We start from the raw sequence: 126989 nt of genomic DNA on the forward strand, positions 1-126989 counted from the left end.
TGTGGTGTAAGAAACTTTACTCTGTGAGGATCTTGTGGATGTGGGTGTTTAGCACAGACCTGAGATACACGGTGTATTAGAAGAGAAGCCAACCTGCACTCTTTGGCTCATTGTGATCCCCAGGAACTCTGCAGAACTGGCATAAGTGGGAGGACTCAAGTAGGATGTCATTCTGCCCACTGTGCTGTTTTGTCTAGCACCAGTCCTAGGAACTGCACAATTGGAAAACTGCGAATAAATACCATGGAAGTGGCTAAATCCTCCTATGGATACGGAAGTCTCCAGAAATATGCAGGACAACTGGAAAAGACCAGTTAGGAGCTCCTATCATAGCAGTTCTGAGTCCCTTGAGGACTTTAGTAGTTCATGTTGCTCAGGCAGGTGGCTATGACAAGTCCCACCAGACAGGCAGAGACCACAAAGTGTGGGCGAAACTATGGATGACTTCAGGTTTTCGGTCTTAGAGTAGTCATAATCTTGGCAATTTCAGTCATCTGAGACCATGCTGAGAAGGGTCAAGGAGTCTGGATGTAGTCTGAGTTTTGTGAAACCAATAGTATTAGCCCAGAAAAGAATGGCACCAGTCTGTATTGGAGGGCAGATAGCACTCAGGCAATTCAGATGTGGTGGACTCCAGGTTCCATGAAGAGACAGCAGAGGCAAGGAAAGCCTAGTCCAGGGTACGCAGTGCCCACTGAATAGCCTCCTTGCAGTGGAGATTAGCCCATGGGGATGTCTTAGGAGAAGACTGAACAATTTTTTTTGTAACTTGTTTGTTTTCACTGGAACAGGGGGTATTGGGAGGAAAGATTGTGAAATTGCGCTTTTAAGTCACAACATCTTCAGTTCTCTATTTTCCCTGTCCTTTCCCTTTCAGTGCAGGGGAAGGGGAAATGTTTGTATGAGCCAGACCTAGAAATCTGATGTTTCTGGAGCTGTGGGACCAGAGCCCTGCTGGCTAGAGATAGCTGAGGAATAGATGTGAATTTTGAAGTGATTCCCATTACAACTTTCGGGTAGATCTTTCAACATCTGCGAGGTCAGATTCCTGTTGCCTCTTTTTCACAGGAGCCACCAAGAGAGGGGGTGTCTCCTGTCTGCTTCTCATGAAAACCATAAAATATTAATTTTTGAAACCTTTAATTTTCTGTTAAATATGGTTGAAATTAGAAACTGTGCTCTAAAGCATCATTGATATCACTGACATATTAACAATTTTCCTCAGATAATGAAACTAAAGATACTTTCCTTTTATATTGAAAATATTTAATTATTTGACTTTTTCTAGCAAAACGTATGGTGGGAAAAACACCGCAATGCCCCAACAGCCTCCTCGTGAGGCTGTGTCTTCTTCCTTTAAAACATATTCTCATGTCACATAGCCCCCAAGGATGCTCATATACTACATCTCCAGCCTGCTGCCGTGCGGGAGAGGGTGTGCAGGGGGGTAATGGGAGACTGGGTCACAGCTGTTTCTCTTCCTCAGACATAGAAATGATGGTGGTGGAGTGATGCCCTGCATTCCTGCCCACCTACACACATGCTTCCTCCACATATCCCTGGGCCGCCGGCTTAATGCGAATGCTGTAGACTCCAGCTGTAAATAAGCCAGCCAGGCAAATCTTCAGCACGCCAGCTTCCCTTGTGCTTCTGAGAGGCATGTGCTCGCTGCCATCAGATCAGTATGGGTGTGTGTGGAAATGTCCTTGGTGTCCACTGCTGCTGCTGGGGCATCACAGGCTGCTTCTCTCAAGGCTGGTGGCCTTTGAGGTCTGGGACGCTGGGGAAAGGTGTCTCCTGCCCAGCTGTGGCTTGTGTTTCCATGGCAGGCTGTGCTGTGCAAGCAGCACCTTGCACCCGAGAGGAGCTTAATGCAGCCTTGTTGCAGTGCCTGGTAATCTGCCTGCATTTCTGCTGAATCACTCTGAACCAAGGGAATTTGCAGCTAAGTCTTGGCTGGGAGCACAGGGTGAGGAAGGAAGCTGGGTTGGGGGAGAAACAAGAGGGCTTTTTGCCTTTTGCAAGCAGTTTCTATGGACTATCATCAATAAGTTCCTCTAGCTCAGTGGAGAAAGGTGAAAGATGGAGTTTTTGAGCCATTTCAAAATGTGTCTGGATCTCCAGTGCTCTGGGAAAAGCAAGCAGGTGTTGTGTGCACTGTCCAAATGAGCCAAACAACCATTTGCATTTGTCCATCCCTAGGCATGAGGCTTGGTAAGAATCTTGGGTAGTTAGTGGCCCCTTTTGAAGTTTTTATGGAAATGTCCCTGCTAGACACCCCTTCCCATCAATGCCTTTTGGAGTGCAAAGAGAGCCTTGCTCCAAGCGACTACTACTTATTATAATTATGTGGCGCTTTTTTAAATTAATTGTTTTTGTTTTTTGTTATTTTGAGTAGAAGAAATTCTTTCAGTGTGAATTGTGAGCCTGAAACTATCTGCCTCTCCTTGACTGAGGTGCTGATAGATGTGTTCAGCCTTAAAAGCAGGAATCACAGGCTCAGTAGTTAGGGCTTTAACAGACTTGCACTTAATGTGTCTGAGGCACACAGGAGTACATTAAAAGGTACATTAATGTTGGATGCTCCCTGCAAAATTGCTCTGGATCTTGCTGAGTGTGGCTATGCTGTTTTTTTTTTTTATTGCATGTTGGTTGCTGGGCAGAGCTGGTGCAGTGTAAAATTGGAGGGCGCAGACAGCCAGGAGCTGGATGCTGCATCTCATGAAGCCTTTGGGATGTGTGATGTGACCCCATGGTGTTAGCTGGCCACGTGCCAGGTGAACAGACTGGCCAAGACCAGAAAAGCAGGTCTGAGTGTCACAAGACCAGCCATATTCATGGGGTGTATTTTGTGTGAGATTTCTGCCTTCTTAGCTGAAGTCTAGCAGGAAACATGCTCTGCCTTTAACGGAAAGCATGAGATCTCAGCAATATGCCCACGCTGGCTGTAGCAAGGGCTTGAGTCCAGCCTTAAACCCATGTGCACCTCAGCAGCCAGGTGGCTTATCCGTACTTGTGAAATGGGAGCAGAGCAAGTCCTGGGGAGGCAGAGCCTGAGCATGCTCAGCAGCTCTGCACAGCTCCAAGCATTCGCTTTCAGGGCCCAAATGGCTTGTGCAGAGAGAGCTGCCCATCTATATCTGTTCAGGGCAGCTATCCAAAGCCTAGATCAGAGCCAGGCTAGCACTGGGTGCCAAAAGCCCATGCTGGACCATGGTCTTTCCCTAATGATCTCAGCTGACTTTTGCCCCTTGCCTTGGGACACTTTGTGTGTGGGGAGACACAGAGCTCTGGCATGAACAGCAGAAGGGGATACAGCTGCATCCCTTGGCTGCAATGTGTGTGCACAGCCCCTGGAGCAACCCTTTTCTCCCTAGCAGAATCCAGTTTGGACATTCCCATATTTCCTCCCCACTAATCCAGGCTGCAAGGCTTGGCATTGACCCTTGAAGGGAAAGGCATTTGATATTACTGTTTCTTACAGAAACTGGGTAGAGGAAGCTGTGCCTGGTCAGGAGGGAGCCCTTAACTTTGGTTAAGAAATGCAACCCTCATTTCCAATCTCTTTTCCTTGGTGGATATCACTTACCATGTCAAAAGCTGCTTGGACTTGGCTGGAGCTCAGCCCTGCGAGGCTGCAGGATTCACAATTCACAGATGTTAGGAACTATCAGGCTGAGTGTGGGTGGAGAATGTCAAGTCTGAAATAGCTTCCCTGCCACCCTGGCACAGGCAGCAAAGAAAATGTTTCCACATGACATTCTTCAACCCAAAATTTCCTCCAAGGAAAAGGCAAAAGGGAAAGAGGGGGAAGGGGCGGGGGGGGGAAAAAAAAAGGAAGGAGTGGGGAGGAAGGGGAGGTGGGGAAGGACAGTCTGTCCTCTGGGAATACTTCTGGCTTTTGCTCAGAAGGCTGGTGTTTGTGCTGATGCACAGGTGAGGCATACGTCAGCCCCTTCTCCTCTCCCCATATACACAAACACACGCGTCGGCTGGAAGATGCAATCTGGTTGGTGCATAGATACGTGGATGCTATTTTTTCCTACTGGAATCCATTTTAATTTAGCTCCTGATTCATATTTCATTCTTTCTCCAAAACCACAAAATGAGGATAGGTTTACAGCCTGTACTACTCAGATGAGCTATGGAGGAGGGGGAAGCAAGGCAGGAGGAAAAGATTGTTTTTCCCAAGTTATCTTTTTTATTATTATTAATTAAAAAAAAAAAGTTTCTCCCTTTGCCTTGTATTTTCCTTCCTGAAGATAAGTCTGATTTTCATCTTTGCTAGTTTGTTTTGGTGGATTTGATTTGACTCTTGTTTTCAGGCTCATCTTTAGCCTTTAGGGGCCTGAAAAATACATGATTTTTTTCCCCTACTTTTGTTTCTCTAGTGAAAATTTTTAAAAATATTGCAGTTTTCCAGGTCCAAACAATTTGATTGTTTCAATGTCCTGTAAATAAATTTTAAATGTTCATATTCTCTAAATTTTCTTAAGAAAAAAAAAATCTAAAATGTTCAGCAGGAAACATTAACGATTACATCTGATATTTCTGTTCTTGGCAGGGGGTGGAGGGGAGGAAGGGGAGGCAGAGGAGCAAAAGTTCAGAGTTAAATTTAATTGAGGAATTTCCCCATATTCTGTCATTCAGCTTTTGAAACTGTGACCACAACAGTCTGTTTGTGAACTGCGGCAAGAGAGAGAGACTGAAAAACAAAATTTCCCCAGGCAATGTTTTGCAGGTATTAGACACAGAAGTGACCAGGAAAGCTTTTACAGCAAGACGCAATCCAGCACGGGTGCTACACCCAGCAGAGGAAACTCCGGCCATCTGGAGACGGCGATGACCAGCGGCTACAGCAGTTTGCAGAATCGCAAGAGCTGCCAAAATTAAACCGTGAAGTCAGGCAGCAAAGCCACCAATGACCAGCGAGATCAGAAGTTCAGAGATGCCCCAGATGAGCTCCCAACAACAAGTGTGGCTGATGTACACCAAAGTTTATTAAGGATGTTGAGAGGAGGGGAAAATATCTGTGCAGAAGATGCCCAGCTGGCGAGGAGTGACTCGTGGTGATGCTCGGGTCACCCGATGAATCCCATTGGCCAAGTCCCTGGAAGATCCCACCCATTTGCAAGTGTAAAATAAATCTCTAAAGTTGTATCTCGTGTACCACTTGATCTTATTGCTTTTAGCCTGCTGGCTTTATATATATATACACATACACACATTTATTTTGTTTTGTACCCAAAGAGGGGCTTTGTACCCAAAGAGGGGCTCGAAGGAAATGAATTTTGAAGCGGCACCTTTCACCACCTTTCAGTATTACCCTGATCCCTGCATCCAGCGGTGAGTCTGTGAGCGTGACGTAACTCTCTGATTGCAGATTTGATCTGTCTTGTGTAATTGTTAACTTTTCTGCTATCGTCCAGCGGCAGCTGGGCTGCACGCGGAAAAAATATGCCACTCTCTTCATGCTCAGTGGAGCTTATTATTATTTTTGGCTTTCTAACAGGTTACTGTTTAATTATAGGCATCCGCTTAAGATATCACCCTTTTCCTCTTTGGCATTAGAGAAAAATATATGATAAGTAACTTGAAAGTTGATAGTATCTTTCCTCTGTGTTTTGGAGTAGGCTGTTCCTCTGTGCTTTGGGAAGTGTAAGAATGGCTTTAGGTTTATCTAGTGTGCTTATTTGTTCCTTTAAGTGGAAAAAAGCTGCTGGAAAGAAGCTTAATTATAAAGCTTTGAGATTTGGGAACTTAAAGGATAAATAATTTAAAAGATCCAGACAGGCGAAAGTCTTTACCTTCCTTTAAGATAGAGTATGGAGAGTGTGTGGTGTGTGTGTGTGTTTTTTTTTTTTTTTTTTTTTTTTTTTTTTTTTTTTTTTTTATAAATTCTGTTTAACAGTCAACATCAGAGCTTAACAACCACTCTTATTTTAGCTTTGTTGTTAAGCTGAGTTTTAAACTTTCCAACAGATAAAAGATCCCGTCCGTGCGAGGTATCACTGTATCACATTGTCAGTTTGTTTGTTTCTCCCAATAGGAGATACTATATTTAAGCACGTAAATGACACGTAGGTGGTATTTTTCCAGTCGTAAAGTTCGGAGAGGTGAAATCCTTTTGGCGCAGCCACTTGTCGAGCTACTTTGGGGCTAGTTTCTGGGGACATTTTGGAAAAGCCCTGGAGAGTCAAAGCCTCTCCCAGCGAAGGCGGCCGGGCTGCAGAAGGGTTAACACTTAACTCATCTGTGTGCTGGTGCTTGCTGGAGGCAGCTTATGTTGCACAGTGTCTGCTGGAGACAGAGCTCAGTCACCCAGCCTAGAGGATCGCAGGCAGCTTTGTGGTCTCTTTTAATATTAATTTGTCACAATGCTTTAATTTTTTTTCTCCTTCCTTGTTAATCTGCTCCTGCTGCCACGTGCTCAGTGCCACCCCAATGTGGCAGCCCTTGTGAGTAGCCTGGAAAGCTGGCGGCGAGGAAGGGCACAGGGGAAGAGGAGACAGAGAGCTGGGAAACAGCTCGTGTTCCTTGGCTGTGAGCGCTGCCCGGGCTGAGGAATGCTGGCTGGAGTGGCCGGGATTGGTTTTCCCTGCGAGAGTCACTGCCGGGTGATCTGCTTGGCCCTGCTAAATCCCCACGGCTCAGCTAGTGCCCGTGGGGGCTGCGTGTGCCCCGCGAGAGCAGAAATCCAGTAGTGCTGCCCACCTGGGGAGGCAGGTTTGGCCCGGCAGCAGCCAAGCTCTTTTAACAGCCAAAGAAGATCCAGTGGCTGGAAGCCAAAACTAGGCAAATTCCCAGCAGAAAAGAATAAAAGCAAACAGAAAGCCCAAAGATGTGCTGGGAAGGAGAGCACAGCTACCCAGGCCCAGTGAGCTCCTGCAGTTCTATGCTTAGATACAGGATGGGCTGCAAAAAAAAGTGCAGAAAACCTGCCTGATGCAGGAAGCCTAATATGAGATTCCCCTGGCTGTGTTCTGTAGAATTGACTACTGAAATGTCCCTTTCTCACCTTGAAATCTGTGTCCTCCAGCAAGTCATGCCTTCCAACAGATATGCTGGTCCTCCTTTTATGCTGTATGAGCCTGATGATTTTTTTTCTTGTCAGCAACTATTGTAGTGTGGGAAGCTTCAGGATAGCTTGGAACAGATAAACTTTGTGACATCCCTCAGTCATAAAAACTGACTGAGATCTGGCTTAGACTAGTAATGCTGCTCAGCTGTTATGCATGTCTGTTTACATGTACTGAGAGTGGCATTTGTCCAGTTATTAGTGGCTATGCTTTGCATGGTCAAAATTAGTTGAAAATTAGTCCCAGAGATACTTTTCTCTCTTTGAGCACATTGAGATTCTTAAGCTTTAAACTGTATCAGCTGAGTCTATTTCATGTGCTGCGTGATTTTCTGACTGATTTAATAAAACTGAAGTTTCATAATTGCATTTATTTTACACAGATGATTGAAACATTTTGCTTTGATGTAGTCAGAACACTTTATTTAGCTAATAGTAGTGTCTTAGTAATATTATTGTCTGTATTAATTTTATCATCTCTATTTTATAGTAACAATCTAAAGAACAAACTGATATCGCTGAGCATGATGACTATAGTGCCACTGCAATACTCGTATACTTGCTGCCTGTCATCTCACAGTAGAGAAGCTAGTTTTGTATTAGCGTTCTGGTGTGTCCCAATGTGGTAATTCATGGAATCACAGAGCGGTTGAGGTGGGAAAGGAACTCTGGAGATCATCAAGCCCAGCCTCCCTGCTCAAACAGAGTCGCCTATAGCATGGTGCACAGGATCTCATCCAGGTTGCTAAGGATGAGGAAAAGTAGCCAGATCCTGGATTCTCAGTGCTATGCTTTATGGCTTAGGCCACTCCTGCATCTCTCTCAACTTTTGCCCCATCCTCCTCATTTAGACTATTTACACTGTTGTTAGTGTGGCCATCAAAACAGAAGTACTCCTGCACACAGCTCTGCTGGGATACACGGTGGAGATCTCCTTCCTTGTTAGCCCCACGTCTTGCTGTGGGTGCTGATATTCAGCACTCTCGTCTCCAGATGGGAGAAGAGTTACTGGGGCTCTGACATGCATCCCTGAGCAGAAGTGAGGGGCATATAAGTAGCCCAATAATGACTGAAGTGACCTTGGACAGGCATGTTGCCGAGCTGCCTCACTATTTTTTTTTTCTGTCTTTCCAAATAGAAAGACCAAAGAGATGTCATACTTCAACAACAGTGGATTTGAACAAAAGCCTTAGACTTTTTCTACCTCTGCCTCCCTTTTAAAGGGATTCATGTGGAGTCCCCAAAAACAGTGATAAAGCAGGCTCAGCCCTCACCTCCTGGGCCTGGAAAGGGTCAGCTGTAAGAACAGAAGCGCCAATTCACTGACCTCAGGAATTACTTGTTTGGATGATACCGTGTAAGCCGGGGTTCATCCTGCGCTGCAGGAAACCTCAGTGGGCTCTGACTCATAAAACAACCTAGCTATCTGAAACGGGTGGGATTTCCAGCTTCCTAACTGCAGTTGAAAGCCACTAATGTAAAATGAAGAAGGCACTGTAATTATGATCAAAGTCCAACTACTGAGAGCCATGTAATTAGTTTCTCTCTATCTCTCTCTCTCCCAAGTTCCTTTTTTCAGGTAATGTCTGGTTTGGGGAGTGATGTTTACAGATAAGTTACTTGTGCTTTTGGAAATAATGGTCATTAGGCTGTGTTTTACCTAGAAGCTCTGTGCTTTTGAGAGCTATGAAGAAGGCACCTGTTAGTGCAGTGGATTAAGGTCCTGCCTGCCTTGTCTGTTATTCCTATCCCTGCACCCTCCCTAATTGGGACCTCAAAATTCCTGATCCTTGGAGTTTTGAAGATATTCTTTGTGGCCCACTCCTTTTTGAATGAAAGGCCCCTTGCACAGGCTGCTCTCTCTTCCGTTTCTGGCTTTATATTCTCAGCACAATGTGATTTGACCCAGCCTTGCAAATCTCACTAATAATATAGGCTTGAGGAACAACTCTTAAATCCTCTGGTCCCTGTGCTGGAAATCTGCTCCCTCAGATCTGTCTATGGGTTTGGGCAACTCCTCCCACTCCTTCCCAACCTAAAAAACAACCAGTTATGTACAAAATCCACTTATAAAGGGGGATGAAGGAAATTTTCTGTAAGAAATGAGTTGGCAGGAAAGAAGGAAGGGGAGGGAAATAGGGCATAGTAACATGGTCTAGTGGATGATGCATCTGGATTGATTTCAGAGATCAGCGTCTGCTTCAAGCCACCCAGAACTCCTGGGTTCAGAAGGAGGTCTTTCCTCAGAAGTACTGCGTGTCACCTCATCTTTCTTCTTGGGTTTCCACACATATAAAACAGGACTGGCAAACAGATTGCAATTATCAGATAGGAATGTTGCCAAGGTTAACGCTCGCTATGCAATGTGAAGGTGAAAAACTCGCTGTACAAAATGCTCATTATTACTATTAGGCAGTAATAAAAATGCAGGATTTCTCCTCTGTGCTGGAAGGAAACGTGTTCAGGTGAGGCGGGCTGGCTGGACAGTGGCAAGTAGTGCTCTGTGTTCCTTGTGATCAGGGTCAATAGCTGACCAGTAGGAGTTCTGGGGTCAACAGATGTCCTTTCATTCTGATATTAGCTAGGTGGTCTCAGGACAGAGAATTATTTAAGCAGTATAACTGCGTGTAATATCTTGTAGAAAAGCCAGTGTTGCAGAAAAGGCCCTGTGCTAGACTCTGCAGAGTACTTGCTTTCAAGCGACTGCTCTATCTTTCCCTGCATTTCCTGTGCTGAATAATAACCTAACTCCTACCACGACGGTTCACATGTCTAATGTGCCCCTACCTTCATGTTAGCAGAAAGACCAAGAGGATAGCCAGAAGACTTGGTGAGACTAGCTATTTGCTGAAACAGACAGCAATAGAGCAGGTACTTTCCAAAGATTCAGCGAAGGGCCAGAAATTGTTCTGAGCTGTTCATGGTCTGCTCAGAGCAGTGGTGTTGACTTCTGGAGAATCAGAGAGAGAGGGAAAAAAAAAAAAAAAAAAAAAAAAAAAGGAAGGGGGGAGGATGGAGAGCAGCAAAGGGGAGATTTTGTTTTTAGCCTCCATGCGCTTTCCTGTGTCTTAGGAAAAGGTGGTCGCTCTTGTGCTGTCATCACAGCTGGAGTCAGATCTGCATGAGGCTTCAGCATTTGGTGCCCCAAATCCAGTGAAGAGGTGGTGTAGCTCTCAGAGTGAGGCCATGTGGGGGGAAGAGTTTTTCAAAGGAGGTCCTCCTCATCCTCAAAGCCTTGCCATGGATTCCAGTGTTCCACAGTTCTGTGGGCAACTGGTGTGTGGCCAGTGCTGGAGGCTGCCCACACCTTGCTGGGAAATGCGCTGCTTGAGAGGAAGGAAGAGCCCATGGTGGCAGCATTAATAGTGTCTGCTTCTGCCCAACTGTGTGTTTATTTTATTTTTGAGGCCGGTTCTTTGGTCGTTTTCCTCTTCTTGTAACTCGATCTCATGAAGAGATAGGAATAGAAGATAAGATCTTCGCAAAACACTGCTCAGTCACTTCTTAGTAATTCACTAAATCATCTTTAGTTCTTTTAATTTCTCTTTTTTTTTTATGGCAGTTTCCCTGCAACCTGCCTGTCCCCTTACTGCCCTCTTCCGTTTTGCCCCTCCCGGACCTCTTCATTCTGTCAGAAATGTGGTTTGGCCAAGGAGGCTGTTCACCTTTTTCAGTCATTGAAGGTGACCGTGCATTTCTCTTTTCTTCTGCAAGACTGCACAGACTCCTCTGAGTGTCATAATAAGATATTTGTATTCTTGGGGGTCCTTTTAGTGCTGCTTAAAGGATTTAAGTGGAACTGAACCAACAGTTTTCTGTTTTTCACAGCTCTCAAAGGACTGCAAGGTAGATATGTAAAGTCTTTCAGGTGGTCCTTTTTATTTTGAGGAGAGGACACCTAATTCACAGGATCTCTCTCAGCTTCAACTTTAAGAAAAGCCAAAGAGATTAAAGAATCAAGTTCTCAATAGCTCTTCTGTTTAGGTATGTTGAGGGTATTCTTGATACACGCTATAAATATAATCCCTTGCTGATTTGTGTGGTACCTCCCTGCTGCAAGCTAATTTGCTATGGCTTCTCTCAACAGGCACAAGGATTTATGGCCTGATAAAGATCAGAAGGGCTTAGCTTTGATTTAGAGAAAAATAAAATCCTTTTGAGTTCAACAAGTGTCCCACTAGGTGCTGAGTCCTTATAATAAATTGCCCATAGGTATTACAAGGCACAGGAGCTAGGAGAGGATAATGTTTTATGGTTGAGGGAGACATCGAGGAAATTTGAGTCTTAATTCAGCACCCTCACAACAACCTGAGCTCTGTAGGGAAGGTGCTAAATTCTGTAATGAACATCTCTTCCTGCCTGTCCCTTGTTTTCAAAACCTTGGATGATACAAATATGCACACACATAGTACCTCTTCCATTCTACTTTTTACAAATGAAAAAAGAAAACCTGGGCTAGCTTCGCACTTTTATGAAGACCATCCCGGGCACTTTAAAGTCCGAGTGGGAGACGGTGCTTATAGAGCCATTAGAAATTACTGGCCCTATGTCAATATTTTTGGGGTCACTTTTGCCGTTTTAGACAAAAAGGGACAGGAGACAAGACTTGAGGAACACAGCACAACATCCCAAATCCAGGAATTATTCTCAGAGACCTGGAGCATGGTACAGGAAGGAACAAAGTCAAGTGGACTGGCAACTTGGATCCTAATAAAATCAGTGGGATGGGATGAATCTGATTTCCCAGGGAAACTGAATATTAAGGAGGCAAGTGGCTCTGGAGTGGAGCAAAGCTGCCCTCAGTAGCAAATACATTGATGGACTCATGGAGAGGGGTGATCAGTTTAGAGAGGGACACTTTTCCTCTTTGTCTCTGATGCTTTATCAATACTGGTAAGTAATGGTTATGGAAAGATATGCTACTCACTATGTTCAGCAGTTGCAGGAGTCATAAATCCAGAAACCATGTTCACTCCTGGCTTAGTGCTCTGCTGAAAGGAAGTTTAGCAGTTTTGTTATCTTATTGGGACATAGCTTCTCCTTTCATTCTGTGATTCTACCAGATAGCATTTGTGTGAGAACTCTCATGGAAGGAAAAAAAAAAGGGGGGGGGGGTGCTATAATAATTGAAAATGTCTGGGATTATTTTTGAGATGCTGTAGCCCATGATCAAAATTTAAATAATCAGATGGAATATATTCATTATAGTATTTTTCTGAGGGCTGTTTCACCAGATCTGTTGATAATAGCTAATCCTTCCTTCCATCTGTTTGTATAGCTTCATGAAAACATCTATGTCTGTTCCTAGAATTTACTTCTATGCTCTTGGTGCGTATTTGTAATGATTTCTTGTTGTGTAGCACTCTATTTCCCAGTAGGATTTTGCTACTGAATAATCTCCCATCAATGCCACAGGTGGCCTGGTGCATTAAACAGTGACACATGCTAGCAGGGGAATTCGGTTAGTGCATCGAGCTATAAAGAGAACAGCAGCTTCTGTGAGTGGGAAGGGGGAAATCCTGCAGTAAGTGATTGGGATTCAGTAGGGTCTTGCAACATAAGTCAACTTGCAGAACCTTGCTCTGGGAGGAGACTTCAATGCTGCTCGTCTTTAGTAGCTGGCCTGCCGTGTAAGTGCTACTTACTGAAAAATGTACTTATCACCTGTAAAGACTTTATTTTCCCATAGAAGTTGATGACGGATTGAGGATGGAAGTTGGTTTTTGGCCTCCAAAGCATATTGGATATCAGCAGGTTGGATGTGGGGAAGACAATTGGTAACTTCAACCAAATTCACAGATTCAAATCACAGGACTTTACACCTAACATCCGCTTTACACCTAACGTCGTCTTTGCTGGTGTTTCAGTTTTGCATTTTGATAATTATTTACTGACACACAGGATGCTGCTCTTAGTACTTTCCTGCTTCTAATTAGTTTTGGGGAGTTTCTGAATTATTATAATGATTTATTTGATTTTTTTTTTTTTTTTGTACAAGTCAACTGTTCAGAGAAAGTATGACAGAGGGACTTTATTAAAGTATCCTGAATTGTTCGCAGAGAAAGGAATTTGTGTAAGTAAACAATAAAGCTGCTTTTTGAAGAGTAGGAGCCTAGGAGATCCCCAAGAGTCTTACCTGGCTCCACGCAAAATGTCAAGAGGCACTTGGAGAACTTCCTCTCCTTAAAAAAAGACTATGGATTTCATGTTCACTCTCTGGGAAATTTGGTCCTCTCTTTTCTGATTATGTTTACATGACTAAACATTCTGCTAGGTACAATATCCGAGGGCTGCATGGACTTCTCCTTGGCTTCCTCCCTGCTTGGGAAGAGGTGTTGAGACCCATGCAAGATGTTCCCTCATCAGCCTCTCTCCCTGAAGTCTCCTCCTGATGACTGAATTTGGAGGATGTCTCTCCGGCTGATCTGGGACAGCAGCAGCTCAGCACCCAGCGCGTGGCATGCTGTGGGACTCAGTGCCTCTCCAGAGGAATATTTGCAGCACTCGAAGCATTTAGAACAAGTGGATCCTGCATGTTGTTTGGAAGGCATCGGAGGGGTTGAAATCAGATTCCCTCACATGTAACAAGGCTCAAATCGCAGTAGATTTAAAAGAAATTCTGTGCTGGGTGTAATGTGTTAGTGTCCTGGAGAATGTATTCCCTTAACACTGCTCATAGTGACACAGTGCAAGCAGAGAACTTGCAGGAAACATGCCAGACTTTACACAGGGCTTAAAGCCTTCTGCAGAGACCCCAGAATGAACACACAGTGCTGCAAGCAGAGCCAGAAGTGAACGTGCTGTACGGCTTTCTGCCCTGCCTAAGAGCCTGGGTATTCCCATTGATTCAGGTTAACCACTACATTCAGTGGTTTCAATCGGAGCAGAGATAGGAGGGAGCGGAATCCTGTATATCTGACTGTGTTGTCCGATGGAGGGTTTGGTGAAAGGTTTAGAGGAGATTGATACGAGGGCTGAAATTTCCCTACCAAGGAGAACAGAAAGGGAATCCCTTGCTCTTTCCCTTGCTGGCTGACCGCTCCTATGGGAACATTATCAGCAGTGCTGCCCTGTACTGGAGGGCTCAGTTTAGCCTGTTCTGAGAACTGAGTTCTTGCAGCACCTCAATCCTCATGTACAAAGCTACTGGCACCTCAGTCCTCATGTACAAAGCTACTGTCAGCACCCAAATCCCAGAGACACAGAGGGGAGCTGGACATCTGGGGATCTGAAGGGATCTGTGCTGTACTTACCTGGTTTTCAGAGTCCATCCTCACACCCTGGGAATAGTCACCACTTCCTCCAACAAGAATCTGAGGAATATGTAGAATGAAGTATATGTGCACAACTCCGTGTCATCAGGAGCGGGTGGACATTGCACCGAGTCTTCACAGCCTCCAAGGAGCTTTCTTGGAAGGGCTGTATGAAAATGTGCCATATCTAATAGAGTTCTTCAGGCAGTTTCCTTATATCCCATCTCCATCATTGAACAGAGAATGATGCGCTTAAAATGACACCTTATTTATTTAAGTGGACACTATCTGTACACCATAACCTAAAACATGTAAATTGGCAGTGTGAGAGTTCATCAAATGATGCTCCACCTCTGTATTCCCTGAGAACTGCTCAGCTCTGGCTTCACCTCTGCGTGCATGAACATTAACAGGAGACTGCTGTTGGACTCTGCCTGCATCTTTTAAAAGAGGTGCAAATTATGTTTTTCTGTGGTTTAACCCTGTTCCTGCTTGGGGAACATATTGCACAAATTTTACTCCCTAGATTTTAAGAGTTGCTCTTTGAATCCTCATAATCTCATTTTTGATATGTTAACAAACAAACTAGTTGGGGACTTGGAGGGAGCTCTCTGGCAGTTGCCCAGCACAGTGAAGTCCCTCATTTGGAGGCCCAGCCATGCTCACGGAGAACTCACGATGTAGCTGTTTTCTCTCCATTTTGCACTCACTCCCCTGACACATGGTGCTTAGGAAGGAGTGAGCTCGGGGCTTTTAATGCACTACAGGAAGCTCAGCCCAGATGAAACCCAGCTTGTTGAGAAGCTGGACTCAAATGTACTCAGTTATTGCCTCTCCAGACAGCTCCAGAGGTCAGCACTGTGTCCGAAAACATGCTTGCATGCAGATAAGGGATGATGTGTAAACCAGACCTTGAACACAGGCCAGACCAGTGGTGCGGATGTAGCCGGTGTCTTTATTTGCTGCTAGATTCCATCTGCAAGTGGAACTTTTCTGCTATTTTTTTCTAGTTTTTGTCTCTTTCAGAGTCTTGTAGTGTCTAATTAGAGCCTGTTCCAGATACCAGCACTAACTTTCTGAAGCTCTGATGCACTTGGTTGGATTATTTTACCATCTGTAATAAACACAGTAATTTTTCATTCTCTGTTGTGGTCTCTGTATTAGTGTGTTGAAGGTAGACTGGTGAAACTTGAGAGAGGGTGCGTGCACTGAGTACTGACTGCAGAATTTCAGGAGACGATAGCTAAAGAGGGAAATCCCAGTCATCCTCGTTTCCTGTGGGAAATACTGAAAGCAATCTCTTTGTGAAAAATGGTTCTCAGTGAACTGCTGTAGCTGTTGTTGTTGTATTGTTAAATACAGTGCTCGCAGAAAAATTACTGATGAGTAAAACTCAAAAGGGGGAAGGCCTCAGGAAAGCCAGATTTCTGGCCACTGCCTCTTCAGAACTTCACAGATTTGCATGTTAGGTACCTTAATGCACTACAGATCAGTAGCGAAGCCATGGTAAAGGCCTGTAATAGGTGTATTTTCTCATGGCCGTATCCTGAAGATGACCTAGCACAATCTCATTTCTATTTATTTTATTTTTTCTTTTAATATTTCAAGTTGCTGGAAATACCTAAATAACTAGGAAGGAGACATGTTTTAGTCTGCTTTAAGCACTAAACATCTTTTCCTCCTCCTCCTCCAGAAAAGAGATGCCTGACAAAACAACATAGTCTCCTCGTGCAGCACAGAGATCCTCAGTTCTCCTATTTCCTTGGCTGCTTGTACCCACGCTGTTGCAAACCACCATAAAGGTGGATGAGGAATTTGCTGGATGATTTAGACACCCAGTAACTGTCATAGAGAGGGTAAAAGATGGTCCCTGTTGTTTTTAGCTGTAGCTACAAGCCAGCTGATTGTGGTGTAAATGCAGCTGGGAGACAGAGGCTAATGGGTGACTGCACCATTTTAAGCAGAGCCCAGCCAGAAGGACACATCCTCAGCGAAGGTCTGTGATCAGCTAGTTGCTGTGATCAGCTCCTTGTACGCTGAAGGGGTAGGAGGCACTACCGAATTTAGCTGGCTGTAACACTCGGAGCTGGCTGGCTACAAAAAGCAATCAGCAAGCTACAATCAGCAAGGCTAAGCTTCTAAAGGTAGACTGAAATGGAGGTTTTAAGTTGGGTATCTGAAACTGGGCAAACAAGACTCTTCATGTTTAGATCAACAGGTTTTGTTTTCTTTTGGTTTTGTTTCTTTTTTCCTTTTTTTTTTTTTTTCTTATAACGGACCTTAATGTGCTTTGTGGCTTCTGAACCGTTTGCCTGTGAAGTTTATCTTAGAAAAATGATTTTTGAATTTGGCTTAAGAATACCTCGGAATTTTGAAGGCCGGGTCTGGATTTTCCATTCATGTCTCTCTTGCGAAGACTTCCTCACTTACTGTACCAAAAGCTCTCACCTCCGCCCGGCATCTTGGCTGCTCCCTCTCCAGATGGGCACCACTCTCACCCATCTCTGCAAATAGGTGTGGGGAATGGATTGACGGAGAGGTGAGTCACAGAATGATACAATTGAAACTGATAACTTTTTAATTGACTACTTATTTTTAATACTTTTCAAAAGCAGTCTGAGATTTCACTTTTTCTTTTACTATTTACATTTGGAAAGTCTCGGGATAGTGTTTCCTGGCAATGCACTGAGTGGGTCTCTGTGGGCTTCACAAAGGTAGTGGCATTGCTGTCCTCCAAAGGGAAGCACAAAGACGGAAAGGTCACCCAGAGGGGCGGAGGTTGAGCTGAGGATGAGTGGGTGTCATGAGGCCCAGGCTAGTGTTCTGATCCTGCGCCTCCCAAATGGGTTTCTTGGGCTGCCAGATGTATTTTTTTGAGGGGGTTACACAGGAATCTGTCCCCTGGATCTGAAAGCTTCAGTTCCAGAGGAGAGGGGAGCTTCTTGCACAGCAGAAGAAATGCTGCGGCAATGCTTGCACCTTGGCTGGAGCTTGGGCTCCCTGCTGAGAAAGGGAGTGAGTGCCTGGGTGAAGAGAAGGGGCGGGGATGTCCGTGCCCGGGTGAGGAGGTAGTTTCCAAGGATGGGTGAGAAGGGAAGGGTGGAGAAGGGGGTGTCCCAGCTTGAGGGGGAGATAAGACAGGTCTGGGAAAGTTCATGAGATGCTGAAGGAATCATTTAAAGGGGAAAAAAAATAGAGGTCTTTGCTTTAGCAAAGAGAAGATGGTGCCTCTTGCACTATGCAAAGCCCTGCAGATAAAGAAATGCTTCTCCTATTTATTTAGAAGAGGTCGCTGCTGTCAGGTTGATAACGATGCGATGCAATTAGCAGATGCTATGGGTTTCTGGTTTGCTGAAAACTCTCTGAATGTGCTCTGCTCCCAGCAGCAGCTTGGAGAGGCCGGCAGGAAGCAGGCAACGCAATGCCCCAACCACGAAGCCTCCGCACGTCAACGCTCACGGGAGCCCGCGGGAGCTCGGTCTCCCCGGGGAGCTCTGCTGTGACGTAATGCGCTTTAAGGGGACACTGGGAAGCTGAAATCGTTACATCCATTGTGGGCATTGTCACACCCAAGATGACAATAACTGAAAGAAGATAATGAACCGATAAAAAATTCCGCTCTGCACTTTTTGGTATGGTGAATAGGAGTATCGTTCTGTGAAACTGGTTTCACTTTCCCTGGTAGAAGTCAGTTTTGTTCTCGCACTGAAGGCATGAATGAAGAGCAACTGCGGACTGAAACGGTACCTTCCTGCCCCTTTCCATTCTGCTCACATACATACACTTCCAAAAAAAAAGGAGTTTAAGCTACAGGATATACTATTTTAATAGATTCTAGCAGACCTTTGAATTTTTCTAAGCATCATGATCAGCATTCATCTGAGACAGAGTTGCTTTAATTTCTGTGTCACATCTCAGTTCAAAGAGAGCATGCACGATGCAAGTGTCATTTTTCTAGAGAACAGGAAGAAGCCAATAGTCCCTCCTAGACTGGTCTCAAAGGATGCTGAAAAATCCTGGCACTGCAGTAGAGCCCTTCATTGCTGTGATTTACCATTCCTTTCTTCTTTTCCCTTTATTCCCTTGATTGCTTTATCTCTTCAGAAATCTGGACTCACCTCAGAGCAATTACCTTCTTCAGTTTTCTGTTGCATATACAGAAGGCTCACAGTGGTCCGGTGCTCTCACAAGGGAGACCTGTGCTTATCTCTGTCCTGCTGGCCCACATTTCTCCCAGTTGTCCTTTCCACCATCCACGCTGCTGCCCACATCCTTTTCAATGAGATGCAGATTTGACAAATAAGGGATCTGGGTAAAAAAAAGGAGGAAGAATGGCTATTTGAACCATGAGTGAATGTATTTAAAAAGCCATATGCGTTTACGTTTGTTATTCCATAGATTTGCCTTTCCCAACCCATGCAACCACCACTCTTCACCTATTTCACAGGATTAAACCACAGGAGCAGTGTTACTGGAGCTAAATTTGAAGGATTCAGAGAAGTTTCTGAGAATCTACATTTTAGGAATTTGAATCTGAAAGTTTGGCTCCAAACTGAAAGGAAAAGATGTGTGTGATTGCAGCATGGAAATGGGACGATGGATAGTAAAGCACGGTTCATATTTGGATATCTGTTTGTTTATAAGTAGACACAGAAAGAGGCATAGATGGAGATGCAACATAGACCCCCAGAATTCAACAAAATTCAGCCCTTTGAGGAGGCTGAGGGTGTACCTGTCTCTTCATTGGCTTAAATTTCAGTGCCCTGTTTTTGGCTATGACCCCGTTTGATTACAGAAAGTTTTTAACAAGCACTTGCAGGGTGCTTTGCCGGGCACGGGTGGCTGACGGCGCCCGAGGGGGATACGTGTGCTCCACGCTTAGGGGAATTCCAGCTGACACCGCCTGCCAGGCGCATGCTTGTCCCATGCTGCCAAAGCCCGTTTCCTTCTCTTCTTGCACAGCTGTGTGCTTCATTAGGTAGTGATGTCTACAAATCACTGCAGTGTTAAAATGTAGAGCAGGGGGAATTCCAGTGCTGTGAGCGCTGCCAAGTTCCTAGAGTTTTAACAGGGCAGACAGAAAAGGAGCCCCCTCCCCACTAAAGAACTAAAAATACACCTAAGACCAAGATTTGGGCAATTAAGTGTAACACATGTGAACTTCAAATTGTTTGTTTACTGCATCTTGTGATGCTTCTTGATGAATAATGGGAGAAGGCAGGGACCAGCATGTGTATTGGAATTGCTAGGGTCAAAGCGGAGGCTGATGGCTCCTTTGCTCTGAAACCTACTCTATTTGACTCATACCACATGCCAGAATAGGACTAACATGCTCACCTATAAATGGATAAGTGGCTGTTAAGTGGTAGGCAAAGTGTAACTGTTTGCAACCCTTCAGGAATAAATATGAATCAAACCTGGAAATTTAGGTTTGATTTCTACTCCTGAACTTTGAGTGTGACATAAAGCAAGTCACATCATTTCCACAGCCTAGATTTTCAAAGTCGGACATCAGTGTTTCAGTGCCTAAAGATAAAAGAAGTTTTATTTTTGTTCCCCTAGGAAAGGTAGTGCATACCACGCCTGGGGAAATTAGAGCGTTTTTGAATTTATCTGGGTAGACACCCCAAATCACCAGTTACTTTTTGAGAAGCATCAGGAGGGGACTCAAGTCACCAAGGTTGTAATTCTGGCTGCACGACTGGCTTGATGAGTAACTGTGAGTAATGCCATGACCTCCTGGTGCCTTAATTTTCCCACAGTTAAAACGAGAGTAATTACTCTGCCTTCCTTTGTAGAGCACTTTGAGAGCTATGAATAGAACGAGCCATATTAGATATCATTATTTAGACATTATTAATTATTTTTCGGTTCATTTGCAAAATGTGGAAGTGCATGGCTAATGACAGTCAGACACTCTTTGCTTTGCATCAAGGTTTGCCAAGTGCTTTGCTGACAGGAGTCTTCAGAGGAACACATGGTGTAAAAAAAAAAATCCTGAAAGCAAAGGAAACCGAGAGGCAACCGTCCTGGCTGTGATGGTCCCCTTCCTTCTGCGGAGAGGCCACCCCACGCTCAGACGTGTCCTGCCGCGGTGCTGGACTAACCCACCACGGGCCTGGCCCCCACAGCAGAGCAGGCCGCATCTGCCTTCAAGGTGAGGGACAGCCGGAGCGTCCAGACACGCTCGGCTCCGTGCCAGGCGGTGAGAGGGGCCTCCCTATCACACGTGTAGCCCTTTTTCAGGAAGATTGCATGCACTGAGAGGTGGCTTCACCGGTGGGAAGCTCTGCTGTGTCGCAACAGGCAGTTTAGTAGGTTTGTTGTCTTTGTTTTCTGGGGTGGAAAGTGGTTTTATGTTAGTTTTTTAGGTGTTTTTGTTTTGGTTTGGTTTTTTGGCTCCTCAGTCTCTTTGATGAGCAGGGAGGGAGGGGAAAAACATGGTCAGGAGCAGCGAGCACATGGTCAGAGTGAGATTTTGGGAACCAAAGGCCTTGTGTTTGCCTGTGTTCGCAAGGGGTTTGTGTGGCACAGGGCCAAGCACCCGAGCTCAGTTTACCCCATGCTCCAGGGAGAAGCCACAGCCGTGCAGGCGCCAGTGAACGGCAAGTGCCACCTTCACCAGATTTATTTTCTGTATTTTTTGTGAAGTTTAACATTTGTCGGCCTGTGGGAGCCTCTGAAGCTGAGTGCCATGTGGTTCAGCTGACACCAGGATGTTGCTTTTGCTGTCAGGTTTTCCCTGAGATCTTGTTAATCAGTTTAATAGTAACCTGAATCACCTGTGGTGCACTGAGACACTGGTGTGATCAGGAAAAAGCAAAGCAAATGAGCGTGCTGGAGGCTGCATGCTGGATCTGGAAGAAGGTTTTCACCTGCACTTTAGGTGCAGCCCCCCCAGCCTTTACAAAATAAATAGGATTGAGCTGAATGAAGAGCCTGGTGGGAAGTGAAGATTATTGGTGGCTGAGCTCTGTGTTGCAGTGCTGTGTGCTTGGTGAGAAGCTTCTTGTGGGATGTTTAAACCATCATTTCTGATCATTAAAGAGTCCCCTGGTGATTTTTAAAGGAGGGGGGCTCATGGGTGTGATGTCTTATTCAGCTTGCAGTTTGATGGGAGCAGTAATTCCCTCTGCAATAGCAAATAGGTGCAGTTAATCCTCTCCAATTCTGGTGGCAAACTGATAACTATTTCAGCAGATAATTAAGCGTATAGTTTGTCGATTAAGGGCAGGTCAGGGAAGAAAAGACTTACTGCTATGTCCTGTCCTGTCATAGGCAGTGGTTGGGTACAACAAACAAGGGTTTGAAAGTGTTATCCCCTATAGTGTACTTTAGGATGTGTGGCTGCAGGTAAAAGGGGTCTTGCTTAATTGTTTGTTAATTAAAAAAGCTGCCAGGAGGAACAAGCCAAGATCTCAGATTTGCAAGCTCCTGTTATCTTGTAAGTAACTTAAGGGGTGCTTCATTCAAGTTAGAGAGTTTGCTGCTACAGGAAAGAACTGGAGGGTTTGCAGTAGTGGAATTTATGTATAGGTCTCTTCTAGGCTTTCTCTTCTAGTCTCTTAGAGAAGAGTACATATGGATATTTAGGAAACTGCTTAATTGACAGAATCAATTCCAAGTTAAATGGTGTTTTTTAAAGAAAATGATACCAGGTTTATGTTCTAATAAGATCCTAGGGAAGGAGGCAATTTATCATGCATGCAGGTTAATTCTGAATTGAAGTTGGTCTTCTTGTGCTTTTGACAACTTTCTCCTACTGAGTTTAAAAAAAAAAGTGAGGGGGGAGAAAATCTACCTCTGCAATGTTAGTCTTCACAGGTGCCTTGCATAGGTTGGCTAACTAGCTCTGCAGTCTCCTGTGGAAATGGAGCTGGAGAGGCAGGCAAGCTGCTGCAGTGTTGGAAGAGGGTCTCAAAATTTGCCTCTGTGGGAGTATTAACAAGGGACTGCCTTTTGTCTGGCATAAGTAAACATGCCTCCCTTGGAGGGCATCATTTAAATCCAGATGCTTTTCTTAGAAATGTAATGGTTGGGGTAGGGGAGAAAACGTGACAATTGGAAAATGTTTGGCTCTGTAGCCATGGGGTATTTGCAGGAGGAATGAACCCCAAAAATTGGACATGTTGAGACTTTGTAAAGGTTTGGAGTAAGTTAGGACTGGACTGCATTGGTTCTGTCCTCAATTACTGTGAATCTTGGCAACAGCTCCAGAAGCTTTAGAGACCCAGAATAACTAACTTTATAACTCTGACACCCTGTGTAGCTAATACCTCCCTCCTCTCCTGTGCTGCAGGATGTGGGTGCTATGGAGAGTGTTTCGTTGGAGCAACACTGTGAAAAGCAACTTCTGTGTTGCTACTGACTGGGACCGCAGTGGGTCAGAGTGAGCAAGGCTGAATTGGTTGCTTCATCATTTTGTGACCTAGCAGTTCATGCAGCTGTGAACTAAAACAGGTCATGACATGCCAGGACCTTGTTGCACTGAGACTTTCTGATGGAAAGAAGGTTTTTGAAGAAGGCCTTTTTGTATTTTATTTATATATATATATAATATATATATATATATATATATATTTTGGCTGAGTTGGTTCTTCTGTAAGTAGTAATGAGTTGGTGTGGTTGGTTGCTGTTGCTATATCCATATTGAATTCCTAAAAACTGATTTGAATATTTACCAGCCAGGGCCAGTTGTGAGTGGAACTGGTAAGTGGTAAACAATCCTTGAAGTGAGCACTTAGGTGGCCTGGGAGAACATGTTTGATGGTTTCCCTGCTAGGTGCTCCTAGGAGAGGGCCAGGTGTAGAATATTGAGTAACATGTGGGGTTTTTGATTTCAGTGGCAGAGCACATATGGGTCCATTTGTTGCATGCAGCGAGTATAGCACTCCTTCCTGCTCCTCCAGGAAGGCTGAACAAGATATTTGGATCCTTTGCATAAGGATATTGCCTCTTGTGGCTGGGGACAATCTATGGATTGACTTTGCACCACTCTGGATGGATTTGCCTGCTGGGAACACAGGTGCTGAGTGGCAGTAGCAGGAGTTAAGGACAGGCTAGGAAGGTACTGAAGTCAAGTGAGAGATGGAGGCAGGTTTGAGAGCTGGTGTGTGTGTGAAGAGTTTTGTGTCCTCTATGAGCTAGTTGTAACTTGGTCCTATTGGAATCTAAGCGATGTGTTATGTTGTCCATGTGGCTGTCTAGTCAGTGTGGTTTGTACCTCCTCCTCCATGCCTGGCCTGCAGGGTTTTACCTTTGGTGTCTAACACGAGGGTACTCCGGTCTTGTAGGGCTCTGGAAATGCTTCCTGTTTGAGCTTGTCCTCCCTTTCTGCCTATGTTCTCTGCCACTCATAGGTGATGTGACAGTGGTAAGCCATGGACTTAGCTGTGGTCAAGGCCAGGGGGAGAGCACAGCATCCCGAGTGCTCTTCCTCGGGTCCCACCTCTCTTGCTGGGTGCTTCCCTGGCTTGTGGCTCCTGAGGGATGTAGCTTTAGCCCAGAGCCACTGAGGCAGCAGCCCCAGGCCAGGTCTCCTCTTCCATCTGCTTCTTAGACTGCCTTGGACCACTCACCAGAGGCAAGCCATGGAGAAATATTCTTCCCGTTTGATTGCTGGAAATGGCCCAAGCAGTGACTCTAAGCTGCCTTACTGTTAAAGTCTTTGTGGAAAAATTGTAGATCTCTGAGGCAATGCTCTCCCTGTTACTCACTGTAAAAACTCATTGTAACATTAGTTCTTAATGTACGTAACGGAGGTTTAGGTTTGATGTGTTCATCTGGGTTTTGCTATTCTAGTTTTGAAAGTGCCATACCAAATTGAAAGCATATAACGTGTAATTTCTGATATTTTGGGGGTAACTGCTCTTCTCAGAGGACTTGCGATCCCTCACATTGAGTGAGGGCATGTGTTTGTACTGGAGAGACAGTATTTTTGGACTTTTTGTTTCTTTGGATTTTCATGAGCTTTCAAATATGTTAGTTTCCTGTTCTTGATCAGAAGAAATTAGCAACAGAAGCAGTACCTCGACCTGTTTTGAAGTATGCTCTGCCGTGGCTCTGGGGCCAAAACTACTTAAAAATGACTTAATTTCTATTAACTAGGGAAAACTATCTGCCCTTTTAAAATAGAATTGAGATCTCTCAATCTGTTAGCAGCAGTGGGAAGGACATAAATCTCTTTCAAAACATGATAGAGGCCATATAAATTTGGTCAAAAGATCCGGTTTCCTCTCTGACAACCAGTAGCAGATGCTTCGAGAAAACTTAGAGGAAAACAGCAAGTACTAGGATAATCCTTTCTCTGAAATACTCTTGTTAACTTTAGCAGCTAATAGATGGGGATCTTCCTTGAAAATAATTCCCACAGTAGTGTTTAGCAGCACCAATGAACCTGTCTTCCAAATGTTGTTGTTCTTGGAATCCCTTAGCTCCTGTAACAGCCGTTCCTTTGGCAGAGCAAGTTGCTGTTTAATTCTACTGTGTAGAAACAACACTTGAATATGACAATTTTGGGGCCTACCCATTGTCCGTTTAGGATGAAAAGCCATCACCTGACTGATGCCATTAAGTTGAATGGAGAGTTTGTCATCTGTAAATATACTCAAGAAACTTACCCTTGCATCCCTATAGCCATTGAGTATTTTGACACTGGCATAAAAGCTGTGGTGTTTGAAATTAGAAATTGGCCAGTGGGATGAGAATGTGCAGCTGTGGAATGCACGTGCTCCGCCTTTGTCACTGCTTCCTCTTGGGCCCACCTCTTTCTGTGACACTTGTAGTGACTTAAAGGGATAAAAATGGCCAAGGTGATTACCAGACGTCGCAAGAATTAATCACTGAGGTTCAGATGCTGTTGGAGGTGAGGGTAAGGCAGTAGACAAGTGAGTACAGTTTTATATAAATGTATTTTTTCCTGATCAAAATAGGTAAAAATGAGGTTTTCCCCAAAAAAAAAAAATCTCTGTATTGGTCCAAGGCCTCAGCAGCAGTGGCCAGTATAGGTGAAGCCCCCTAAAAACTGTCCAAGGTCACGCAGTCTAGAGAGGTAGCCTGACAGGCAGAGTGGAGTCATCCATTGGGTCAGGCTGTTTCCTGGTAATCCTTAAGTGCTTTACCTGTTGCCTATAGAGTAGGCAGTGCTGTGTATGCAAAACTCATTTTTAGTGGTGAAATTGATTTTATAATTATTTTTTTCTTCTGTGAGAGTCCTTATGCCACAGCATCCCTATGGATTGCAGAGGGTACTTAGCTTATGTGCAGGGGTAGTCTAATTCTCTCCCTTCTAAATACAGCATCTGCAGTAGGGTGGAATGTACATTGTACAACTGTGAATGTTCCAGGCATTTAGCGTGTCTCCTTTTTCACACAATAGCTTCTATTTATGGGTTTTCATGTAGTTGGGCTCATGTATTCAACATATCTTTGTGTGCGTTTTCTTCTTTGCTTTTGTTGTTTAAGGTTTGTAGAAACTCCAAGCCACTTCTCCTGGAAGGAGAGTTACTATCGTTCAGCCATGTCCCAGAACTCGCAGCCCAGGGAATTCCTGAGTCCAGAGGTGCTACAGCATATCTGGGATTTCCTAGAACAGTAAGTAATCCTCGTGGAGAATCTGTGAGGAGGAGGGAAAGGCATTTTGGCCCAGGATACTTCTCTATTAGATTGCTGAAGGGGAGGGAAGGCAAGAATTACTGGGGCCTTAGTACCTATTTGGCTCAAATCTGTGATGATGGATGGCTCTTGAGCTCTGAAGAAATTTTACATTCAGTCTATGGGGGCCGATGTGGGGTTTGCACAAGACACTCACTTTCTTGGAGACCGTTGTTGCTGTGCTGCTTGCTTCCTACCACTTAAGGAGACTGTTTTCCCCAAAGGACCTGGAGTCATGGCTCAGGAGCTTTCTGTATATCCAGGCTCCATGTGTCAGCCTTATGACCAGAAGGGGTAGGAGGTAGGGTAGCATGCAGTCCTCCTTGTCGTGTCCATTGAAAGAAGTAATTCAACCTATAGTGTCTTCAGCTGTGACTGGATGAGAGTTTTTATTAAACTGCTTCCTTTCCTGGCTTGTCATGACTGATGCTGAGATAGTTTTGTCATAAATCCTCCATTGATACTATCTTTCAGTGATTTAACTCCTGTGCTCTTAATTTTACTGTCCAGGGGAGTAAAATGTCCCTCCAGGTCCAGCCCTGCTCAGGGATTGCTGCTGGTATAGCAGGTGGGGAGGAGAGCATTGAGAAGGAACCACCGTGCCATGGAAACAGTTTCTGATCATGTCTAGTGCCTCCATGATCCCAATATACGGGGAGGAAAAGTTGAGTTTGGTCTGTCTTAACTGCATTACGCTGTTCTTTTCAGGCCAATATGCTCCGTTCAGCCGATTGATTTGAACTTCATTGACGACCCATCAGAAAATGGCCCTACAAACAAAATAGAGATTAGCATGGATTGTGTCCGCGTGCAGGATACGGAGCTGAGTGATCCAATGTGGGTGAGTCTCAAAGAATTTTCTCTATCCTCTTTCCTGGGGAAAGATGAGGAGTTTTGCAAAAGTCATTCTTACTGTGTTGTCCCAGGACTCTCTTCCTCCTCCTTGGTAGAATTGGGACTGTTGTCTCTGAGCAAGGAAGTCTTTTTCCCTCTTTCTGGTGTTTCTCTCAAGAATGAGCCCTGGGCATGGCTCTGAAATGAGGATGGTGGCAATTAACAACTGTGTCAGTATGTCTGGCTAAACTGGAGAATATGTGCCCTGTGAAAAGTGACTCTCTGCCTCTTTCTGTGGCTGCAAGAGGAAGCAGGCTGGCCCTTTACTTGTTCTTCCTCCCCTGATAGATAATGATCTCAAGAGGTCTCTTCCAACCTCAATCATCCCGTGACTAAAGCAATGGCAAGAAAGGGATGAGGAGGTGAGCAGGAGGAAGAGTCAAGGAGTCTCTTGCATTTACCCAGCTGCTTCACCTTCTTTGTGCTGTACTTGCTTAGAGCTTGCTTCTGTGGCCCGAGGGTTGAAAGAGCTGAACTTCGGGGTGCTGTAGCCTTTCTGTTAGCCCTATCTGAGGGTGTTCTTCATTGGCCTGTTTACCTCTTGAAGACCAAATACAAATGAAAATTTGAGTTTTAGGCCATGCCCTTTTTGCCCTCACTATGTCTCCAGATAAGTGAGGTTAGAGAGTGTTTCTAACAAGACTTGGTCATAGGTATCACCCTTCTACAGCTGGAGACTGGAAGGCAGATGTGGCACTGGTGGCTACTGGTTCATTTGCTTTTGACACAAATTGACTAGTTCTTTCTTATTGATGCTTCTGATAGCGAAGTATTAATTGTGCAGACAGAGTAGGAAGCAGGAGGCTTCTGTTTCTCCTGGATTTTTAAATTTGGAGCTAAGAAATGTGTTGTTTGACATATGTGTTTGTCTGGGATGTTCTTGTTCTTCTGTGTTTTCCTCTCAAGAAACTGATAGTAATTGAGGGAGCTGTCAATTTGTATGTGCTCTACCCCAGCATGTTTTCAGCACTGACATTGATTGGCAGTCTGCATGCTGACAGTGCTTGTAACTCAAACAATCACATCTACAAGGAAAAGAGCTCCCAGGTCATGCTGATTGCAGACCCCAGTGCCAGAAACCTTGACCTGTTATTGTCTGTCTAGCATGACTGCTGAAACAGCACAGAACAGGGTCACATTTTCCTCTCTTTCCTTGCAAGATTGCAAAGGATAAATAGGCTACATTGAGGCTGAATACCTGCTGGGCTAATGCTATGAAGCTTTTCCAAGTGCATAGGGAGGTAACTAATGTCTGATGACACTTTGGTTTTTGTATCTCAGTAACCATGTATTCCAAGTAGGCTTGGGGCAGGGTGCAACGTTTCAGTCAGCATCTGGATGTGAGAGGATGTTTCTCATCTTCCCTAGGTTAGCACAGTTCCAGTAAAAGGGTATCCCTTCAGTAGCTGGTTGAAAGTTTCTGCATGTGTGGAGGCGCTCCTGGCTTTCAGGATGAGTGCTGATGGTGTCTTCAAACTGCATCCTTTCACAAAACAAACCCCAACACTACTAGAACTGTCAGCAGAAACTCTGCTCCCTCTGTGCCAAGACGTCAGCTTGCCACGCTTGTGGAGTATCAGCAAACCCTTCCAATGTGCAGGGTTTTTGTGCAGTCTGTGGAGCACTGTGGTAGCTGGGCAGGCTTGTGGGAAGCCCTTGTTCAGAGTCTCCCTCTCCTGTCTGTGGTGCAGTGAAACATTGGTGGAAAATCCCTTCCTCTTGTTGTGTATGAGCAAGGGGACCGGGAGAGGAGGGCAGAGGTGTTTGCTATAACATTACTTCTTGCTTATGAGAGGTTTGTTCTTGGCCTTGCAGGAGGCATTTCTGAGGAGGCTACACTGCAGGGTGGCTTTAAAGAATTACTTTTCACTGACGTGACAAGCTGAAGGGGGAGCAGGGAAATTCCATCCCATCCTTACCCCTAGTGTAATGCTGTGGCTCAGGCGTGCTGTTAAGGGCTGAATATTCCCGTGTTCATTTATAAATGATCTAGTTCTCCTTCACTGGAAGACAGCACCTTCGTTCAGTTGAGTGCTGCACAAAAGCCTTTACAAAGCAAAATATGCATCTCAAACCTGTGCAAACAGCTTGTCTTTTAAAATGAGGGAAGCTCTTTTTACTCCCCTCACCACCACCTCCCTATAAATTAGCAAACATCCCTGACAGGTGACAACTCCCCCTTGCAGAGAAGTCTGTGTTTGCTTTGCTGTTTCTGGGGCTTGCCGCTGCAGCTTGCAGTGGCAGAGAATGTGTAGCCTGGGGCAAGGTGTTTGCTGTTTGTCGGCTTTAATTTGAAATACCTTACAACCGTCTTCCCCTCCAGCTTCTCTTTTCCTTTGGATAGCTTTAGGGCAATAGCTCCCCTTGCACCTGTCTGTCGTGTAACCTCAGCCATGTCACTTCTAGACACGAGGTGCCGCATGCAGCTGATTGCAGCAAAAAGTTGAAGAGGGCAGATAAACACAAAGGAATGCAGCAGAAACAGAGGGGCCCTTGGAGATGAATGGTGAGATCAAGACAGACTGCTCTTTATTACTAGATTTTTGTTAGGTAAAGAACCAGGGCAGCTTTTCTCCAAAATGCACTGCCAAGTGAATTTAAAACAGGTACAAAACAAAAAATAGACTGATTTATTCAAAGTAATGATTTTTTTCATGGGCTTCAAGGCCATCATGATTGGCCTTTAAAATAGGAATTGTGTACTTCTGGCTGAAAAATAAGACTTTCAGCTATAAAAATGTCTATCCTTGATGCAGGTGACTTGTTCAGTTGTATAGTCACTTGTTCACAGCAGACCTGATATTTGGGAGTGAGCTTGCAGAGTGAGTTGGAAAATGAGAGCAAGTCCTGCGCTACTGACACTTCTCATCATGAGCTACATCTGTTTCTTGCTGAGCTGAAACCTTTCAGCTTTCATGCATACTTTTTGAGGAACAAATATCCTTTTTGTCCTGTAGAAGAAAAAAAGGAGCAGAAGAAACTGGAGAGCAGCACTATCTTTAGATGAGAAGAGGTGGAGGGGAAGAAGGTTTGTGGGCCCTGTGTAGAATGCGGCGGTCAGCAGCTTTCCCCCATTTGTGTGCCTTGTGACTAGGTCTTTCACAATGTCCCACGCGGATGGTTTCTGGGTGGCCGGCTTGCAAGGCTGTGTTGGCTGTGCCTCTCACCACCAGTCATGTTAACCACAGGCAGACTGGGAACTCCCCACCCTAGCAGAAGTCTCTCTGTTAATGTAGTTGGGTAGAGGATGCTGGTAGTCTGCATGGGGCATGGAGGAGACTTAGATTCTGCCATGGCTCTGGAGCAGGAGGGAGCTGCGGGTGGCCAGGAAGGTGAGCTGAACCCGTGTCCTTGTGGCCCATTGGGCTTTGACTGAGATGCTCAGCAGCGTCTTCAGCGAACGAGGCAGAAAGCAGCGGCTGTGGGATGTGTAGAGGGGTGGCAGGAGGTTCCCTTGGTTCAAAGAGGATGTTGCTCCTCATGCCTGGAGGCAGGCTGCTTTCTAAGGCTTTCTTCTGTGATGCAGGTGGTATTATATGAAAAACAGGTTTCTTTTGGATGATTAAATGTTCTTGAGCTACTGGGAGGAGGGGGTGCAGAGACCTGCCGCCCCCCCACCACCCACCCAAATGAGTATGTAACAGTGCAATAACCTCTGTATTGCCTTGGAGCTCTCATGGTAAGCTGTCAGGCTACTGTTTGGCTCTGATTTTATACCAGGTGCAAGTGTGTTTTCCTCTGCCACTTTGTGTGAGTCCCTCTGGAGTAGCCCATAGATGCAAAGAGATGCTATTCTAGACCCAAGGTTTAAACCAAGAAATTGAATGGATGACACTCTGCCTCACCACCTCCTGACAAGGGTCTTGCAAAGCAGGCAGAGCTTGGAGAAGTCCTAATGTAGAAAAATGACCATCTTGTTCACAGCAGTGTGCAACTGGACTTCAGGGACCCAAAACCCCTGTGTCAGTGGGAGCAGAAGTGCTGTCCCAAGTGATGGAGCAGCGGAGGATCAGCCTTGCCCCCTCCCCCTTGCACATACCTTCCTTTCATGCCCCTGAGCTAGTGTCCTCCCGCAGCCCCTTGCCTAACCAGTTCAGTGGAATGCCTTTTTACAGACAGTTGCTTTGGTCAGAGTTTTCTTAATGTGCATCTCCCTCCCCGCAAAAGAGCGAGAACATTTCTTGTCAGGTGCTGAAGAAGGCAGGTTTTGTTCTTCCTTAGCTTCTGTCTTCTGCTGTTGTGGGTGTTTGCTGTGTGTGTTTTGGAAGCCCAACTGAGCTGCATGTGCTGCAGACTTCCCCCAGGATCTGGGTCTCTCCTGGGGTACAGGGGGTTGTGGTGCTGCTGCTTTAGAAGACGTAGGGATGAGGTGAGAGTGGTCCTCTTGGATTTGGATATGTCCCAAGGTTGATGGATAGAAAACTTTTGGAGGTGCTGTGAATATTTCATATTTTTGTGACTGCTTCATTGCTATAAAATTCCTGCCTTGGAGGCAGAGGAGAAACTAAACTGCAATCAAGAAGGACTGGTTGCAGCATGGATAGGACATAGAGATATTTGGGCTGGTGGCCTCTGCCTTGGTCCTTGTTGAATGATCATGCTTGATTTGTATGTCTCTTCTAAGTATCTTCTGTAGCCTCCTGGAGGCTCTCAGAGGAGTCACCCCATGCCAGCTTTTGCAAGGTATCTTCCTACATGGCAGCTCACAGACCTAGAGAGGAGCAGGTGTGAGATCCACCTGCACAGCATAGCTGGGCTAGTGAATACCTGGTAGGCTGTTCTCCCTTGGCTTTGCCCTTGAATAAACCAATTTCATATATGAAGTCAGTGGCCACACACTGAATTTCTGTGGCCTTAGGAGCTTGTTGCCTGTGTAGGGCGGTCAGGGTCAGTACCAGAACACTGCTGTGCGAGTATATGGTGGATGGAGAGATAACAAGCAAGTCCAGAAGGGATTACAGGCTCTGTTTCGAGTTAACTTTCATTGCTTGCCTAAAGTTTTTTTCTGGGTCAGAAGAGCTCCACTTGCTGCAAGGTGCCTGAAGAAGCAGATGAACTGATTATGGGTTGAAGGACAGAAGAATGGATGGGCTGTCCCTCACATGCAGGCAGCATGGGCAAACTGGCCTGGTGTGTGTGATGTGGCTGAGATGCAGGAGGAACAGCTCTGTGGAAAAGCTGACTAACACACGGGGTGTGTGTGTTTGCTTCCCTGGGCTCTGGCAGGTGCTGCGTTTAGTTGGGAAATGGTTTTGCACCTGGAGGATAAAGCCAGCTTGATAAGTAGACATGACAAAGTGGGTTGTGTGGCCATCTGTTTCCATGCTTAAGTATTCCTAAACTGGCCATAGAAAGACAGGAAGGACTTTGTACAGCACAGATACATGATCAAAGCTTTTATTAATGTCTGGTTTGTGCTTGAGAGAGCTTGAGGTTTGCCAAGTTTCTCTTCTGTGTGGGTATTTGTTCGTTCTGTAGTGTGCAAAGAAAGTTGAGATTATGCAAAGGCATTTCCATAATGAGCAACTGCATTATTCTGTTGGAACTTTCCCTGCAGCACCTCTCTTGTTTGCAGCTGAACTCATAAGCTTTCCTAATTTAGGCTTGGCTTTGTAGTAATACTGAATGTTTAATCTTCTGCATGTAGGTCTCTCCAAGTGGCCCAATCATGGCATTTAGGGCTGCAGATTCAAATCCAGAAATGATCAGTCCCTTCAGATAAAGGATGCACATGGAGAATGCATTTGTGGTTCAATTTGGATAGGAAAGAGGATTTTTTTTTCTCATTCTGAATGTGTAGTAGGGCTCCAAAGGCATTCCTGTTCATTTAAAATATATATTTTTTTCAATGGTTCCCTTTCCCTTGATGTTAATGCTGGTTCTGGCTGTGGGCCAGAGTTGGCTACATTTCTTTTTGTAGGAATGCAGCAAGTTAATGAGTATGGTGACAGCAAGGGTTTTATTTTTAGTGCCACTTCCCTGAGTTCTTAATGGTATTGAGAAAACAAGCGGGTGATCTGTCTGCTGTGCTATAGATTATTTAAAATTCCTTTAAATATTCTCACTCTAAGCATCTTGCTCTATATTCAATTTGGGAGGAAATAAACTATTTTTAAGCTAAAAAAACAAAACCCTATTGGAAATAAGCCAGGTGTGGTAGGTTTTGCAGCATGCTGTAGTGTGAGGTCAGTGGCTGAAGCAAGATGAGTATTCGTTCTGACCTGCCGCCTCTGGAGAGTTGGCTTTAAATCCCCAGCTCGGATTGCTACACGTAGCTGAGATGGAGGTGGTTGCAATTGCAAGTGCTGCCGTCTGCCTCTGTGCAAGTCCCCTGGAACAAGAGAAGTGGTCACTTCAGAAAACATCTTCCCTGAACAACTAGGGCTGCTTCCAAAAGTCTCTGTAATGCTGCTCGTGCTTCTTGCTGAAGCAGGAAGCAATAGTGCATTAGCAAATATCTTATATAGTTTAGAAGTCTTCAGGAACACTTAATTAAAAGGGATGGTGATCTCGAAACAACAGACTTCAAATATTTTTGCCTCCAGAGCAAGCTTAAAGATTATGCTGTCCTGCAGGGACCTTTATGTCTCTATAGCTGATGGAGATGCCTGTGTATATATTCACACACACTCATATAATTTCTATTGTAAGCACATTTCCATTATTATTCAGCTCTAACCCAATGTTCCTGTAAGTGGTCAGCCTCTTTGTCAGCCCTAGAGCTGGTGTTCCAGCCGCCCATAGAGTGTGGCTGTTTGCAACCAGAAGCATCAGGGCGGCCATACCCAAATTTCATATTAATCCATATTTGTCATCCAAGCTACTGGGAGCAGAGAGGAGAGGCCCTCCTTTCTCCTTGGCTGGAAGGAGGGTGCTGAATCCAGCCACACTGCTCCAGGCATGTGAAAATGCTGCGTTGTAGCCACCCCTTCCACTGTGCTTGTGAGATACCAACTCATGGTAGAGTTGAAACAAGGGTATGGCTCTGAGTGCGACGCTCTGCCATTCAGCTCGGGTACTTCTGCAGTGCCTAGCTTTGCTTTTACAAGTCCTGTCCCATATTAATTCAGCCTCTTGCCATGGCAAAGGCCTGGCACATCCAGAGTCTTGCTGGGAATGTCACTCTGGTTCTGTGGATCCTGCCTGTGGTCCCTTAGCGACTGCCTTTCATAAGGAGACTTCTGGACTAGGTGGTCCATTTTCTACTAGATCTATCTGCCGTCTGCTTTCCAGCTTGCTGTCATTGATTACCTAGCATTTAATTTAACTAGGGAGGGCTCTCCAGCAGCTCTTGGGGTACCGCTGGTGGATGTGGCATGTGAGAGCAGCCAGAGGGCATCCAGGCAAAGACGTGCGATGCAAAATGAAATGCTTTTGCATGGAAAACATAAGGAACAAAATATACCCGCTGGTCCTGAGCATTGCAACAGTGCTGGAAGCAGTCGGCCAGGATTAGCCTCCCCCACGCCAGCGTTACAACCATGGCACAGACATGAGGCGGCAGGTGGGTGTCATAAACAGACCGGGGGAATATAAGGTAACGCGACGCACTCGTGTGATGAGTGCGGGCGGCCAACAACCACGGGGTCAGGGTTTCGCCAGGGGCTGGCAAGGCTCATCTCAAGTTATTGCAACCTGCTGACTTCTATTTATTTATTTAAAATATGTAGTTATTGTACAAGGCCATGGGGGAAGGGAGTTGGTGACACAGTACGGGCTGGTCAGAAAGAGCTGCTCTGATTGTGCCTTTATTAACAGTTGTGCATTTCCTGTAAGCAATCTGTAGTTTATACAAGATAAGGGAAGCATGACACTTTCTCCTCGGCTGCTTACGTAAGCGCCAACCTGGACTGTCAACAGTTGCTTCTCTTGTAATTTAAAAACAAAGACTCTAATCTGTCTCCCACTTTTCCCTTTCAGCTTTCTCTTTCCCAGGCTGGAGCCTTGTCTCCTGCTGGAATGTGGGTCTGTGCTGAAGCCCCCAGCTGCAGGGCTGGGGCTGGCTGCACCTGTGTGGTGACCCAGCACTGGTGGCTTTTGTGTCTGCAGACCACTGCACCTTGTGCCCTTGCTCTGCAGAGTGCAGCTGCTTGTCCTGGGCTCTTGTGCATCTGGTTTTCTCACTTGAGTGGGTGGCATGTTGTGTTAAGCACCTGAAGGTCTTCGGGGGAAGCAGTCTGAATGCTGAGGGATGCTAAAAATCCCTCTGATGGCAGAGCCTTGAACCCCAGAGGGCAGCCAGTGGTGCCCCCATGCAAGGTCTCTGCTCAAGTGCCTGCTGACTTGTGACTTTTGCGCTCATTGGTGCAAAAGTGTTTGCTCAAGTGTCTGCTGACCAGTGGTTGAGGCTGACCAGCACACTTGCAAAAACCTCTCTGTCCACAGAGGATTGCTTCCTCTTTATCTCATTTTCTGTTGAAAACAAATGCTCTTTAAAGTGAGTCGTTACGGTAGGGGGAAAAAAAAATGACAAATAGACGAGTACCATGAATAAAACACAGGCAAAGCGTTCTGATAAATGGCCTCCATGCTCAGTTCTCCCCCACCCGATGCCTTCCAGATTGTGCAGTGCAAAGTGTTCCTGCTTGGTGTCTGTCCTGCATAACCCCCCAGCTGCTCCCTTTGGTGGGGATGACCTCCCTCGGCAGCAGTGGGAGAAGGAGTTGGAGGGGTTTTGCTTGTGCACGTGAGAAGAAAGCAGTGGGGACCTTGCAACATCTTGGCTGCAGAGATGACTCTCTCCAGAGGAGTGTCTTATTAAACGGTGCTCAGCAGCTGGAGGGGAGGCTCCCCCGGGGCTCCGTGCGCCGTCCTAAACCAATATTGCATAGCAGTTGTGAAGGGAACTGGTTTTGTTTCACAATTCCTTTCCTCCCTCTCTCTCCCTGCTCCCCCCCACACAGTGTTATCTCTTGACATGATGCCATTAACTCTCTAATTAGCCCTAGGGGTGTTCTGTGGAGATAACGAGCTATAGGAGCTCAAATAAGCAGCGTGCGCAGATGTTTACCCAGGGTCGGAGGGCAGGCCTGTTGTGACAGCCGATTGCACTGGAGAGGGCACGCTGCTTTGGGGAAGGAAAAGGCGACCTGTGCTGCTTGTGGAAACCAGGAGCAGGGCTTTTCTGTCCTCAAAGTCTGCAGCTTGCTAAATGGGCTGCATCCATGAAAAGTGCAGTTTGAAGTCCTTGGAGAAAGTGCTGATGTTCTATATGAAGCACTTGCAAGTAGGACATGTTTCTAGTGGGAAATCTCATGCCTTTTAAAAGGAAATTCTGGGCATCAGTCCCATCCCTCAGTTAGTGGAGGGGAAGCCACAAGTGCATTGAGCCTGGCCACCTGCATGCAGCTCAGATCTGGTTAAAGCGGAGCAGTTAACCCGCGAGCGCTGAGAATGCAAGTAGGGATAAGCTGCACCTCCCAGGCAGGGCCACAGAGAACTGGCCACTTCAGTGCATGAAGCTGCAGCTGGCTGCTTTGGTCAGCAGTGGGCAGGGGCTGCCTCTCAGCAGCCTTTCTCTCAAGCAGATGAAGGTAGTTGATTTTTACTTTTTTTTTTTTTTTTTTTTTCTTTAAGTGAAGAATATTTCGTTACTTGCTGGGGAATTTCCCCCCTTCTGCTTGGTTTGAGCAAAGCTGACCAGCTCTGCTGCAGGTTTCAAGAAGGAAGGGTGGTGTTTTAAGTTTCTGAAGGTATTTTCTTATTGCTTTTTAACCTGGCCGCATACTCTTGCATTTTATCACATGTGGCCCCATAAAGACTTCACTGGAAAAACTAAAGCTAATTGGCAGGGCACTTTTTTGAGCATTCAGCAGTTATTCAATGGAACAAACAACAAGAAAAACCCACATTCTATTTTTTCCTCCTCCTTGTGTTATCTCGGTCCTAATTTGTAAACATTTTTGAGCTGAGTGAATGTCACAGTCCGTGGTGACGCGGTTGATCCAGATGCTATTTTTATCACAGAGTGGAGAGGTTTGAGCAGATTTTTTTTCTTTGATCTGCAGGAAATTCTGCATGAACCACCTAAGGAGCAGGCAGGTGTGCACACATGCACACACCCCTTCTACAAGAAATTACACAATCTCCAATTAACACTGCAATTAAAGACTTGTGGCAATGACATTTTTAATCGTTAGGACTTAGCACAGTTATCTTGAAGTCAGGAAAGGTTAGTGAGGACTTGGCAGTACTGCCAGTGACAGAGGCTGGAGCAGACTAGCCCATAAGAGCATGGGGAAAGTATATTCAAGAGAAGAACCTGAACCAACAGTTTGACTTGGCTGATGCATCACTTTGGAAACTTAGGGTTTTTTTGATTGTGTATTTGTTTTTCAACATGCCAATGGGAATCCACAAAGCGTTTTTGAAAGCTTTCCAGAGTAGCTGAGGTATTCTTGCTGGGGCTCTAGCTTAAACCTTCAAATCTAACTAGCAATTATTGTTTTTATTTTCCTAAAGCATTGGAGGTTAGGGCCTTGCTTTAACAAAGGCCCTCAGACTCTGTGAGGGAAGCGGCTTTGCTTTTAAGTTCAAACTGAGCATCCAAAACCTGAAGCAGCAGGTATTGTACAATTCCTGTCTTATTTTTCTATTTTATTTTTTAAAAGGTGTGGGGGGGAAGACTTCTATGATAAGGTATGACCTCCATACAAAGGGTGCTTTGCATTTTGACTACATGTTCACAACTGATGTTGACACTTTCTTTGGAAAGCTATGCAGAAGACACAAATGAAAGATCATAGTCCCATTGGTGACAAGTGAGTGTGTAGATTGAAGGGGGTTTGTTTTGGCCACAGATCTACTTAAGCATACCCCGTTTCTGGCAGTCAAGTTTGCCTTGAACAGTTTTTAGGAGATGCTCCCTCATGCTCTTAGCTAAATGGAGTCTCTTCTATGGTCTGTTTAATTTTTCTGCATCCTCAAAAGGAACAGTGAGAGGTACGTGTGTATTGGGGCTGTACCAGTGCTGATGGCTGCTCATGGTTTGCTGATGCAGCCCTGAGCTGCTCTTGCCCATGTCTGTTCTGTTCTTTCCTCCCACTTTGGGTAGGGTGGTGGAGTGGTGGTTGTCTCCGTTGTCACCTGTGGATGCAGGATTTGAAAAGCCACGTGTCCTGCATCCACTTCAAGATGACCGCAGGGTCTAATGCAGCCGAGGCAGAGCGCCAGCTCTGCTCTGTCTACAGCGGGCAGGGATTTGCGCTGACATGTCAATATATTCATGATATATACGCTTCTCCTCATATTGCCATGCAGATATCTTTGGATAAACTTTCGCATATCTCTGTCTGGTGCATCTGGGTGTTGCTTCACCCACAACCACCTCCAGCCACCTGTGGGACAGAAGATAGCAGATACCTAACACAACAATGCTGCATTAATGACTTGGAACTGGAGAAAAAGTTGGAGTTTCATAGCACAGCTTGTAAAAGAGGTTTTTGCAATAACTTGTCGTGGCTGGGAGATGAATCTATACGTATACCTTTTACTTTTCTCTTTCCTTCCACTCTAACTTTTGAACTCCCAGGCCAGTATCAAAAGTTTGAGAGAATTAAGGGGTCAAAGTCATTACAGTGCTCCAGGATTAGTGAACCTATTAATATTTTCCTTAGTGTATTTTTTTTTCTTTATTAGTAGAGAACCTGTATCTAGCTCCATGTCCAGCTCCATGCAAGATTTGCAGTTGTATTTCTCCTGGAATGACTCATTGGGCTAGTGGGGCTATGGGTACTCCCCAGAAAGAGCCTGTGTCTCTGAACTGGTACTTGTGTGTGATTTGTTGTTGTTTGTTTTTTTCTTTTTCTTTTTTTTTCTGTTTTTTTTTTGGAGGTGGGAAGGAGGGGATTGGCTTGTACCTACCTCAGGCAAGGTCACAGAGATGCACCCAGTGCAGCTCCTGCTATTGCACAAAGCTAGTGAAAATGGTAAAGAAGGGAAGGGACTGCAGGTCACTGGGTTGCTCCTGCCATGTAGGAAACCTCCGGTGCTCAGGAAGCATTTGCTGGTAGCTCGGCCAGTAATTGAGGAGCACGTGTGGAGCCCCAGCCTGAGCAGAGATGTTGCCGTGGGTGGAGGAGAGGGCTCTGCACTGTGCTCCTCCCTACAGCCCATCCCTGGAAGCACCATCCCGAGTGTTGTGGTCAGCAAGGAGGAATGGGAAAGGCGTGCTGCAAATGCTTCCAAAGCTTTGCTGTTGTGCCTTGGAGCTGTCTGTTGAGCCAGGCACGTGGGGTTAGAATTAAATGAGATAACTGACCTCCTTCATGGGGCTCGGAGCTCCGCAGGGTATGAGGCTGTTGTGCTCCTCTATTGCTTTGCTCGGGTGCCTGCCCTGCTTCTTTCTTGCTCTGGTGATCATTCCTTCCCAAAAAAGGTTCTGCTCCTTTTTATGACTGTTAGTTTTGTGAATGCATTGCCTTGCCCTGTCTGGAAAGGGGCTGGTGTGAGGTTGCCCACTTGCAAATGAAAGGACATTGCACCAAGTCAGTGGTAACTCCTTTTTTCTGTAGTGGAGGGGAGTAGCGGTTCCTGACTGAGTTGTTCAGGAGCCTAAACTCTCCGACTTTGTATGAACCTGGTGCCCCTCTTAATTATACAGAGAACTTGAGGTTTGGTGGTGCCTGGAGAGGAGGGGACTCATGGGGGCAGGACCAGCTCCCAGGGCAGAGCCCGTGCCCTGCGGAAGGCTTTACCCATGGAGCAGGGCCGAGGTGGGGAGCAGCTCCATGTGGGGAGCCCCTCTCCCTGCTGCGAGGCACCTGCAGGTCGCTCAACGTGGGAGGTTTGGTTTTCATCGGAGCGGCTGCAGATATGAGGGTCCTTATCAGCAGGCCTGCTGCAGACCAGGTCCTCAAAGGAACGTCCCCAAGCACTGTCATTAGGCTGGGAGGGCGGGCGGGCAGTCGCTCTGATCTGGATGTTTGGTTTCCTCTCTCCCCTTTCCCACCCCTTTAAGAAGGTGTTTTGTTTCCCCCTGTTTGGCGGAGCTTCCAGGAGCAGCACGCGCTGCCTTTTGTTCGCTCCCTGCATCCTGCCCCCTCGGCTCGGCGCCGGAGCCGTCCGGCGGGCGCTGCGGATCCCCCCCGCACGAGCCCGGCTCCCTCCCGGCCACGCGGCCGAACCGGCCGACCCAGCGCGGAGCCCGGCCCGCGCTCGGAGCTCCCACAACCACAGCGGCTTCAGGGATTTGCCTGGTTCCTTCGCAGTAAAATCCCAGTGTACCAATTCCTTTCTGTTTGCTCTGTTTTCCCACAGGTTGAGTCTGGCTCGGCTAATGAGTTACCTCTCTTCCGAGCTGTCCTTTCAAAACTTTCTAGTTGCTATGGGCTTAATATTGGGCTGGTTTCCTAGTAAGGGCTGCCTGGCAACTTGAGCGCATATTTCTCCCATATACTTGTCTGCAAGTGCTCAAAATCGTGATTCCCTTGGATGATTATTATGTTTTTTTAAAACATCTGTTTGTAAATGAAAGTATTTTAAGACTTGCTGCAGCGATGAGAGCAGAGTGCCTTAGTTGCAGTTATGGAATAGAGAAGAAATGAAGTTCGTGTGAAGTGATGCCCTGTGAGCATGGGACACAGTAGCTGGGAGTGCAGATGAAAAGTGCACAGACAATAAAGTGTGTGTTATGGTATATGGAACAGCAGTCGTCCTCAGAAGGTTCCTTGGTGATTTTGTCCTAAAAACTGCATGCCGGAGAAGCTAGAGACACAGCCGTGTTGCTGCGCTGCCGTGCTCAAACGTTGCATTTCAATCCCTTCCCGAACAGTTTGGAATTTGTAGCAGAGAAGCGTGCTGCTGAAGAATATACTGGAGTTTTCCAGAAAATGAATAAATAAATGTTTTCAAAGTGCCCCATTGTGAATGGCTTCGTGGCTGTCTTTTGGGTTTCCAAACTTGTAGAAAAGTGGTGATGGAAAGTTATAGTTTGCTTTTTCTCCTGCATATCCCTCGCTTATTTTCCTTTTCGTTTTTGGTAGATTCCCCCCCTCCTTCCCTTTCCTTTGCTTTTTAGAGATTGGTGATAAGGAATTCTAACTACTTAATGAGATGGGAGAGGCCTCTCTCCATTGGAGTGGAGGACTCCAGGTGGCACTTTGACAGATTGGACAGGTAAAGCAGGAGAGCCCCACCTCCTCCTCCTTGCCTATAGTTAGGTATATAAGGGAAACTTAAATTATGCAGAGAGGCACACTCCGAGTCCTGTTATCTTCCAAGTAGCATCACACATTTTTAGGGTCTTCGAGGGGGTGGGAGGTGTTTGTCAAAATCCTGGAGCCTGAAGAAAGAACAGCAGCATTGATCAATTTGACTGCTAACATGTTGTACCTGGAAAACAATGCCCAGTCCCAGTATAGCGAGGTAAGGATTCTGGGTCTGAGCTATGATATTTTTAATATATTTTATTTTTAGTGAATTTGTGCATTTTCTTCACGCCTGCAGTCTTGAAGTTGGGTATGGAATATACGTTTATTAAAAGCTTTCGCAAATGGCAAGCGGAGTTTGCTGGACTAGATATTGGAATGAGAATGAACTTTCAGTCTTGGTTTGGGACAGCAAATAGGTTTTGGGAATTGTAATTGGCCAAATATAGTTTTTTTTTGTTTCTGTGTGTGTGTTTTTTCTTTTTTCTTTTTTTTTTTTTTTCTTTGGAGAAGTAAGGCAGAGTAATTGCCTACTGAGGGCAATGCACACAGATTGCATTCCTGTAGTTGTATGAACAGTATCTGTGTTGACTACATTATAACTCATTAACTAGTCTTTTTATTGCTGAAATTGCTGCTCACTGTTAAAAGTAGACCGTGTTTAGGAAGTAAGCTAGAGGCATGTTATAAACCCCTTCTTAGGTTACCTTTTTAAGTAAAAATAATATGCAAACAAAGGTTCTCTGCCACAGATGTGTTAGTGTTCACACCAATAACCCGTATACTCGGTGCTGTTAGTATCTTGCCCCGCGACTTGCAGCAGCGGGGTGTTTTACAAGCGGTGCCTGTCTAAGCACATTATATGAGAACAAGTTCACATACCACGTATGCATTTTGCTTTCTGCACCCTTTAGTGCTGCACAGGTGCTGATGGAAGAGCCGCTTAAACTTATTTTCAAATGAAGCGGGTAGACTTTTTGTAAGGTGGGCGCAGAGAGAATTGCCACATACTCTGCAAATCTTTGAGGAAGTTACCTGGGGTTGAGGGAGATCTAACAACAATATTGGTTTACATTCCAGAGGAGACAGCAGCTGTGTTGACACTCATCAGAATGGCAAGGCAGTGGCAGCTCCAGTGCGTGTGTGTGTGTGTATGTACCTGTGTGTGCAATTCTTGTGAAAATGCTTCAAGTGGTGTGCAGAGTATAGGAGACCTTGAAGCAAACACAAGCTCGGCCACTTGGAAAACAAAGCAAAATGGGAATCACAAGGCAGAGCATATGGATAGGGCATGTTAGCTGGAGAGGATCAGCCTGTTAAATGTGCACTTGAGGCTTGCACACCTGGGGTGGCAGGTTTGTAACTTGGAGAAAGCAAGGTGGTAAACTGAGACCTGTGCACTTTCCAGCTCCCTGCTTTCTCAGGGAGTGCAAATGTGCAGGATATACTTTGTTCTTAAATGCTGCTTCCACGCATAAGACAGTAACTTTGTGATTTTTTTTTTCTTTTTCTCTCTCCCGCTGGTTAATTATAAACTCTTAAATGTGGAGAGAGTGCTTTGCAGGCAGAATGTTTGCTTGGCATTATTTGTCTCCTGCTATCTGATCAACTTTCGCTGAATAGCAGTGGTTGGGTTTGGAGTCCCTATGGTTGACTTGCTGGGCTCATCTGTCAGAAGCGATGCACTCAGGAGTGCTCTCGCCCTGCTTAAATGCTGTTCATTGTAGCGGCAATCGGGGAAGGATTTTTTTTTTTTTTTTTTTTTTTTAAGGCTTTTGCTCTTAGTTACCCCACAGACACACACCCTCCTTTTTGCATTTGAATCTTACGCTCTGACTTTGCTCATCCATTGAAGCATTGCATGCTGTAGAAGGAAAAACGATTAGTGTTGACTTGACTTCACTTGTGAGAAAACAGCTTTTCTTCCTGAGAGAAACACTGACTTGTTAATGCTCAATTTAAATATGTGAGTGGTGATAAACCTTGCCTATACTAGCACAAAAACCTGATGTAGACTTCAACACAAGAAGAAAGAAAGAAATATGCTCTTGTACTGGCTTTGGAAATAGAACTAGAAATTTTTTGCAACTGTTGCTTCAATTGACTTTGATATTTTGGTCTTTGGATAGAAGGTGACTGTGGGTACTCATGAAAAATATTTTTGGTATATATTTTTGGTTAAAACTAGCATGTTGCAGAGGAAAAGTCACTTTTTCCAGTGAAATCAAATTCTAAAAGGCGAAGTGAGGAGCCCTCTCACTTTTGCCTGAAGTCCATGTCTTCCCCTTGGTGCTAAGGTGCTTCTGGAGGGACTGTGGCCCATCGGCCTCCGGAGTCATTCGTGTCTCCTGCACACCCAGCGCCGCCTGCTCGCGGTGCTGAGCTCCAGCCTTCCCCGGCGACACGGCGCGACACGACGCGTTCCTCCCGCAGCCTGGGAACCGGCCCCTGGGCAAGCCCCATGCCGGCGACGGACAGCGCGGATGTGCCGCCGGGGCACGCGGGGCCTGCGAGTGCCCTCCTGAGCACGGCCTTGGAATTTGGGAGCTTCTCTCAAATGGGCAAGAGAGTGGGGAAAGGGATGTTTGAGAAGGGGCTGCAAAAAGTGAATCACCTCCCGCAAAGCTCAGAGGTGGAATCTGACCCAACTGCTTCTGCAGTTCAGTCTAATCCTGCATTTGATCTGGACTGATTATGAGAGTGATTATGCTATTTGCTTGCAGAGTGTTGGACTTGGTGACCCTGGAGATCCTCTCTAGTTGGTTTCTATGTCTTTGCAGCCAGGAGATGTGAGGAGGAGAGATTGGATGGTTGCAATGGGATGATGAGGTGCTACTGAGCAGGATCTCTTTGGGCCTCGGATGGCTTTCCTGTGTGTCCTAATGCTTTGTGAATTTGGGTATGGTGGCAAATGATGTGTCATGCAGAAAAGCATACAGGGAGAATGCACAAAATTGGAAGTGCTTGTAAACCTGAAACCCTCTGTGTGAAGAGGATGTCTGCAAGCATGGGTAACCTAGCCCAAGTTTTTTGGGTGCCATTTCAGGGTGTTGGGAGAGGAGGAGAGAGACTGACCTTGGCAACCACTTCTTGGGAGAGTTGGTTAAGATCATGATGCACATGGTTTGGAGTGTTTGCTAAAATCAAACTAAAGCATTGCCAAGAGAATTAGAACATCTCGTGCTGTGATTTTTTTTTTTTTAATATATTTTACCTTCCACTTCAGTATTACCAAAAATCTTCTTGCTCTCTGAGAGACAATAGCTTTCCATTAAGACTTTATCATAGTTTTTGGAGGGAAATGGGGAATCGGCATTACTTTAAAAAAAAAAAAAATGGGGGGGGAGGAGGAGAAAAAAAAAAAGAAAAAGAAATTTGAACTCTGGTTTGTAGCTTTTCTGGTGATGTTCCTTTACACTGGAAATTTAAGAAGCTGTGGATAAATTGTTGCAAGTATCTTTACTTCTGGATTAAGCCTGTTCAGAAGGGTATGCTTCCTTGTTACCCCCATGTTTTCAAGTAGTGATTCAGTTGTATGTGTTTAACTTAGTGCCATATATGTGAGTCCTGCCTCTTTGTAAGAGCAGTTAGGTGAGACTCCAAAGGTGGCCTAGAAGGATGTCCTGAGGGAACTGAGCACCCTCAGTGAAGTGCAAGAAATGTTTGTCTGGTACGTTGTTTCAACAAACATTAGTTTAAGGTTGAGGAATCTGAAAATTGAAACTTTTTTTCTGGGCATTAGCTCTCTTGGTGCGCAGTAAAAGCATGACTGGAGGTTATTGCTCTTTCTGTTGGTCTCTGGTCTCCTGTGAACCACCCGAGAGGACAAATCCAATTCTGCTTTCTTTCAGTGGTAAATGTCACCCAGCAAAGCCTCTTCCTCCCCTCTGCTCAGGGACCTTTCAAACCTGGGGGAAGGAGGCGGCCTTCAGAGGAAGGCCTTGGTTGCTGCCTGGGGGATCGGCCTTCTGCTCTGCCTGGGTGTGTGGAGATGCTGGGGAGAGACTCCAAGTTACTCAGAAGGCACCGAAATGGTACTGTATTGAGGAGGCATTGCCACCCCTGTGTACTTGGGTACAGTTTGGGCAGTAGGAGCATGAAGGAGTGGGTTAAAGGTTGTGTTCCTTGCTGCTGTCTGGCTGCAGTTACAGTTCTTGCTTATCCATCCTTTGTTTTTGCTGTAATTGCACTTAAGGGACTAAAGCTTTTATGATATGACATCTCTGCAAGCTGGTTAGGCACATAGCTCAGGTTGAGGAGGTCTTGTATGTGGATGTTCAGGCCACCTGTAACTAGGAATTCTTCTCAAAGGTTTTCAAACTCCAGTTTGCCCAGTGATAGAAAAGTTAAGGTAGACTTGTCTATACCTATATCTCTTACTTAGAAAATCCTAGTGGCTATTACCACCACTTCTGTCTCCTCCAGTGAAGAGATTCAATAGTCTAGAGGTGTCTGTAACAAGGAGATGGGAGAAAATGGTGAGAGGCAGGTTTTGTTTCCCTCTTCCTCCACTGAAGCAGGAGGCCCAATCTGCGAGAGAAACACAGGGACAGTGGAGAGCTGAGCCTTGTTCTCCCAAGGGTGCAGCTGCCTGTTATCTAAGCAGATTTGTCATGCTACAAGGGGTCTTGTGCTGTAATGGGGAGCCAAAGCACTTTGAAACCAGTGTTGATAGCACAAGTGATGTGACCTCATGTGCAACAGCGAATGGGGAATGTTACCTTAGAGAGCTCCTCTCCTTGCTCAGGACAGAGGGGCTGGACCTCAGCAGTCTAAGGCTGTGGGTGTAGCACAGAGATAGATTATGGTAACTTGTACATGGATGGAAAGACTGAGTGTCCTTTAACAAACAAAAATGAAATCCAGTGACACTGTCCATCTGCACAACTTCGACTTCTGAGCGTGCTGTGATGGTTCTGCAGAAATCGCTGGGGTTTGGTTGTGTGCAGAGAGGTGCTGCTATTCAGGATGTTCTTATGCATATGCACACATTTTGCAGTTTGCATGGTAATGCCCGCCTTACACTGGAAATCAGAATAGAAATCACACCTCCATTTTAAAACATTCTGAACTCAAAACAAGAGTTAATAAGTAGTTTGGAAACAGGGCAGAGGGTCTTTCTGAGTTGTTGGAAAATTGATAGCTTGCTTCATTTAGCTAGAAGCTAGATTTGTTGCAACTGTACTGTAAAAATATTCACCATAAGAGATGGAGAAGAGCAGCTGTCAGTGTGATAAAGGCATTTTACGTCATGAGCCAGAGTTATTAACTATCGATATTTCCTTGCTTCTTTACGAAGACTCTGAGAAATAAGCTGATAGACTGCTGAGCAAACTGACCTCCACTGGGACCAGATGAAGTAATCCAAATACTTGATGCTGATTTTCATGTATTTATTGGAGATTATAAAAACTGCTGTTCTGGTTGGCTCTTTTTTCCTGAATTTGATAGTCTCCATCTTCTGCATTGCTGCCATTGCCTGAATTCTCTGATTTCTTCTGACACAAGCAGTGATATGTTACTGTGCAGATTCTGTAGGAATTGTTTTTCTTAAAATCATTACTCTTTTGAAAAAAGGTAAAGTTAAGTCAAGTAGGGGGAAAAAAAATTTCATCTCTCCTCTGTCCCTGAACATAGAGAACAAAAGCAAGCTTTGTCTTCTCAGGGTGGTATATGTGTTTCTACCCATTTGGTGGTGATTTTATTGGGGAGGGGGAGAGGGAGAAGGCTTAATCTGCCAAGTTATGCCTAGCTGAAGGTTTTGTTTCCAATCACTGCTCTCTTCTGTAGTACAGAAGACAAGGAATTGGCAACAGGAAGGCGGTGGATGTTGGATTGGAGGGGCAACTTTTGCAAAAATATGCGCTTTGCTCTCTCTTCTGGAAGACTTTGCTATAGCTAGTGGAGAATCTACTTATTTCAGTATCGTGAAGGACTGAATAAAAGTGGGTGTTGCCTGGCTGAAGGCAGACTTTAAATTCTATTTACAAAATGTTCCCACTGGAAAAAAAAAATCTGGAAACGCTTCAGAAAGGAACTCTTGCACCTATGGATTTGTGCTAGACGTTGTTAAGCCCTGTTATTTTTCTGGCACAGCCTTCAACGCCTCTTGAGAATGTGCGGAGTAGGCAATAAATTTGTGCGACTCTTAAACGGAGGTTGCATAAATTGTCGGAAAGGAGAGTAGCTTCTCGCATACCCAGCAGTAACATTCCATTTGATCCTCTCAAGGGGGGAAGTGAGCCCAAGCTCTTTTATTTGTGTGGCTTGGCCTGGATTAGTGTCAAGTCACTCTTGGTATCAAGTGGAATTAAGAGGAAAATCATTACTCTCCACAGGTGTCGTAGTTTGTCTTTTTTAAACTGCATACTTTTGCTATGCTTTCTGCCATCGGTGCCACGATTGACTTGTATTTCCTTGACAATTAATCAAGGCCATCATCTTTAGTGATACATGAGCCCAGCCATGGTTAGGCATGTGGGTGGGTCTCTCCAAGTGAATAAACCTGCTGTTCTTCAAAAAAACTTTTTTTTTTTTTTTAGTTATATTAGTAAATGATTTTGGAGAAATCTTCCAGCATGGAGCGTTACATCAGGCCTGTACCTCGCTGTGAGAAGATATTGTACTCGTTAGAGGGGTTAGAGAGCTGTGCTCCAGCTGGGGAATATCTGGGCTAAAGCTTTAGGAGAACAGCACAGGGCAAATATGATATTCAAGCTGTGATTTGGCTGTGGGCTACAGAAAAAGAACTGTAATGACATTTGAGGTGCACCTATCTTTTAAAAATGGACTGGTTCCTAGGGAGAGTTATCGTCTCGTCTTAAAAAAAAGCCTGAGAGTCTTTCCAGGCTTACCTTAGTTGCTTGCAGTTACTTTGTGCAAGCAGCAAATACAGGAATATGAAATTTTAGCTGATTGGAATTCTATTTAAGGTTTCTAATACTAGGAGGTAAATCAATAATTAAACTGATAAGGGCTTAGAATAAGGTTCAGAATGAAGATAAATGTTTGGAAAGGCTCAGACGAGGCATGCAAAAGCTTTAGTTCCTCGATGTTGGTAAAGCAAACTTGAATCTTTGGAAGCTGGAGTCTAGACTTTCTTTCTTTTTTCTTTTTCACACTAACTAGTGTTTTGGGCTCCCTGAGCACAGACAAGTGACAACTGCATGGGAGGAGAACACACTATTTTTATTCCTGCAGCAGAGCTGAATGAGTTGGGAGATGATCCAAGAATACCCAAAGATATCTTGGGTTGCTTTTATTGTTCGTGTGTTTACAAATCCCCTGCCTCAGTTGAAGCCTTAATGGTACAACTAAGGAGCAGTGTTTCACCCAGGACGTGTTGGTAGAAATGTAGCATAGTGTGACTGTGATGGAGCACTGGAATAGATGGCTTGAAATGTTTCTGAGCTTATGCCTAGTCTTCTGCTGCGTTTGGAAGCAGACCTGTGCGGCAAGGCTGAGCATGTTTGAAACTTAATGCATTGATTTGAGCCCAGCGGTCTTTTGGGATCAATTCCAGAGTTTGGATCCGGATTAAACTTCCCCTCAAGGACTTTGGGAAGTGGTATATGAGGGGGGGATGGTGAAACTTGAGATGATTCCAACTTCCTCAAGATGGCACGAAGATGAATGCTTTTACCAAGGGCAAGAGAGTGGGAGGAAACGCCCAGTTCAGAGAGGGAAGGGGAAATGTTTTATGGTGGGGTAGTGTCTGGGAATGAAAGGGATGGATTGTGTCTCATCAGATATGAATCTTTTACTTTTAATCCACATCTAGGAAGTAAATACAAAGAATTCTGCCGACTTCTGGGAACAGGATGAGGGGAGGAGGTGCAGCGCGGTTGTGCTGTTTGGGCAGAAATCTGTGCGAGGGAACCGATGCGCAGGGCGCCGCGTGCGGCTTCAGCAGCTACGTGAATGCAGCAGTAGCAACAGGCGAATACGTGGATGCACTCTCTCTTTCTATAGCTTTATATGACTTAATCATGCTGTCAACAGCCAGGTCAAGTCAACAAGTAGATTTCTGTTGCATGGGAGATGGCTTAAAGTATTTCATCGTTTGCAAGTCTCTAATTTTTGGTAGATAACCCACATGGCTTTTTGGATGTACATTGGAAAATAGCTTTTGAAAGCTATTTTCCAGCTTCTAGCTTTATTCTAGAAAGAATAAAATACTTATCAGCTACTCTGCAAGATTTGGACTCTGCAGTTTGGGATTTTTGTGCATTTCTGAAATAAGTGGTTTCTGCAAGCCTTTACTATGGCTTTTGACTGCTTCAATTTTACTTTGTATTTTGTACAAATAAATTGCCTGAGAACTACCAGTAGTGACTGAATAGAGTTAAGTAGATACTAAATTTATTGGCAGTGTGTTTTGGGGGGTTTTTTGTTTGTTTTGTAGGAAAAAAGCATATAAGAATTTATTGGAGAGCAAACTAGAAAATAAACTGGCTAGGTGTGATCTGGAAAATATTAGTCATTTTGCAAGCAGGAAACTGCTGCTTGAATATTGAGGTGGGAAGGCTTTAGCTTTAGAGGACTAAGAGCCTTAGTCCTCTGTGCTGTGTATCTGAGAGTAACTATGAAGGTTCAAGTTTGAGTAGTAGAGAGTTAAGTGTTATATTGAATGGAAATTAATAGGTATGCTGCTGTTCAAGAAAAAAACGTGGAAGAAGCCTTTCTGTAAAGGGCTACTGTAACTGCATGCAGTCGTGGTAATTGTGGGAGCAAATGACTAGAAATGCCTTCCAGTTAGTCTGGCTAACTTGCTTCTTGCAATAAGCACTCATTACACTATTAAAACTATCTGTTTGAAAGGAAAATGAGAAAACAATCCTTCTGCTAGCATGAGTGGTTCAGTGTTGAAGAAATAAATGTATTGGCTTCTCAGTTTGGATAGTGAAAAGCCTTTTTAGTTGAGTGTCTTAAATGGAAATTTCTGAAACTGAACCTTGCATTAAGCAGGTATGATATAATGTGTGTTAACATATACTGAAGTCACCAGTATCAGATGGTGAGGACAATATAAAATGTGGTTTTGGCTGTTAGATGCTGGAGAGTCCATCCTAGACTTGTTCAGAAATCGTGGGTGCCTAAAAATTTTAATAATGCATTTAAATGATCAGGAAAACATTATTAATGGCTGCAAGGTTGATGGAATGAAGGTGATGTGAAGAAGCACTTCATGTGCACATTGTGCACTCCATGTGCCTGAAGACCAATTTTGGGGTCTGGAACAGCCTGGTGCAGACATAGCCTGATGTCTTTGGAAAATGGCATAAAGCACTCTGCTCGTCTCTGAGGGACCAGCTGCAAAAGTGAGAAGCTGTTTCCACTGCTTGCTGCAGAGGGAGGGCAGCTCATGCTGCTCGGTTGGGTAGGGTGGTCTTGGGGCTCCGAGTGCTGCTCTATTCGATTGCAAAGGCAGCTTGTTGCTTCTTGGTGCCAGACAGATGTGGAAGGTTAATATACAGCAAAAACCCATGTGTTAGAAGGCAAAGATTTGCCTCTTTCTCTGCATCTAGTACCTATTCAGAATTTGGCAGCCAGTTCCCTTGATGTTCTACTTAACTCTTTTTAAAACTTCCCAGCTGATGGTGTTGACTTGGGTCTGTTGCTCTGTATCGCAGGTTTTTCAGAATGTCATCAAGAAGCTGATGCATATTTTGGATGGAGAAATGAGCCAAAAACGCTAGAAAACGCATCTTTCTTTTAATCCGTGAGCACTCTTGTGCTGGAATATAACCTTTTTTCTTTGCTTGCTGTAACTTGTTTTAATCTGCCCTTTGCCCTCCTGTAACTCTTCTTATGAATTCTTATATTCTGTAGTTGCACCATTCTTCAAAGAGTGGGTGTGGGGGGTTTATGCATGTGGCTTCTTCTCTCTTCTTGTGTTTAACTGCTTGATTTATTTAACTTGCAGATGATCCGAATTTCTCGTTCTGACTAGAATGCTAGCTAGCTGGACTGTCTTACCTCGGTGTCTTAAAACTGGTGGGTTCTGGTTTTATTGAGCACAACAACAAATTTCAGAGCTGACTCCAGCTCCTGATGCTGTTCTGACCTGGAGCATTCTTCGCTCTTGTGCCCTGTGGCCATATTTTGGTAGTCTGTGTCTGTTGCCTTTCACTGGCTGACACACAGATATCCTGTCCAGCCTAACACTGCTTTCTCAACACAGTAAAATGTTGCCTGTCTGAAATGACTAATAACCATTGATGATCACTGTTGGGTAAAGAGTTCAGGAAGGAAGGCACCTCTAATTAGTTGCAGTTCTCCTGTCCAGTTTCTCTCCTTTGAATTTTAATCAGTTCTTATTTAAATACAAGTCCTTTCTTTGATCCAGCTTTTCAATGCTACTGTAGAAACTCTATAATTTAGGGAATTTCTGTACACCTTACCAAGTTATGATGGTTTAGTACTTACTAGCCCTTGAAATAAGGCAAAGAGATCTTGCTGGATCTTGCAGTCATTTTCTGCTTTTCCTGTTGCAGGTCTTTGTCCTCAGTTATGTTTAGATGGTTTGTGAGGGGGGACACCTTTCCAGCTTGATCTGCACTCTTTGGCTCTTCAGGTCTTTGACGCTGTGTTGTCCAGCTGGCAACGGGAGAGCTTAGGAAGCTCTTGTCCTCTCTTTTAGTTCTATGAAACTGTTAGGTTTATTAATGAATCTACTTTAAAATCATGGATTTCTGATGCCTTGTGGTATTTGGCATCTTGCAGAGGTTGAATTGTGTGTTTTACCTTTTTTCCTACGTGTTTGTATTTTGCAGTTGTGTTTCAAGTATACATCTGTGCACAAGTCTGGAGTACAGAAATGAGTATTGTGTGCATGTGGATGGAAGTTTTGAACTCTTTCTTCTTTTAGAACCATCTGAAGTTTCAAAATAATTAAGTCTAACCTAGATATTCTAATGAAAGCCTACTGAAAATGGTCAAGCATTCAGAAAAGCAGTTTTTTCTGTGCAAGAATGACTTTTTTCAAGATTACAATTTATAGAATCACTTTGGGTGCAAAACCTAAAATAACTCTAAAGGAGTCAATTGTGCTGCTTTTATAGGCACTGTAAAGTACTTAGAAATACTTACAGAATATAGGGTGTCCAGACAGTGGGATGCACTGTCATGCTGATAATCCCAGAATTAGACAAGCTCTTTTATATGTGAACCTGTGGCAGGTGGTAGGAGTCAGGAATTACAGGCATTCCTGCTTTGGGCTGTGCTTGTTTTAAAAGGCACCCTGCTTCTGGCTGAAAAATACTTTTTGCTGTGTAAAAGTAAATGAATGTTAACCAAGGGGCAAGACTCAAAGCTTAGTTAGAAAGAAAAACAAAGTGGAGGAGAAGGGAGTAGAGACATGACACACACTGTCAAACTGGCAGCCTTTAGGGACAGACATAGAAACTAGCCATCATGTTGCTTTTCATGAAATTGAGTTATTTTCCAAGCCTGTAAATACCTGCATAAGAGTGCTTTTGCCTGAATGAGAAGTTCTGCTGAGGTCAACACAACAGAACTGTGCCTGAATGGAGGGACATGTGGGTTGCAGCCTTGGGGGCTCTGGCTTTTAAAGTTGTGCTGCTTGCTTTAATCCAAAGAGTGTATTTGTAGCATGAAATTCAAATTTGAAACGCTAATTCCAGTGTCCAGCATTTTGTCTCCCCCGAGCATAAAAATCACAGCAGTCTCCAGGGCGATGATGCATGTTTGTGGGTTGCTGATGTGCACTGGTTTCTCCTGGTGCCTTACGTACCTACCATAGGCAGCTTGTTGTGAGTTGGCCACTGTCTGTTTGGCAGCTACTGGGAGGGATGGGGTTTAGGTAGGCAGTGTGGGCACTGTTTTAATCTTGCATGTCTGACCTTCGTGGCTTGATTTCAGAATCTCACATACACTTGGATTTTTGGAACTGTTGAGCTGTCCTCTTCAAGTTTTGTAGTATGTGTTTGGGCTGTACTGGAAGCTGTCTGGGTGACATGCTGTGGTTATCTTAGTTCTTAATGTGTAATGAATTCCCTGCAGGACAACTTCAATATGTATATATATTTTGTATTTTTATTAGTATTATCCTCTTGCATTAGGTTCGTATGTGTTGGGTTATGATGTGGCTGTCTCTAAAATCAGGGCCAGGATTTATAGGGTCCAGGAGCTCTTACAGTTGAGTGCAACGCATCGCACCAGGAACCTGTAACACAACTGGGATGTGAAATAGTCTCCTCTCTTTCTGGAAAAAGTAATGGCACAACATTAAGATTATTGAAATCGGGTAAAATGATGCAGTGTTTAAAAACTCCAATACAAAGTAATTAGCTCTTAGGTTCCCAGGCCCTTAAGCTGCACTGATGCCTTGATAATTGTTGGTATCTTCGGTTGAACCAAAGTTATTTGCTCCTTGACTGTTCACGTTAAGCACATGGCTAAGAGGGGACCAGAATTATGTCCAAACTCAGCTGTGATCCTTTCTTCTGAATGGAGTGCAATCCAGATGGGTATTAGCTGGGTGGAAAGGCAGTCTGGCAGGAAAAGAAACTTTAGTACTTTAGTTGATGGGCAAAGAGGCTAGAGATATGAACCAAATCACGTCTTTCACTGTGATGAGGTAGTTACGAATCTCTTGCAGCATCAGCCCGGATCTTAGCTGAGGGGCATGGGTGGAGTGCTTTGTTTCTTGGCATTTCTTCGTAATGGCACAAGAGTGTGCCTACATCTAGCATTGTATCAGTTGCCTTCTGAGCAATTGGCTTGCTTTTAGTATCTTGATTAATAATTATGATAGAAGCACTTCTGTTTAGCTCAAGTGCTTTATTTCCACCTATTGAATCCTCTGTTAGGAAGGTTCTGAAACTAGGTTGATTTAAGTATACCCTCACATTTGAGGCATCCGTCTTCTGATTTGAATAGGCATCAAGTATGCTGGAAAAGGTTCCTCCGGCTGCTCATAGATCTGCTCTCAAACAAAAATCTGAAACTTTACATTGTTCGCACTGAAATTTTATCTTGAACTAGTTCCTACTAGTCCTGGTGCCTTAGTCATGGTGCAGTTAAGGGCAAAGCAAAAAAAAAAATTAGCAAAATGCTTCACAGAATCCTTCTGTTGCCAACATCCATGGTAATTCATTGTATTAGTTTCGTCATCTCTTATCACGGGAGAATAAGCACCGGAGGTGGTGTAGCTGTAGAATGTTCTTGAGCTGCAAAGATCCAATGGTGAAAAATAAATATGGTTTATAAATACGGTGTATATATGCATACCTTTGGTATGCATATATAATGCATACCATATATGCATATATAATATTGATCCACATTCTTCTGGAGACACAAGGATTTTCATAGCAGGAATGAAAGCTTTTCAGTTTTCTGTTTTTCACAGGTGAAGGACATAACATTTAAGTGGAAAAAAACTCTCAAACCTTCTCAGAGAGGCTGATAACTGGGTAGTTGAGTGGTGCATTTTAGGGGGTTTTTGGTTTGGAAGTCCCCTCAAATTTTTCTTTGCTTGTGTGACTTCCCTCATGGCTTAATAGTGGGGGGGGTCTCTTTGCAAATATATCTTATAGCTGTATGATTAGCATATGGGGTTTTAAAAATAGGTTGTAACCCAAGGGCTTGGGGGGGATTCTTCCTGCAGTGCAGAGCAAGAAGGGCCCTGTTCTGGGTGGAGTGGAGCATCTTCCTGCAGACACATTTGAGTGAGTGTTTCTGCAGTGAGCATTTGCATTGCCCTCTTGTGGCAGGTGCTACTGGACAGTTGGGACTGGAAAGGCTTGTTGCGTTATGGTGTCCACAGAGTTCCCAAGGAAGTTGCATTTTTATGATAGTGTAACAATAATAATACAGCCGTGTGGTTTTCTTTTAATTCAGCAGCATCTCCAGTGAAACCTAGAAGTTTTTTTTTTCTAACCTAGAATTGCGAGTTAACACAAAAATGTAAAAGCAAAGCTGGTGGTATATAGGAAGTGAAACTGATCATTCTAAATACATCATTGAAAAAATGTCCCCAAAAAGGTAGTATAGGAACTAATTGCATCCCTCTGATATGCAGTTCGACTTGCTTAGAGATTCTTGTAGGGCTTCAGCAATATTAATAGCATCAGAAACTTGGTGGGGAGGAAGGGAATAGATCTTGAGAACAAAGATACGGAAAGTTAGATAATCTTAGTCCTTCCTTGCATGCTCTTCCTTCTTTCCACTAAATAGCATCCTTATTCTGCCAGGAGTTAGAGCTTGCAGTTGTTCCAGACAACCCCACAGCAAAACACGAGCACTTACTGAGCTCTGCTACCCAACTGGCAAGAATCAGGTTCCCTCTTAGATGTTGCCTCGCTTTGCGCAAACAGCGAGGCAGCTCTGCACGCGCGTGTGTGTGTGTGTGTGTGCAAACCCCTGCGGCTCTGGAGCGGTGTCTCGCGGCCTCGCGCGCGGCCCTTGATCTCTTTGTCCCGGCCGGGCTGGCGGCGCGCGCTGCTGCGCGGCGCATTCCAGCACGCCGCCTCCCGCGGGCTGCTGCCCCTCTAATTGCCGTGTTGTCAGAAGGCGTGTGCCTCCGAGAGCCTTATCTGATTCCTGCCCAACGGCTTGCAAGCCCTTCAGATGTTGACCCCCTTGAGCACAAACAGCTCTTCCAGCTCCCTGCCTCGAGGCATAGCCGCGAGCCGCTCTGGAGGATGAGCGCGGTCGTGCGCGTGTTACGCACATACGGCCAAGCCGAGGGACCGGCTTTGACGCGGGGTCGGAGCACCTGCCCGAGGCAGGGATAAGGGGCCGGGAAAGGTGAAAGGTTGGAGGCTGGTGGGAGGTGGAAGGAGAGGAGGGGAGTCGAAACAGCTGCTTATGTCAGCACTGGGATAAGTGCGAGGAGATTAATAGTTATTTAAAGAGCAAATGGGGACATGGCATTCAGCTATGGAATGCGAATGTATAAATGCAGTGGAATGGGTATTCCACTGTTAACATTTAGACAGATGGCCCCTGGACTGAATGGAATGAAAGGGATCTTTGATTCCCTTAAGGATATCTTAAGTTTTAATGGGATACTTATTTTTTTAATTGACTTCCCAGTAGCATCTTCAGCATTTCCACACTGTGCTGTCTTGTTAACACTGCCTGCTTGTTGGGCCATCTTTCTCCATAATCTTAAACGGCCTGGGATTAGAAGGAATAATCTTTAAGTGAAAGCTAAAACCCAGTTGTTGTTTTGCTGTCTGTCTGTCTGAGCTGTTTTAGGAGACAGTTTTCATCATCGTCATCTTCTCATCATTCTGCTGATTAGGGAGTGTGTCTGATGCTAATCTCCATGAGAAATGAAACAACTGAGTGATACCTCTGCCATCTTTTAGAATTCTTTAGGTCTTAGAAGGGTCAGGGGGTGTGGGATTAATTTTAATTTAAATGATCAAAAACTTTCTGTTGTTGTTGACTGCATTTTTTGGGGATATGTATGTGAGTTTACTTTGTTCTTTCTTTTTTCATTAAATACAAAACTATTAACTAGTAAAAAGAATGTTCTTAGCCATGTACATTCATGTTCTAGCACCCACCATATAAAATTAATTTCAAAGAAATACATGTACTGAAAGTCCATTGAATAAGTCTTGATTTGCAGGCCACCCTGTGGGAGATGAGGCATAACTGCACTGTCAAAGCTGTGTTCGTCTCTTGGAGGAAAACAGCTAGCCTAGGTTCTGCAGTGACAGCTCTTTAGCTCGCTCTAGCATGCCAGGGTATATTCAAGTTGCAGTACGGTTGTTTGGCACTTGAATCCCACAACCACCTTGTTAGGTAGGTGAGCTCTTCCTCACTCTTATAAATGGGGAAACTGAGGCAGGGAGGGTAAATGACTAACCTGAGGCCACATGGAGAGTCCCTGGTTCATCCAGGATTAGAACTCCATGCATAATTGCTTTTATTACTCTGATGCCTGGAGGCCTCAGTCAAAACGGAGGCCCATTAAGTGAAGTGCTTTTTACATAGTGAGGAGCAATCCTTGCCCTGAAGACCTTACAGCCTGAAGTAGGCCAAGGGTGGAGGGGGAGGCGAAGGGTGGAGAGGTGACTTGCCCAAGGGTGCATGTGTCACTGGCAGAGAGAGGGAGAGATCCAGTTCTCCCTTCCCTCTGCCCAGAGTGTCCTCCTCAAGGCTCTTCTAGCTCCCAAGATGGAGTCCTCCAGGCCGTTCCTCACCAGGCCTTCTCCTCTGCAGTGTGCTCAGAGCAGCACCCTGCCCCAGCTTGCTCCTCTTGGAAGAATGTGCATGCCTCTCTGAAGTTCCAGCATTACTGTGGTTCCCTCAGGCTTTTTATTAAGAATTCTATAAAATGAAAATGAGAATTGATTTTTGTGAAAATGAGAGATGAGAAAGAGTTCCTCTTCCTCAGTGGCTCAATTTTCTACCCCCTTCTTCTCTAGTTGGATAACTAGGAGCACAGACTATTTAGAGGATGCTTTACTCTTGGAAAGGTACTGGGCAGTTTTCTTATGTGGATGAAATCACTGGAGAAAATTGGTGTTTAAATGATCTCTGAAGCCCTGGGAAGCTCAGCAGACAGGAACTTCAATTTTCTTTTGGTCTTGTGCAAAGTGGTAAAGTGCTACTTGAAGTTTCAGTAGAAGCTGTTGGGCTTCCCAGCGTGGGGAAGACTTTTAATTATGGTCCTTTTTTTGTTGGTGCTCTGACCCAGGCAGCTTTTGGCCTGTGGTATATTTGTAATTGTCCTGTAGCAATTCTCTGGAAAATGGGCGACAGCTGGAAAGAAGAAAGTGGGGAGCAGACTGGCTGAAGTGCCATGAGATACATGAGCTGAGATGGCTCTGGGTGGTTTGGGTGTGGTAGTTCTTGGAGGGAAATGAGATGCTTTGACCTTTACATAAGGGGAAGAGCCAATGTTACTTTCCATGTCGTCTGCCATCTACTTGTAGTAGGTGTGTTCATCCCTTGTTCCTTGGGAAATCCTGTTTGCAGGTATCAAAAAAAGCTGTTTGTGTGCTACCCTCTATAAACTGGACACAGATGGTGCCCGCCTTCAGATAAGTTCAAGGTGAGAGTCTGTGTACCTGGCACAGTCAAGTGTGCTGCTTGCCCACTGTCCTGTCTCAGTTGGGCTTGTCAGAGGAATAAAAGCGTGATGATTGTGCAACTGCTTCCCTAGAGGAAACTGTTCCCAAAACACAGTTTGAAAATCAAAGTTGTTGTCTTGATGGACTTTTCTCCTGTGAACTCAGTGCTATTTGTTTTTTTTTTTTTTTGAGCATATATAGACTTTTAGTATTGCCAGCCTTGTGTGTCATAAGTTCCCATTTTTAACTATGAGCCGTACGAAAAAACTATTATGTGTGTGTCTTGAAATCAACATCCTGCTAATGATGTTTTGTTGTTCCCTCTTTCTTCTGTTAGGAGAGTATGAATAATCATTTCCTATACACTCACTTGAACACATAAGTGCATAAATTCTTTCTTTCTTCTCATTGTCACTTTTGCAGGCTAGAAAGTCTTAGTCTACTTGACCATTGCACAACTGCAGTGATTGCCAGACCTCAGATGGTTTTTGGTCATTCTTATTGTGTTTCTTTGACCTTTAAATTCCCCTGTCATCTCTGAGCTGGGGGACAGGGGCTGCATGTAGAATTCAAAGGCTCATGCAAGTGACTTGCTGTAACTTCTCCATGATTCAATCTTTGCTTTAACCTACCTCATTCTCTAGTCTCTTTTGATGCCTTCAGTTGTTTCATGTCAGCTATACTGGGAGGCTACTTTTGGGGCACAGCCTTGACTTTTTGTGTAAATGCTATAAGCTCTGCAGCTGCTCTGTTTATGTCTGTGGAAAGGTCCTCTCTGCTGTGAACCCAAGTACAGTATACAGACCTGATTGAGGGCTATAAACCTCATCTCCCAAGTGTCTGACAGTTCAGTTGGTGACTTCTGTGCAGGTACTAAGAGCTTCTAAATAGCAATGTTGGTGGTTGGGTTGGATCTGCAAGAGGAAGAACAGTCTCTGGGTAGAGTCCAAGACTGTCAGACTGCATAGCCTTATGCAATTGAGAGCCAGTTGATCTGTAATGAATCCAATGTGTTTTTTTCTTATTATTTGGGTTATAGCAATCCCTCAAAAAAAAAAAAAAAAAGTCTGGGTCTGAAGTTGTTGCTAGACACAAGTTGCCTTTTTCCTCAAGGTGACTCCTGCTAATCACGCTCATTAGATGCTCTCTTCCTATCTTGTCTGCTGACTGTGAGAAGCACTTTGGTTTTACTTACAGCACCTGTGTAAGATGGGGTGTGTGTTTTGGCTAGTCTCCTGATTGTTTGAATGAAACGTGTAAGGTGGTGCTGGGACGGTGCTCTATGTCCCGCACGGGGAAGGCCCTGTCATGGCACCGCGAGCCAGCCTGTGCTGACAGCACTTTGGTAACGCTTCTGTGCATCTCTGCCTCCAGCCGCAGTACACGAACCTGGGGCTCCTGAACAGCATGGACCAGCAGATCCAGAACGGCTCTTCCTCCACCAGCCCCTACAACACGGAGCACGCGCAGAACAGCGTCACGGCACCGTCGCCCTACGCCCAGCCCAGCTCCACTTTCGATGCCCTCTCGCCCTCCCCAGCGATCCCTTCCAACACAGACTACCCGGGACCTCACAGCTTCGATGTATCATTTCAACAGTCCAGCACAGCCAAGTCAGCAACGTGGACGGTAAGGGTGCAGCTTCAGTCCCAAGGCCAATAGATGCGATATAGTATTCGGCTTGTGCAAGAACAGAGTAGCCTGTGTCTTCCTTAGTGTGTTACATGTTATGTGCAGGAGTGTTTCTTGGCTGCTTCAGGAGGGTGTGGTGGGAATTTAACCTTTAATAATTTCACTAAATCCCAGGTGAATAAAGTGTCCTGCAAAAAGGCAGTCAAGTAGAGTGTCTGCATGATGAAATGGTGGCTCTCCTGTGTGCCTGGCAGATGTGCTGGAGCAAAGCACTGAGCAGGAATAAGAACAGATTCAACACTGCTCCATTTTCTTGAATACACGTGGTTTGGGTTGGTGCAAAGGGCTGTGCTGACAGAGCAGGGCGGAGGTGCAGAGTGTGGTGGTGCTCCTTGTGCTGGCTTGTGGAGCCAGGTTTCCTCTCACCACGTCCTACTCCTCTTGCAGCTGGTGGGGCACCCCAGGGATGTCAGTCCTGGGATACTTGCATGTGTTTTGTTTCAACTGTTTTTATTTTTTTTATTAAGGCAATGATCTACTTGTCAGTGTAGTCTTTTCTGTGTCAAAAAACATAAAAAGTTTGAAACTTGAAGGCCAGTTTTAGTGGTGATAACTTGACTGTTCATGATGTAGGCGTCAGTGGTGCTGTGTCTTGGGCTACAAGAACCATATGCCCTATAGTTTTTCAGGCTCTAGATTAGAGATGATTGGAGTTGGAGAATATTGATATTCTCCATTTACTGTCATCTGCTTGAGGCACTGTAGGTGCTGTGAATCATCTCACTATGGGCAATTTCCCTGTGTAGTCAATGAGGAGAATTAGTTTTGACCTACACATGCTCATATAAGACTAGAGCTAAATGCCTAAATTAGGCATTATCAGTCACCCCTGCTGTGCTGTGTCCCTGCTGTTCCTGATAATTAATTGAATAAACCAGTCTTACTTCCTCAGTGGAAGAAACAGTATGGGAATTTTTTTGTAACATTTTTTTGAGATGTAGTGACTCTTAAAGCATAAACTCAAGTTGTAGCATTGACATATTAAGAACTGCTGTTTTGTTTTCTTTCAGTCAAAGTTTTCTTGTGAATAGTTTTGAATGGGTGTCACAGCTATCCCACCAGTTTCTACCACTTCCATCTTCAGAACTCAGGCTGCCTAAGAGCACTGATTCTGTTTTTATAGAACGGAAAAGATATGCTTTACCAGAAGCTAAGTGCATTAAAATAGTGAATTTATGTTTTTTTCTTTTCTTCCTTAAATATACAGAACAGCTTTGATCTCAAGTTTAAATACAGTTTACCAGGGATTGATTAATGCTATAAAAACTTCAAGCCACTACATAACAGAGAAGTAGTAGAACCTGTGCAATTCTTTTTATTGTCCAGATGGAAATAGATGTTGTATGACAGTAAATCATTGTTGTTATTTATCTGGCAACTGTAGTCTTAATCTACAGAGTAAAAATGTTATGTCCATTCAAGAAGAAATCTTCCATTTGCTCACGCATAATAGCATGAGTGATCTTTAAGTAACATGGAAATGTATTTTCCTTTTTTTTTTTTTTTTTTTTTTTTTTTTTGGGAACAGTGTCTTTTAATTTCTATGAGTTTTCATGCCCAGGTTTCTCTACCTGCACTATGTGTCGTACTTATTTTCATTTTCCCTTTAAGGAAATAGTTGGTCTGTTTTCCATTTCTCAGAGCAGGAAAATGTTGCCCAGAGATTTTTGCAGTGTGCACTTGGGAGTCCTTTGAAGGAGATGTAAAAAGATGTTCTCTTTTGATACATGTGTTACAAGGGATTGCACAAGGTAGTTGTAGGGACCTCGGTGTTTGATGCTGTTTTTTCAGCTATAGAAAGTGATCTTTGGGGTATTGAATGTATTTAATGACTCTTTTTCAGGAGAGCTGAGAAAGAGGGAGGTACCTGCAAGATTAAAGCTTGCAAGCCGCTCCCTGGCCCCGTGGGTTGGCATTTTGCAGTCACCAACAGTGTGCAGCCAAGGGGAAAGCAGATGTAGCTTGTCCTCATCATGTTATCTTACCCTGACATGAACTGTGCTGCAGAGATGATGTCCTCTGTGTTGCTGTGTAAACCTTTCTAGGGATTAATCAGCGTGTGTTAGTAGGGGAACTACCTTGCAAAGAGCACAGCAGTCACCGAGGGGCAAGCACAGCCCCGGATGGATCAGATATCCCTGTGCTGCACAGAGCCCTGTGATCCAGGTGGGCTCCTTGCACGTGGAGCCAACGTGTGTCCATCGTGGCTGCTGGCAGCCTGGCCGTGCTCGCTGGGGACCTTCAATCCATGTGTTTTGTGCCACAGCACCTTTCTCTTCAGAGCTCTGCCCTTCTGCTAATTAATCCACCAACTCATTTCACATGGGCTTTGGAGCAGTTGATAATGTGCATTGAACAACTTTATCAGTGGGGTGGGCGGAGAAGGACGGGAAGGCTCTTTCCTGCTGCTGTCCCAAGAAATGTGGAAATGTGCAAAATGATGAAAGAAGGAGCGATTGCCCCATTGTCTCAGCAAGAGCAAGTTCTTTGAGTTGCTCACTTCCCCCCACCGTGTGATTTCATATGCTTTGATTAATGCCTGTCTTGTCTTTTTTTTTTTTTTTTTTTTTTTTTTTTTCCCCTCTCTAAATGATGGATTAGGAACTTACCTAACTGGAAGGGTTTCTTCCACTGCAGTGACCTATTAAAAGTTTAATTACTAGATGGCTCCACCCTTATTAAGAGTCCAAAACTTGAAAGCCTTGATTCTTAGTTCTTTTCTCTTGCTGTTCCCCAGTACAACAGTATTAAGGAAGGAAGCTCCCTGCATCTCACTTTTTCTTGTTAGGGAGTGAATTAGCTAGGCTGACCCACCTTGTGGTGTTGGGGCAGTTGGTAGGTGCGGGTAGATCTGGTGTCCTGGCTGACGGGGTGCTTAAACTGCAGCAACCTCTGAGCTTTTTTGAGTCTGAGTCATGGCAGATTAGGTCATGGGAGCGAAGGCTGTGGGCTTGGTGAGAAGACTCAGTTTTCTCATGAAAAAGCAGCAGTTGCTCTGAAGGGAAGATTGTAGAGCTGTGTGATGCTTCAGACTTTTTATTTATTTTGTGCATATTGCTCCCAATTTGCATGTTTTGGAGGGAGAAATTAAAAAGGGAGGAGAAATTAGAAATTAGGTAGGATAGTCATAAAATTATCTTTTTTTCTGAAAAATATATATATATATATTCTCCAAGTTCTCTGGACTCGTTCTGTGGGGCAGGTTTACTTCCCTGGGTCGGTGGAGGGCAGCTACTACCTGATCAGCAACATCTGCATGCAGTAAGTTAGAGGGACATGAGTGTCTGGCATGGTTGCTTCCCCATTCAGCTCTGTGATGGGCTCTTAATTAAAAGAAAATTGACCAAAAATTGCAGAGAGAAACGATGTTTGCTGCTAGGGTGAGGGTGATTTCATATGTATGAGCAATTCACTTTGAAAATATTGCAAATTTTCTCTCTGAAGTCCTTCATGACCCTAAGTAGGAATTCCAGTAAAACATGCTGTCTAATCAGGTTAGCTCTTCATTTGTATGCAATGTTGAACTAATTAATGATGACAAATTGAGATTGGATTGCAGAGGACTTTATAAGCATCCTTGATGATATTTTTAATTAATGACCTGAGAACACAAGTAAGAATATAAGCAGGTTAATCAGTCTTTTCAGAATGAAGATCTCTAACAATTGAAACTCTACTGAGTGTTTAAAAACAAAAGCCTTGACAATTTAAATTGAAAAAGTTTCTGGCATGCACACTGGGACAAGGAGCTCATGTTACAATAAAACATTCTTGAAAACCAAGCTGTGAAGGAAGCAGTAGCTATCATCCTGTAATGATGAGAGAGGAGGTCATTAAGGCTCAGTGAGGAGCCATATGAATTGGGTGAAGTAACAACATATCCTGAATCAAGTGTCATTTATTGTGGGATATTTCCTCTGAGAGCATTCCCATGTACCTCAGCTTGCAGTATCTCCTCCCATTTTTGTGGCAGCACAAAACAAGCCATTTCATGGGTGTTCCACCCGAGACTTTCCTCTGCAGAAGCTGTGTGCAGATCTCCCCACCCACTCTGAGTCCAAATAAATAAATAAATGCACAGCCTTTTCCCCTAAAAAAGATTTGGCAATCACCTGTCACCAGCAGAACCTGTTACATAGGGAAGAGCATGATTGCAGCAGGAAAGATTTTTTTATTAATAAAAAAAATAAGTTGTATGTCAAGGTAAGTAAAAGTTAACATTACTGCCAAACTGGAGCTATCAAAAAATGAATCGGCTCCACCCATCCCCATAAGCAAGATACCACCGTATAAGTCATGGGACTCTTTAAAAAAGACAAACAGGTTCTTCTTATTTTTCCCTGGGTTTTTGAGCCTTTAGGGTGCATCTAATAACTCTTTTAAAGCTTTTCTTGGTAGTCACAAGGGCAAAGGAAAAAGAGGGCAGAAATAACTTTCAGGATTTAAAAGAAAACTGAAATTTATTTGCAAATACTGTATTCTGCTGGAGAAAGATACCCAGCCCTTTGAGACTTGCATAATTCCAGTGTAGGCAATACTCTAGTTGAGCTTTTTTTTTTTCTTTTTTTTCTCATGCCCTGCAGTAGCCTGGAGCTGAAGAGGGCTAGGGTTGGTCCTCACATTGCTTAGTTATGAAACAGAGCTCTGCAAAACTGGAATCCATCCTCCAAGCAGGTAGTCGGATTCCACTCGTGTTCTTCATAAACTGAGCTATATCTAAAGCGGTGTGAAACTGTTCAGATTCCAGCTTCTTTCTAGCAAAGCTAGATAACTGTGCAACATGCAAAAAAGGCCAGCAAATAGATTGTGCTGGTTGGGGAAAGTGTATTTGAAAAGGTTATATTTTAATAAAGGCGAAAGTAATGCAGCTAAATTAGTCCACACTAGCAATAAGTTTTTGTGTCATCAGGAATACAAATGTCTGGCTGGATTATGCCAGGTTCTTTATTTCCAGTTGATTCAATTTGTTAGATGCATTCAGTGTCCTGAGCCATCTGGTAAAATCAGGAAATGTTTTATTCTTCCTCTGTATAAAATGATTTTGAGGACTTCACACATAGTGGCATAGGCGTAAGTGGAGCAGTGAGAGGGCAATTAGATGCATACATCACTTTAACAGTCTTTAATTATGTGTTTAGTGTTCTCTTAAATAAAATAATCAGATCTCTACAAATAGTCCATTGTTTTGATAACAATGGCAATGTCCAGTATTATGCTTGAAGGATGGGAGTCTTGTTAATCATCTGTCTACATATGTGAGATGTTTTATAAAGACTAGTGGCCCTTTCCCAGGGAATTTAGATGGCAAGTATCATTAGGTGCTCATGAGAAATCTCAGCTTTGTCATTCTTCAGCTACTACAGTATTTGCACAGTCTGGTTGTCTGCTGGTTAATGCGATTAGAGCTCTCTAACTTCTTTGCATGTTAATTTTAGGGCTTTTGGGGAAAGGAGAATGGAAGAGGTCTTGTTTCAGGACTTTGAATTTCCCTCTTCTTGGAGGTGCCTAGACAGAAAATCCAGACTTCAGCTCTTTGTACAGAGCAGCTGCAAATGTCCACCTAAGAGAGACTCTTTAGTGGCAAAGTTCCTGACCTTGCTAGGAATGCTGGACTCTGTCATCATGCAGACGTTTTGCTGATCGTTTTGTGGCTTTAAACATAGGTTCTCTCTTCAGCCCAGCTACCTGCTCGGCAAAGTTAACTTGGCTTGTGCAAACTTCCCTTCTTACAGCAGGAGCTTGGAAGGGAACTTCCTGAGGAATCCTGAGGGACAGGGCAAACTGGCAGGAAGAAGGCAGAAGGGGAGGAATTGGCGTTGTGGCCTGTGGCTGCACAAGCAGTAGGCTGTGAGAGCTGAGGCAATGGGGTGAGCCGAGTGCTTGGCTCGGCCCTGCTCTGAGCAGGGCAGGTGTTTCCACTTTAGGGCCTTTCTCCCAGGTGTGAAGTGGTAAGAAGGAGCTTCCTTAAGTTCTTTGCAGCTGTACTTGCCTGCCCGAGCTCTCTCCTGCTTGTGACTTCCTCAGAAGATGTTTTTCAAATGTTCCTCTTGCCCGAGCAGAGCAGCCAGGGAGACTGGACGTGCTTTGATCGTCATGACAGTTCTCACGCGTTGAGAGGTTGTGATTGTGCTCTCCTGGCTGAAGAGCCTGTCAAGTGTATTTCCTTCTCTGTGATAGTCTAAGCCCTGATATTACGGCTGTGGATTTCCTTGAGATATATGCAGCTTGTCCTAGGTCAGCTACCTGGAAAGAGAGCAGCCAGTCTTGTTGTCTTTGAAGGAGGTGCCTTTCTCACGGCAGGGAAATGTTTTCAAGCAAGTGAAGCTGGGAAGAACCAGTTCACCTGTGAGAACCAGTTCAGGAGGGGCCTGGTGAATTCTATTTTGGCTTTTATGCTTGGGTAGAAGGAGATCTGAGGGCATTAGGTTCCCATTAAAATGTAATTGTGCTTTTTTTTTAACCTAATCTCATTGTCATGTATATTTTGTTTTTACTAGCAGTTATCTTTTTCTGTTATTTTTTCAAAGCAGCTAAAGATCTGTACCATAGTTCCCCAAAAAACTTATTAATGCGAGCTGGGTCTTTCCTTTTCATAGTTGTATTTTGTTTGTTTGATTTGATTGCTTTGTAAATCCTATCTAGGCAGTATAGTTATCACAATGACAACAGTTCAGATAGGGTAAGTTTTGATATGCTTAGTTGCATGATATAGAATAGTGCCCTCAGTAATGACAGCAGTGTTGTGGCACAAACCAAGTTCAAGGTATAGATTGCACTACCCAGAGGAGGATTAGAAGGGAAGTACTTTCTGATAACAGTGATATGTGCAGGCACTGGGGAGAAAATTTGGTCTCAGACTTGCTGTGCATGTGCTCTGCTATTCAAACATGTTGACTTTATGTGTCTTTATGCAGTGGTTTCGTGCATCTAACTTCAGGAGCCTAACATAAGATTCTGGCTTCTCTGTAAGGTTGCAGGAGCCAACAGGTGCTGATGGGATGGAGGGGCTCTTTCCTATGGAGTCATTTGGATGTGACTGTTGGTGTGTTCAGATGTAAATTGATGGTGTGAACATCTTTTTCTTTCAAGCAGGATTTAATATCTTGGTCACTACACTTGTACCGATCCTCTCCCAAAGTAACAGGAGACCAGTTGGACATTGCTACAGGCATCTCTGGATCTGCAAATGCAAAATATGAGAAATGAGGAATCGACTTAATAGGATGGAGAAAGTAACTATGGGGATGGGTTGTACTGCACTGGCATTAGAAATGCCCTTTCCCCAGGCTGGCATAAGTTGCCCAAGTTCTTTTCCCGATTTTTTCCTTTAAAAATGAAAGAATTAAGTCTGAGAGTCATCTTTGGTAACGAAAATTATTCTCCTAATTAGATTTTTTTTCTGTCTATGTGGGGAGAAAGTGTTATTAAACGTAATTTTCATCAACTCAGCTTACATAAAGAAGCACCACCTACTTTCATGAGAAAGGAATAAAGAGAATCCTAATCCTGGATTAGATATCTTTCACTACACAGATATAAAACAACACCGTGTGAAAAGGGGGAAAATATATATGTATACATGCACATACACACCAAACATACCAATGTGCCTCCAGCAGTATTACCAAAGGAATTAACTTTACAAGAAACAGCCACAGCCTGGAAAGAAGCCATTTTTCAAATAAAAGCTCAATGAGACTTGTGGTTTTTGAGAACTATGAGAAGGCAGGGTTAAAAAAAACATTTACAGATAAGAATAGTTGATGATGTGAGATGAGTGAACATCTTAAAGTAGGGGAGGGTCACTATTTAAATTGCCTTTGCATTTTTTTTCCCTCCTCTTAGCTAAAAATTGGCTTCTGCTAAGAACAACATGTAGGATTAATGTAGTACTTTGAAGATTTAACATGCTGCACAAACATTACTTCCCTAATCGGCAAACACCTTTGCTTGGTAAGCAAATCAGGAGCGTAGTTGCCATTTTAGAGAAAGGGAAACATGCCAGAAATGCCAAAATTTCCAAAGCGGTAAGATTTTTTTGGGGGGAGGGGGGTGGGGGTAAGAGTTCAGCAGAGTCTAGACTGGTTTCTAAAAGCTGTTGAGCTCTCATGGTTTTCCTAAGTGCTAGGTGTGCAAATTGCAGAGAGGCCCTGCAGGTCTCGAGGAAGGCATCTGAAGAGTTGCCTCCGTAAGTTTCCAAAGGTCACAGCAAGCTGGGCCAGAAGGGAGGCAGCCCATTCCTGGGCAGGAAGAGTTTCCTAAAGTCTTGCCAATTTGCCCTGTTGTCGGATGGTATAACTTTTTGCTTACTTAAACTGTGTTAATTTAGCCTCATTTGAAGCTATTTCAAACAAGCAACCTGCCCCAAACTTCAAGTACAAAAATTGAGTGACTTAATAGCTTACTTGGGACAGTGTGCTGAAGCAAGCCCCCTTTTTCTGTGTGTGCCATTGGTGATGTTGTGTATCCTGAAGGTTCAACTCGGGCTGTGGGCACAACATACACTATGAAGAAGTGTCATGTCTCACCTTTTTTTCTCTTCTTTAAAAAAAAGAAGTCTTACATAGGGATGGCTTCTGTATAGGCAGATCATGAGCTTTATTATGCAGTGGAAATCTTTGTGAGGTTTTGCTTTGTACAGGTGTGTCAGATTTGTTATTGTAAACACAACAGCATAGCAACCCAGATGAGAACTTGTCCTCTTATAAGCGACCTGTGTGGAGAAACAGTATCTTTCTATTGGTCCAAACTTTACACTTCCAGGTGTCTCAAACAGCGTTTTAAACATTGGAGTGAAGCTTAGCTCATCCACAGAAGAGGGCTGCTATTTCTGCCTTGTTTTATCAGGTGTATTTTGTGATTTCTTCTTAAAGAGAGCAAAAGACTTGTGGATTTTAAGGAGTGCTTTCTGATCCATTGGTACAAATTAACCACTTATGTTTTCTTCCTTAAATGCAGCCTGGTGAGCAGGTACCTGCCTTGGACCCTGGCAGACTTGTGTTGCCCATGCTACTGCCACCTGGGCTCCTGCCTGCTCTAATGCTGAGGATTGTAAGGCCCAAAGTGCTCCTCAACTCCAGCTGCCCACAGGTTCCCTGGTGCCCAAGACAGGAAACACTGGGGTGCCTCTAAGGAAGAGCTTGATGTCAAGTTACTATCTTGCAGGCTGGGCTCAAGCAGGGGACTCGGGGGCAGGAGTCAAGGCCACCTCTCCTGCTTGGACATCTTGTCGCATGCCCTCACATCTGGGGTGCACCAGCTTCCCCCTGGGGAGGAGAAGCGGCGTTGCCCAGAGATGCTCCAGTAGTGAGCAACAGAGATGAGAAGCGGATTTGGCTCTAAGCCCAGCCTTGGAGCTGCTCCTGCCCTGTGATTTAGATGTAATCTGGGTAGCATTGTGCAAGTTGTTCCCTCTGCCTCCGTTTCTCCCTGCTTCTCTCTGCACGCCCACCCTTAGAGTCAGGATGGTTTGGCTGTGCATGATCCTTTGGAGTAAAGCACTCAGACCCCTGGTGCAGATTGCTAGGAGATGTCTGAGGATTGCTCCCTGCTTTGTATCCAATACCAGGTGGCTTAACTTTCAGGGCTGTTCTTGGTACTGTTGTCACGATGCTAAAATACTTTACAAACCAATTTTTTACCGATGTAAAATATAGCTCATCTAGACACTGCCCGAGTCCCCGGTGAGTTGTCACTTCCCTGCTTCAGATTTAGAGCTTTGTCAGGTAGGAAAACTTGCTCTGAAAATCTGTGTTGGTGAAGGATTCCTAGGGGGTTACTGCTTGTGGAAGTAAAAGGATGAGGAAGAGAAACATTGGTGTAAAGCTCAGAGGACACCTGAGAAGCTGTCAGCAGGGCAGCCTGCTGCTCTATTTGCTTCTTGGTGTCAGCATCTCGATGGGTGGGAGAGAAAAAGTGTTCCCGTGAGACGTTCATCAGGCAACCGAGCACTAAATGACATCTGTTCATTAATCAGTGAGGTGGTGACTGCTTTTATGATGAGCTCCTTGTTTCCTGTCTCTTCTGCTGCAAAGCACTCACGTTATTCATTCTTAGTCACTTTTTCTGGCCAGTCTTTGACTTTTTTGTAGGCTTGTGAGTAAACAGGATTCCTACAAAACCTGTCAGCCATTTTAGATTTGTTACTAAAATCTTTAGAAAGCTGATGCCCACAAAGAGGTGGTAAGGCCCCTTGGAAAAGCATTAGAAGAGGCTTCACTGTTAATTTTGTAAAGATAAAAGCTTCAGAAAAATAAATATGGACAGATTGCCTCAAAACTGAGTTTTTGTAACAAATTTAAACATTTGATCTCTATTCAGAACCCTTTTAGGGTGGCACTTTGCTGATGAATCAGTTTTACAGGCTTCCTTTGTTATATCTCCTTGTAAGGGCTGAGGAGGACGAGTTCTTTCTCTGTGGGCATGTCTGGTTGATGTCTGCAAAAGGCAGAAGGTGAGAGGGCCCTGGTGTTGGTGGCACTACGAAGGAGCACCGCAGCAGGGGAAGAGCAGCTCCACCAGCCAGCTAGGTTCTGGGTCGAATTTGCAGGGACAAAGGTTTTTGCGAGAGGGAAAGGCCCAACCCTTTCCATGTTGCGTGCTCCCAACGTCACGATCCCAAAGCGCTCTGATGCTGTTAGTCATGCTGCTGATCACAATCTTGTTTAATGGAGCTGTTTTGTTTTAATATGTTGATACTCTGTGTTTTGAAAGTTATTTTGAGGAAGTGCCATAAAACTAGAACTTGTAGGGTCTCTTCCCCTAAATGGGGTTGCTTGGTAGTATTTTAAGGGTTGATATACAATGTGGCTGAGGCTCGCTCTGTTGGTTAGTGCTTTGGAATGGCTCTTTGCTCTTCGCCTTGCAGGTCCGAGCTGCTGTTAACAAACGTCTTGCCTGTGAAAGCCTCACGCTGGCAATGTGCTTTGCCTTGAGCACCCCAGATCATGCCTGTTCACAGAGGTGACCTTAGCATAACCTGCTGGCCGGGGACGTCGGCAGTGTGAGCTCCCGGGAGGAGCAGGGCTGAGCACCCAGGCGAGCGATGGCAGCCAGTGAGCGGTGCGGGACCTCAGGGGTTGCTGCGTGCTGGGGCTCTCCGGTCCTGTGCAATGCACGGCCTCGAGCCTGGCACAGATCAGTAAGGGTGTGACAGTTAACTCAGCCTTTTTGTCTTTTTTTTCCTCTCTCCCACCTTTTTTCTCTTATTCTTTTTCCACTGGCCATACCAATCTGATTACACCTTCGAGGGATCATCCACCCCTAAAGCTTAATTAAGGAGCTCGTCTGACTCGTCACTGACTCACCTGCCACTGTATGAGCTCATGTCTGACTTCTCCTAAGGAGATAGTGAAATATGTCAGACTTCTCTGAAATATAGCATTTTTTTTGTTTTATTGCACCCCTGACATTGCTGTTGGCTGCTGCATAGGTGAGCGGAAGATTACTGCCCCAACTTGGTTACATTTATCTGAAGTGAGTAGCTCACCTCATCGTGCCTTGAAAAACCAGATGGAGTTTTGCTTGCACAGCTGTAGGTATGTTAGAGTTAATAAAAAAAGAAAAATAAAATTAAAAATTAAATAACCTTTGAGTTCTGGCTTCAGGCAAAGTAGGTGAAATGATGTGTTTTGGAGATGAATGCTCTTGCAGGAGGCAAGATGTAGCTTGCAGGAGAACATCTGCAACCAATCCATTCTGTATGAGATGGGGCCAAGACTTGTTTGTATCTCACTACCTGTTCAAACATGTTGCAGCACAGCAAAATGAGGTTTTGAATGCATTGAGGAAGGGTGGGTAAGAAGGGAAAGAGACATCAAGCTTGAATGTTTGCTTAATAGCTTTGATTTCTTCATTAAACTTTTAAGCACTTTAATAATTTGATTAGTTGCTTTCAGAGCAATGTCGAATACTTTAACCAAAAAAAAAAAAAAAAAAAAAAAGGATAGTAGGGGGAGCTTATCCTGGTGCTGCAAAATTGCAAAATGAGCTCTATTTTTTGGCCTGGAGCAAATCTGGTAACAGTTTACCACTTTTGAGGACCCACCCCGAGGACTGTCGGTAGAAGGATGTTGATCAAAGAGCATATGCAGAGATTCAGTTACCAGCTTGACTGCCTGAACATCAGAATAAGACTTCACAATCAAATGGTCATTGCCACCTACTCTGATCTGCTGTCTTCTGTAAGGACTAAGCATGGAATGGATGTTTAGCAACTGCAGTTTGCGAACCTTGTCTGCTGACTTTTAACTGTACATTTGAAATGTCTCTTTCTCCAGGCCAGCAGCAGCACAGAACAGTTATGTATGTATGACTCAGTAGCAGCTGAAGTAGTGAGGTTTGTAAGAAAGGTTCTTATATTCAGTTTAAATACTGAGCTTTCCATTACTTTTTAAGCAGAGCTCCAAGATGCAAGTGCTGCTGTATTTCTGGTTTGCACATGTAACTGAAGAGGTTTGAATGTGCAGGATGTGTGTGAATCTGTGGGATCTGTTGTCTGTGGTGTGCTGCAACTGTTGCTCAGATCCTTCTCCATGTCATGTGGGCTGGATTCCTTGCTAAGGAGCTGGGGGGACTGACTTGGGCTGAAAACAGTGCTTCTAAAAACCTACTGATGCCCTCAGGGGAAGGGGCACCCATTTGAAGGGGTGCTCTGTTCTGCCTGGACAGAGCTGTTGAACTAACTACCTGGGTAGTGTTTTGCCAGCACTTGACACTAGCAGGCTACTGCTGCAGGAGTCCCCAAATTAGAATGAGGAGTGTGAACTACTGACTTTTTGCATTGGATCCTGCCTCGACTTTGCCAAATGTGTTTGCTTAAGCCAGGCAGCTCTGACTATGCGCTAATCCCCTTCGAGGCTGCAATGCACAAGCAAAGTAAGGAACGGTAGGATGCAGAATCACCATCTCTCTCCCTTTGATACAGACAGGGCTATTCTATTCTGCCTCTCTTCATGAGAGAGAAGACGCTCTTATCCCTGTACTTGCATGCCTTTGCCAAGCCCCTAGTCATTTTCCGCACTGCTTTTCCACTGTATTCCCTGGTTGGCTACCAAGAAAGCCTCCCTAGGGTTTGTCTGTGCTTAGCAAGTGGGCATCGATGCTAGGAAGTGCCTTGGGGTTCATGCCATGTTCCCTGGCCTCGCAGGCTGCATCTAGAAAGGGAACTGCCATTTGTGCACGTTGCTACCTCAGTGCACCACGTTTATTAACTCTAGCCTATTGCAACTTTGGCTTAGAAGTCTGAGGGTCCCCTGCAGTAGTCTGGGTGCCTCTGAACCCTTTTCCCCAGCATGTCACACACTGAGTTAGTAAATGCCGAGATGCTTGTCCTGCCAGCTCTGGTGTGGGCTTGCTTGCTTGCAGTGGGCCTAGAGTGAGAGCACTTGCTTACCCTGCAGAGTGTCCTGACATAGAGGTGCTCAGTGCTGTGTTCACATGGTGCAGATGGTAGCTCCGTCCCCGTGCTTTGGGCGTTTCGTATTAGATGGCTTTAGGTGGCCCTCTTGTTCTTCTCAGGCCTTGTTATCTCTACTGGACTGGATGAAAGGACTGATACAGAATCCAAGTTATCTCAATAGGACTTTCCCAATGGGCAGGTGACTCACGAAATCATCCTTTTCTTTCTTCAGAACTGGGTTGCCATGACAAGGTCTTGAGCAATAGCTCAGGAGCTCAATCATCTGTGGAAAAATCCTCTTTTGGAGAGAGCTTCCAAAATTGTTGGCCATCCTGGGCTTTGTTTGCTTGCTTTGGAGCTCAAATCCCAAAATGGGGGGAGGTGGCCAAAGCTTACCTTCTGGGAATGACTCTTACTCAAATGCTGGCTTAGTTCTCTGTTAACATTGTGCGCATGTGTAAGCACTATGTTTTCCCCAGGTTTCTCCAGCCATCTTTTTATCAGACACCAAACCTCTGCCAGCTCCTTCCCTGAATTGCATGATATAATTATTTCTCTCAGCCCACTAGTGCAGTGTGAAAAGGGGCTCTTTTCATTCTGCAAGACTTTTTTTTCAAAGAGCTCACTATATAGAGAGCCAGCACAGGGATGAGCATACACTAGGCTGTGTGAGAATGGAGTAGGGGATGGTGGTGGGTTTTTTTGTTAGTGTGTGTGTTCTTTTCTCCCTTAGCTGCACAAGTAGGTAAAACCTGTAACCTACCGGAGTTGGAAGCTCCATGCAGAAAATTAGCTTAGGTTGGTGGAAGGATTGAGATCACATTTTTGTTGGCTAATTAAAGGATTAAACACACAGAGATTTAGAGTGAACTGTCAGTGTGCTGCAGAAGAGAGCCTTTGATGGTTGAATCCGACTTGAGATTAAACAAATTGCATTTAAATAAGTATGTGGCAACAGTTACAGTCTAGATGGGCCTCTATTGCTTGTTATCCTCCAGGACCAGGCAGTTGGTGTGCTGTCATGGGGCTGCTTCTCTTCTGTACTCACTGCTTCCTGAGCTTCTACCTCTTCATTGTCTCTGACTTGAAGCTTTTCTGAACTGAGGCAATTCCTCTTCATCCAAGACTGTATTCAGAGGCCCATGTATGTTATGTTAGGGGCAATAATTCTGCTGCTTATCTTAGTATTAGCATAGTTGTATCCTAGTGGTGCATGTTGTCATGTCTTTCTGTTCCTAATAAGGTTCCTTATTGCATCTTGGCACTTTGCTGCCTGCAGTGAGACAGCATAAGGCAAGTTGGTTGTTCCTCTATGGCCTCTTTCCTGATCAGTTGTGAAGCCAGTGAACAAAAGGAGCCTTTTGAGCTATGCCAGCTGTGTAATGGGGTCATCTTCTATGTAGTCATTGGCCTTGAGGGATACTTAGCTGTCACTGGTCTGGTTCTGCAGGCTCAAAGTCCTGCTTTGTTTGGCACCAGCTGACTGTCTTCAAACATTTTCACTGCAAAAGATTTGCCAGTGGTGGTCCCCTTCCTACTCCCCCACCTTCCCTAGTTTGGGTGAGACTTACCTTTGTCGTGTTTGTAGTGGTGCAGGTCAGAGGTTGCCAGTAACAAGCTCAGGGCAGAAATCTGCTTTCTGCAAGAGCAGGGATTCATCTGCACAGCACTTCGCAGAACAACAGCACATACTGTCTCTGCCAGGGTTTGTGCCTTTCTCTGATGCATCATGTATGAGCTGTAAGGAAAACAGGAGTGCTGGACAACGTGAGCCAGTAACTTGTTCTGATGTTGCAACTCTGTCTTGTTCTACACCTTTTGGTGGAGCGGGAGGTGGGAGGGAAGGGGCTCTTCTCTAGTTCTGCTCAACTCAAGATTGCCACTCTTACGGTGGGAAGGTAGAAGAAATCCAAACACTGAAATCCATGAAAAGCTGCTGGAATTCTAAAAACTTGGAAACACAGCCTCGTTTACCTAATTGGGTGTGGCTTATGGGGAAATCTGACTTTAAAACAATGTTTCCCAGGGAATTATTCCTGTTCCAGTTGGTATCCACTGATGAAGGCTGCTTGGGGTAGGTGGTGGGGAGCGACAGGGAAGTAGCCTTGCTTTAAATGAAGTAAGGCTTCTCACAAAGCATCCATTGCTTGCACTCCTCAGAACTTTTATCTTGTAAGTAAAGCAGTATATAAAGGTGGTGAAGTTGGCAGGGACAGAGAGAACTGTTTGGTGTTTCTCTTGGAAAGCCATCTTCAGACTTGTGGTCATGAAGATTTGCATCTAAATCCACATTCATTCATTAAGTTTCCAATTAGGTCATACAGAAGACATAATTATCCTTCAGTTACCAAGTGAAATGAATCAATCTGCTAGATATTGAGAGATTTGTTGTAGGCTGCTTCCAATCATTTATAGATATGTAACTTTGTCAAGGAGCATTTGGGAGATGATTCCTGGCAGGCTTATCTAGCAGACCTGTAGACTTGTAAAGTGCATCCAGGACTATTCAAACTTACTTTATACCTCCATGCTTTTTTGCTGAAACTATAAAGCAGCCTAGTATTCTACTAAAATGGATTCGATCTGTGCTATGTTTAAACCTTTCTTTTCTCATGTGATGTGTTATTGTATCCCTCCCTTTGGCTTGTGTATGTGCTTTTTTTGTTGTTTTTTTTTCCTCCTTTTCTTAGTGCTAGGAGATGGAAAACTTCAGTTTGATTTTGAGGAGGGATAAGAAGCACAGCTAGTAACATTTCCTGAACTCATCACAAACCTCCTTCCCAGCTTGCATCTCACTCTGCAGAATGACTTTCTTCCCTGCACTGCTGCGGTTGTATAGCTTCAGGGCTCCTGGTGAGCATGAGAAAAGGTGGAGGAATACCCCAAGCCTGGGATGGGCTTGTTACTCCTCCTAGAAAAGCGACTACTACAGCAAAAATATGAGCAGAGTGAGGGGTGGGTGATGTGTTCTGGACATGGGAAGTGTCAATGGCAGCAGCAGTGCTGCTGCTGTGTGCCTGAACGAGGTTCTTAAACCTTTTCCCACGGTATGTAAGAAAATTAAGGTCCCAGTTCAGTAAGGCACCTTGGTGAGTGCATAACCTCTAGCACGTGAATATTCCCTGTGAAATCTGCTGGGTTCTGTTCGAGTCAGCAAGGCTGCTCCCATCCTTAAAGGTAGGCATCTGCTTAAACACCTTGCTGAATCATGTCTTGACTTTGAAAGCAGGCTGAGGAGAAACCACATCAGTTGACTCAAGACTGTGCTTAGCTAGGTCATTGAGAATGGAAGGAAAGGGCTGGGAGAGTAAGATCTGGATGAAATACAGATAGCATTACCTTCCAAATTCTGGTAAAAGATAGTTACTGTGTTTTTTCTGGCTTGCTCACCATTCATCCTCAGAAATGAATTGTATGAATAGAAAGTGTATAAGTTTGGCATAGCCTCCATCCATTCTGAGCACACTGGAGCTGTTCTTGTGTTAATCATCTAGTTTCTTCTAGATCTACTACAGCTTTTTTTTTTCCATATCAAACTGAATGGCTCTGTTAGATGTGATTGTCTTTCCTAATAGGACCTTGTCAGATTGGCAAATCCAGGAAATACAAGGACTCTTCCAGAAATGATTTGATTGTTTGAATGCTGTATCCTCCTCTAGGAGGGAAAGATGGTTCTTGTAAGGCAGCGTTCATAAGGAAGACGAAAACGTGGCCCTGCTTGTCAGCTGCGTGGTGGTTTGCTGCCTTGCTCGCCAGCTAGTCTGTCCTGGCCAGAAAAGCTTTGTTGGCTTTTCACTTTAATTATCAATGAAATGCTCTGCAAGCAGGAGAACAATATTTGCATAGATGTAATTCTGGAAATTGAGCGTAATGTGATCAGGAAATGGGTCAGGCCCTGGCTGTTATCATGGAAGAGACTTGCTGGTACCTGTAGTTTGCTTCAAATGTAATAAGATCTGACTCAGAAAAGTTTCCTGGACGTTAATAGAGAAAACTCGATGCCCTTTTGGCAAGGGACTTGCACTAACCTTTCTGACGGAAACAAAAGAGTTTTTGCAAATTCATAAATCTGCTCTGAAAGGGCTGCCCTACAGTGCGCTGAAGATTTAGAGGGAAATAGTCTCCCTCAAAGTATAATGGCAGGGGCGTGTGTGTGTATGTGTGTTCAAGACTTTCTTTTTTCTGAAATAGAAGCCAAGGAACAAGGCGCCTGTGTGCGCTGCCAGTGAAATATCAGTGGGAAGACATGATGCTACTTGCAAGGTATGCACAAGACAAGACCAGAGGCGCCGCAGTGCTTGATTACTGTCAAGGGCTCAGTTGGAACTTGCCTTTGCTCTTTGGCCTGCAGCGTTTATGTAGAAATTGGGGACGCTGCTGCTCGCTTCCAAAGCTTTGCCTTGATGGGTCCTGCCCACATCTTAGGTGGGGAGGAAGGGGGGGGGAGGTGGGGAGAGCTGATGAAGTAAACAGGAAAATTACTCACCTTAATGATGCATTTCACTGGCACTGCTGCTCTGAGAGCCTGTCAAATTTAATACTTTTTTTTTGTCTTTTCTCCCATTGCCTCCCATATATGTGATTAATACTCTCCTTTATTAGAGGGATGAAGTGGAGAGGTGTACATACTCTCTCAGGTAGGATAAACAAGGGGAAAAGTGTAGTGAATAGGAGAGAAAGGAAGATCACCTTTTTCTATCAGAGTCCTTCAATCTTTGAGAACACAAATAAGGAAAAACAGTGCGTTGATTGACTTTACAATGGTCCCTACTTACGAGAGCACCAAAGTTCACACCAAGATCCTCAGCCTCCTACTTGGAGAAGCCTGCCCTATTGCATGGAGCTGCCATTTCCTCTCTGATGGCCAGTGGAGTTTGGCACACTCTGGCATGGCATGACGTGGTGGTGGGACTGCCTGGCACAGGCAAGAAAATATCCACATAGTCATTGATGTGCTCCAGCTGCTGTTCAGTCCATTGTAGAGTCATCAAATATCTTGCTCTGTGCTTACAAAAAAAAAAAAAAAAAGCCTACTATCATAGTTCATAGGTCTTAGTATGTGTTGTGCTTCACATAAGGTGGTCTCAGATGTTTCTGTTTTCCAGGCCGGGCTGGGTTATGGTATCCCAGAGCTCAACCTCTAAAATCTGCATCTTCCAATCAAAGCAGAGTGGAAAATGAGCTGGAGGGCTGTTGTGGCAGAGCTCCAGGGTGTCACATACACAAATTGAGGATCTGAAGATGTATGCTCAGCCATTTGAGGAGACTCTAATGCTTAGCCAGATATGCCAGCTAGTCCTCTGGAGAAATATTGCAGAAAACTCCTTTCTTCAAAATAAATTCAGCATATTCTGTTTGCATTAAACTGTCCTGTTTGCACATGCCCCACAGTTTGTATTGATTATGCACTGACAAGAGGGTTGGTAGTGGGCTAAGATAAGTAGGGAAGTTGATCCTCCACACTATGGAAGAACAGGGAAAAACCAGCATGGCCACATACAGAGGGAACAGGCTTGTTGGTAAGGGAAGTCTGTGTATTCAGGAGTACTTCAGTGAGGCATGAAAAATACAAACTGTACCTATGGGACTTCTTCAGGTGTTGCTTGTCCTTTAAGAAGGTCCATTGGAGAAAAAAAAAAAAAAAGTTGAGGAGGAATGGGAATCCACACAGGGAGGAAAACACATCTGAAAGTTGGTGTTAAGTAAATCGGAGGTTAGAAGATCTTAATTTTTCTTTTAGCTCTCATTTGTATTTTGTGCATGTAGCTGCCCATCATAATGAGAGAATATGAAGGAATTTGACTTGTGCCTCTTTTGAGCCTCTCTGTTCCTTCTAACGCAGCTAGGAAGACAGGCCTGCGTTTGACACATCTTCTTACCCTGGTAACATGCAGACTCGGTGGTGTTTTGCAAGTAGGTCAGCTGTTTGGCATGAGCCAGAATTGGGTGGAAATCTGTCACCATTTAGTGAAGTATTGCGTGACTGATACAGTTTATGGCAAGGTGCCTGTTAACCTGTAGTCTGATTCTGCTCCTAAAGACTGCTGGCTTAAGGTGTTACTGATTGAAAAGACTATACTGCCAGAATAACTTCAATATTTTTTCACTTGTTCTTTTATCCTATTTGATTACACTCTATTGTTATTGTACTAATGATGAGCTTATTCTTGTATTTCCTATGAGGTATCCATAAGATTCCCATGCTTATAGATGAGAGAACTTAAATGAGCTTTGGAGGGCCTAAGTTTTGGACTTGCCTTTCCTTGTTCCCTGCTTCAGTCTTTGGGTTGCAAGGTTGGTATGAGGGACCCAACCTATGTCTGCACAGTATCCTGAACTGCAGAGATGCAGTCCTACACAAAGCGGACTTGGAAATCCTAGTCTGGCTGTCTGGAGCTCGTATAGCTGGTTTATGTTGATGGAACCAGACTGCATTTGGTAGGAGAAGGCTTATTTTGCACAGCTTTAGGATTTTGACTGTGATTTATTGCTTATCTTAAGCATGCAGGAAAAAATGGTTGATAGAGGCAGTGTGTGCAGTGCTGTGGTTCCCTCCTCATGGCTGAGCCTCTGGCCTTTTGACTTTTACTTGGAGACAAAAGTAACTATCAAACTTTGGGTAGTGGTGGTATTCCATCTGGGAGATGTGATCAAAGTTGGTGTCTGATGACTCCAGACAATATCTCCTCTAACTGATTGGAGATTGACTGGTAGGATGGAGCATGTTGGAAAATGTGGGTAGGAAATGAGTGAGATCTGGGAGGTGAATAGAAAGTCAGCAGCAGCAGCCTTCCTCTTGGCTGACCTTGAGATATGTGGTTTGCGAAGATGTTTAATCCCCTACATCGAGCTAAGAGGAGGTTTGAGCTGACCAACTTGGGCTTTGCTTAGTCATTTGTGAGCAGAATGGGCTCTGGTGCCTAACATGAGGCTGGTATTGGACACATGACTTGGCAGCAGTATGTGGTGGGATGGGTTTGCTCTGTGCAGCTCACACTATGAAGAGCATTTCTATGTGCTTGGTTTAGTTTGTTTTCTGGAGTCAGTTGATTTAAAAAGCTTGTTTTTCTTTGAAATGTAACTTGAATCGTACTTTTTCAAGCCAAAACCCTTGCTCTGTATGCAGAGACACATCTGCTTTAGCAGCAGTGCTGACCAGTGCCTGTTAAAAGTCAAGCATATGCCAAAGCTTTTGCTGAATAAAGTCGTGGAAGTTTCAGCAACAGCTTTGGTGAATAATTTCTGATATAAAAAGTTAAATTCCCTGAAAGGAGTATTGCTTGATATGTCACTGTTCACTCCAGCTGATGTGGCACTTCATTAAATAGATTTGTAGTTTCATGTAAAGAAATGTATGCAGTCATATATGCACATACAATTAGATTGCTTGAAAGTAGGTGCTGCTTTTGTATATAAAGGTATATACCTTTACCTTCAGTATAGCGCTTAATTTGCACTTGATTCCCTTTCTGCTAGAAATATGTGGAGGAGGAGAGTGTCTTTGAGGATGATGGAGCAGTGAAAGAAAGGAAGAAATGCAATGACGTTTTAATGCAACTCTTTCTCCATTCATTGCAGTGATTAAAATTCTTGCTGTGTCAAACTTCACTGAATCATTAACTTTTAGTAATTGGAGTTGATGTTTTTTATTCTGATTTTTATATTTGTAGATGATGTTGTTTTTTTTCACCGTTTGAGAACTGTTCTACCACCTGTTTAAGTTTTAATAGTTTTTAGGTGAGTATAGGTAATAATGAGTTTTCTATAGTCTGTGGTTTCTAGGTTAGTAGATACTCTCCCTGCCCCTCTGCCTGAGCCTAGTCAGATCTGCTTTCTATTACCTCTTCCCCTCCCTTAATAAATAAATAAATAAAACCCAAGCAAGCAACAAAAACAGTCACAGTGTAACTCTACAGCATGAGGCCCCACGAGAGACATTATCCTTAAAAATTACCTTTCGAGGAAGAAGGTAGCACACATTTAAGTGTTTGTTGATGGCCTGTAAATTGGCTGTGTTAATGTCAGTTAATTGCCAGAGTTTATGAAAACATTAGAATAATGTTATGGGCATGTGCAAAGTCATGTCCAGCTAGGAGACAGAGTCCTACGGAATTCAGTGTGGTGGTCAAAGCCTGGTAGTTTGGCAAAGAACGTTAGCTTTTGTCTGTTATTCAAAATTCCCTGTATAATCCACAAATCTTTCCTGACTCACTTTTATAGTTTTCCATTGGGACTTTTATTCTTGCAATAAGATGTTTTTCCATTCTTTTTATTTTAAAAAGCATTGTTTTTGAGCCACACCTCTAGAAATTGTCTTTGGTTGTTGATAAACTGAGTCTGCAGATATGAAACTGAAATGTAAAGCCCATTGAATGTAAAGTTTTTGAACTTATGAATGTTTTGCAATGCAAAAGTCCTATGGGGAAATAGAATTTTTCCACTATCACTGTGATTTGGCTGCAGTGATTAGCTAGAATTGTTCTAAAGAAGGTAGTACATCCAGATCAAGGTAGCTTTAAATGAAAATCTCTAAGGGAGCCTGAAGGTAGAGGCTAAATTGTTATCTGAATGCATGATCTGATTTCCCAAGGATGGTGCATGGCATGTGTACTAGAATATCCCAAATACAGTATTTTTGGGAACTTCAGTGGTTCTCTGAAGTGAGATCTAGTGCGTTTTCCCCACTAGACAGACTGGTCAGCCTACCCCAACATCATCCTTTGGTATGGAGTTATTTACGCAGTGACGATAGGGGCCTGGACACAAGTGCAATGTTGTGCAGGGGGGCAGTGAAGCACTGGTCGTCTTTGCCAAGGTGAATAGTGTCTTGTGGCCTAAGAGAGCAACTTGGTGCCTACTGATAGGGGGAAAAAAAAAAAAAAAACATCTTTTTGGTTCTTTTAGTCCCTTTGCTTTTTGCCGTAGTGCTGGGCAATGCTGGAGCTCTGCCAGCACAACTCATAGCAAGTGTCACGCTCTATCGGCTTGGCACGTGGGGCTGAACAGTGAGGGTCTGGACCGGGAGGTGAGCCCTGCTGTGGCGTGCTCCACCATGGAGCGATCCCAACATCTCACGGCCTTCTGCCGTGAAGGCAAAGCCTTCTGCCGGAAATCTGGAATGTGGCAAGTGAGGTAAGGAGCCTTCTGTGCTCTGATGTTGCAGCTCGATTTGAGAGGGGCATTTCCTTACCAAGCCTCATGGTGAAGCCCCTTGGAAAGAGGGTGTTGAACTCTTTTTCAGATACCCTCTTTCTCCTCCGTCACTAAAGGCAACTTGACGGTTTCAGTTCCTATGTTCCCAGTCCCACCCCGAGCAGCTCCATCACCACAGGATCTCTGTGGTGCAGCCACAAGGCTCAGCAGCGCCATGCAGCAGACAGGAGCGAGGACAGGGCGAGCTGTCCTGCCACGGGGCTGGGAGAGGGGGGAACGAATCAGACACCGGCCTCCTGAATTCTTGCCTGCAGGCTACGTTTCTCCATTCTCCTCCTCCTCTTCCCTGCCACCTCTTCTCTTCCCCGTTTACCTGTGCAAGTTAACAAATGCATATGTATACACACAGATTTTTCTATTTATGCAGAATGTTTATATATATTATGATTTTTAATTCTCATTAAGGTTTCCAAGGCGCAGCAGTGTCCAGCACAGCGTTGGAGCGCTGCACGCGGACGTGCCCGGAGGCACCGTGGCGTCGCGGCGCCGCCTTCCCTGGGGCTCCATTTTCTTGCGGTTTGCAGGCCGGAGGCTGCCGGTGGCCGTGGCGCGGGGCTTGCGTGCCGTCCCCCCGGCGGGGCCCACCTGCCTCATGTCAACATGTCGGTGGGTGAGGCCGGGGGAGGAATGTGCCGCTCCCAGCCTGGCTCAGGTAATTAATCCCGGCAACTGACAGGTGGCAACAGGCGGCCTTTGGCTGTGGCGCTCTCCCGGGGAAAAGCGCTCCGAGGAAGGATTTTAACAGCTCGGCGGCGCAAGTCGTGCGCGGTGGGCGAGCAGTCGAGCCCGCCGTCGTGGGCAGGGGATGGAGGCCGCCCCAGGGGTGTCTTTGGCCCCTTACTGCCAGCACGGTTTGGGTGTCTGTCTTGGAAGATGCAGACAAATCATGGTTCCTCCCAAAGGAGGAAAATGAGGTGTTTTCTCTTTGTTGGGGGCAACAATTTGAAAGAAGTGGACGTTGCTCGCAGACGGTTCTCGCTGGCATGACATACGCTTAGTCAGGGCCTCATAAGCCCATGTGGCAGGTCTGGGTGCACGCGAGGCGGGTGCCCCCTCAACCTGCCCGTGGTCTCTGCCGTTCGCATGTCTGGGGCATCCCCTGGCAGCAAAGTAGTGGCTCATTCTGTGTTGTGGCGCCTGCTGAGGCGAGGACTTGTCAAGCCCAGAGCTGCAACAAATCAGGGACTGAGCAAGAGGATTAAAGTATATTTTATTCTGAGCTCAAGCTCTAAATCTAGCAGGATAACTCCCCCTCTGCAGTGCTCCTAGGAAAACTCCCTTTGGGTTTCCTTGCTGAGCACTTTGGAATACAGATTAATTCCCAAGGGTGCTTGTGCTGCACATACGCATGATGTCTGCCCACTTTGAATATCAACAGTTAAACTAGCATTTGTCTAAACAAAAACACTAAGGGCATATGGATAAATCATGATTTTATTCCAAATGGGCAATTTCCTTTCTCCCTCCTGCTTTCTACTAAATGAATAAGTGTTATGGCAGCTATGCTTCCATAACATATGCTGCCATATGTTTCCGAGTGACTCTCCTCATTCACACCTGTGAGTACTGGGAAGTTTAAGGGAATTTCTTACTCTTGGAACCTTTTCTTTTTTTTGGGGGGGGGGGAATACTCTCCCCCTCCCTTCCAGGAGCTTGATAGGGCAGAACTTGCAGGTGACCAACGGCTTGCAAAAGGCACGTAAAACGAATCTGAAGCTCAACTGAATTGAGCTAAAACATGACTCTTTGAAAGAAGCTTGCAAAACACTTTAAAGCCTTGTTGATCTGAGCAGAAGGAGCTCAGAGCTGTTGTGCTCGTAAGCCAGCCCCTGGGATCACCATCAAGTTGACATTCGCTGGCATTCCTGGAGCTGGCTGAACCCCGCTCCTTTCAAAGACTTAGGGGCCTATAATCCTTTAGCTAGATCAGATGGTGGAAGAGATAATAGAGGTAGATTTCCAAAGCAGTAACTGGGGGGGTGTTTGGTGCATCAGAGTTTGGAAGGGGAGACAAACACTTAATGAAAAGCTAATGCAGCTGGTATCACACAAAAAGAGCGTGCACTTTCAGCACAGTTCTTTCCTTGCAAAAATGCTTTATCTGAGAGGTGAAGGTTATTTTTTTTTTTTTTTCCCCCCTAGCCAGTCTGCTGACACCCCTTTTGGAGAAGGGGCTTGCAGAGGGGTCAGGCAGGTGTTGCCTGATGGTAGCTGGGGTGTGTGTGTGTGTGTGTGTATTGAGATACCAAATTACCAGCCAGGGTGCCAAGAGCAGGTAATACAGTATGTCTGCACAGGCAGGTGGGGAGGGCAGGGCGGCAGTCACTGCCATGTTTTTTTTTTTTTCCTTTTAAAAACATATTATTAAGGAAAAAGCTAAATTCACTGTTGTTCTTAGCAATCCCTTGATGTCTGTTTATTTGGACACGACATTCAGCACTTGAGCCCCAAAGTCTGAGCCAATCCTTTTTCCTCTCCCCTCCAGAACTGTAATACAGTGCTGGGCTGAGCTCTTTGTTTAAGTAACTTTCCTCTGCACCTCTGAGAAGTGCTGCTCTGTGCTCCTCAGGCACTTGGCATAGCTTTTGTTCCTGCTGCTAGATAAATGACTCTAGTCATCTCACTAAATGACAGACTCGTTTACTGGATCAAGCACTTGGGGTATTTTTCTATCTAATTAATTCAATCAGCCTACTCAACCAGTTAACAGGAATGTGTTGATTAACAGTCATGCTCTGGATTTGTAAAATATCTGAACTGCGTTGAGTTACATTTTAAAGAGTTTTAGAAAGAAACTAATTTCTTCTTGGAAATTTCACATTAGATTAGAGCAAAATGCTAGCTCTGCTTTTTTGTGTGTGTACCGTCAGTATTTTCTGAATCATACCTCTACTCAAATGCTAGCGTAAAGATGCTGAATTAAATCTTAATTTACAGTCTCCTGACCACGTGCTGGGAATTGCTGGTGTCGTGGTCTCATCCTGAATACGAGTGCCTGCAAGTTCCTATAGCAAAGCGATGGGCAGGCAGACGGTCACTTCTTGCAGGGTTGGAGCGTTTTGGGGACAGTTTGCAAGAGCTGATTCTCACTTGCAGGCATTCTCTGAATTCACAGACAGCTTCTGCCTCAGGGGTTTCTCTAGGGCTTATTTGCTTTGAAATCTATATACAATATCCTGTCTTACTCCATGGACATAGCAATTGTCGCTGATCCAGTGTGAAGTTGCCATGACCTAGTTGTTCGCCTCTATTTATGCCAATAGCTTGTTAAGTATCAGGTTACCCATGGTCACAGCGAAGTTGATGGGATGGGAAACTCAAGCCCTTCCCTGTCTGACAGCAGGTACCCCGCAGACAGATTTACACTAGTCTTAAATGACTGGCCCCTCGGCGGTTGCACGCTTTTGGGTCGCTTTGCCTGGGGTACGTTTGAAATCTCTGCCAAGCCGCAATATTCCTGGACCCCGATCGCTGTGCAGTGCCTGCGAGACTTGGACTCCTCTTGCAGTTGGATAACGAAAGGGCTGCACAGCCCTCCTGTTGTCTTGTTCTCAGAGCTGGTTTGTCTTTCTGTGCCAGGTACTGTTGCTTGCTGCCCCGTGCCCTCCAGGGTGTCCTGCTCCTCTGGTGTCCCAGTCAAACCAACTACTCCTGACCACCCTCCCTAAGGCTGTCAGGCCCTCAGTTTTGGAGACTTTTTTTTTTTCATTTGTTTGGGCCTGCTTGTCATAATCTGCTTGCCCTTAGCTGCTTGCTTTCTGGGAATTCCAAGTAAAGGTCCAGCATCTTCCTTGCTCCAGCCCCAGAGCAGGCTGTTGCAGCAGGAAGGGTTTGACAGTTGGACTGCATGGCTGAAAAAAGCAGAAAAAAGTTTGTTTCCCCTGTTAGCAGTGACTTTTACTCTGTGCCCCCCACACACTACTCCCATGCATCTCTAATTTTCTATCTCTGAAGACACTAGCCCTAAAATGACAGGCGATGTTGCCTCACAACAGCACTCACAATCCCCGACCTCAGCTGATGCGAGGGGTGTATCTCCTTCCATTTGTTCAGTTCTCCGCGTGCCTGCGGATACCGGACACGTTTGCAGCTCAGTGTGTGCTGTGCCCTCACTGAACCGTTCCACTTCCATATTTACGCTTTCATTTCAGCCCACTGTGTTTAGAGTGCCTGTTTCTTTTCACTCCAATGACATTAAGATATCTAAGCAATTTGATGGCTTTCTGTGCTTGAAACTAGAACAATGCATGTTGAAAGAAAAAAAGTTATCACTTTTTCTCCTTCTTGCAAATATAAAGGATTCTTCTGCTTCTTGAGCGATGAAGAAGGTGACATAGCTCATACTTACCTTAGTAAGGAATTGTTTCTTAATTAAAAAACAATAAGGAATTTCAGGTTGAGTTGTCTGATATAAATCACCATCTAGATCTGTTTCGCAACTTTTTTGTAATTGTTTGGCATGTTACCCATTTCCGCAGGCTGGGTAAATCCTTCTTGGGTTTAATCTCTAGCCTGCAGGCACATAAAATACATTGCACAATTTGGTCTTTGCGTTTTAAATATATATATTTTTTCTTAAGTCGGAATACCTCTAGCATCTCCTCTGCCACATGGCAGAATGGCGATGAGTGAGGAGGCTTGTCTTACTTCTAATCCCCCTCTCCTCCCTACTGTCTTTCTCCCAACTTTGGTTTTCTTGCGCTTTGCAGTGTGTACACTTTGAAATGCAAATAATCAGTGAATATCGCTTGCTAATCCTTCTGTTGCCACGTCACCTGCCACCCACCCGTACGTGTGCCAGCTCTTCCTATGCTAGCAGGGTGGATGGCCAAGTTGTGCTTTCAACCTGTATGAACCTGTTGGTACTTTGTTTGAACAGTTGGGACTGGTTCTATAGCAGCGTCGGCTGCTAGAGACATTCTCAAGAAAACAACCACCTTGGGGCTTTCACTTTTCTTTCTCTGTAAGAGCCAGAGAGATGGAAGTGGGGAAATGCCAGCAATTCCTGTGGGCTAAGTGGTTGGTTAGAGTTATTGGGAGAGCTCTGCACTCTGAGTCTCTAAACACAAAGAGAAAATCAAGTGCTTTTGGAGTGATGTGACTAAAACTGCAGCCTTTTGGAGTAGTCATTACAGCAGAGGAGACTGGAGAGTCCATTCACAGGGGACATCCAGAAACATGGGCTCAGGTTGCAGTGTATGCAACCACATAGAGTTTTCTTGTGGCTGTTTGTATTAAGCCCGTGTACTTCTTTCAATTAAGTTTTTTTCAAGAGAAAGCAATGACTTGAGTGATTAAATGTTTTACTAAGCCAAGGTTTCCAGATGGGAATGCACTTCAGGGTAATGCTGCACCAGTGCCTGAGTCTGAATGTCCTGAAATGGAAGAGGGACTTTAACATGCTCTTCATTAGCACGGTGGACAGAGTGCCTTGTTCTACTCAGGGTGTTTGTTGCAAATCAAAGGCTGGTGACAGTCTTTTCTGTGAAGCTACCTTCTGCGTTCTGCTCCAGGTCCCATCAGTGATCTGGTCCTTCATCTGTTCTATGTTTTTGAGCCTTTGATTTTCCTGTTCTTGAGCATAATGCTTTGAGTTTGTGAGGAGATGGCTGTAGAGGTGATCAGCAGAGACATGAGAGGCCTTTAAAAGGTGACAGAAACATAGGTTGGCACAACTCTGCGGTGGTGGTCTTGTTTAAGTACTATCCAGTTATAGAGCATCCATGTCTCTTTCATTCCATTGTAAAAATAGGAAGACTTTGTACAAAATGGAATGAGCCACTTGAAAGGTATGTTGTTTCCAGTGCTTCTAGGTTTACAAGGCCTTGTGAAGGGAAAGGTTTCCACTTTGTTAAATGAGAAGGAATATACGTCAGCTGGGTGGGAGGGGATGGAAAAGAAATAATGTTGTCCAAGGCATTTGTCTTTGGCAAAACTAAGTTGTAGGCTTATGCTCCGCTATTCTAAAATTAAAACACCTGCTTTTGTTTTGTTTCCTCATCTGTCACCCAACACCCGTGTCTGAAGGTGTAGCTGTTGTGTGAATGAGTGCAATGAGTGTAGAGTAGCTGGTACATCCAGCAATGTACATAAACCCATCTCCATCCCTCTGGCCTGCATCCATTTCTTCTGCACATCCTGAATCTCTCTTGCTCTTCTCACCCTGCTCTAGTATTCCACTGAACTGAAGAAGCTGTACTGCCAGATCGCCAAGACGTGTCCCATTCAGATCAAAGTGATGACCCCACCTCCCCAGGGAGCCGTAATCCGGGCTATGCCAGTCTACAAGAAAGCGGAACACGTCACCGAAGTGGTCAAACGCTGCCCGAACCACGAGCTGAGCCGGGAGTTCAACGAGGGTAAGGAGGGCACTTGGCCTTTGGCTGGTGAGGGGACAGGGCAGGGGTTCACAGCTGTACCTGCAAACCTGGAGCGAGGCTGCAGGCTGTGGAGCAGGCCGGTTCCCCATGGAAACTTCCGTGCTAGGCCACGGATGACCCTGTATTTATCTCCAGGTATAGTGGAAATGCTTGTAAGGGTTCTGGAAGCAGACGTCTTGCCGTGTCCTGTGTAGCTTATTGTTTCCCATGCTGCTGTGGAAGCATGTTCCTGTGGAAGCAGGTCCTTGAGAAGAAAGGATCAAATTAAGCCTCATGTCTGCCCATGCTAGATGATGTCCTCATGGCAGGCAGTGCCCTTCTGGCTCAGGCAACCTTTCCCTGTTCCACTTTTGCTCCCTTGAAGAGAAGCAGCTGTTCTCCTACTCAGGAATGAGCTTCCATGTTACTGGGACAGGGATCTAGTAACAGGATGCAATATCATCTCAGATCTGTAATCCATGCCTCAAAGACAGAGAGGCTGTTTGTCTCTGGCAGGATAACATGAGGTGCCAGCATCAACTGCAGGCAGCCTTCCTGTACATTTAACACTAACGGTTCAGTATTCATGCTCTTAATATTTACTTCTCATACTAGTGAACCAGCAGCTGTTTGTCTTATCTTTTTTTAAAAAAAAAAAAAAAAATCCCAGGGTGTTTGGCAAATTCATGGGCAGGGCTACATTTTGCCCTGGCCAAGTAAGTTCACATAAGTTCAGATGAGCATATGTTTTATTCTATGTCCATTACTTATCTCCTACTGTTTAAAAAAAAAAAAAAAAGTTGGTGTCAGTTAGCAGGATGTCTTGGGAGACTTGATCCTTTTACAGGTTATAGTGCAGTCAGCTAAACAAGCCCCAAAATAAGTAAGGCCTTGGCAACTGAAAATCAGAGTAAGGCAGCTCTTTGAAATAATCCTTTATATTAGAAAGTGTTTTTCTGACAGAACTGTGCTTTTGAGAGTTGATATTTGAGGGTTCAGTAACAAAGTTTTAAGGGGGAAGAAAAATTAAAACCCTGAATTCTTTCTTTGGCATGATTCTGTCTCTAGTAGTATGCTATATTTGAGTAAGAAAGTAAGAAACACAAAGGGAATTGTGTAGCTGGATCCAAAGCAGCTTATTTTCCTCAGAATATAATTGTATATTCTTCTAGTACTGAAGAAGGAAAGATTATTTTTTGAATTATTGGAAAGGGGCTTAGAAACAAAGATGATCATGTTCCTTTCTGCTGCTGTAAACAACCATGATATTAAAGCTGACTATAAGTTAAATGGTGGTACTTTCTCTCTTGTGTTTTTTTTTTTTTTTTTTCTCCTTCCTGTCCTTAGGACCAAGAGTAGTGGGAGGGAGCAGAAGAGGGTTGGTTAATTGACTGGATAGAAGCAGGAATTGAGATTTGAAGGAATTTGCTCTGGGAAGGGGCTTTCCACTTGTGTAAAAATCCACATGAACTTACTGTAAGAGTTACTGTGAGCTACCACTCAGCTGACTTCTGGGCTTACTTGGCCCAGGAACTCGAGACACCCATGTTCAGGCTTGCTTGCAGGTTTCCAGTATGGGCTTGAGAAGGTCTGTGGTCCCTTTGCTATCTGCAAATCTATCTTCACTGAAAAGCCTATCTCGGTTTTACCCCCTTCCCCTTGCAGGGCAGATCGCACCTCCCAGCCACCTGATCAGGGTGGAAGGGAACAGCCATGCCCAGTATGTAGAAGACCCCATCACCGGGAGGCAGAGCGTGCTGGTTCCCTATGAGCCACCTCAGGTATGTTGTGAGCCTAAAGCAGTGGCTAGCAGGGGAAGGGATGGGTGTTGTAACTAGCGTTGGAGAAAATGAGCTCATGTTCTTGTCCCATCCTCATCACTAAATCTTTTCTTCCTCTGTGTCTGAAATATGATTTTAAGCAACCTCTTGGGCATTTAAGAGCAGAAGTACTTTTTTTTTAAGGAAGTCTTGTGGTTGGGGCTTACTTCATGCTAGTTGGTGGGAGTGGATGCAATTTTAGGGAGAGCTTGTAAAAGGGGCTTTCCATCCACAATCTCTTCATCTACTTTTCTGTGTTTAGGTTGGTACAGAATTCACGACAGTCTTGTACAACTTCATGTGTAACAGTAGCTGTGTAGGAGGGATGAACCGTCGCCCGATCCTCATCATCGTGACGCTGGAAACCAGAGAGTAAGTAGTACATCAATAGCCTTCTGCTTGCAAGGTGGCTTTCTGGTTACAATTCTGCTCTGAGCAGCATTGCAAGGTGCTTGGGGACACTCTGATGGAAGGGGGTATGGGACATTTCTAAATTGCTAAGGACAAGTTCCTGGAATGACCTGACTGGGATATGGGAGGAGATTGGGGTCTGTTAGAGTGTTGTCTGGTGTGAATCACTCCAACTCTGTCCTTGTCTCTCTGCTACTTGGAGGAGGTGGTAAGGATTTTCTTGATGTGGGCAATTCAACAAAGTTTAACAGTCCTGTGAGTATTGTTATTTAACCACCTGTGATTAGTTGGATACCCTGCTTCCATGTCTGCCAGGCAGAGGGCTTTCTACCTATTGCTTTAATGTGACAAGTTTGTCTGAAACAGTAAGGAGATGTGGGATGATGGTTGTTAGGCTCTTTGCCCAACCTCCAGTTTAGGTGTCACCCCTTCCATGGGTAGGTAACATGTAGGAGGACCACATGAGAGCCAAGCTGATACCAGGTTCTGTGTGAATACCTCTTACACTGCAAGGTGAACCCGTACATGTGGTTGTCATTTACAAGATATGTCTAAGGTGCCCACCTAGGATCCAGCTGCAAGCTTGACCTGTTGTGTGAGCTTGAGGATATGGAGGAGGTTGCTAGGTCATGGCTAAGCCTCCAGTTGATGCTTTTTTCCTTTCTTCCCAGTGGGCAAGTCTTGGGCCGCCGATGTTTTGAAGCCCGTATTTGCGCTTGCCCGGGCAGAGATCGGAAAGCAGATGAGGACAGCATCCGAAAGCAGCAAGTCTCTGACAGCACAAAGAATGGTGATGGTACGAAGCGCCGTAAGTAGCTGGCAGAGCTGGGCAAATCGCAGACTGTGCTGTCACAGGGTGCAGGTGCGACCCCAGTGCTTGCACCAGTGGAGGTGGAGCTGTGCATGGGCTTGGAGGCAAGAGGGTTTGTGTGTTCTCCCAGGGTGAGCCAATCTGCAAAATGGTCTGGTGCTTGAGTCCTCGAGGTGCTGAGTGCAGCTGGCTGTTCACAAAATGACATTTGACCGTCTGAGTTTATGGCCTCCCTTGCAGTGCGGCCTGAAGTAATTAACTGTTTCGGGTAGCCTGGTTGGTGATAGCAGGAGAGGGTGTTTATTGTCATCCTCAGGTTACACAGACAGGACTCAGTAACCACGTCTGCACTCTGGTTGCTTGTTGTTCTCCAGTCACTGGGATCTAGATTAAGACTCTGCGTAAACCGTACAGCATGTCTGACATGCACGTTGCCTCTTGTCATACTTTGAGGCGTAAACATACTTGCATGACTTGTAGAAACTCAGCTTTGGTTTCTAACATATTCACAGTAATGGCACTGGGCTGCACAGAAAGGCACTAGGTCTTAGCAGGAGGCAAACTGGAGGGCTTTGTTTCTGCACTATGTCCAGCTTGCTTGCTTCCTCTCACATGCCTTTAGTTAGACTGCTGATTGCTGTTAGCTAGTGAGTATGGCAACACAAGTTCACTAACTTTCATGCAAAGAAACTGTACTTGTACCCAATCTGCTTTGCTGGTGTGTGGCTAATTTCCTAGCACTTCTTTGCAGATTTAATTCTCCAAACAGTAAACCACCCAATGTACATAGGTAATTCGTGCCTTGCGGGGTCAGATGCTAAAGCACAATTCTGGAGTGACTCGGGCAGAGACCCTTCCAGAGCACTGCAGATCTGAGTCCACCTTACGCTTCATGGATTGTCTGTTTTAATGAGATACTTGGGGTTTCTCTTCCAGCTTTTCGACAAGGTACTCATGGCATACAGATGACATCTATCAAAAAAAGGCGTTCTCCTGATGATGAACTCTTATACTTGCCGGTAAGAACTCTGTATTTTTGCTCTTACCTTGTTTAGTGTTTTTCTCATTCTCTTGAGGCAAGTCAGCTGCTCCTCAAGACCTCCGAGAGAACAACAGTGTTAGAGTATGTGGTTGGGATGTACAGATTCCCCCTTCCCCAGCTAACTATTTTAAATGCATATTCCAAACAGAAAGCATGAAAATACCATTGGCTGTGGGCTGAAAGTGTCTTGTGCAAAACACATAAAAATTTCCCAAAGGATCAGTCTGTCCTGGCAGGAGAATGGTCTTTGAAACTTGGCTGGGTGCCTTCTCTCTTATTTTTGAGACTGTGGCATTCAATTTGCTCTAGAGATAATGGGCTGAAAACTGTTTTCTTGGTGGAGAAGGATATTTCTGTAACTTAGGTGTGTTACGCTCATATTGGAGGGGATGATTGACATGAACTCTGCTGTAGTAAGTATAGAATCAGATAGTGCTAAAGGAATCTGTAAAGGTCTATTTTGCTGCTTCCTCATACACTGTTTATTTGGACCATAATGTGCTTGGGTTTAGATCTGCCTCTTCCTCTAACACCCAAATTCAGACACTTTTCTGCAGGGCATGTGAAATTCAGCACCAGGTTTACCTGATGAAGTATATGAGGACTTTTTCTAACAGATGGGATGAGAACACTTTTTGGTTGGTATAGATTTACATCAAGCCAAATGACAACCCCAACACATTCATTAGCCTGCAGTGTCAGATTATCAATTCTTCAAAATTATCTGCTTACCTCTAGCACAAGGCTTAGCGGTTTTATTGCTTATGCAGAGAGTATAAACAGTATTTGCATCCTGCTTTGGTGGTGTTTATTTAAAACTCTGAGGTGGCTGTCAGTTTGGATGCAGTCCTTTAAGGGTTTTCTTTTGCACCCCCACTCATGCTTTTTTCCTCCCTTGATCCAGGTGAGGGGACGAGAGACGTATGAAATGCTGCTGAAGATCAAAGAGTCCTTGGAACTTATGCAGTACCTACCCCAGCACACAATTGAGACTTACAGGCAGCAGCAGCAACAGCAGCACCAGCACTTGCTCCAGAAGCAGTGAGTACAAGTGTGTTTGCAGTGACCTTTGCAGTGAGGATGGTGAAGGAAGAGGAGAGAGACACAGAAAGCTTTTGCATAGCTATTCAGATATCCAGCTGTGATTAAGCAAGGCCCAAAAGCTCTGAGCTTGCTGCATTGGCAAAATCCTTTCCAACGGTGCCGTGCAGAGCTGTTAACCCTCATTCAGAGGTGGTAGGAGGTAGACCAAAGCCAAATTGCTGGTCCAATATTTGAATCTCCAACCCTGAACCTCTGAATTTTGTAACCTGACTTTGTATGTGTAGTAGAACAAACCAGTCCTTCCCCAAATGCAAGTCCTGACAACTTTCAGGATTTTACTATCTAGTCTCTTATGCTGGACAATTCAACTTTTGGTCTTGGATATGTGAGGAAAGGCTGAATATCTTGTTTCTGCCTTCCAACTGGAGCTCTGAGCTTGGTATGCGAAGAGCTCCATCTTAGACCGAGCTGAGGGAGCTCCTTCAAACAGCCTGAGGACAGAAACCTGGTGAGTGTGTGACTGAGCTGAGAAGCTCAGGATGAAGCAATCTCTCTTTTTCCATCTGCTGCCTGTGGAAAAGGGTGAGCACATGGAGTCATTTCCATGCTTCTGCCTTGGAATCCATTGGAGAGCTTTGCCAAGACCATGTAGAGCTGGGAGTGTGAGCCCCAGCTTGGCCAAGCACTTGCTGCTGGTACGTTGCTGCTTTGATGCTGTTGGAGGGCAGCTGTCTGTCTCTGTGGAGTAGGAATATTATAGGTTCCCAAGTCATAAAACTGGAAATTGAAAACTGATGTGTAAGGTTTGCTTTGTGGTCAGTGGGCACTTCAAATTAAGACTCTTTGCATGCACTTTTTAAAGCATCTTCAAAAGCTGTACTTTAACTTACTACAATGTGAGTGAGAAACTTTCCATCATGGTAGAAAAATCTCTATCTGAACGTGGCTGGCTGTGCTGTACCAGAACTACTTTGGCTGAGGTAAAAGGAAAGGGAAAGCAGGTTTTCATTTTCCCTTCTGTTCCCCATGCTTCACAGTTACAGAGTCTGGGTCAGAGAATGATATCTCAGAGCATATGCAGTGTCATGCATGGGACTTGATTCACCTGCTGTATCAGGTGACAAAGTAGCAGTGCAGGCCATAGGTAGCTGCCAACGGTAGTGCTTAGGATCTCAGTCATGCCTACTGGTAAGCTCACACGTCAGGAGGCTGTGGGTATAATTCATTCCTCCACAGAGGTTAGCGCAAGGCCAAGGCACCACATAAGTCCCACTTGAGCCTCTGGGATTTATTTTGCTGCCTTGGCCTTGTCTCAGGACTTCTGCAATACCACGGCTTCATGCCAGATCTCTACATATGTTCACATTGCAACCTGTATGTTTTCTGGTGTCAGCTGGAAGCTTGTAGAGGGGTTAAAGCCTTGTGCTGAAATAGCTAGAGCATCCAGGGGCTTTTTCTGAGGCCCTTAAAAATGATGAGTTTGTCATCGGTGTTGTTTATATACTATAGCTTGTATTTACTAGCTGCTAGGCATTGTGGCCTTTGTGCACTCCATTGCCTGTCTTCAAAGCTTCACCTGAGCTACAGACACTTCAGCTCAGAAATGGTTTTGTAAGCAGAAAGGACAGCAGCAGATGACAGCCTTCCTTTGATGCTGACAGTTGCTTTGCCGTAATTACTGTTTTCATTGTTGCTGTATCAATAGGATGAGGTCCTGACAACTGAGTTTGGTACTTGTGTTACCTTCAAGACCAGTGAGCATGAATCCAGCCATTTAATTTAATGAAACTTCTTTCAGCATGTCTCCTGGCACTCGTCCAATTATGCTCTTTTTTTCTTAGCTGCTGAGTGTGTTGAGATACTAGGGAGAAAGAGTAAGAGCTTTTAAAGATGCCGGGAGGGGGAAAAATACCTGAGTGTTTGTCTAGGAGTACTGCTGTTGTGTCTGCCAACAACCTGCCTCCAAGTAAGGTCCTCTGCTGAAACACAAGTTCAGGTATCTGCTTCTTAGCTCATAAGCATAAGATCAGGAAAGGAAGGCCTTTCATAGGAAAGGTCCTGGAGAGGAGAAATTTGCATGCAAGCGGGTTAAGCTAAATGTGCACTGTGCATCGGTGGGAGATGTTCTGCCAAACTCGGAAGCACACTGACTGCTTTGTGGGTCTTTTCTTTTGAAATAAGATGCTTTCAGTTTATGAATAGGGCTTTACTTTCAAAACTGCAGCTCGCTTTGCATTCATTTAAAGTTTGTGTTAAAACAGAGCGCTACAGAAATGCCCGTTCAGTGACCAAAATCCCCATATATAGGAGAACCTATAGGTTCAAAGGGGGCTCTGGGTATTTGTGAGTCACTTCGTGGTCAAGCCTAGATGGAGATGTTGCTTAATTTCTCATTTGCTTAACTTTTCAAAGCAAAAGTTACCATAGAAAACCTAAATAGATGTGTGAGAGGGAGTTTCCCTTTATTTCCTATAACATGAAAAGCTTCATCTTTTTTGAAGAGCAGGAAAGGGAAGGATGAGATTATCATACTGTAAGGAACTTGAAAAAAAATAAATAAAACCTGTCACTTAGGAAATCAACAGTATAAATGCTTTTATGCACATACACAGCAGTGTCAGGTTTGACAGCCTAGCAGATGTAGTTGTCTTACTGCTCTGGAATGTGAAAGACAAAGCTGGTGACAATCAAAAAGCTTTTTGTCCCACAAGATGATCAAATAATACTTCAGTGCATATACATTGTGCCAGACCACATCTTTCTCTGTCTCATCTCCTCTCTGCTTGATTCCTTGTGCATGGCTTTCTCTTACTGTAATGCCCAATACCTTCATGATCATAGTGGGAAGTATTTTAGCAGCAGTTGCTGTTCTTTCTTTTCCACTGCCAAATATTTGGGCCTGTATCTAAACAGCAACACATGCCTTCATCTAGAAGACTTCCTTTTACTGGTCTGCCACTGTTTTAAAATGTGGTCTTGCCAGAGAGCTCTTGCTATGAACAGGAAGCAAGAAGGAAGTTTACTCAATATTGTAATATGAGAGGGGTAAGTTTTTTTCAGTATTGTAATAGAAGATATACTTACCATCAGTATTCCCAGGGAATATCTGTCCACTTTCTAAGGGTTTCACTGGAAAACACTTCTACAGGCTTAACAATTTTCTGTGATGGGAAGCACCGTTTTCGTAACGGTTTCCATTTGCACTGGTCATAGCATGACTGAAGGGATTTTAGTCTTCCACAGGCTGCTCAGGGCAGCTCTTATATCTAGGCAGATGTTTCTGCCGTCAGCAAGGCTGCAACTACTGGCCTGCTGGCTGCCTTCAGTCTAATGAGCAGAGCAGCTCGTTATCCAAACGAGGGAATTAACCTTGCAAGCAAGGTGTGACAGAGCAGATCTATCCAATGCCTGGAGCCCTCCATCTGAGACGGGAGCTTGCAAGGATCCCCATGCTCACTGTTGCAGAGAAGGGGCTGGTGAGGAAGGTGTTCTTCCTACCTCCATATAACGATTTTCATTTCTGTGTGGAAATTAATAGTTGTTTTTGCATGGTGTGGTTTTGTAGTGCTGTGCTTGCATGCCTTGTAGACTCCAGGCACTTGGATAATGTTCTCATCATGGAATTGCTGAGATGAAAGTAAAAGAAATAAAGTGGAATTAGTTGTGTAAAATGTGCTGTTCACTGTGCTGGCTCTGAGCATGCAGCATCTTCTGCCTCAGTTGACAGCCCCAGGGACTGCTCAGCTTTGCTGTGCAGAGGGTCCCTTGGCTTTGCAAGGTGCTAGTAATTAGATATAATCATTACAGCCCTTTCACTGGGCTAGGAGCAGTATTTTCTCTGTATAGCATCAGCTTCTGTTTTTTCCTAAGTAATTGCAATTTGAAATGGACTCAGCAGAAGCTGCTTCTCTCCTCTTCCCATTTGGCTAAGCATGTGTTTTCCCTCGTCTGTTTCTTCAACCCATTAAGAGTGGCTGGGAACACTATCAGAGTACTGTTTGCAGTGTGAGACTGGGACAGGATCTGATTTTCATAACAGCTACTTGGTTTTTCCTTTCTTGCTAATCACTTGTACCTGGGACTTTCCAGCTTTATAAATTTCTCTGTTGCATACCCTTTTTGTAGGTACTAAGGCATCTGCTTTCCCCCTCCTTCAGTCAATACTGTGATCATGAAGGTGGAAGGTGACTGTTTCTCTCTTGGTTGTTGATAAGGGGTCCCTTACATTCATCTTTTCTCTGGTTCCTTCTCTACAGTCTCCTTTCGGCCTGCTTCAGGAGTGAACTCACGGACTCAAGGAGAGAACCTCCCAAACAGACCGATGCCATCTTAAAACATTCCAGCCCCCCAAACCCATCAGTATATCCCTAAATCAAGCTGGTGGGATTAGTTTACCCAGCTCATGGGACTAGAAACAGCCTGACAGAAACAGTAAATCTCCTGAAGGGACTCAAACTTTGCAAAAACAAAACACTTCTACAGATCTCTTAGCTGTAGGGGTGTAGCATTGGGAGGTCTGGAACCACAATGTTGTCTTCCTTGATGTAACTTTTTCTTAATTTTTGTAACCTGTTGATATTCTTTCCTGTTACTTCTGTATTTGTGAAACTCGGCAGAGTTTCTCTGAGCAGGTCTCAATTTTAAAATGCCTCTTGTCTTGTTTAAATTAAAGATGTATTTGTGGTCTAGCGGGGATAGAGGGTGGGCTGTGTTTAAATGGTCTGTGATAGTCAGTTGGGCCTGTTTTAATGCTAGTCATGCAGTAATAATGCTAGTCATGCAGTAATAATGCAAATATTTGTACTGCTGGACAGAGGGAGATGATAATTAATTAGTACTGGTAAGAAATCAGATTTTTTTTTCCCCTGTAGAAATACTCTCTGATTTGATATTACGATTTCCCCCCCTCCTTAATTCTAGTCATAAAGTCTGACTGAAAACACCTCAAAACTGTAGGAAAGACTGTGTGGTCTTTTCTGACTTTGTACCAGCACTGAATTAACCCAGCTTTGCGGAACTTGGAAAGGTTGGTGGTCCTGACTCTTGGATTTCAGCCAAGGCCTGTCAGTGATGGATTGAGATGCATGGGATAAATGAGAGTGGAGCCTTTGAGTGATGACATCCGTGGGACTCATGTGTGACCTGGTGTCCCTGTTCCTTTGCAGCTGAGGGTGTCAAGGGCAGACTGTCCATATCTGCTCATTGTCCTGCTTTTGGGAAGGAGTTGGAGCTTTCCATTTTCCTTGCAGACTTGCAGTAGTTACTAAATGTTGCTCTAGAGTATTCAATCCTTTAGAGTATTCAACCCTATCCAGTCAATAGAGAGCCCATGGTTTAAAGGAAAACAGTGCCAGCATATGTTGACTCAGCCAACTAGCCTCAAACCATGCTCATCTTGTCCATCAATCCTGCAACCAGCAACTGCTGTTTTTGCCTGCTGTCTCTACATGTATGTCCTGGCTTAGCAATTCCTGCACATTTGATTTTCTCAGCAAGGACTTGTAAACCCTCGCATCAAAGTCTGCCTCTAAAAGCTTTTCACATGGGGCTTGACAAGGTGGATTTGAACCCTTTGAAAATTTAATTTTTAAGTGCTAAGTCTAGACCAGCAAGAAAGGAATGCCTGATCAACAGGCAAGCAGAACACTGGAATTAATCCTGGCATTGCTGCCTGTGCACTCCCGCACATACTGTAGGTAAGAGGAGCTAATTGATGGCACGTGTGATGCCTGTGGTGGATTTTTTCCGTAACACAGAGGATGCTGTCACTTGAGGAACAGCCTGCAGCACTGGTAGAGAAGTGCACTTCCATCCATGATCTCAGACAGCATCTTTCCTGGGGCACCCTGTCACATTCACAGCTGCAGAAAATAGAAATGCAGAGAGGCTCCTGAAGAGGCACTGGGAAGGGTGCTCTGTGCAAGCTGGTGTTGGTCCACTCCAGCACTGGTTGCAGACCAGAGTTTGGATGTAAATGCCAGTGCTCAGCACCTGCTAGGAAATGTGTGGTGGCTGGATAGATCCTGATGGGAACTTCTGTGCCTAGAGCACAATCCATGCTGGATTCCCCTGGGGAAGATGTGCATCTGCCTCTGTTTCTGATATCCTCACATGCTTGGTGCAGCCTGAAGACAAGGTGCCTTCCAAAAGCACAATGGGCTTCCTGGCCACCCACTGAGGGGAAAAAGCCTGATGCAGAGTGAAAGAAGACTCTTATCTCCAAACATCACCCCATCTGCTTCCAGGCAGCAGAGCTGTGCTCTAAGCAGGTGATGACTCGTACTAATATATCTTTTGGGAGCCATATTCCATCTCTGGATATCTCCTTTGTCATCTTAGCAAGACTTGTTCTACCAGGGAGGCAATGAAGAGAGACAAAAAAAATTGTGAATAAAAATAATAACTACTTAAGCACTAGCATGGACTTTTTATATGCTTCCAGCATATGTAACTTGTGTAAAGTTAGCCAAATCAAATACCTCTTCGCTTTGCCTGGAAGCTCTAGGAGGTGCTTTCAGATCACAAAGAAGATAAAATTTGCTCCCTTGCTTTTTATATGGGAGAAGAAAGACAATGCTCATCCTTTTGTGAGAGCTGAGATGAACTGCAAAAGCAACTGGATTTTGGTCTTGTCTGCTTGTGGATGACAGTATGGAAATACTACGATAGGGGCAATAATTCATTGTATAAATAATTGCTTGAGGGCCTGACCACCAGCAGGCTCAAGGGGGTAACCTACCAGAATGTATTGGGTATCCACAGCCCCCACTAAGGAGGTCTATGCTCAAGTTCTAGTTCATCTGGTCTGATCTATGGAGGGGGAGAAAAAAAAAAAGTGTGCATGCCACTGGCCTCTAGAATGGCGTTGCCTCTAAGAGGGCAATGATTTATGAATGTGATCTTAATGGTGACTTGATGAGCTCTCAGCTTCAAGGTGGTTACCTAAGATGCAGATTTTTTTCCTAGCAAATCACCTGGAGTTGGAAGTAATTAGTGTTCCCTTTTAGTCTGTTCTCTGCAGATAAAAGCAAATAACTTTTTCCAGCTGTCTTGTTATTGCTTCTCTGTCATCGCTGGTGCTTCAGAAAAGTAAGTCTTTTCCTTTCCAGGAATAACCAAGCAGGTTAACTGAGCCTTATCAGTCAGTCAAGTACTATTAGCCTGTATTATAGTTCCATTACCTGGAGGGCAGATTGTATCCCCTGCTGTCTTAGGAAATTCCATACCTGAAATCTGTGTGGATTCATTATCTCCACCCTTGTCCCTCTGCTATAGCCAGGGCTCTGTCAGGACTCTTCCTCTCTGCACTACCAGTTGGTGGCAAACCCTACAGAATACTTTTGTGACTGAAAAATGTTCTCCTCTCAACTTCAGAAGAACAGCTGTCCTGCTTTCTAGCATCTTGTTTGGTGGTTCTTTAAGCTGATAAGTGGAATTGCACAGTGTCTGTGACACTTGTATGTCACTACCAGGGGCGACTCAGATGGGGCTCATGCAGTGCAGCGGACACCCCTGTTTGAAAAAACACTGGCACTGGGCACACAGACCATGTGTGAACATAGATGTAGTCCTTACTACGTTGCTGCAGCTGCTCTAAGAAAAGGAAGCTCCAGTTTCAGACACCATCCATACCGCTTGGGTCTCTTTGTATTGCAACTGCCCTGAAGACTTCAGGGTAGCAAACAGTAGGCACCAGGTTTGGGTGAAGTTTTAAACCCTCTGTGCCTATGCTGACCTATTCTTGCACTTACTGAACCTTTGATGTATTTTGTATTAAGGCTGCTTTGAGGGTGCTTTTATCTAAGGTGAGTGAGGACTCTAGGACTTTTCTACTCAATCAGGTAATTGGTCTATCCAAGCAGTTTCCTACCTCTGGTGAAGGGCTGATATCCACTGATCTGGGAAAGTGCAGAAGTGTACAAGGTAACCTGTAAACTGAACGGTGCTTCATATGTGGGAGAAGAAATTCCTTCCTGACCTCTTGAGATGATTACTATATGCCTTGAAGCATGAGAGTTGATGGCCCTCATATGAGTTTGCATAAGTGCAAATATTATTGGCTAAATTACATGGCTTCTTGAGAGAAAAATCAGTGCCTTTGCTATCAGACTATTCCAAGAAGTATAATAGTCTCTTAATTGAAGTCCTTATACCTTGATATTAAAATGCATTTCACTGGCATTGGTATCAAAGAAATGTTAATGCTCCTACTTCTAATCTTTCTTGAGACATAGTAAGTATAACTTTAATAAAAATCACTGTGCATGACGTTCTTTTTACCTGTTTAAAAAAGAAAAAAAGAGAAAAAGCTATTTGTTTTTAATGAGTCCTCAAAAAAGTAGTCTGTGTGTTTAATACCACAAATACTTTATTGTGTTTCTGAAGCAGTTTTATTGATGTGTGATATTAATTTTCAATAAAATTTTGCATCTTGGTTTATCTTTGGACTTTTATTTGGCTGGATGGAATTCTACAGACCCATTCACAAAAGTGCTTATGTGATCGAATGCTTCTGTTGAAATGTATATATGCATGAACAAAATGTTGTTGTTTCTTTCCTGTTTTACTTGCTTCATCATGATTATCTCAGTAGAGCTGATCTTTCTTATGAGGACAAATGAGAAGAATGCCATCCTTAAGTAGTGAGTGAGAATATGTGTTCATTTTGTATAGCATAGGGCACTTTGCTTTTGGTTTGTTTTCTGGCCAGGTACGCTGCAGTGGTCCTGTCTCAAGATCACTGTTAAAGGCATAGAGAGCAGAGTTGAGCTCACTTCTGACCACCTTGGAAAATGCTGTTTTGTACCAGTAGACAGCCACAAAAAAAATCTCTTTAGATGAGCTCTCTAAATGAAAACTGTTCTGTGAGCTTAAACAGTGGAAACAAGCCCTTTTGAGGAAATCTCTTTTGACTTGGAGTTTCACTCTAGGAAAGTGTTGTACATGGTGACCTCCTTACTTGCATACTCCAAAATTGCATATATTTTGTCCTGTGAGTTTGTCTAGTTATGTATTAATTTTGGCTGGCAATCAGTTAGGATAGGTGCCTGGACCTGTTAGGTAGAAATACTAACTTAAGTTCTTAATTCAGAGGCTTTACAGGCCTCTTAAGGGTGGTGTCAACCTGACTTGAATTTCATGGCTGGTCTTCATTTTTAGAATTGGTGAATTAAAACTTCAAATCTGACTGTAGCTCTTTACTCTGAAAAGTCGGGCCTGAACTTTGTGGCTCAGTTTCCTTTGGGAGTTGCTGCTATCGTTAATATTAATTTGTGTAGCTTCTTGTGCTTTCCACTTCCTTGAGTCTGAAGTTTGCTGGATCTTGTCCTGAATCTTCACTGCCAAAGGACAGTTCACACCCTTCTGCACCTCCTGTAATTGTGTAATTAGGTAACATTTCTTCAGGGCCTTAGATACTCTAGCCTGTTAGCATAGATGTTTTCTCCACCCAACCTTGCAAATCTTAAAAGTGCAGGAAGCCAGAGACTATGTAATTATATGAAACTTGACCTTGGGTGCTGAAGGTTTTAATAAATTATCTGGGAATAAGTCTTTTCTTTTCTTTACACTTATTTTAAGTAATAACTGTTCTGTTTGCATAGAAGGAAAGCCAGTTTGCAGGAATCGGTGTATCCAGTTATACAAAGATGAGTAGACTTCCCAAGGGGAAGCAATAAGGGAATGTGCCCTTTAACACTCACCGCAGGGTCACCGCGAGGCAGCAGAGCGAGCACGAGGGCTCAGGCGCTCGGGAGGGTCGGTCTCCCTCGGGAAGCGTGCCCATTTTCCCGAGCGCCTTTGCACAGCCTTGCGGATGCCGCCGGAGTGCCGGGGCTCAGCCCAGCCACGGTCTGCAGAGAGAAAACACGGACTCTTGTGACCTGGCAGCGTTCTGCCAATTGCACTGTCAGGCCCGCTTTAATGATCATTTTCTGCATATTCCAGATAAGGCCCAGCTCCAGATGGGATGCCGCGGTTGTAACGCGATCGGGGGACGGAGCTGCCATTCATGAGCAGCCTGGTCTCCGCGCTCGGGATCGCTTACACGGCCGGACTGCAGCTGGGAGCGCTGGGGCTGCCCAGGGCGGGGAGAGCGCGTGAGCGAGCTGCTCCAGCCAGATCCGTACGCGAGAAATGTTGGAGGGAGCTTGGGGCTGTCTGGACTTGAAGGCTAGTGTACGAATCTGATATTCGTCACAAGCAGCCTGCAGAATTTGGATACCGCGTTGTCCTTAATGTCAGCAAAAGTTGTGTACGTCTCCTATGTGGCTCTGATCATTTTAGTAGCTTTCCCCAAGGAATATGGAGTCAATCATGAAGAAGGAGCTTCTGGCTGTTATGTGTGTCTGGATTGCTGTTTAAATACACCTGGGAATAGCCTGGTTATGTGAATAAATAGGAATTTTGGAAAAACAAGATACCTATATCCTACAGTCAGATGTTTGGGCATAGTTAGAATGGCTTAAGTATTTTCTTGAGTTCTTTTCCTTATGAAAGGAAAGCTCCTTTAACCAGAAAGAGAGCTTAACTTAAATACTATTTTCAGGATTTTGCAGTTGTTTGCTCGCTTAGTATATGTTCTTTTTTCTAACTGAAAATGGTCTGTATGACCTTAAGAATAACCAAAAAAAAAAAAAAAAAAAAAAAAGTGAAGCTACCCCTTGTCAGTATCTTGCAATTTTTTTAATTCCCTGCATTTCTCTGAAAATTTTTAGTTCCTAGTGATTGTCTGTCTTACGATTTTTAGCTGTGGCACTCCCAGTAATTTTGCTAGCAAGTTTACCACTGCCCTACACAGGATACGTAGTCCTTCTGGATGTGCTCTCCTGTCAGCCAAAGGCTGTGCCTCATGTCCCAACATCTCCTCGGTTTGCAGGACCTCCATGCAGTCGCAGTCGTCCTACGGTTCCAACTCGCCGCCGCTCAGCAAAATGAACAGCATGAACAAACTGCCCTCGGTCAGCCAGCTGATGAACCCCCAGCAGCGCAATGCCCTCACCCCAACCACCATCCCCGACGGCATGGGAACCAACAGTAAGAAACTCTCCATGCTGCTTCTCTTGCTCTGGGCTTGCTCCTTGCTTCTCTGGTGAAGGGCTTTGAGTTTCAGAGGCGCCAGGCCCAGTGGCTAATGTTAGTCCAGGGAGCCTTGAGCAACTCACAACAGCAAGGCTGGGAATCTGGAGAGCCAAATATTGCTCCCTGTTGAGCTGCAGGGCAACTTCTTTGCCTCCTTCAGGCTCCAGCTTCCTGCTCTGAGCCTTGCAGAGGCAAAAGTGTGAACAGAGCTGCTCCTTTCTGCAAATCTGACTGCTTGTACAGTCATCTGTCTATCAAACCTCGTTTCTTCCTTTTCCAAAAGAGGAGATGCAAATGTTGGCAAACATTTTATTTCCCCTTTGTTCAATTAAGACACTTAATTTCAAAGGAAATATCTGCAGCTTGTAGCAATTTAACCTGCTTCCTCCTGACTGCTGAAGAGTGCCCGGCAGCCCTGTAAATCCAGGATGACAGACATGATTCTGAGTTTTTCGAGAGCGCTGGGCTCTCACTTACACCTGTTGCTGATCCCCTGTGGGTGCTTGGTGTCTCTGAAAACAAAGCTGTTTGGTTTCTGTATTGAGTTACCCTGCTGGCTCTGTCCTGCTCCTGTTCCGCAGCAAAGAAAGCTGAGACACAGACAGTTTGCTTGAGTTTCTGATGATGAGCCTGTTTGCCTGTGTTAGCTTCCGTTACAATCATGCAAAGGGAGCATTGCCTACAGTTGCTTCAGTGAGGGGAGAACTTCCGAAGGACTTTTGTCCTTAGGTGTTCACTGGGGTCCCTGATTTAAATAGCTTGTGAGATCTGAGGAGTAATTTGTAGGCTGCTGTGGCTGTAGGGTGAGCAGGCCACATCTTGGCACTGGGGGTGAACTGGTGGTCCTGGAACGCCTTGGTAACAATGTGCTCCTTCTGCTTCTCTCCTCTAGTTCCCATGATGGGCACCCACATGGCCATGACCAGCGACATGAATGGCCTGAGCCCCACGCAGGCGCTGCCGCCTCCCCTCTCCATGCCTTCAACGTCCCACTGCACTCCCCCTCCTCCATACCCCACAGACTGCAGCATTGTCAGGTGAGCAGGAGCAGGCTGCCTTTCTTACTCAGGGAGATCAGAGACCTTGCATGAACGCCTGGTCCCCTGGACTCTGCTCTCACCCTGTTTTTCCTGGAGTGCTGGAATCCAGCTATTTGTGACAGTCCCGTGGCCAGCACCCACTGAGCCCTGGGCCTCAACCTCCTACCCATGATCAGCTGAGAGAAACAGGGACTACCAGAAATCTGAGGGCCCTCAGGATCTGCTGAGGGAGTGCAGCACTAGGCCAGGAAGACTTGCAGTGTGTGGTGGCTTCTCCCTGCACCACCCCTCCACAGCCACCCAACAAACTCTGTTGGAGGTCCAGAAGTGCAGCCAGACACAGCCCCTCTGTCTGCCCTCCTTGAAATTAAATCGACTGGCTGAAGCTCCCCTAAAAGAGGAGTACTTGACACTTAGGGAGGAGCGTGCTGTTGTGGAGTACTTTGGTGCGTGATGTATCTGAGCCTCAGCTCGCTTGGTGAAGCCCTCTACCCCCACAGCAAGCTGCCCCAGGCCTGGCCACCTTCTCAGGGAAATTCCTCGGTGACCTGACAGGAGGGCCCTTGGGAGCCTTCTTGCCCCAAGATCCAGGCCACATCTTCAGCTTTCTACTGATGTGAGATGCTACTGTGAGGGTTGTCTGCTAGGAGCCAAACTGAGACTCCCTCACCTGTTTCATGTGGCAGTGACATGGTTTGTTGGCCTGGGATGCCTTGGAGAAGGTCAAGCCAAGGGTAAAAGCTTTGTTTTCTGTTGCTGCAGGTTGGCTGAGTGTTTGGTTTTTCTGTGGTTTGGGCTGTTGCAGCCAGGGTGATCCTTTTTTCTCTCTCCTTCCTTCCTTCCTCCTCTGCAGCTTCTTAGCGAGGCTGGGCTGCTCATCCTGTGTGGATTATTTCACGACCCAAGGGCTGACCACCATCTATCAGATTGAGCATTACTCCATGGATGTAAGTAACTCCTCACCATTTCCTTTGTTTGCACTCTTGGCCCTGCTGTAGGAACTGACCTAAAATCCAGACTCAGTGTTTTTTTAATATACAACTAGTTCAAACTAAGGCTGTCATGCACCAGGGGAGACTTCTTGCAAGGTAAAGAGGAGAAGGAACCTGTGCCAGAGGCATCGTTACAGTTGCCTTGCCTGGTATAGGGCGAGTGTGTCTCCCTCTACCAGCTCATTTTTTAGCCCCAGAAGTGGCCTCAGCCCACAAGCCTGTTGGCTCTGCAAGGCTTGGTTTCAGTTTACAAAGCTCTGAAACACCTAACCTGCCTGCAGACAAGTAACTGTTTATAAGTGGTCTGCATTTTCCTTCCCTGCTCCTGTTTTCTAGCCTTCCCTTAATGATCTTCCCTTGCTCCTGGCATCTCAGTCCAGCTCTCTTTTCTTGCATGGCTTCTGCTGCAGGGTTGCTTTTTCTTCTCCTGTACCATGTCTCTCTCCAGAGTGGCCATCCCCTTTTGCCCCAAGACTTTGCAAGGCTGTGGTGCATTTGCTTCCTGTGCTGGGCTTCATTCTTTCTGCTATTTGCTGTAATTAAAAGAAGCTGACCCAAATTAATCAAAGCTGATGGCGTCTGAAAAAAAATAGCTAATACCACATTTCCCAGTTAGATAAATGGTGCCCTGAGGTACTATACCTGTAGAGATGATAGTCTCAGACTTCAAGTATTCTGATGTTAGATTTTTGTCTTAAATTTTGTTTGTGTTCAAGTAATTAAGGCAATTTCTATACAGTCAGGCCAAGAGCTTTGAATACAGGAGCCCAAAGTTTAATTCTAAAATCCTTTTGGAGCCTTTGAAGTAAGCATTGAAGTTTTCAAAGCCGTTGGACTTCTGCAGCCAGCATCACTCACTGTAGACATACAGCAGAGCTCACCAAGGCTGTTTTGGAGGCTTTGCAGTCTATTTAAAAGTCTGTCTTTCAGCCCCAGGGTCTTCTGCATGAGCATATTCCATGTTGCTTCAATATGGACCTCATGTTATCCATTCTTGTTGCCTCTTAGCTATGTGTGCTTGTTGAAAAGCAGTGAGCTAGTGAGCCACCGCCTTTAGTTTACTGTTTATCTTCTCATATAGCCCATCATGGCCACCTGTATTTTGACAAGGGTTTGGGGGTTCATGAGTGCTTGCCCAGTGGCTCAGAGGCCCCTTCTCCCAGAGCCCAGACCCCCTGGATTTCCCAGGGATTGCCCCGTTAAGCCCTCCTCCTTGCCTTGCAGGATCTGGTGAGCCTCAAGATCCCGGAGCAGTTCCGCCATGCCATCTGGAAAGGCATCCTGGACCACCGGCAGCTCCATGACTTCTCCTCCCCTCCCCACCTCCTGCGCACGCCGAGCGGCGCCTCCACCGTCAGCGTGGGCTCCAGCGAGACCCGGGGCGAGCGGGTCATCGACGCCGTGCGCTTCACGCTGCGGCAGACCATCTCCTTCCCGCCCCGCGACGAGTGGAACGACTTCAACTTCGACATGGATGCGCGGCGCAACAAACAGCAACGCATCAAGGAGGAAGGGGAGTGAGCTCCGCGCGCCCCGCTCCACCCCGCCTCGGCCACAAACTGCTCAGCCCTTCGCGTGTCTTCATCCTGCTTGGTACCGCACCCCTGGAAGAAGGGTGGAGAGAGCCTTCTTACTCAGTCGTGCTAGTTAAGCCTTTAATCCTGTCTAGGCCACGTCCTTGGACTTGCGACCTCCATCGCAGCTCTTGCAAGGGAGAGCCGAGCGAAGGGGGAAGGCGGGTGGTGTTTCCTTGAGAGCCGTTGGCCTTCTCAAGAAGGCGTTGTTCTTGTCTTGTGTTTTCCTTTGGGGAGAGGGCTTCTTTTCTTGATTCTTGAATCCTCGTGCACTTTGTAGGTGTCTTGACCTGCAAGCTGTGTGTCTCATCCAGCAATCCTGCTTTGAAAAGCAGGAAAGTTCAAAAAAATACAAAAAAAGTGAGAAAACCCCAAACTGTAAGCTGACAGTTCATCAGAAAAAATAAATGGGAATCACTGTCAAACGTTGCACTTAAACAGCGTCTTCCCACGGAGCTGAGTGCTCTGCTCATGTATAATATTCTCCAGCGGAGACTGCACATGCACTTTGCTGGATAGGCCAGCGCTTACAGCCACCTGCAGCCCTTTTTTGCCTTTGCCTTTGACTTCTCTGGGGGAAAAAATGCCTTTTTCTATCTCTCCTTCTCTTGCTTGAATGTACATTTATGTGTGTGTCCTGGTTTGCTGGTTTCAGGATATAAACACAAATAATGCCAGTGATTGCCCTGACTTGTTTGTCCCCTACCCAGCCTTAGCCATTTTGTACTACTCCTACCATAATTTAAGCTAAAGAAATAGCCTTTATCATACATGCAGCCTGGTTAGCGTAGCATAAGAAAGCCAAGATCTGCCTGGATGCTACCCTCTGGTTGGCACAGAGGACCAACTGGAAGCTGCTCCCTGATTTGTAGGGCTTGAGCTGCCTTAAACCCAGGAGATCCTTTATTTAGACCCCGTTAGATGCTAAGGAAACCCTGGTTCCTGCTAAGGAAAGTAGAGCTGTGTTTAGATGCATCTCCAATAGACTGAAGTCTGTGCATTTTGTTGCTGGTGAGTTTAGACTATGTGATGGGGAGCTGGAAGCAGAGAGTGGCGGGGGAAAACAAAATTTAAAAAAAAAGGATTTTTCCCATGGACTACCTTGGAACAAGTACTTCAAAAAGGTTCCTGGTAGTATGAGTGTTACTACTGCAAAAAGTCTTGTTTACATTAAAAATTTAGAACTCTTCTGTTTTTCCTTGTTGCTTAAACAGCAGTTTAAGTGCTTGGAGGCATTTCCTCTGACTGCCAGTCATCCTGCAGGTGAGTAGCAGACCAGACTGCATGTTTCCACGTTTGCATTGGCCCCAGCAATGAGGCACTAATGTGTAGAAACAGCTCCAAACTGAGGAGCTCAGCTGTTTTCACCATGGCTTTCTCCTTTTTAACAGTTAACCTGTGTGTGGTTTTTTTCCTCTTTGGGGCAAGATGAGAAAAGCAGCTTTTAAAGGAGTTGTCATCCTACCTTGCTACAAACAAACTCTTTTTCCCTCTCTTTTCAGTGCAGTGGCTGTGCTCTGGGCCCTGCTGTGTCACATATTTCATTTAAGCAAGGTATCCTCCTTCATCTGCACATCTGTCTGTTGTGCCAGGTCTAACTTGCATTCAATGACTGCCTTTCGGTAACTGTGCAAGCCTATTCCGGATAGCTCCGAATGGCGAAGCACGGGGTTACCCTGTAAAGTGTGTGTATATATTTTTTTGTATGTGTAATTTTTGTTTCCTAGAACATAACCTGCTGATTTTTATTTCTTCTTGGGATACCGGGTCTACCAGAACCACAGCAAGAAGTTGTTTGTTTTTCTGTTTTTTAATTATTTTTATGCAAAATGCTTACAGTATACCATGTATCAAATGACTCACCACTCGACAAATATATTTGTATTTTTCATACTGAGATTCCTGTGTTACTTTGCAGTTGGGGGAGGGAACAAGGAATGAAAGCCTGTTTTATCATTTTATTTTGTAACACTTCAAAGACCAGTGTCCTAGATTTCAAAGTATTTAACATGCTCAGTGTGAAAACTTACTGTTTTTTTCTAGTATGCTACAAAAGAAGCGTATCATCCTGCTCTTGACTCAATGCAAGAATTAATTCAGTGGGGCCATGTTAGTGCAGGGGAAAGTGTTAGTGCGACTACTTTGCAAATACTTGGAGGTGAATTTTGGGTTGTGCCCTCCTCGCCTTCATGGTTTTGCATCTCCATTGTGTAATCCTTCTGAGCTGCTTCAGTATTGTATGAAAATTGATTCAAAAAACCTTCATTTTTAGGGACTAGGAAACTTCTGACTATAAAGGTTAGTGCAGTTTATGCTGTGCCCAGAGTTGGGGTATGGGAACTTCAGTATCTGCTTTTTTTTTTTTTAATTCAGCAGTGAGCTGGAGCTTTTCTGCTACATAATTAAAGATGAAAATTTATGCTGTGAAAAATGTTCTTTCTACTGTGCACCACTATGGAACCCACTTGTGTATAACTGGAATCTTCAAGTGAGTTTGAACTGCTGTAGCTTTTACCCTCCCCTGTAGAGCTGTGATTTTTGTTTTGATACATCAAAGCATATGGGTTAATTGAGCTGATAATCTGCCAATGCTTGTAGCAATGACAGTGTTGCCTGCACCAGGACTTGTGCGTGTTTTGGAACACCTTGTTGTTGGAACACCTTGTTGTTGAAGTCAATGAAAATAAAAGCCAGACTGAATTGACACTGAATTTCCAACTTGCTTCTTTTCTTGCCCATGCGCCTGTTTGGAAAACGATGCAGAGACTTTGTTGCTTCTCCCTCGGAGTAGCTTGGGTTTAGTGTAGCCTTTGCACATGCTCTTTCCAATCTCCATAAACTGTCTTTAGTGACTTCTTTTGAATTTGTGGCTTAACCCAGCACAGGGGCAGAGGAGTCAGTGGTTTGGCTGCTCTGGCTGGTCAGAGGCCGTTGACCTCATGCAGTCTCATGCTAGGCCCATTAATTTACACGCTCTCAGTCTGTCTGCTGGGAAGGTGTCTGCCTTGCTGCAGTGACTATGAAGAGGAAAGTCTGCTTGCTTTGAACTTCACTTGAGAGCTGTTTGTGCTCACTTAAAAACAAAAATGTCTGTCTGAATTTCTTGGTTAAGTTTAGAGCTTTTATTTGCAGTGTCTTTTCTCCCCAGGTTAGAAAGACCTTTCATTTCATACAATCCGGGGCACTAAGGTGTGTTATAAGGTGTCACCAGACCAAGACTGTCACCTTACAGAAAACTGAATGAGTCGATCCCTATGTCTCTTCCTGGAAAGTGAAGGATTCTGGCTTTTGACCACAAAGATCTTTAAGAAGGAAAAAAAAAAAAATTGCTTGGGAGTTAATTTAACATTTACCGCTAGGACAGAGAACACCTCTTGATTTCTTTGGTTCTGGTTCCAGCCCCTGTTTCTTGTAACTTTCTCCAAAAGTGCTAGAGATCAACCAGTCGGAGGCTGATAATGTTCAGTGGCTTCGTTCCACTTGTTCACTGGGACCATGGGGGGCTACCTGACTGCACTGCGAATGTTAATGTTACCCCAAAGAGAAGTGCTACCAGAACGAATGTAAGAAAATGTCAGTGCAGCCAATGGACTCCTTGCCAATAGGTGAGCAAATCCTACCAGGTAAAATAGGATTACAGTTGCCATTAATCAGGTAGGTGTGAAACATGCTCGCTGGCAATTGCAGTAGCTGTGATTCCTTGCTGGATTAGGAATTTAGGCATTTGTTATGGCACAGCAAAGATTTCGGTGCAGACAATCCAAATAGGTCCTCTCCCTTTTGTCCTCTCTTGCCTGTTGGAATTTTTGCTTTGAGTACTGGGATGTGTGATATGAAGTCTAGCATGACATTTTCAGTGCAGGTATCCATCACAAGCTTCCAGCTTTGTTTTGCCAGCTTAGAATATCTGGATCGTCCTCTAGAGATTTGCATGCCCTTCTATACACCTGTCAGAGTATGCTCAGCTTCCCTGGAATTGAACTTGTGCAGAAAAATTGGCACAGGAGGGAGCACAGGAGCCTGAGGGGTGTCCTACCCATCGGCTTTTCCCCTGGCTAGGGGAGTCTCCAGCTGCTTTGGTTCTCTGCAACCTATGGCAGAGTGACTTGTCTTCCTTCACATAACGGTGTGAAGAGGCTGGAGTTTTAGATCTTTATGGCTGATGTTTGGCTCCTTTGACCTAGAAGGGCAAATGAATAGGAAAGAAGCTAATCTCTATGTTCTCTGTTGCAAGGTGGGCCTGCAGGCTTCTCCCAGACTGCTTCTCTAGGAAGAAGGAGCTGAGATTTCACTCAGGGGTGTATGGCCATAGCTCTTTCCTATTGTCTTGGTCACCTCATTTGGTCCCCAGGGCGCTGATCCTTTCTCTAGTTTTTGTACTCCCCTCCTTTCCCAGTGGTAAATATCATCCCTTCTAGCACAAGGCCTTCATATCAGCATTTTGGGGCAGTTTTTATGTTCGGTTGGCTAGTTGGTTTGGGGGTTTGCTTTTTGCTCATGTCTCTGTTGATGTTTCCCTACAAAGCAGCAGTTCCTGATGGGGCTGGAGCCCCAACACCTCCTTGGCTCCACGGCCGCTGGCTGCAGGACTCCAGCTGCACGATGCATTGCGGCCCCGCGGCCGTGCAGCCCGCGCTCCCTTGGCGCAGCGCTCCCTGCCCCGTGGGCATTAGCTAGTTCATTCCGTTTCTGGGGGGGAGGCGGGTGGGGAGCAGAGGGGAAGAGCAGCTGTTTTGGTAAAATGCCTTCACTTCCTTGTAAACACTCCTACAGAGTCACGTGTTTCGCTCTTAGGAAACATCGGCTCTGCCTTCATGAAGCAACCCAGATGCCTGAGACAGTGGGTGAGTAAAGGCCAGGCTGTGTGGGACGGTGTGCGGCAGCCAGGCTGGCCACACGTCTGTGCCGGGATCGAATGGGCACCACAGTGCCCAAGGACGTTGCTTGTGAACAGCATTTCTGCCCTGTAGCTGCGGTTACTCCTGTACTTGTTCCAGTATCAGACACGGGCCCATCAGCAACGAGATTTCAGCTTAGGGGCAGCAAAGCACAGACAGCAGAGAGCGCTAAGAGTATTTGGTGCATATATCCACAAGCCATTGGTTTTTCTTGCTCCCACTGCAATGCCCCGCCTTTGCATGCAATAGCACAAGCAATGTAGCCAGAGGCTTTTTTGGCTATCTGGCTTTCCAGCCATTGGGGTTACACGCTCCAACATCTACAGCGTGCAAGGGAGATGCACATGCTGTGTCTCTCTGCTGTCTAGGGTAGGAGATTAGGCTCCCTGTATCATCAATGGCAACAAAGTCCTCGGGGAGCCATTCAGAGCATATTAATTTCCCCCTCTGAATCATGCTCTGGAAGATGTGGCCTCATTATTGCCTGCACACAGGCTGTGGAAACACCAAGGTTGTCTCTTAGTATTAAAAGGGATGTCTCTGTCCATGCGATCAGCTGTTCCGTGATCTGAGGCTGGTGGTTGCACCATGGGACACTCGTTGCACTGCTACGTGCAACCCGCAGGCAAGTGACTGGGCTCAGGACTCTGCTGTAGGGCAAAGAAGCTGTTGTTGGGCCCCAAGGGGGGAAAGCTGAAAAGAATCAGCAGGCTGATGCTCCTAGCCTTCTGGTTTAACTGCAACTTCTGTCAAAAATCACTATCTAGCAGAAGGCATTAAAAAAAAGAGAGAGAGAGAAAGAATCCTGAATACAACTTCCTTTGTGACAGGATTTGTAATGAGGTCTTCCAAAAAAAGTGTGTATATACATATATATATATGTGTGTGTGTGTGTATATATATATATATATATATATATATATATATTTAAGACCTGGTTATCAGCATGTGCTGCTCGCAGCTGCCTGTGGAGGCACTGCCCTCTAGCGGGACCGGGACCGGGGTCCACCCGGGCCATTAGCCACCCCGCTGGCACCGTCGTGCTCCAGCCTCGCCACCTGGATGCCAGGAAGAGCCTGCAGCCATGGGGGGGCCTCACCGCATAGTGCAACCACGCACAGGCAGATGCAATCCCCCCATCTCCAATTGCTCACACCATGGTCATGCACTTTGCAAAATTGCACAATTTTTTTTTAAAAAATGGTCTGAGTTCTCATCTCTGTCAAGAGCTGCTGGGATGATCCAATTTATTTATATATATTTGCAAGGGTTAATTAACAAGTTTCTCAGAGCAGCTGCTCCTGTGGTTGTCTCGGGTGCTGCTCTCCTGCCCTTGCTGCACACTCAGGGAGCACCCGCTGTTGCAGCGTGTAAGGCAGCACAACCGCAGTGTGGGAATGGCAAAATGGGACATTCCGAAGTTGAAGACCAAAAATTGTGCCCTGCCGAATGCAGAGGCCTGACTGCCATGGGTGCAGGTCATGGGTGTTCAGTTGCTGAACCAAGACCATCCATCCCCTGGAACTGGCTGCAGGTACCTCAGAGCCCAGCGTGCTTGCGCGGTCACGCAGGGCTGCTCCAGCACGCAGCGACAGCCAGCCTGGGCTCCTAGGGTCCTGCACGCCTCTGCCGCGGGGCAGGTGAGATGTTCTCCACCTTTCCTCCGTGCACACGCACACAGACACCCGCCACGCTGCAGCCGTCCTCTCTGACACCGCGATACACATCTCGCAGCTGAGAAAACACCGCGGGGCGCTTGGTGGGGAGAGCAGCGCGGCGTGAGCAGGAGCTCCCATGGCAGCGCCCGCAGCCGGGGCCTGCAGCGGCGCGAGGCCGCTCAGCGAGTCCGGGTGGAGCGGCCTGGCCCCACCGAGCACCTACGCTGCTCGTCCCCCGTGGGGCTCGTCCCCCGTGGGGCTCGTCCCCTGCAGGGTTCGTCCCCGCGGCCACCCCCAGGCCTTCTGGCTCCAGAGCCGCCTGCCGCCTCATGCTCTGCTTTAAAGCTCTGCTCGTTTTGCCCTCGCGTGGTTCTGCCCCAGGGGAGGCCCAGTGTGAGAGCCCAGGGCACATACCCAGCGTGGCCCTGCCCGTGCCTTTCCAAAGAGACGTTTTTGCAGCCCAGAAGATGGGGAAGGCCCAGGGCTACCCCCTGCTTGTGGGGCTGGAGGGGACGGCCCCAGCTGGGGTGGCGAGGGGTCATGGCCTGCAGGGAGCCCCTGAGGGAAGGGTGCGTTTGCGCTGCTTGCTGGTGCCCAAAGGTGTGAGCTGCATGCTTGTCAAGGTGTTTTTCTTGCCCTTCATCATGCAGACTGAGTTTTTGCAAGTATTTGGTCCTCTCCAGCCCTCGTTTGCGCTTTTTGACCCCTATCAGCAGGACTACTGGTGCAACATGAAGCTGGACAGGAGCAGTCCCAAAAGGTAAGATGCTGCAGAAGCCCCTTGGCTGGGGCTGAGATATGTCTTAAAGTGGGTTAATCTGTCCAGGTGTCTTCTAGGAGAAAAAACTTTTTTCTTTTTTCTTTTTTTTTCCCCTGAGCATCCCAAATGGCACCCAAGGAATCTGCTGACTTCTTCATATTTTCTTCTTGAGGTTGGGCGTTTGTCCTTTTTTTTTTTTTCTTTTCCTGCAGTGAGTCTCCTTCACTTTATGGGCTTCTTTGGTTAATTTGGCTCCTGGATCCTTGGAAGTCTCCTCTGTAGACAATGCCGAACGTTTCTACACGTGATCCAATGTCTTCTAAGCTCCATAGCCCTCAGCACTGGAATTGGGTAAGAAATGTTACAACAGACTCTGGTACTTTATAGCAGGGATGTTAAGAAACAAAACATTGCACAGTATTGCTTGGAAAAGCCCTTGATTAATTAAAGGTGTGAGTATGCAATTGCATCAAATTACCCATGTGTCATGGTGAAATGCAAGATAAATGTATTGATTCATAAGTCCAAGGACACAGTCAAGCAGCTGGTGCTGAGCCTGGAAGGGAGAGTTGCCAACCTGAAGATGACCACAAAATTTGCCATGTTTTTTTCATGAAAAGTAGAATTAGGAGGTAAATTGCCGAAAAGGTGTTGCAATGGCCTGAAGCAGGCTCCTTCCTCTAGGAGCGGTCCCTGTATGGCAGGATTTGGCCCTCCAAGGGGTGATGCTTGTGCTCGCTGAGCAAACACCAGGCCCTGAGCAGCGGCACGTGCGAGCCCTTCCCCTCCCTGCTGGCATTTAGGCTCTGGCCCGAGCCGCAAACCCACAACATGTTTTGAAAGTCCCATGCAGGTTTCCCTTTCCCTAAAGGTGCAGCCTGTGGCGGTGCCCGCTTGTCACTGAAGGCAGTAACTGGAGGAGAGACACTATCCCTGCATGGGTCAAGGTTGCCCTTTGGGGATCAAACCCTTCCCAAGCAATAACCTTGACTGCAGTCCTAAAAGCAGGGCTGGTCTGGGCACCTCAGTCCTTGCTTCCATCCTCAGCCTCTGTGCTCCAGGGAGCTCAGCCCTGCTAGCCCTTATTGCACCTTAATGGGTCTCTTGATGCTGGTCCTTTAGGGTCACAGAAGGAACCCCGTGTTTAGAAGCTATTGGCAGGGTAAGACTATATTTTGCACTGAAGGTTAAAACACATGCACCAAACCACCCACCAGCTAGATTTGCACAACCGTAAGAGTGGCTCAGCCTGCCCCAAACAGGAGACGGCTGAACGTGTTCCACCTGGCCCTGAATCTTATCATTTCACCCAAGGGTAAAATATTAGCAAGTAACCATTAAGGCAAGTACGTTACAGGCAGGCCATGGGCAGCAGATGTCTCAGATTATTGCAGACTTGCCTTGGAGGTGAGGAAATCAGACATAGTTTAAATCCCTGCCAAGGACGTTAGTAGCCAGCTGAAGATGGGCAGGTGAGGAGTGGAAGTGAAGACATTCTGCGTCCCACGCAGGCTGGGATTGGCCGCCACCTGGAAAGATCTGATTGAAAATGGATTTTTTTTTTTCTTTTTCATTCCTGTAGCAGTAGCTGCTCAGGAAGCAGCAGGGCCGTATCCCTCACAGAGGCACTGCACCATCTCGCAGGAGCAGAAGGGCCACCAGGTACTCAGGCTGTGCAAACTGCCGCTCCCTTCTGCAGATCTGCCAAGCTGAGCAACCCATAGAGCATCAGGAACTGGACCCGAAACAAACAAAAAGGTACATTTAGTTAAAACCAAAGCTGGTGAAAATGAAACAGATCCCAGTTTGTTTTTCCTGAATAAAAATTAATTCATTATTTGGACCAAATAGAAAGTTTCCCATTGGATATCTTTCAAAGCACCCGCTCCGGATTCACACTCTGCTTACAAATAAAACACAACAGTCCTGACTAGTTCCTTACAGAAGAACCCACTGGTTGGCAGCAGGTGGGAGGCGAGTTAGGCCCAGGGTTCATCTCCTTTGCTGGCTCTTTTTGCACGTTTTCAGCAGCAGCTGAGTGCTGCCTTCCTTCTGCCCCATTTAGAACAAAATGGTACAGGTTCCAGGAGAGCAGTGATTAACCTCGGCATGACTGTTTAGATCAGGGCATCTGGAATGTTCCGTGGGGAGGATCTTAGCTACCTGAGACAGTCAAATCAAATCCAGTGAGACGGAGCTGCGGAAAAGGGTGGCCAAGATGGGCATGTCTGCTAATGCGAGGAAGCATCCAGGGCCGGGTTTTGTCTCCTATTCAGGATGCTTTGGCTACTCTTGAGCTTTCCCATTAAGAGCAAGAGAAGAGCAGTGATGGCCTGGATAGCCAGGCATGACAGGGAGAAGTGGCAGGAGCCCTAGCCCTTGGGAAGAGTGGGAATGCTGGAGCAAGCAGCATTTCACACATATCCCCTGCACAGCAGCACTGATGCCACTGGTGGATGATGGTCACAGCTGGTGCAGAGAAGGGATGAGGGCAGGTAGCTCTCACGTGTGACCTAGAGGATGGCCTGTCCAACAAGAACTTCTGTCTTGGAAATTTCTTTTTTCTTTTTCTTTCTTTTTTTTTTCTTTTTTTTTTTTTTTATTCTGTTGGGCCCATCAGAGCACCAGAGATGTTCACTATCATTTATCTCCTGGTGCCAGTGATTGAGCAAGAGCAGGACAGCTGCCTGCATCTGTATTCATGCTCTCCAAAGCTCCCAGCTAATCCCAATGGGTGGAGGACTCACCAGCTTGGTAATGTTCCTGGTATTGCATATCTCGCCTTTGTTTCAGTGTAATTAGTCAGAAGGGAGAGAAAGGATGTAGCTCCTTCCACCTCAAGGGGAACTGCTGAAAATTCCTTAGGCTCCCAGAACAAAAGAGATTTGTGGATTTGGCCCAATTAATCCCAAATGGGAGCGTCAGCGGCGCCGAACAATGGGTGATGTGTCCCAGGAGCCGAGGGGCAGGCAGGTGTGGCAGGAGCTCTGTGCCATGTAGCTGCTGAAGGAAGGCTGGGATTCAGGGCCCTGGCAGAGCGTGGGGTCGAGGCTTCCTGATTTTGCAGCTCCACAGCCTGCCAAGTTACCACTGCAACTCCCAGCAGGGATAATCAACCAAAAAGAGGAAGGAAAGTGCTAGGCTCTTGCTGAGCAGATGATTTTCTGGCAGGGTGGGTGCTCATTAGCCAGGCTGCTGATGGAAAACGGTGCTTTTTCAGTCTCTGGAGTGGCTGGTTTGGTGTGAGTACTGCGTTTACTTTCCTCACAGCCTCTCTGGTGGCTCTAGAGATGTGGGCAAGCACAAGATGCATCACCAAGGAGTGAGCCCTTGACCAGTGTGGCTGGCAGGGTGCTGGGTCCACTCAGGGACAGCACATCAGTCCCTGTGGAAGGTGGGTCTAAGGCCTGAGCTTTTGGAAAACACACATGAATTCCTTTGTTCTTTGAGGCGATGCGTGAAACGGGAGAAACCCTCTTATTTTCTTTGCTTGTGGAGGTGCTGAAAGGGCTAGGTTTGTTGCCTACAGAAGCATTTTGATGGTCGAAGTGCATACAGACTTTATCACATCCCTAAGACTTGGTCTTGAGACTGTGTTTCAGCATGTGGACAGTTATTCTGGAAGTGTTTGCTCACATCTGCTAAGCTGATGGGAGACGCCTGGGGCCAGGGCGTCTCCTGGGGATCTTTGGTAACCAACTGCCTTCCCCACAGCTGTTTGAAATGACGCTGCGCACTAGCGTGGCCAGTATCTCCTGGCAATCACTTCTGTGCCATTGAGAAGACCACTTGGGCTGAGCATTCAACTCGGTTGGTCTTGTCCCAAACCCCTGTGGCACCCGTCCCCTCACGAGCAGCATCCTCTGCCTCTGCTTGCTGCCGCCTCATTTTCCCTTCTTGTTTTCCTTTTACCCACAGGGCAGAGGAAAGAAAGATGGGCTCCTACAGGAACTGTTTCCAGGGCTTTTGAGGAAAGAAAACACAAAATGCCATGAGATGTGGCCGGAGCTCTTTTTGCTCAGGCTGAGGGCTTTATTTGCTCAGGCTGAGGGCTTTATTTGCTCAGGTTGAGGGCTTTATCTGCTCAGCTCTGACTCTGGCCCTGTGCTTGGAGGAGCAGGGCTGTTGTCTTGCTGCTGTAGGCATGTAACTGTCACAAAGGAGATGATAGACATGAAACTACTCAGCTCCTTGTACCTCACCTAGAGCCAGAAGGGCTTTTTGAAAACAAAAATAAAGGGAAAATTCAGTCTCCACCCATCCACCCAATTTGGACGGTAAATCAAACAAAATAATCTCAGAGCTGGCAGGACCAGAACATTGAAATGCCAGCTCCCAGCCTCTCACATGAGGTGTCGAAATGAAATGAGATGCACAAACAACCCCCAGAGGCCTGGAGGCAACAAACTGGTTTTCCGATGCTGGTGGGTTGTGTTTTTTTATTGCAGCGGTGCAGCAGGAAGCCTCTGTGATCCACGACCCAGTGTGGACTCAGCAGCTGCCCCAGTAGCTCCTTCACTGGTGAGTCAGCAGCATGGACAGTGTTAGCAGGGCTTGTGTCCCATGCACAGTGAATGACAGAGGTTTCGTGTAGAAACACTCATCACTGAGCTGATTTTAGTGGGCATGTCGGTGCTGTGAGATGTGAGCCCTTGAGCATGGACAGCCTGTGCAGCAGCACCCAGTATTTTGATGCAGATCCAAACTCTCCCAAAGGCCAAGCAGGCGAGGCCTGAGCATAGCTCCATATCCAGGGATACAGGCCAGACAGTGACAACGTGGCAGGAAAGGCCTGTGGACTTGGATGGTGCTTCACTTCTTTCTTTGGCTCTTCTAGGCAACTGGAGGGAGTCCAGTTGTCCGGGGAGGGTCCTGTGAGACCTAAGGAGAGGCCTTGTCCCAGATGGGCACAGGTGGGCTCTGCTTGTCCAGTTACTGTGAAAAAAACCACAGAGATTTTAAAAATATAGGGCTTTTGTTCCAGTATTTTTCCAGGTAAAGCTCTTTTTGCTACCCCAGAGGGAGCCGCCACACATGCACATGTAGGTTGCTCTAGGCTTTCCCTGAATGATCCTTGCTATAGGGTGAGTAAAGAGGCTTACAAAATTTGCCAGAGGTCCTTATTATTCTTTCTTAAAAGCTACAAGGAGGAACATGAGAGAGTTTCTTCTAAACCTTTGCTATAAGCTGGGTAGACATTAACAAAACACCAGACTTTGATGACACCAACAGTTACCAGACTGGGGGTGGCTTTGCTGTCGCTGTAACCTATCCCACACGTCCCTTTACCAGCGGCTTCTTGGGGTGGCAACTCTCTCCCATGATCTGTGCCAAGGACACTCCAACTCCATTGCCAAGCCAAGTTATTTGATGTGTAGTGCCATTTTGCAGGCTGCAGGGAGGTATCCTGCAGGACACTTGCACCTCCTTCCACTTTCTGCGTCATTGCAGTCAAAAGACTTTATTTCTTGCAGTCAGGAGGGCTGGAGCTGTTTGGAGCACACGGGTGGCAAGCTGTTGCCTCATTTCTTGCTCAGGAAGCAGGGCACAGCCCTAACCTGATGCTCTCAGGCTGCAGAAACCCTATCAGGAGGTGGCTGGAATGCCAGGACTGCCATGGGAATCCAGATGTGCTCCTGGCACTGCTGGGAGCAGCTAGGCCAGTCCAGTGCAATGTGTTTCCCCTGGACACGGGAGAGAAACAAGGCCACTTAAAAAAAAGCCATGTGTGAAAGAAGTGGTGTTTTTCTCCATAGGCAGGAGATGTTGGACTTGCATGCGAGGCAGGGCAGAAGCTGCTTTATCAGCTCACCGCATCGCAGCAGCAGATTGATGGTGTCCCTACCATCGCTGCTGTTAATCTCATTACAAATAAAGGAGAGGTAGAAGCTAAACTGACCGCATATTAATTTCCCTGCCCTGCTCAACACCAGGAAATATGTACTACCAGAACTGCCTTTCTTGTTATCCGAACCTCCCCTGGAAGTGATCATTAGCAGACTTGCTCCTTTGCCAAACGTGTCCGCTCGGCAGCCTGGCTGTGTTTACGCGCAGGGCCCTCGTTGTGGTTGCTCCTTCTGTGGCACGCACAGGCTGTCCCCACGCTCGTGCCCCCTGCCTGCTGCCACCCGGTGGGACCAAGGCTGGAGTCCAGCCCCTCGCAGGCGCTGCCTTGCCTCAGAAAACAAGGTGGGAGAGGTCAGGCAGATCTGAGAGTTGTTTGGTTTCTCTGAGGCTCTCATAGTGCTGCACTAATTCTGAGAAGGGTTGGATGGGCGCCAGGGGTTGGGACTTATTGACTTTTTTTTTTTTTTTAATAATGAAGTTCTGCTAAATGACAAGGAAACAAAATGGGTTCCAGCCTTCATTGTACAGCAAGCTAAAAGCAATGCTGACCTAGGTATGACATCTACCAGACCCTTAGCAGGAGGCCAGGCCGTGTCCTTCTCAGGGGACCTGCTGCAGCAGTGTGAGGGCAGGGCAGACCTTGCATCGCCGGTGAATAACGGTGCAGGAGCTGCACAGTGTTGGGTACGGGGCACCAGGGCTATCGCTGGGAGCACAACACCTTACAAACTGGGCTTAGGTGCTTGAGGGGTAACGTGTGTGTGTGTGTGTGTGTGTGTACTGGGGCTGGTGGAAGGCATGCACATTCATGCAGTCCTTTCCACTTGGGCAAGGGCACGTTCTGTGGGACCCAGACAAGGTCATTTCCTGATGCACAGACAAACAGTGCCATTTCCCTCAGGAAAAGGTGGCTGTTCTGGGTAGGTCATGGGGTGTGGATGTAGGGCCACTTGTGGAAAACAAAAGACAGGCATGCTTCTTTTCCATTTCTAATGTATTTCTTTGCCAAAGCAGGGCTAGCCTATTTTTAATCTCACTGCCAGTACTACCAGAGCCAGTTGATTTCACCTGCCAGGTTGGGCAAGGGTGTGGGCAGGAGGGAACAATGTTCCTTTTTTAATGATAGTTTTTCATGGGAAGATGTTCCCTTGCTGCAAGTCAAGCGCAGCTTCACAGACAACCCCAGGCTGTGGGTCTGTGGAAACGGGGCTGCCTGGGAATGGCTCTGCCCAGCCCAGGCTGAGTGGAAGCAGGAGGGATGAGCAGTCCTTGGTGCAAACTCTGTCTCCTTCCTCTGCTCACACCATTTTCCCCTTGGCTGCAGCGCAGGAGCTCCAGTGCAAAGCTGACAAACCAGTCTGGGTTCTGCCGATGCTGCTCCCCAGGGTCTCCCCACCCTGGAGCACTTTTCAAGCTGTGTGCACTGATGTGCCAAGGCCCTGAGTGCTGCTGCACGACCATCTCCCTGCTCCCGGGGAGCTTCACCGTGCTGCTGAGCCCTTTGCACATGTGATGCAAGACTCTCTGCTTCCCCTCGGGGTGCCACAGTCCCCAAGTGGGGACGACCGGGTGTCCTGCTGCCGGCAGCAGCGGCTTCAGTCAGTCATAGGGTTCGTCCCTGAGTCACCTAGAGAGTCAAAGCTGCTTTACTTCCCAGTCTAGCTCCTGGGAAGTAAAGGTGATGCAGAGGCCCAAATAGACCATAGCTCATAAGCTTATCACACCCCCGGGTTGCAATTGGCTTTGGTTAGTCATGATCCAGAGAAGCTGCCAGGGAGACTTACTTGTCCATATGGCCCTAAGCCTCCATAGAAATATAGGTGAGGCTTGGTTGCTTAAAATTAGCACCACAAAGTCTAGCTGGCTAATGTCTGCTGACTCTCCCAGATTTTATTAGTCTCTATAGTCACTGGGACTTAAAACCTTTAGGTATTTCAGCCTTGACTGCAAAACTAGGAATTAGTAAATACCCGCAAGTCTGACTTTCCAATGAGGTTTCACAGGTGAGCTTTTGGCTGCAGGAAAACTCTAGCAAAGCCTGACATCCACAAGAGGCTGCAGCCCCAGATTTCCTGGGGCTCCCGCTGGCTCCTTGCTCCGTACGGAGGCGTTTTGGGGTACCCGAGGACATTCTGGCTCGCTGCATGAAGCAGCTGTATGCTGCATTGCAGCACCTCTGCCTACAAAGTGGGTGATTCATCTACTTATTAATGAAGTCATTCATTCCATTTGTATTTTTTTCCCAAAACACATTAGTGACCCCCAGTTGTTAATGGGGTCCCAGTGGCTGAAACTGGATCCCCTAAGGCACGAGGTTACAGGCAGTCTGCTGGTCTTGTGCAAGGGGCTCCCAAACTTGGCTTGGACTTGGTGCTTATGAAAGAAAAAAAAAAAAAAAAAAAAAACACCTCATGTTGAGTAACACGCTCAGTGCTTCACGTTCAAAACAAGAGCCGCACCCAACATGCACCCAAGCACACACATACATACACTCCGCCACTTAAATTGTTTGGAATACGTTTTAATGCTATTACATTTCCTTTATGAGGTTTTTCTTTTTTTGACAGACATAAATCAACCCTGCTAATCCCAGCCTGCCTATATTATTAGTAGTAGGAGGGGTATGGCAGGGCTAACCAAACACTAAGCCATAGTTCAGGCATCTGCGTTTCCAAACCGCACCTATTGCTGGTGAGAGAGCTGGGACATGTGTAACAAATGGCCAACATTTAAGTATGTTGTGTTTCCCCTCCGTGGCTAAACCTTGGCTAGAAGAGCTGGCAGCAGGTCTAGCAGCCAAGGAGCTTGCCCCAAAATGCACTTCAGCTCAAGTCACAGCTGCAGGTACAGGCGCCGGGCAGCGCTGAGCAGCAATATTTGCTTTGTTTGGCTTTGTGCTCTGGGAAACCGCAGCCAAACAGACCAGCAGGTCAGGGCTGTGACCTGACGGAGCGGGAAGCCAACACGTTACTGCACCAGGCTGGTCCATGGGGCTATTTGACTAAGGAGGAGTGTATGTGTTTGGGTTTTGCTTTTACCAAAAGATGGCCCTGAGAGTCCAAAGCCGCTCTTCAGCGGTCAGTTCCAGAGGCAGCCTCACCCGTTTGATATAAAGGAGACCCAAAAGCCTACATCGTATTTTGGTGCATGACCTGAAGGGCTTTCTATCTTGCTCCAGCAAGGCCGTGGTACACTAATAAACCTGACAACCACCCGTGCTGTTGCAGCAGAAATAAAAATCCATTTGTGAGCTAGAATTTAAAAGGGGCAGAATACTGGGGGGGGGAAAAAAAGAAGGCAGGAAAAATGTCTTTGACTCACTGTGTTCTTGTTTCCTGGCTCTAGCCAATGAGAAGCAGGTCTGGGAGGCAGAACGGAGCCGTGAACAGCAGGACCAAGGCAGCCCGGAGCCCAACCGTTCCCCAGTGTTTTAGGGCTGGCCGTGGTAGCGCCTGCAGCCGAGCCCCCCAAAGCTGCGTTCTGCTGGGGCTGAGCCCCTGGGCTCCCCCAAAGCTTTTGCTTCCCCAGAGGCCAGTTAGGGCCACCCCCGATCCCGCTCGCCGCTGTGGCTGGAGAGCGCCAGTGGCACAGAGGTTATCCAGCAAACAGCGGCCTAGCAAAGGAGATGGACAGACCAGCCTATGCACCCAGCTCTGCTTAACCACGTCCACATCAATGTCTCTGCCACCTCTTCCAGCACAGGGTTTGTGAGTGGTGCTGCAGCAAATGGGGGAGAATCCCCTCCCCAGAGAATATCCACCACCACCCAGACAGGCTGCGCACACCTTCCCCTGGCCCAGCTGCCCCTTCTAATGTTGGGATAAAGAAAGACAAACACAAGCCCAGCTGTCGTCTTTAGTTTATTTCCCCTGAATTTAGACACAGCTCTAGCTGGCCACCACAGCAGCAAGGGAACCACAGCCTGGAAAGGCGCACACAGGCACAGAGCCCCTTGTCCCTTGCTGTGAAGGGACCCCATAGAGTAGGGTCCACACGGTGCTGCTTGGAAGGGGCAGAAGCAGCTGGGATGTGCTGGGCAGACAATTCCAAGATATAAAAGCCGACCTGTTTGGAAGAGGTATGTGAAAGAACTGCGGTGAGCAGCACAAACTCATGTTGAAGGTGATGGGGAGCCTGGCCTTGGAGGCAATGGCATGGTGCAGATGGGGCAAAACACAACCAGCACTTCAGCTCTCCATCTGCCCTCTCTTTCTTCCCCCCAACCTTTTCCTTTGACTCTTTTGAGGTGAATCCAAGCAATTAAGGGAAGATATTTAAACAGGGATGGGTCACTGAAAGGCAAACCACGTGGGCATTTGCTCTGGAAAACTGCAGTACGGTACACTATGAAGGCAGAGAAAACCTCAATTAAACTGGCTACACAGGTGTTTTAGAAATACTCTAGGCCTTCTCCCCTGTAGGAAGGATATGCAGCAAATGATCCTACCACAGTTTGCTTGACAGTAATGGTACCCTCTTCACAGTCAGGGCAACTGCTTTTCCAGGTGCTCTGAGCACCCCTGTATCCTACCATGGGCTAGTTTTGGAGATGGTCTCTGCAAAAAGATCATTCCTGCAAATGATCGTCTCAGCCAGGGACAGAGAAGAAGGTGCTCCCGAGCCTTAGACTTGGACAAGCAGCATCAACAGACAGAAAAGCCAATTCTCTATTACAGATTTTAAGTGCTGGAAATGCCCAAGCTGACACAGGGGTAGAGAGAAGGGATAAGTAGGTGTCAAGCCAAAGAAGAGCTGGTCAGAGTGCTTGAGGCAAACTCCAGCCAATATCCCTACAGTGCTTTCTCAAGAAATAGCAACCTTGTAGGAAATTCAGCAGTGAAGATTTCTGCAACATGTCTTTTAGGAACTGCTTTCTAGCAGCAGAAGCATCTGTTCATTTGAAATAAAAGCTGTCCCTGTGACTGTGTCCCAGGTTAACCTGACACTTCAGTGCTTGTTCTGAGTTTTGTAGAGGCTGTTCTGGTCTAATGCACAGGAGTTAGGTTGATAGTGGGAGAAGAATGATTTACTAGCTTAGCGGCAGTTACTTGAAGAGTAAATCTCTCATGATAAGCAGCACACTTTCACTGCAATACCCTCCATCAAGGGCAGAAATATTCTGAGTTAGTAGATGCTACCACATCATAAACAGCTGCTGTTTATGCACTGTCGAGATGTGAGGATGCAGCAAATACATCAAGACTACAGCCAAAGCCTCACCATGATCATCCAATCGTGTCACCTAATGTCCCTGAGACCTTCAGATGCT

General features: G+C 45.5%; 1 protein-coding gene across 3 annotated transcripts; it reads left to right on the forward strand.

Annotated features, from left to right (window-relative positions):
• Nucleotides 1-5201: 5201 nt before the first annotated feature.
• On the forward strand, nt 5202-108927 carry TP63 (tumor protein p63). Of its 3 annotated transcripts, XM_010222665.2 has the most exons (14): nt 5202-5346; nt 25795-25923; nt 26692-26824; nt 59456-59710; nt 88558-88744; nt 90410-90525; nt 90827-90936; nt 91647-91783; nt 92723-92805; nt 93733-93869; nt 104749-104906; nt 105844-105988; nt 106845-106938; nt 108208-108927. In XM_010222665.2, exons 1-14 carry the CDS (start codon nt 5285-5287, stop codon nt 108502-108504), a joined length of 2043 nt encoding a protein of 680 aa, XP_010220967.1. In that variant the 5' UTR covers nt 5202-5284; the 3' UTR covers nt 108505-108927. The 3 variants fall into 3 exon arrangements, with proteins under 3 accessions (XP_010220967.1, XP_088381666.1, XP_088381667.1); XM_088525540.1 differs by lacking the exon at nt 5202-5346 and having other exon boundaries at nt 25527-25923; nt 91647-91771; XM_088525541.1 differs by lacking the exons at nt 5202-5346; nt 104749-104906; nt 105844-105988; nt 106845-106938; nt 108208-108927 and adding an exon at nt 98129-98329 and having other exon boundaries at nt 25527-25923.
• The last annotated feature ends 18062 nt before the right edge of the window (nt 108928-126989 follow it).

This window comes from Tinamus guttatus, unplaced genomic scaffold, assembly GCF_059628265.1.
Source record: "Tinamus guttatus ecotype Peru unplaced genomic scaffold, ASM5962826v1 Tinamus_guttatus_pri_ptg000227l, whole genome shotgun sequence".
Classification (NCBI taxonomy): Eukaryota; Metazoa; Chordata; class Aves; order Tinamiformes; family Tinamidae; genus Tinamus; species Tinamus guttatus.

What these genes read in the sequence shown, in the direction of transcription:
- TP63 (XM_088525540.1), top strand. Translation starts at nt 25,718, where the DNA reads ATGGGTTTTCATGTAGTTGGGCTCATGTATTCAACATATCTTTGTGTG. An exon ending in CAGCACTTGCTCCAGAAGCA is followed by an intron (nt 93,870 to 104,748) that starts GTGAGTACAAGT and finishes CTCGGTTTGCAG; the next exon opens with GACCTCCATGCAGTCGCAGT. An exon ending in ACAGACTGCAGCATTGTCAG is followed by an intron (nt 105,989 to 106,844) that starts GTGAGCAGGAGC and finishes CCTCCTCTGCAG; the next exon opens with CTTCTTAGCGAGGCTGGGCT.